The sequence below is a fragment of the Mesoplodon mirus genome (genome assembly GCF_964341445.2).
Source record: "Mesoplodon mirus genome assembly, chromosome: 12".
Classification (NCBI taxonomy): domain Eukaryota; kingdom Metazoa; phylum Chordata; class Mammalia; order Artiodactyla; family Ziphiidae; genus Mesoplodon; species Mesoplodon mirus.
The window spans coordinates 92,166,007-92,310,185 of record NC_138988.1 but is presented as its reverse complement, the minus strand read 5'-3'; the positions used below and the strand labels follow the sequence as shown (position 1 = coordinate 92,310,185).

Sequence of the window (144,179 nt, the reverse complement as noted above, 5' to 3'; positions counted from 1 at the left end):
ATTTCTACACCGCAGCCACAGTGATATTTAAATAATAAAGATCTGCTAATGTCAAGTTGCTTAAAAAGTCTTCCCATGGTCTTCTAGTTTAGCTCTTAAGCTTGCAAATTGCTTCCCCGTCGTCTGGTCTACCTCTTCATCCTAAATTCAAAGTACTCTTCTTTAACCTCTCTGTCATCCAGCCCTATTGAATTCTGTAAATCCCTCAAAAGCACCATGCTTTTCTGCCGCCTGCTCTTTAGACATGAAGTTTTCTCTACCTTGAAATTCCTCTTTTCCTACTTATTTCCTGACTCCTGTTCTTCCAGGTCTCAGCTTAAATGTCACCTGCATAGGGAGTGGGCCAGTAGTCCTCAACCCTTGGCTCCACATTAGAATCAGCTGGGGATGTTTTAAAATAGCAGTGATTCAATTTATTGATAACTGGCGCTGGGATGGCTATGCATCAGAATCACCTGGAGGGCTTTTGTTAACATCACCAGGTGACACTGCTGCTGCTGCTTCGGGGACCATACTTGGAAACCATTGTTCTGGATTAAGCGAAGTTTGGGCTCCAGCTGAGTGCTTCCATAGCACCTGTGCATCTCCTAGCATAACACTCCTTGCACTTCAATGTTAGCACTGAAAAATAACTAAAACATGATTATCCTTTCCTTGTGAGGTCAGGCAGTCTGGCTTTCTTGTTTACCTTTGTATCCCTGGGGTCTAGCACTGTGCCTAGCACATAATAAGGATTTATTTAAAACTCACTGAATGAATGAATGAATGAATAAAAGGCTATGTGTGAGTAAGAAGGCTGTATCTAGATTATTTATGAGTCAGTTAAGGCAGTAATAATACGGAGGTAAGACTAGGGTTTACCCTATGTATCGATCTTTACCTTGTTTCAAGTTTGTTTGGTTTTTGTTAACTACACATTCAAAATGTAATTGAGGGCAGTGTATGTGCCTTGAAATGTCACTATAATTCTTCTCATCTCTACCACTACCTTCAACATCTGTAGGAGGCAACAAGTGAATATATTTGGGCTGATTGTGGTACATGACAATTCCATGAAAATCTTTGACACTTACTTGTGGGATGTACATGTGTGAGCTCACATGTTTCTGTGTATGGGGGTGTATATTTTAGAAATGTCTTTGAGTGGAAGAGAATCGAAGAAGACCAGAAGTTGTGCAATGTATAGAGCTCCATTGCCAAAAAACGTAATTCTTTAGAATTGACAAAGCAGAGACTTCCTTCAGCCCTGATAAGGTTGTTGTAGATTGAATTTTGGGGGATGTTCTGAAGTGGATCAAAATTGTTTTATTGCCTGCACACTATCTTGAGTTTTTTATTTCGAGTGAAAAATGAGCACAAATCGTAATTTATATTTACAAAATAGTGTAAGTTTATTTATCATTTATTGAATATTTACTATATGAATCTTAATCCTAGAAATGAAAGACACGCTTTCTCTGCTCATTCACAGTTTAGTATGACAGACATGCGAGTAAATGCTTAAAATATAGTAGGGTAAGTGCTGTAGAAGAGTATGTAGAGACTACCAGGGGAATATCCAAGCACCCCTCCCGGACAAGTGAGGATCTGTTGCATTGCATAGTAAGGATATTAACCTGGGTGTGTGTGGCGCTTAATGCAGGTTATCTCTTATATGTGAGATGGTAGAATATGGCTACTGTACAGCTTCAGCCAAACGCAGAGATTATTTGTCCCTAAATCCAAATTCCAAATTCCTGATAGAGAAAATCTGATTGGCTCTACTTCAGACAGACATCCATTCTGGGTCCAATCAGCTTTAGCTGAAGGAGACGGAATTACATTGTCCAAACATGGCTGCCATGGGATTTGGAGGCACCATCCTTTACTGGTAGGAGTGTCTGACTCTTGTCTTTTCTCACTCTGGTTTGACTACTGATTCTGGCTACTCTAATCATTACATGGAGATGTCTAAGAGTTCCCATCCAGGTTTGACCCATGATTATAGCTCTTTGAAGAGAAAACGGGACTAGGATAGGCTTGGCTAGTATGTTGTTATGTCAGGGATCATCCCATCTTGAGGTACATCATTGTTGTCCCCTCAATCTTATCCTTTTTTTTTTTTTTTTTTTTTTTTGCGGTACGCGGGCCTCTCACTGTTGTGGCCTCTCCTGTTGCGGAGCACAGGCTCCGGACGTGCAGGCTCAGCGGCCATGGCTCACGGGCCCAGCCGCTCCGCGGCATGTGGGATCCTCCCGGACCGGGGCACGAACCCGTGTCCCCTGCATCGGCAGGTGGACTCTCAACCACTGCGCCACCAGGGAAGCCCCTCAATCTTATTCTTCATAGCTCAGTTGGTTCTACACAGACACACACGGACACACACACAGGCACACACTTAGACACAGGGAGTATGTTTACAGCTTCTGCTCAGAAGAAACCACTTGCCTCCTTGGAACTCAGCTTTTGCTTTAAGCTGCAATGGTAACAATTCTACTGACTCTTTGCCAATATAAAGTGAATAAAACCCTCCCCCAACCTGTTGTCATTACTGTCTTTTTTTTTCTTAACATTTTTATTGGAGTATAATTGCTTTACAATGGTGTGTTAGCTTCTGCTTTATAACAAAGTGAATCAGCTATACATATACATATATCCCCATATCTCCTCCCTCTTGCTTTACTGTCTCTTTATGGTAATGTTGAGAGTCCTTTCCCCAGTGGTCACTGCTTATCAAGAAGTGAGTCCAGGGCTTCTCTGGTGGCGCAGTGGTTGAGAGTCCGCCTGCCGATGTAGGGGACACGGGTTCGTGCCCTGGCCCCAGAAGATCCCACATGCCGCGGAGCGGCTGGGCCTGTGAGCCATGGCCGCTGAGCCTGCGCGTCCGGAGCCTGTGCTGCGCGTCCGGAGCCTGTGCTGCACAACGGGAGAGGCCACAACAGTGAGAGGCCCACGTACCGCAAAAAAAAAAAAAAAAGAAGTGAGTCCTATTTCTCTCATTGAGCGCAGTGAGAAGAACAAATTCACCTGGGGCTCTTAGGAACAAGTGGTGGTCACCAACTCCTTTCTCATTTGAAGCAGCTTCTAAGGAAGGAGGTCAAATCTTAGCACCCAGTTATACATGTGTATACTTTCTATATATTCTTCTGCAGCTGTAAAGAGAAACTCAAGGGGAAATATTTATTGTTACATTTTTTGTAGGTGGCCCAAACTTATGAATATTAAGTGTTCCAAAAGTTTATTTGTGGGTCAGTGGTTTAAAACTTGGAACTCATTTCACTATGGAAACAATATTACACTTGATAGTTTAGGTTTCTAGCCAAACTGTAAATAATCATTTGGTCTACAACACAGCTGAAATGGTTTCCTTGCCCTTAAAATGAGTGTCTGGACTCTTCTATGTCAAAAGCCCTGAATTCACTAGCTTCCTTAATACTAATTCCCCTGTATTTCTCTACAGTTTGATAATCTCTGGACCTCCCATTTTTTTTCTCACTCTAAAGAAGGTAGGGAGAAACCATGGAGCTGTGCGGATGGACGATAGGGGTCCGATCCAAGTGCTGCAGGACGCAGGGGTACTAGGTGGCACAAAAGGAAGGGTAGGGTGGAGAGTAGTGAGTTTGATGTCCTTAGTGACTCTCATAGGAAAGATAGGGAAGTCTTGTGGGGGGAAGAGTAGAAGGGGGAGAATAACTGGCTGCAACATTTGATAAATAGGTATTGTCATTAGTCAATGTCTGTGTGTAAATATTTTTTCTTGTATGCAGTTGAGTCGTTCTTTGCCTTCGATCAGCCTGTAGTAAATTAATAATGAATTTTACAGTATTCTCCATTGGTTTAGCTGAATTCCTGAACTCCCCTCCCTGGGCTGAGGCAACATGACTGCATAGAAGTCCAGCCAGATAACGGAAGGTGTGCCCTGGCCTCTCATTGCACAACCGTGTTAGGTAATCACTGTGTGCCTTCGTGGGGCTCTTGCGTATGTGGCTTTAGCAGATGATTTCATCCCCTTTTTTGACTTGGACCCAGACAACTTTACATTCTCGGCAAAACAGATGGACAAGGGTGAAACAGGATCTTGTACTAAAATAGTCTTTGAGTCATACTCTGACTGTTCACTCTTCCAGGAAACTTGCCCCTTCCTTCTTGCAGAAGGCTACTGCTGAGACGTAATGCACTGAGTTGCAGAACTCTCAATGTATGTTTTCTGTTTTTCTTCTTGGTTGAGATTGGGCTTTTGCTAAGATACGAGTATTGTCTAATTTGTTTTGGTACAACACCTAGCTTTTTGCCCAAAGTAGAGGTTTAAAAATAGGAATAAACATTTTACATCAACCTTCTATTTTTGTCCTCCTTCCAAAAAGATCCTGATATGAGAACAAGGGGAGCTTGATTTCACCTATAAGTTTACTTTGGGAAGCAAGTGATCCTCTTGCAGAAGGTCACGTGACTTGGTTATTAGGTTCTAGTCCATGTTGTGCCAGTAACTGCCTCTTTGACCCCAGGAGGGTCAGTTCATTTTTCAGTGCTCAGTTTTCTCATCTGTAAAAGGGCAAGGATACAACTTCAACTGAGAGGTGGCTGTGTGTATTCAGTGAGAGGATGTTTGTGAAAGCACTCAGATGAGGTCACATTGCTATAGTAACCAAGGTTTTGATTAGTTTTTAGAGATTAGAACTATCCTTCCTCTATAACAAAATAGTTTATATTATATTGTAACAAGGATTAATTTGCTTAAAGGTTTATTTGTTTTAAACCTAGGGTATTATGCTCAATGCCTTTTATTCAGTCCTTGCAAAAAAAGAGGTAATAATGTTCACTCCTTTGTCATTTCATCTTCCATTTGATTTTCTTTTTATTTATTGATTGATTTATACATACTGTAGTATAATTGACATATAGCATTATATTGGTTTCAGGTGTACAACAGAATGATTTTGAAAAAAATTTTTATTGGAGTATAGTTGACCATTTGATTTTCTTGAATACAGTATAAAATAAACATAGCATAATTCAGGGCATGATGCGGATCAGTGCCTCTGTTTATTTGGGGAATTGATTGTTACCATGCTTTCTGATAAGAGACATAAGCTGACGTGATGGCAAAGGAACATCTGGAGCAATCTGTACTGTTCAACTGAAACAATCAGCATGAACAGGGCAGGCAGCCACCCAAGCTTACCACGTTCTTTTGGGGATGATGTTATCTGATTTCTGCTTTCTCATTTCTAATTTTGGTAGCTGTAAGTAAGTACTGCAACATCTATGTTGTCCAAGGTAGGTCCTTGACAACCCCCCCTCCCCCCGACCCCAATCCCAACAGAATGGTCTAGGAGCCTTGCACCCAAGTTTCCACCATTTGTCTTGATTTGTTCTCCTCCTTACATGGAAAGGTGAGTGCCTCTTTCCTGTTTAGCCCGTTTCTCAGTTTGCTATGTTAATATCTCACATGACTGAACGATTTATCTTTATTCACTAATGCCTATCAGAGCAGTCATAAAATACCCTTTTTATGACATATATACACTACTATGTATAAAATAGATAACTAGGGACTTCCCTGGTGGCACAGTGGTTAAGAATCCACCTGCCAATGCAGGGGACATGGGTTCGATTGCTGTTATGGGAAGATCCCACATGCCGTGGAGCAGCTAAGCCCGTGCACCACAACTACTGAGCCTGCGCTCTAGAGCCCGTGAACCACAACTACTGAGCCTGCATACCACAACTAGTGAAGCCCGTGTGCCTAGAACCTGTGCTCCACAACAAGAGAAGCCACTGCAGTGAGAAGCCCGTGCACTGCAACGAAGAGTAGCCCCCGCTCACTGCAACTGGAGAAAGCCCGTGCACAGCAACGAAGACCTAACGCAGCCAAAAATAAAATTAGTTAATTAATTAATTTAAAAAAATAGATAACTAATGACAACCTACTGTATAGCACAGGGAACTCAGTGCTCTGTAGTGACCTAAATGGGAAGGAAATCTAAAAAAGAGGGGATATATGTATACACATAGCTGACTCACTTTGCTGTACAGCAGAAACTAACACAACATTGTAAATCAACTATACTCCAAGAAAAAAAATAACCCTGGGAGGAGCTTCAAGGTGGCGGAAGAGTAAGACGTGGAGATCACCTTCCTTCCCACAAATACATCAGAAATACATCTACACGTGGAACAATTCCTACAGAACACCTACTGAACGCTGGCAGAAGACCTCAGACCTCCCAAAAGGCAAGAAACTCCCCCTGTACCTGGGTAGGGCAAAAGAAAAAAAGGAAAAACAGACAAAAGAATAGGGACGGGACCTGCACCAGTGGGAGGGAGCCGTGAAGGAGGAAAGGTTTCCACACACTAGCAAGCCCCTTCGCGGGCGGAGAATGCGGGTGGCGGAGGGGGAAAGCTTTGGAGTAGCAGAGGAGAGCGCAGCAGCGGGGGTGCGGAGGGCAAAGCGGAGAGATTCCGGCACTCACCAGCCCGAGAGGCTTGTCTGCTCACCCGCCGGGGCGGGCGGGTCTGGGAGCTGAGGCTCGGGCTTCGGTCGGAGCGCAGGGAGAGGACTGGGGCTGGCGGTGTGAACACAGCCTGAAGGGGTTAGTGCGCCACAGCTGGCCGGGAGGGAGTCCGGGGAAAAGTCTGGAGCTGCTGAAGAGGCAAGAGACTTTTTCTTCCCTCTTTGTTTCCTGGTGCGCGAGGAGAGGGGATTCAGAGCGCCGCCTAAACTAGCTCCAGAGACGGGCGCGAGCCGCGGCTATCAGCGCGGACCCCAGAGATGGGCATGAGGCACTAAGGCTGTTGCCGCCGCCGCCATCAAGAAGCCTTCGTGTGAGCGCAGGTCACTATCCACACCCCCCTTCCGGGGAGCCTGTGCAGCCCGCCACTGCCAGGGTCCCGTGATCCAGGGACAACTTCCCCGGGAGAACGCACGGCGCACCTCAGGCTGGTGCCACGTCACGTCGGCCTCTGTCGCTGCAGGCTCGCCCAGCATCCGCACGCCTCCCTCCCCCTGGCCTGAGTGAGCCAGAGCCCCCCGAATCAGCTGCTCCTTTAACCCTGTCCTGTCTGAGCGAAGAACAGACGCCCTCAGGCGACCTACACGCAGAGGCGGGGCCAGATCCAAAGCTGAACCCCAGGAGCTGTGCGAACAAAGAAGAGAAAGGGAAATCTCTCCCAGCAGGCTCAGGAGCAGCGGATTAAATCTCCACAATCAACATGATGTACCCTGCATCTGTGGAATACATGAATAGACAACGAATCATCCCAAATTGAGGAGGTGGACTTTGGGAGCAATGATAAATATATTTTTTTCCCTCTTTCTCTTTTTGTGAGTGTGTATGCATATGCTTCTGTGTGTGATTTTGTCTGTATAGCTTTGCTTTTACCATTTGGCCTAGGGTTCTGTCTGTCCGTTTTTTTGTTTGTTTGTTTGTTTGTTTTATAGTTTTTAGCACTTTATCATTGATGGATTTGTTTTTTGGTTTGGTTGCTCTCTTTTTTTATTAAAAAATTTTTTTAATAATTATTTTTTATTTTAGTAACTTTTACTTTATTTTACCTTATTTTATTTTATCTCCTTCTTTCTTTCTTTCTTTTTTTCCTCCCTTTTATTCTGAGCCATGTGGATGACAGGCTCTTGGTGCTCCAGCCAGGCATCAGGGCTGTGCCTCTGAGATGGGAGAGCCAAGTTCAGGACACTGGTCCACAAGAGACCTCCCAGTTCCACGTAATATCAAATGGCAAAAATCTCCCAGAGATCTCCATCTCAACGCCAAGACCCAGCTCCACTCAACGACCAGCAAGATACAGAACTGGACTCCCTATGCCAAACAACTAGCAAGACAGAAACACAATCCTGTCTATTAGCTGAGAAGCTGCCTAAAATCATAATAAGGCCACATACACCCCAGAACACACCACCAGAAGTGCACCTGCCCACCAGAAAGACAAGATCCAACCTCATCCACCAGAATACAGGCACAAGTCCCCTCCACCAGGAAGCCGACACAACCCACTGAACCAACCTTAGCCACTGGGGACAGATACCAAAAACCACGGGAACTGCGAACCTGCAGCCTGCGAAAAGGAGACCACAAACACAGTAAGTTAAGCAAAACGAGAAGACAGAGAAACACACAGCAGATGAAGGAGAAAGGCAAAAACCCACCAGACCTAACAAATGAAGAGAAAATAGGCAGTCTACCTGAAAAAGAATTCAGAATAATGACAGGAAAGATGATCCAAAATCTTTGAAATAGAACGGAGAAAATACAAGATACATTTAACAAGGACCTAGAAGAACTAAAGAGCAAACAAACAGTGATGAACAACACAACAAATGAAATTAAAAACTCTCTAGATGGGATCAGTAGCAGAATAACTGAGGCAGAAGAACGGATAAGTGACCTGGATGATAAAATAGTGGAAATAACTACTGCAGAGCAGAATAAATAAAAAAGAATGAAAAGAATTGAGGACAGTCTCAGAGACCTCTGGGACAACATTAAACGCACCAACATTCGAATTATAGGGGTCCCAGAAGAAGAAGAGAAAAAGAAAGGGACTGAGAAAATATTTGAAGAGATTATAGTTGAAAACTTCCCTAATATAGGAAAGGAAATAGTTAATCAAGTCCAGGAAGCACAGAGAGTCCCATCCAGGATAAATCCAAGGAGAAACATGCCAAGACACACATTAATCGAACTATCAAAAACTAGATACAAAGAAAAAATATTAAAAGTAGAAAGGGAAAAACAACAAGTAACACACAAGGGAATCCTCATAAGGTTAACAGCTGATCTTTCAGCAGAAACTCTGCAAGCCAGAAGGGAATGGCAGGACATATTTAAAGTGATGAAGGAGAAAAACCTACAACCAAGATTATTCTACCCAGCAAGGATCTCTTTCAGATTTGATGGAGAAATTAAAAACTTTACAGACAAGCAAAAGGTAAGAGAATTCAGCACCACCAAACCAGCTTTATGACAAACGCTAAAGGAACTTCTCTAGGCAGGAAACACAAGAGAAGGAAAAGACCTACAAAAACAAAAACAAAACAATTAAGAAAATGGTAATAGGAACATACATATAGATAATTACCTTAAATGTAAATGGATTAAATGCTCCCACCAAAAGACAGAGACTGGCTGAACGGATACAAAAACAAGACCCATATATATGCTGTCTACAAGAGACCCACTTCAGACCTAGAGACACATACAGACTGAAAGTGAGGGGATGGAAAAAGATATTCCATGCAAATGGAAATCAAAAGAAAGCTGGAGTAGCAATTCTCATATCAGACAAAATAGACTTTAAAACAAAGACTATTACAGGAGACAAAGAAGGACACTACATAACGATCCAGGGAGCAATCCAAGAAGAAGATATAACAATTGTAAATATTTATGCACCAAACATAGGAGCACTTAAATACATAAGGCAAATAGAGCCATAAAAGGGGAAATTGACAGTAACACAATCATAGTAGGGGACTTTAACACCCCACTTTCACCAATGGACAGATCATCCAAAATGAAAATAAATAAGGAAACACAAGCTTTAAATGATACATTAAACAAGATGGACTTAATTGATATTTATAGGACATTCCATCCAGAAACAACAGAATACACATTTTTCTCAAGTGCTCATGGAACATTCTCCAGGATAGATCATATCTCAGGTCACAAATCAAGCCTTGGTAAATTTAAGAAAATTGAAATCGTATCAAGTATCTTTTCCGAGCACAACACTATGAGACTAGATATCAATTACAGGAAAAAAATCTGTAAAACATACAAACACATGGAGGCTAAACAATACACTACTAAATAACCAAGAGATCACTGAAGAAATCAAAGAGGAAATCAAAAAATACCAAAACAAATGACAATGAAAACATGACGACCCAAAACCTATGGGATGCAGCAAAAGCACTTCTAAGAGGGAAGTTTATAAGAATACAATCCTACCTTAAGAAACAAGAAATATCTGAAATAAACAACCTAACCTTACACCTAAAGCAATTAGAGAAAGAAGAACCAAAAAACCCCCAAAGTTAGCAGAAGGAAAGAAATCATAAAGATCAGATCAGAAATAAATGAAAGAGAAATGAAGGAAATGATAGCAAAGATCAATAAAACTAAAAGCTGGTTCTTTGAGAAGATAAACAAAATTGATAAACCATTAGCCAGACTCATCAAGAATAAAGGGAGAAGACTCAAATCAATAGAATTAGAAATGAAAAAGGAGAAGTAACAACTGACACTGCAGAAATACAAAGGATCATGAGAGATTACTACAAGCAACTATATGTCAATAAAATGGGCAACCGGGAAGAAATGGAGAAATTTTAGAAATGCACAACCTTCTGAGACTGAGCCAGGAAGAAATAGAAAATATGAACAGACCAATCACAAGCACTGAAATTGAAACTGTGATTAAAAACCTTCCAACAAACAAAAGCCCAGGACCAGATGGCTTCACAGGTGAATTCTATCAAACATTTAGAGAAGAGCTAACACCTATCCTTCTCGAACTCTTCCCAAAATAACAGAAGGAGAAACACTCCAAAACTCATTCTATGAGGCCACCATCACCTTGATACCAAAACCAGACAAAAATGTCACAAGGAAAGAAAACTACAGGCCAATATCACTGATGAACATAGATGCAAAAACCCTCAACAAAATACTAGCAGAAAGAATCCAACAGCACATTGAAAGGATCATACACCCTGATCAAGTGGAGTTTATCCCAGGAATGCACGGATTCTTCAATATACACAAATCAATCAATGTGATACACCATATTAACAAATTGAAGGAGAAAAACTATATGATATCTTAATAGATGCAGAGAAAGCCTTTGACAAAATTCAACACCCATTTATGATAAAAACCCTCCAGAAACTAGGCATAGAGAGAACTTACCTCAACATAATAAAGGCCATATATGACAAACCCACAGCCAACATCATCCTCAGTGGTGAAAAACTGAAACCATTTCCACTAAGATCAGGAACAAGACAAGGTTGTCCACTCTCACCACTGTTATTCGACATAATTTTGGAAGTTTTAGCCACTGCAGTCAGAGAAGAAAAAGAAATAATAGGAATCCAAATCGGAAAAGAAGAAGTAAAGCTGTCACTGTTTTCAGATGACATGATGCTATACATAGAGAATCCTAAAGATGCTACCAGAAAACTACTAGAGCTAATTGATGAATTTGGTAAAGTAGCAGGATACAAAATTAATGCACAGAAATCTCTTGCATTCCTATACACTAATGATGAAAAATCTGAAAGTGAAATTAAGAAAACACTCTCATTTACCATTGCAACAAAAAGAATAAAATATCTAGGAATAAACCAACCTAAAGAGACAAAAGACCTGTATACAGAAAATTATAAGACACTGATGAAAGAAATTAAAAATGATAAAAATAGATGGAGGGATATACCATGTTCTTGGATTGGAAGAATCAACACTGTGAAAATGACTGTACTACCCAAAGCAATCTACAGATTCAATGGAATCCCTATCAAACTACAACTGGCATTTTTCACAGAACTAGAACAAAAAATTTCACAATTTGTATGGAAACACAAAAGACCCCGATTAGCCAAAGCAATCTTGAGAAAGAAAAACGGAGCTGGAGGAATCAGGCTCCCTGACTTCAGACTATACTACAAAGCTACAGTAATCAAGACAGTGTGGTAGTGGCACAAAAACAGAAATATAAATCAGTGGAACCGGATCGAAAGCCCAGAGATAAACCCACGCACATATGGTCACCTTATCTTTGATAAAGGAGGCAAGAATATACAGTGGCAAAAAGCCAGCCTCTTCAATAAGTGGTACTGGGTAAACTGGACAGCTACACATAAAAGAATGAAATTAGAACACTCCCTAACACCATACACAAAAATAAACTCAAAATGGATTAAAGACCTAAATGTAAGGCCAGACACTATCAAACTCTTAGAGGAAAATATAGGCAGAACACTGTATGACATAAATCACAGCAAGATCCTTTTTGACCCACCTCCTAGAGAAATGGAAATAAAAACAAAAATCAACAAATGCGACCTAATGAAACTTAAAAGCTTTTGCACAGCAAAGGAAACCATAAATAAGACAAAAGACAGCCCTCAGAATGGGAGAAAATATTTGCAAATGAAGCAACAGACGAAGGATTAATCTCCAAAATTTACAAGCAGCTCATGCAGCTCAATATCAAAAAAACAAACAACCCGGGCTTCCCTCGTGGCACAGTGGTTGAGAGTCCACCTGCCGATGCAGGGGACACAGGTTCGTGCCACGGTTCGGGAAGATCCCACATGCTGCGGAGTGGCTTGGCCCATGAGCCATGGCCGCTGTGCCTGTGCGTCCGGAGCCTGTGCTCCGCAACGGGAGAGGCCACAACAGTGAGAGGCCCACGTACTGCAAAAAAAACCCCCAAAACAAAAAAACAACCCAATCCAATAATGGGCAGAAGACCTAAGTAGACATTTCTCCAAAGAAGGTATACAGATTGCCAACAAACACATGAAAGAATGCTCAACATCATTAATCATTAGAGAAATGCAAATCAAAACTACAGCGCAATATCATCTCACAGCGGTCGGAATGGTCATCATCAAAATGTCTACAAACAATAAGTGCTGGTGAGGGTGTGGAGAAAAGCGAACCCTCTTGCACTGTTGATGGGAATGTAAATTGATACAGCCACTATGGAGAACAGTATGGAGGTTCCTTAAAAAACTAAAAATAGACCTATCATACGACCCAGTAATCCCAGTACTGGGTATATACCCCGAGAAAACCATAATTCAAAAAGAGTCATGTACCAAAATGTTCATTGCAGCACTATTTACAATAGCCAGGACATGGAAGCAACCTAAGTGTCCATCAACAGATGAATGGATAAAGAAGATTTGGCACATACATACAATGGAATATCACTCAGCCATAAAAAGAAGCGAAAATCAGTTATTTGTAGTGAGGTGGATTGACCTAGAGTCTGTCATACAGAGTGAAGTAAGTCAGAAAGAGAAAAACAAATACCGTATACTAACACATATATATGGAATCTAAAAAATAATAATAATAACGTTTTTGTCTTCAGATAAAAGTTGAAAGTTTTAACATATCACTGATAAGCCTCTTTGGGTTTAAGAAAGCCCTGGATATTAACAACAATTAGGAATAAAGATAGGATTGACTTTCTCTGATTATCTTTTGCTTTTATAATAGCTTGAACAAAGTTTTATAAGTGAGTCATTTTAGTTTTTTTTTTTTAATCAAATGCCTTGGTAGCAATTTTTTTCAGCCATCAACAAAGCTTATCTGTTATCCATCTCTATACCATTACTCATGCAATTTCTTTTTCCCAGTCTCTCACACTTCTACCCATTCAACTCTTCCTGTCCTACAGGGTGGGGCTCACAAAACTGCCTTCCTGGACCCTGTGGCACTGCTCTGACTCGTATAGGTGTCTGTCTTTTCCTACACCACTTGAAGTCTGATGTTTTATTTATTTTTATAGTCCCAGTACTTAATAAAGAACCTGGTCGATACTAGGAGCTTAATGAATGTTTACTGAAGAAAGGAATGGGTGCTCTATTAGGGTGAGAGCATTGTACTAACGGAGGAAGACCAGATTAGGCCATCTAACTGGATCGGGGAGGAGTTAGAGGGAGGTGGCCCCAGAAAAGATATACCGTGAGTGACATTTTGGGAGATGAGGAGCTCTTCATTCGGTGAAAAATGTGGGGAAGAATGGCCTGGGCTAATGAAGGACCAGAGGAACTTGTGAGTGGGAAATTCAGAGTGCCTGAAAATAGCTTAGTATGGCTGGAATTTAGATGCAAAATGAAAAGGGCAGGAGGTGAATCTAAAAGGGTTGGCAGGTTATATGTTACTTTGAATTTTGTGCCAATTAAAATTATTTAGGGTATTAGCCAGAGTTACCTCTGTAATGTGCTGGGTCAATTGGATAATACCAGAAGGGATTAGGTCTCCTGAGGTCATTTGATTAGATGACTTATTATTTAATTATTTTTTTGGTAACAGTTATTTCAAAGGAAATGGATGGGCATATCGGTCCGTGTTTGAAACAAAAGTTTGCTGAAATCACAAACTGAAATCTTAGAAGTTTTAAGGGGTTCTTCTCAACTTAGAGGTAAAAATATTGGAGTCTTAATTTAATTCTAAATGGACTATATCATGAGAGAAATTTATAGCCGAATTTATGTTTTAGCGAGCCTTTCCTATATATCCATTACTAACCATTTAAAAATGCACGCACATAAATGTCGGTTATTTTCTGTAATCATGACTTTTGTGCAGATTAAAAGAGATAATGTATGCAAAATGCTTAGTACCAAGTACCTTGCCTGGCACACAGTAGATGCTCAAGAATATAATCTATTTATTCCTCAAACACACCAGGCCTGAGGGAGTTTCCACTTTACCTTTATGAACTTTCAGGAAAAACTTTAAAAAAACAACTTCTTGCCTCCAAGTGTATCTATGCTGAAATATCTGCTAATTCTTTTGTAAGAGTTTGGAATTTCCTTGGTGTTTTTAAACAAGATTTACTCTCTTAAATGTGCTCATTGTCTGCATCTTAGACCACCAAGGCTGATCTGATTTAAGTACACAGTCTTCAAAACTTTGGTGGGACTAAATATTTTAGCAGTTACTTGCATTTAAAATAGTACTAGCCCCTTTCAACTCCAGGTTTCAGTGAATCATGCTGAGGCACTCGACATACAAGACAAATGTGTTTCTCTTGGATTTGTAGATGGACAGCAGGTTTGCCTGATGCTTATTCAATGTTTAATAATGCTGTGGAAGAATTGAGATGCCAGGTTGGAAAATGAAAACTTGAACCAGGTGCTTGCTGGGCACCATTCAGGAGTATTGCATGTCTTTGGTTTGTTTTGATTACATTCCCAGGTGAAACAATCATCTGGCTGTTAAAAATAATTAATTGCCTTGTTTTCTACTTAGAGATGTAATGGTTCCAGATTTGCAAGTGGGAATTTTTGCAACATGAGCCGTTGTTACTTCTGGGAGTTAGCCTTTAGGTGAGCAGGGCAGGTTACCTGGTCACATCACCTTTCAGGGAGTATTTCTTTGGAGATGTGCAATTTTCCAAACACCAATGACTAGAAATAAAATTATTAACCTACTTGGCAAAAACAAAGCAAAACTATAACAAATATAAAAAGTAGAGTTTTTTTGGATCACATTCCCTCAACATAATCCAATTAAATTAGAAATTAATAGTAAAAATATGACCCCCCCCAAACCACTTGGAAACTAAGAAACTCTCCCAGATAAACCTTTGATAAAAGAATGAAAAAGAACGCAATAAAAAATAGGAAATACCCAAATCTTTAGAGCTTAGCATATACCCTAAACTTTACTCAAAGGAGAACTTATAAAGGGAAACTTATAAAGGAACCGATAAAGTTTTAAAAGTTGGAATTAATGGAATGGAGAAAAAATAGATAAAATGGCTAAAGACAAAAAACTGGAAAAAGCAAAAACATACAACATTAGGAATGAGGAAACAGACACGACTACAGAAGCAGGAGAGTTGGAAAAATTATAAGAATTATACATGAAGACTATGTGAAAAACTCTGCAGAAACAAGTTTGAAAATATTGAAGAAATGGACAATTTTATAAGTAAAACATAAATGACCAATGTTGACTCATGTAGAAAATTCAAACAGATCAATTACTATAGAAGTCCCAGTTTGTGCCAGTTGTTGTGTCCCATTTGGCATTGGTTCTGGACTTTATTTTTAAGGGAGTATTATTATCTTAAAATGAACTAAAATAAGGTGAGATAGTAAGCCTCCACCTTATAACATTAGGTTTTACTATATGGTCTCCTCTAATAGCATGTGAGATGTATCTGTTGAAAAGAGTGCTTTTACTTTAACACATGCTTAAATGTGAAAGATGGTAGTATAACCCTGTTTTTACCCCCAGTTCCCTCCAAGTGCAAGTTAAGTTACACCTCCCTTTGAAGAACAGCACGCAAAGCACTTACTGAGAAAATGAAATGCATTCCAACACTGGTGGCTGAAAACAACTAACTCATTCCAGTCTTCATGGTGGTGGGAGAAGTTCTTGATGTTGCTAACCCTGTCAGCTACTTGGTAGACCAGTTATGCCACGCTCCCCACTGTGACCTGTGAAAAGCAGGAAGCTGCCACGCTGACCACTGGTGAGGTCAGTGGGAAGTGTAGAAAGTCTGACTGCTCCTGGTACAGCAGTTTTGTCATTTTTGTAGGGTACAAATCGATAGCTATTTATTTTATTGTTTAAAACTTTAACATTTATTTTGGGATAATCCCCTTTGGCAGAAAATGAACTAAAGAAGTACAAAGTTTAATGAAAAATTAAGTACTGAATTTCAGTTTCTTAAGAACGATGGTGATGAATGTATAATTCACACATCTACTGGAGCAGCATCCATACCTACTTCAAAAATTTGTAATTATTTTAAGAATGCTTTGCCCAACCATTGTAAAGCAATTATACTCTAATAAAGATGTTAAAAAAAAAAAGAATACTTTGCCCAGAGACCATGATTTAACACATGTAGTCACAGAAGGTGTCATTATATTTCATTCTGTGAAGCATGGCTTTTCATTTAGATCAAATGACTCTTCTAAAACTATTCCACCCATTTTCAATGTTAAGTTTTCTTATGCATGTAGAAAAGTGAAGTAATAGCTGTTAATCTGTTGGCCCCATTAGCAAAAGAGGAATTTTCACAGATTATGCTAGATTTATATAAATATTATCAGGTTCTTCAAATAGAAATTCAGTTAAACTTTTTACTTGAATGGTTTAATTATTTTCATATAATTCATGGAATCAAAGTAAAGCTTTAGAATAGTTATTCTACTGAAATTTAAATATTTAATATTATTGTGAATTCTATTGTAAATTTGTTTTAAAACTATCATCAGAAATAAAATTACTTTTAAAACAGCTTTATTGAGGTAGACTTTATATACCAAAGTTTCACCCATTTTAAGTTTGCTATTGGAAGACTTTTAGCAAATTTATACAGTTGTACAACCATCACTACCATCCAGCTTTAGAACACTTCTATCACCCAAAACTGCAAAGGGTGCTCCCTTTGCAGCCAATCCACACTTTCATATTCAGCCTCAGGCAGCCACTGAAAATGATTTATTTTTTAAAATACAAGTAAGGATTTTGGTGGCACACAATGTCAGAATACATACAGTGGAATTACTAAAATAAGAAATCCACGGAGAGAAATTTGCACAAATAACTGCACATATAACTCAATATTTCTTTCAAGCAAACTGCAATAGAAATAGAAATCATTGCCAAATTTTACAAATATTTTTCTACATTCACTAAGTAGTTGAACTACAACATTTTCGTGATGAAGCTGATATTGAATATAAAAAAATCCTTCAGTGTACAGTATGTGTTTTCTCTTTTTTGCTGTCCACTGTCAATCAGATTTTAGAAATGTTTTGTGTCTTTGAAGAACTACTTCAAAATACCTTTGGCCTCGGAATCTACAAATCGATTATTGGAAGAGAATAGATTCAGGAACAGATCATTCAAAATATGGAAAACTGAATATTTGATACATGTTGCAGCCCAATTCAGTGGGAAAATCCTGGTTACCTAATAAATCGTTCTGCTTATAGGTAATTCTCTATCTGGTTAAAATATAACAGTAATCATCACATACTATTTAAAGATAATTCCCTGATGGATTAAAGACATTAAAAAACCCAAAAATCTCACAGGAATCTGGGGAAGCCCACATGTACAATCTAAACCTTGGAAGACCTCTTTAATCAAGACTGGAAACCCCAGAAGCTCTATGAGAAAAGGAAGGTATATCAGAATATATACCATCCAAAACCATTTCCTGGAAATAGTAACATAAAATAAATCAATAGAAATCAGCTATGTCCGGAAAAAAAATATTTTTAAACTATATTGCAGGCAAAGTGTTAATGTGTATAATTTACAAAGAGCTCTTGTAAATAGACAGGAAAAATATGAACTACCCTAAAGCAAAATGAAGACTATGAATAGACAATTAACAGAGCTAAGATAAATGGTCTGTGTGTGTGTGTTTTTAGCAAACATCAGTGTGATGAAATGAGCACAGAGGAAACGTTTAGAAGACACCATAGGCTGTTAACTTTGGTACATGATGTGAGTAGAAAGTGGGAAAAATATTATGACACTGTTCTCACAGACTACTCAGGGAGATAGACACATCAATAATTTGAGTGCTGTGTTAAGTTCCATGGTTGGGGAATAAAGGGACCTGAGTTAGAGGAGGAAGGAAAGACCCAGGATCTGAATAGAGACACTCTGGGCAGAAGATTATTTTCTTTATTACTGGCCTTATGAGATCATTAACTATTTGCAGCTAGTAACAGTGACTTTCATGAGATAAGTATAGTTTTGTGGGTCAGGAATATATTAAAATGATTGTGGGACTCGTGGAAAAAGGCACTTTGTAACACAGTGGAACATGACTGCAATTATTGCTTATTTAAACTGATCTTTGTATATTTAATCTGAGTATGATTCCTCTCCAGAGGGCAAGGGGAATGAGAAGGATCCCACTAAAGGAACTGATTTGTAAGAAGGCTCTCTGAGATTTCATTTTGTTCGGGATGTAGGCATTGTTGCACAGAGTCTGGTTTTTGCTGCAATTGTTAATATCTACAAAAGTCCCTGAGGTGCTCTGTGAGGGCTGGACTGTGGCATGTGCTGTGAGGGCACTATACTGAAACAACAGCCAACCGTCCGATGACCCTCTGAGGAGGATATGGAGGACTTTAGGTGGAGGGTGGTAGATATGGAAGGGAAATCAACTTTCCCAGGAGGGCTTTTTTTTTTTTTTTTTTTTCCTCTCGTAGGATTCAGAATAGGATGCCTGCCTTTCAAGGTATGTGCATTTCTTCAACCAGCATTCACGGAACCCTCGCTTCCATGACCTTAGCTTTGGTTTCTTTGATCTGTTGCAGATGATAGACTTTGTTAGCTCTCTCTGGCTCCTGGTTTCACTGGGGACTTTATGATTCACTGTTTTTCAGGAAGAGGGAGGAGATGATGGAAAGGGAGAAGGCAGGAAAAGAAGGGAATCAGCCAACTACATTATAGAGAAGACTTAACTTTTTAAGGTGCCTTTCAAAATAAAGTCCCACTGGAAAACTCAACATTTATAATATTCCCATGTATGGGTTTTGATCCTTGTAGATTGGAATCTTAATTCCAAGAATGAAGTTCCTCATGATTTAAGGCAAGAAATAGTTGGACTTTTATTTCAGCTGAGTCCTTTTATCTATAGGACATGGGTACACAGCACTGAGTCCTTCATTTTCTACAAACCAATTGGTACATTGGCTGGGCTGATGATTTATGGGAACATTGGGGAATTTTTTCATTGATTGTCTGATATGCAAGAATTTGGAAGAGATGGTAATTTTAATAGAAGGATTAATGTAAACTTTGCAGACATAAGGATTCTCAAGATGATTTCATCTGACTTTCTAGTGGAGGATTTAAATTCAGGGCTAACATAGTCATTTTTTTCTAGAGTTAGGTGATGAACAAGAGTGCTGAATTCCATTTTCTCATCGGTCCATAACCCCAGCTTGCTGGTGGTGTTATATGTAGGATGTTAGGAGTCTTGTTGTTCAGCCCTTCACCTCGGGTCATGATGGGCTCTTGTGTGGAATGATGGCAATGGCAGTTTAGGATTATTCTGGTCAGGTTTTTCTTTAAAAATTTTTTTTTAAATTTAATTTTTATTTTATATTGGGGTATAGTTGATTTACAATGTTGTGTTAGTTTCAGGTGTATAGCAAAGTGTTTCAGTTATACATATATCCATTCTTTTTCAGACTCTTTTCCCATATAGGTTATTACAGAATATTGAGTAGAGTTCCCTGTGCTATTACAGTAGGTCCTTGTTGATTATCTGTCTTATATACAGTAGTGTGTATATGTTCATCCCAACCCCCTAATTTAAGCCCTCTCCCCCACCTTTCCCTTTTGGTAACCATAAGTTTGTTTTTGAAGTCTGTGAGTCTGTTTCTGTTTTGTAAATAAGTTCACATGCATCATCTTTTTTAGATTCCACCACATATAAATGATATCATATGATATTTGTATTTCTCTGTCTGACTTACTTAGTATGATGATCTCTAGGTGCATCCATGTTGCTGCAAATGGCATTATTTCATTCTTTTTTATATTCCATTCTATATATGTACCACATCTTCTTTATCCATTCATCTATCGATGGACATTTAGGTTGCTTCCATGTCCTGGCTATTGTAAATAGTGCTGCAGTGAACACTGGGGTGCATGTATCTTTTTGAATTATGGTTTTCTCTGGATATATGCCTAGGAGTGGGATTGCTGGATCATACGGTAGTTCTATTTTTAGTTTTTTAAGGAACCTCCATACTGTTCTCCATAGTGGTTGTACCAATTTACATTCCCCCCAACAGTGTAGAAGTGTTCCTTTTTCTCCACACCCTCTCCAGCATTTATTGTTTGTAGACATTTTTTTTTTTTTTTTTTTGCGGTACGCGGGCCTCTCACTGTTGTGGCCTCTCCCATTGCAGAGCACAGGCTCCGGACGCACAGGCTCAGTGGCCATGGCTCACGGGCCCAGCCGCTCCACGGCATGTGGGATCTTCCCAGACCGGGGCACGAACCCGTGTCCCCTGCATCGGCAGGTGGACTCTCAACTGCTGCGCCACCAGGGAAGCCCTGTTTGTAGACTTTTTGATGATGACCATTCTGGTCAGGTTTTTCTTATTGGGTCCCAGCTGGTTTTGACTTGCTCTGTGAGATGTTGAGATGCTCTTGTATGCATGAAATAAACCAAAATGATATGTTTCCAGCTTTTTGAAAACTTTTGTTATCAAGTCAGATGTAGCTGGGTGATCATTTCTGGGTCATATTTTGACTTTCCATGTAGTTTGACTGTCATGCCACCCTGAACGAATCTCTGGCATAGTTTCTTTTATATTATTTTGTGATGTTCTTAGTCTTATTTTTGTATTGTGTCTTAGTCTTAGTTCTATACTCAATACCCTCAATAAATGTTGAATGTATGTATAAGATGAGCCCCATTAGATCCAACAGAAAAATGTGAATGAAATGATAGCTCTTTGGAAATGAGAAATGACCAAATTGTCACTGGCAGAATACCACGACCTTTGCCTTAAATCTTTTCCCATGGAGAGAGAATTGCACCTATTGCAGAAGCTGGTTTCCCAGTACTTGTGTTCTTTCATCTGATTTATTGAAACTCAACAAATCATTAAAAAAATTTTTTTTTAATGTTTTATCGCAGGATGTAATTAAGATGTCAAGTCTAAGGTGTGTGTTACTAACATATACTAAGGTAGATGAGAAGAGTAATTTCAGTGGCATCAGAATGAATCTTGATATTTCTTTTTATTAATTAATGAGAATAATTCTCCAAAAAGAAATTCCAGGGGCTTCCCTAGTGGCGCAGTGGTTGAGAGTCCGCCTGCTGATGCAGGGGACACGGGTTCGTGCCCCGGTCTGGGAAGATCCCACATGCCGCGGAGCGGCTGGGCCCGTGAGCCATGGCCGCTGAGCCTGCGCATCCAGAGCCTGTGCTCCGCAACGGGAGAGGCCGCAGCAGTGAGAGGCCCACGTACCGCAAAAAAAAAAAAAAAAAAAAAAAAGAAATTCCATTGTTGATTTCCTTCTTATGTAGGACTACAGTGTATGTTATATATATATATATATAATCTGTTACATATTACATATTATATAACATGGCATATATTACATAAGTATCTTACATATACATATCTAGTAATGTAGTAATTATATTTCTATATTTGCTTTTTGGCTATTTAAGTATGCATTAGATTCATCTTGGTCTTGCTTTTACATGACTTTAGGTATGTTACAAGTTAATACAATTCCTGTGGTTTGGATTACTTACCACTAATGCCAAGATTTTGTTTGCCTTTTCTTTAGGAAGGTCTGTGATTCAGATTAGGAAATTCTCTATTGTGATGAAAGTCAACATGACTGCAATCTCTGGTGAACAATTTGTTATATTATGTCTATCATTGCTCAGAAAGATAAAAAAATATTTTTGTAGATTGAGGTGACTGGATTTTACTTCTCAGTCTGATATCAAATGTTACATCTACTTTTGTAGTCTGAGAGAAGCAGTTCCTTCTTAGGCTTATATGAGGGCTCCTCTTTTACCTACATTTTAAATAAATACTGGCGTTCCTTTAGGCTCTCTTTTCTGATCCCTTTCTTTTCTTTTTTTCTCTCCTTTTCCCTTCCTTCTAAGGTGAACAATGCTGATTGAGTTTCTTTTGTGTATCAGGCCAGGGCCATACTGTACAGCTGAGCAGGTTGTGTACCACACAATTCTAGGAGGTGACATTCACTGCCCTACCTTCACAACTCATATAGTGCCATCAGACACTGTGCTAGCTACTTTACAAACCTCTCATTGAGCCTCACAACAACCTATGAGATGAATATCATCATTCCTATTTTATGCATGAACAAACTGAGTTTTGGGTATGTTAAATAACTTGTTTAAGGTTACGTAATAATTGGTGGGTGATAGAGTGTGTATGGGTCAAAAGCCCTTTTGTCCCTCTACAGCTTGCTACCTTTTGTGGGTGACCTCAGCTCTTGGTAATCTCATCTGTGGTCACCACCTAAATGGTGGTAATTCCTAAAAGACCCTCTACTCCAGATCTCTCTCTGCTGACAGCCTACTAGACAAGTCTTCTATATGTCCCAGAGACACCTCAGATTCTGCAGGATTTAGTGGAATCATTTTCCTTATGCTGCTCCTCCTTTATTCTCACTCTCAATTAGTGGTACCAGCAGCCTGGGCTCTTCTTTCTCCCTCATTCCCTATATCCAATCAGGTATCAGGTCCCATTAATTCTGTTTCTGAGATCTCTCTCCATTTGTTCATTTCCTTTTCATGCCAGTTGCCACTATGTTAGTTCAAGCCCTCATTCTTTACTTCTGAATGCATCTGCTCTGTCTGAATTATGAAAAGTGTCACGTAAAGTCTGACATCTCTAGGTATTTGCACTGGCTCTTGCCTCTGACTGGTTCACCTTTTTCCACCTTCCCCACTTGGCTCCTTGAAGTATCAGCTTTAAGTCACTTTCTCAGGGAAGCCTTCCTTGATTCTTTTTACCAACCCCTTTCCTTTAGTTAAATTCTTCTCTGTGCTCCCAAAGCACATCATGTTTCAGTCTGTTGTATCAGATACATACACACCATAGTATCCTGATAATTGATTTGCTTGTCTGACTCCCTCCCTGGACTGAAAGCTCTTTGAGGACAGGGGCCATGTCCAACTTATGTCTGTCTTCCTAACATCAAGCAGCTTGTCTGGGAGGAGATCAATACATGCTTGAGAGGATGATGCACACAGTGGATTCGTTAGGCAGATCTGAAAGAGTTTTGATTACCATAGCTTTGTAATATAGTTTGAAATCAGGAAGTGTGATTCCTCCAGCTTTGTTCTTCACAAGATTGCTTTAGCTATCTGGGGTCTTTTGTGGTTCCACACAAATTGTGAGATTGTTTGTCCTATTTCTGTGAAAAATGCCATTGAAATTTTGATAGGATTGCATTGAATTTGTAGATTGCTTTGGGTAGGGTGGACACCTTTACAATATTAATTCTTCCAGTCCATGAGCATGGAATGTCTTTCTACTTATTTCTGTCCTGAATTTCTTTCATCAATGTCTTATGGTTTCAGTATACAGATCTTTCACCTCCTTGGTTAAATTTTTTTCTTACGTATTTTATTCCAGATCTGAAAGAGTTGTTCACGTAATACTATAGTGTTCTACATGTTTATTTAGTCCTATTAAAATTTGCATGCAGAGGGCTTCCCTGGTGGCGCAGTGGTTGAGAGTCCGCCTGCCGATGCAGGGGACACGGGTTCGTGCCCCGGTCGGGGAGGATCCCACATGCCGCGGAGCGGCTGGGCCTGTGAGCCATGGCCGCTGAGCCTGCGCGTCCGGAGCCTGTGCTCCTCAACGGGAGAGGCCACAGCAGTGAGAGGCCCACGTACCGCAAAAAAAAAAAAAAAAAAAGTGAGCCTGTATTGTATGAGGTAAACTGAGACTGTCCTGATTTGATTTGCCTGCGATCTAATTTTATCATTAGACGCAAAAGGACAAATCAAGTACATGGTGTTTTGGATGAGACGTGCATGGGAAGTGTTTCTACAGAAACAGTTTTCCGGCAAGGTGGGAAGGCAGGTCTGGGTTGTTATAAGTAGAAGCAAGAGACTTAAAGAGCTGGGAAGGAGGGAGACAGGCGTCCTGGGAGGACGCGTGCAGAGAAGCGTCAAGTTCTGAGAGCCAGTAGGTGAAGCGCCCCTGTCTGGGCAGAAGAAAGGACACTAGGGGCTGCTGCTGGCCACCCTGCTCGGCATTTCTGCAGCAGCCGTCCAAGAAGGACAAGAGAGAGAGGTCCTGCTAAGTGGAGCGAGTGCAGGAGGGCGGGACTGCTCGGGCGCACTGGCAGCCGGGTTCAGACAGGGTTAAGACCATCACCTGCAGTTGAAGAGCGACCCAGATGGGAAGTAGGAAGTGCCGCGCCTGAGCTTCCTGTATAAATAAACGCGCGGCTCCCGGGGCTGCTGCTGGCGTGCGGCGCCCCACGCTCTGCAAGGTTCCCAGGCATCGCAGCTGTGCCCCGAGGCAGGAGGCGGTTACAGGTACTCCTCCTCCTCCGGCCCAGTAAGTCTGGGAGCCCGAGCCCTGGTGCAGTCCTGCAGAGCGCGAAGCTGTCAGCGGCAGAGGGAGAGAATGGAACAACTCCTCCTCCCCGGGGTGCGAGCAGCCCCGGCTGGCGGTGAGCGCGAGGGAGTCTGCTGAGAAGCCCGGCGGCCGGGAGGAACGTAGCTCTCCTGCCAGGTAGGTTTAGCGAGCTTTTAAAACGCTGCAGGCATTGCACGACAGCAGTGGGGTTGGACTAAGAAAAGAAAAAAGGACGGGAGACTAACTCTAATACCATGGTTTTTAGCTTTATTTTCTGCCTCCAGTGCTTAAAACGTACAGAACTGAATTCGTTCTGAATGCCTGAAACACCTGTTAACTTTAGAAAATAGATACCTTTGTAAAGGTAAAAAGAAACGAGTTTAATTTCTAATAGAACAGTCTCTGCAGAATGTACTGCAAAATTCCAGATTAGATCAAACCTCGCAGTGTCTTCAGCGGAGACCAAACTTGGCATAATCTCAGATGTTTGCTTTCTGCTATTTGGAAATGCACAGCAATACGTTGACATACCTAGATATGGATAAGATGTTTTATTATCTGTGGGATCTTAGTCATATATTATGCTGTTTATTTTGTCGTGTAACTGCTGATAAAACAGGGTGAAACTCTGATCTTATACTGCTGTTCTCAAGTTTAAGTTAAAATGAAACCGATTCCTGTATCAGCAGACTAAAGGTATCTTTAGCTTACCCCTTCCAGGGTACCTTTTGTTCTTCTTACTAGTTTCAGGGATTCTGCTGTAAGTCTACTCCTGAAGCATATACTTCTCACATTCAGATTTCTCAGAAATGACTTCCCCTTTCTGGAAAACTGTTCTCTGTCTTCACGCTTGCACTACCGTCTCGCTTTCTTATTTCTGTCTGCAGCACATATCTTTTCAAAACATTAGCTGGGGCTCACAATAGGACTAGCAGTGTTCTTCTGAATTCGCATTTCTGGAGGTTTATTTGAACGTTGCCAGGTATGAATTAAAGAACCATGTATCTAACGTTTCTGAAGCAGCCGATTGCGGGTGTCTAGTCCCAGAAGCAAACTAAATGAACTTTGAGATGACTCCGTTTTTAGGGTGTGGATAAGAGGCAAAAGGAACCCAACCAGTCTTCACTGAGTTGCTGGCTAATTAAAGTATCTGGCTGCTGTAGCGTTCACTGAGATGAGCCTCTCGGTCCCCGTTCCCTTTCACATCTAGTTCCTCCGCTGGTCCCTCCTCTTTACCCCGTCCTCCCTTTTCGACCCTAGTCCTTTTCATGGGCAACAGTCCCTTCAGTATTTCTGAAGCTATCTTGAAGAGGAGAGAGAGCGAGAAAAAGAAAGACATCTATAGCAGATCCACTAGGCCACATGGAGAGAATTGTATTAGGAAGTCCAAGGCCACATTTTCATAAAACTCTTGCCTTCCCTTTTGCACACCTGTGACTGGGGTTTTATTCTTTGTGCTGCGCATAAAGTTAGGAAAGTGGGAAAGAAAATAAATTCGAACTGTCTTGATGAGTAAACAAATTCAAGGTATAGAAAATGTAAAGACATGTCAAGTAGCAGAATTGAATTGCTTGGCTTTTTATTTAAAACAAACAGAAAAAAACCCCTCAACCAACTGCCACCCCCTCCCCGCCCCACCCCCAAACCAATCACCCTAGATAACTTGCTTCTACAGTACTGTGCTGGACGTGAGTTCTGAATGTGGTCAAACACTGTCCATTTACCCAGAGTTTTACAAATATTTACAGTCATCTATGCCAAATATCTTTGTGCTGAGCCCCAAAGAACATTCTCAGCATTCAAAAGCCCCATTCTTATGAATGGTTTCAGTTCATTGGCAATTTAAAGGCATCCAGGCTTCCAAACTAGGTCAGTTTAAGACATGTCTTTTTTTAAACATAATAATTATTTTTTGGGTCTCCCAGATTATGATCCAGGTTTTCAGAGCCAAACCCTACAGCAGAGAGGAAACTATGCTCTATCAGAAAGAGAAAAGCTCATTTTATTTAAATGGTAAGACCATTTAGCTTTCTGGAAACTATCTTTCTCTTGAATGATACAAATATTTTAATCTGAGAAATTTATATTTAAGTTTTCCTTTTTGAAAAGTTGTTTCAATATTTTAGATGTTTAGGAACATTTTTAAGGACATCAGAATCGTTTCTCTGTACTGTTTCTGCTGGTCCTGGCTTCTGTGTTTCCCCTGGCCTTGACTTATGATATTACTTTCCTGTTGAGTGAGGTTCTTAGTGTTTGAAATCTCTAGTTCGAGGCAGAGGTCAGGAATCATGTTGAACCCAGATGTTGGTGGAGGAACAAAGTCCAGACAGTTTGGGGACTAAACCTACTTTGTGCAACTGATTATTTTGGAGATGGAAATTGGGCCAAGCTGAGCTTCGGGGAGCAGGTATCTGCAGCCACTGCTCTTGAATACTTAGACTTTTTTTTCAGGGATGCCTGCCTTAATTTATTTAAGTGCCTTAGCTATAACAAGTTATCAATATTTTCAGCTTTTGAATTGCTAGAAACAAATCCAGATGAGAATCAGGCCCTGAATATTTCTTCTCCTCCATGTACATTAGATAAGTTATCTACTGTGTTATTGAGTGATTAGAGGCTGAGGATATAAAGATGTATAAGATGTAGCCTCTGTCTTGAAAGAATTTGAATAAGCTTGGTAGTGAAAGTGACTTTGGACTAGAATAGTAAAGTTTAATTCATGTTGTTTTACCTGAGAATGAAAAATACTTTGATGTTTGTCCTTTCAATTATGTTTTTGTATTTTTGGGCTTATTTTTTTGATAATGTTTCCCTGATGTCACCTGAGTGTTAAGTAATTTAAAGAGGCATAAGAGCATCTAAGTTAACTTATTTCATAATTTTAATTTTAAATTTGTTTTTTCACCTTTAGGCATATGTGGGAGGTCTTGCACTAACATTTTATTTTTATTAACATTGGCATTTGCTATTTACTTGGTGGATGAATACTCCTAAACCCAATGCATTATACCGTAGTAGTTATTAAAAAATGGAAAACTGTACATTAAAGGGAGTGAAAGTGATCAGTGCTTTTGCAACATGAAATGAGAAACTTCTCATCTGTGAGATGAGTGTGTGTAAGTGAAATACACTTCTCTTATTCATAGCTGGGGATACTTCTGATCACATGGCTTGTGGTATCTATTAAAGAACATGCTTTGAAAGCTATGTCTCAGTGGTTTCTAATTCCTCTGCAGTCATGAGTTTGAGGCTCAGACCTTAAGTCAACTGGTTCTTTGTCTATCTTGGGAAGATAGAACAAGACTATCTCATTTCTCTTTTATGTTGGACTTGTGGCTGAAGCTATAAACCCACGAACTGTCCTGTGTATGATTATATGAACCTGTCTGTTGACAACCTCCTCAACCAGTTTACGCTTTATAAGTGGGGACTATGTTTAATCACCTTTACATCCATAGCACCTAACGTATGGAATTCAATTCTTTGTGGGTTGACCTTATTTTCTGCGTTTTGCATTTTTCTGTATTTGATTCCTTGAGAAACTCATTTGGCAAAGATGTACAAAAATACACGCCCTGCACCTTGCTTAGTGTGGGATGGAGGAGTTCTTTTCCCAAACTGGTTTTAAATTTGTGTCTATAAAATGTCTGTATACAACTTTTAACTTTCACATGAGAGGGTAATATTTACACATGCTTTTATTCATTTGGAGAAAACATTTTGGTTTAGATATTCATTCTTTAGCCACTGTAGTTTCTTGGTAGTGTCATAACCCAGGAAATCAGCCTGTCTCTTGCTCTATGGGGCTTTCTGAAATAACACTTCTCCTTGATCTGTTAATTACATCATTGTCTGACCTGCCTGTAAGTGGCGTTCCTTCCTGCCTCTGAGCTTTGTTGTTATGCCAGGCAGGGGGAAGGCAATTATTCAGCAGGGCTGTATGAATAATTGTGGGAGGCAAGGGACCCACTGATTAAATAAGAGGTGGGCAGGGCACAGCGGTGGTGTTGAGGAGGGACCTACAATGATGAATGTAAAATTACAATGCCCAAAATATCATTGAACTGTTATTCTCATATTCATTCCTACCTTCTTTGATAAGTTTTTATTGTTAGGAAAGCTGGGAATGGTTTTCCGCCTCCTGGGCCTTACCTCGCAGTGGTAATGAGAATACAGAAAGAAGGCAAGAAAAAAGAAATGCGCTTTTTAGGATAGGCGTTTTGTAAATGTTAAAACTTGACATCCCAGATGCCCTATACTCTGTAAGGTTTAGAGTTAGCTTGTCACAATATCATGTACTTTGTTGGTCGTGATCTCGTATATCTTTCCATATATTTCTCCTATGTACTTTGTAGGAAAAAATATAAAAATTAGATCTGATTATTCTCATCTTAAAAAAAATGGTAACTGAGGTGATGGAAGTATTAACTAACCTTATTATGGTAATCATTTCACAAAATATATATCAAATCATTGCATTGTGTACATTAAACTTACACAATTTTTTGTATTAATTATATCTCAATAAAGCTAGAAAAAATAGATCTTATTAAAAGAATGGGCTTTATTCATTACATGATTTCAAATAGCAAAGAGACTGCCTAGAAAACAGTTTTTGGTAATATTTAAGATTCCCCTCCTAAGGGAGTGTCTGTCCTTTTCACCCACAAAAAAAATTAGTAGCGATATATTTGCATATCAGTTCCATTTTTAGAAGAAACCGGCTCTCCAAGTTACAGAGTTATAATCTTATTGACATCCTGGAACCTGTTGAAATGAAGATGTTAAAACTAAAAGAAGTTTTGGGCCTCCCTGGTGGCGCAGTGGTTGAGGGTCCGCCTGCCGATGCAGGGGATACGCGTTCGTGCCCCGGTCTGGGAGGATCCCATATGCCGCGGAGCGGCTGGGCCCGTGAGCCATGGCCGCTGAGCCTGCGCATCCGGAGCCTGTGCTCCGCAACGGGAGAGGCCACAACGGTGAGAGGCCCGCGTACGGGAAAAAAAAAAAAAAAAAAAAAAAAAACTAAAAGAAGTTTAGACTGAATATTTTTTCATCTCTTGATTTCCCCTGAATGAAGCTATGAAACAGTGGGGAAGAAAACCGAAGTCCCCTTTCCTATCACAATGATAAACAGTGTTTTGCAGCAATGCTACCACCTCACAAAGCCTGAGTAGGTGCATGTTTACCTCCATTATTGCTAAGAATTAAGCATTTCTTGGGTTTGTTTTTACAGTCAGCCCTTTATATTGGTGGGTCCTGCATTGTGGTTGGTGAAACCTGGGGATGCAGAAGCCACGGGTGCGGAGGGCCAACTGTATTAGGCCATTTTATAAAAGGAATTTGAGCAGCTGAGGATTGCGGTATCTGCCGGGGGTCCTGAAACCAATCCCCCGTGGATATCTAGGGACGACTGTACTAGAAAATAGTTTCTAGTATGTTTTATTGTTTTCAAATAATGATGAAGTATCTTATGTGTGATGCCACGCATCTACTCATTCTTTTACAAAGCAATTAGATAGACATAAAATATACTTGCGTAATTCCATTTCTGTGATTACTAGTGAGGCTGCCTGTGTTCCCATTTGTTCTTGCCCTCTCAAGGCATGTATTAGAACTGTTTTTCTGACATTACTGGTTGTGCACTGGTTCATCTAGTCCCTGAATGGCCAGATGAATGGCCAGAGAGTGGGTCAAAGATGTAGTAAGGGAGTAGAACCACAACACTGGCCAGTATGGAGGTCTGCATAAGCCCTTGCCTCACTTACCACCGATGTCCATAGCCCTTGGTACTCTACCAGCCAGCTGGTCTACCTTCCATTCCAAACTGTATTAGGGTAGAACTGCAGCAAGTCGCTAATGGCTGATGATGGTCAGCACTTTATTAGGTTCAGTCAGTACCATTTGAGTCACTAATAGCTTTTGTCAAGAACATAAACCGGGCTTCCCTGGTGGCGCAGTGGTTGAAAATCCGCCTGCCGATGCAGGGGACACGGGTTCGTGCCCCGGTCCGGGAAGATCCCACATGCCGCGGAGCGGCTGGGCCCGTGAGCCACGGCCGCTGAGCCTGCACGTCCGGAGCCTGTGCTCCGCAACGGGAGAGGCCACAACAGTGAGAGGCACGCATACCGCTTAAAAAAAAAAAAAAAAAAAAAAGAACATGAACCAGCAGTGAAATAAATCATTGCATTGGGTAGAAATGCCAAGGTCAACAAAATATTAATTTTTGGATTGTGTTGAGCTGGTTGCCTATCATGTCAGTCTCAGTTGATATTGGGAGGGCTTTCCGAACAAGGCAGAGATGGGACCTTTGGATTACTGTTTCTTTCTGCTCTGCTAGAGTATCTCTGCTCTGCTTCCTGAGAATCTCTCTCCATTATACAGGCAGCACTTCAGCCCTACCTTCCCCACCACCTACCCTTCCTGAAAACGCTTCCCTTTGTTAGCTCCCTGTCACTGTGAAGCATTCATACCTTTTATGAATACGTTGCAGGGATGACTCAGTGTCTTGCAGGGGCATGTAAACATTTTGAGAACATTCATGTGTCTCCTCTTCTGTTTTGTTCCTTGTTCTTGAGTAACTCTTAGACTTTGATATCATGGCCTGGAATTAAGACCCCTCACCACAGATCAACTGGATTTTTACATAAATTAATATTTCTATTACATAAGTCACATTCAGCTGTTTCATTGTATTAACTTTCTTTTTCTCTTAGTCCCTTTAATTGTGCTTTACCAATTTATCTAAATCTTAAAGTTTTTACAGATGGTGTAAAAATTCCAAAATAACTAGACAAGTATCCTAGTAAAACATTATCCTCTCCAATCACGTTATCTTTGTGCAGTGGAATAACAGCTATGATTTTGGGTAGTGAAACGGATATAAACTACATTAGTTAAAAATACTTTGAATGTTGGCTCTCTCACCCACTGCGTTTTTGGAGCAGATTGCTTTTTCAGGCCGCCAGCAGAATATGAAAATTCCTTATACATCCTGAGCTTTCCAGCACCGTTTCTGAAGTATTCCTTTCTTTGGCGATTCTAATGAAAACACAAGAGGGAAAAAGTGTCCCATTCTTTCCTATCAGAAGATGGTTGCTTCTCATATAATGAATACTTTGTAGGGTAAGAGACACTCAGAGTAGGCAGAACTGCTGATTCCCCTTTCCTGGTAATTTAGTGCAAAATCAGATGTTTTAGAGTGGCTTTCCTTCCTTGCATGCCCCAGCCAATCTGTCCTCTTATGTGGTTACTTATAGTTAAGCAAGTGAGACTTCTACAACCTGGGTGAAGCCTGCCCTCACCACTCCACCCTCAACCCTGCCACCAACTTTAGAACATTTGAACTTGAAGTTAGCTTGTCACGTTTTTCTTCTTTCCAACATGGCTCTTACATTCTCTACCAAAATTCTTTTCTCATTGGGTTCTTGACATCCAAAAAGAGGCTCAGTTGCACTTGTAATAACTGTAAAAGTAATTGTAATTGTTACCATTTTAAATCAAGCAGGAGGATGGAATATTCAAGTCACTTTCTTATTTTAGGTAAAATGTGAAGTATGAGGCAAAACAAGTTGAACAAGCCAGTAAGAATGAGTTACTGGCTCTCTGGAAGGAAGACTTTTCTGGAAACCTGGAGGGGAGTGTGTGTATTGTCAGTGTACCTACGAGGATGTTGGTTCCATGAGCAGGTCAGGAGGAACTGCGAGTGTGTGGTTGGTCATCTTCTGGCCACCCCTCTATGCTTCATGCCATTTAGTTTAGTAGTTTGGGCGGGGGGATAGTTCTGCCAGTGGTGGTTTCATGTTGTAGAGAGGAGTGAAATTTTTTTTTTTTAAGAATTATTTATTTATTTATTTATGGCTGTGTTGGGTCTCAGTTGCTGCACACGAGCTTTCTCTAGTTGCAGTGAGTGGGGGCTACTCTTTGTTGCGGTGCGTGGGCTTCTCATTGCGGTGGCTTCTCTTGTTGCAGAGCACGGGCTCTAGGCGCACGGGCTTCAGTAGTTGTGGCTTGTGGGCTCTAGAGTGCGGGATCAGTAGTTGTAGCTCGTGGGCTTAGTTGCCCTGTGGCATGTGGGATCTTCCTGGACCAGGGCTTGAATCCATGTCCCCTGCATTGGCAGGCGGATTCTTAACCACTGCGCCACCAGGGAAGCCTGAGACCAGTGAATCTTAATAAGACATAAATGAAGAAACACTAGGACACCTTGGAGGCATTCACAAACATCCAAGTGTGGGGGAGATTCATTTAGAGGACTTTGGGATTCCCCTGACTATTGCTTGAAGAGCTCAATTTCTAATGAATCAATGGTGAACAGATTTCTTGTTTGATACTCTTTTTCTTTGAAGTGCTACTGTGTGTCATTTATTTCTAAAACATTCATTACTGATTTTGCCCAGAGTGAAAACCAAAGGGCTGGTTTTCGAACTGTGCGTGGTGAAGCCTTCAGCTTTCATGATGGTGCCTGGGAGGCTGCTGAAGGAAAGGTCAAGGGTACCTGGACAGGGTCTCCCAGTGTTGTTTCAACTGGCGCTAGTCTACCTTATCTCTTTTATCCAATGGTGGGGTGCTTAAGATTTTGTTTTTATAAAATTCCACTGCTTTACAAATATTCAAAAGCCATCACTTTGGGGAACTGGGGTTCTGGTAGACAGAAAGATAAATCACTTCTTTTTGAAGAATTATTTTGGATTGTTCACCTCTCAAAGAGATGAAATATGTGACTTCTTTCCTCTGTCTCAGTCACAAGTTCTGCCTTGATTGGAATGCTTGGAATTTTTTTTAAACAAAATTGGTCTCTGCTTTGTAAAAAGTTTTTATGTTATAAGAATATATTTATATATATAATATATATACTTTAAATTTATATGTATAAATTTTAAGCCACTTTATTGAGGTATGATTGACAGACCAAGAAGTGTACATATTTAATGTATAGAATTTGACGAGTTGAGAAGTAAGTATACACCTATGGAACAGCATGGTTCCTGAGGTTAACAATACTGTATTGTGTACTTAAAAATTTGCCAAGGGTAGGTCTTATGTTAAGTGCTCTTAATCACGCACACACAAAACAATGATAACTAAAGGGGGCAGGAGGAAACTTTTGGAGGTGATAGATATTTTTATATTTTTACAACTTTGATTTCATAGCCTATAGGCATGTAACTCACAAACTGAGTAAAACCTTATGTATATGGCAAGGGACAAGATTACGTTTCAGATGGCCTTGATTCACACCACTTCTTGCCTGCCTTCAAAAGAAGACGGTTTCAAAGAGATAACCTTTTAAGAAGTATCCCATTATGTCTGTTTTTCAAGTACATTGACCTGTTAAATATCCCCTTCTAAAAAATAGATTGAGACTGTGAGAAAAAAATGACTTTCTTGAAGAACACGTTGCTCTCTTGCCTAGGCTGGGACAACAGGATTTATCTATTCTCGACAGCTTCCTCCAAATGGGCTGTTAGTGTAATTGACATTTGTGGTGTGGGATGTTTCTGGCCTGTGTCATTTCCCATCTTCCCTACACAGGAAGCATTTACTGGCTACATTGCTTCTTCTTGTGTGACTTGGGATTTTTTTTTTTTTTTTTTTTTTTGCGGTACGCGGGCCTCTCACTGCTGTGGCCTCTCCCGTCGCGGAGCACAGGCTCCGGACGCGCAGGCTCAGCGGCCATGGCTCACGGGCCCAGCCGCTCCGCGGCATGTGGGATCTTCCCGGACCAGGGCACGAACCCGTGTTCCCTGCATCGGCAGGCGGACTCTCAACCACTGCGCCACCAGGGAAGCCCCGGGATTTCTTTTTTTGAGGGGGAAAATAACTCAGAATATGTTGTATGAGAGTGTTGGGAAAATAAAGATGAAGAGACAGGTGAAAAGATGTTTTCGATAAGATGATGTGTGTTATCAACAGGGGAGTCTTGGAGAAGTAAACAGGCGATAGTTGTGTTAAGTATAAACTGGGAACAGGGTAGAAGTAAAATCATTCACTTTTACCCCTAATTGACCCTAAAGGGATTTTTTTTTAAACTGTAAAATCCTGGATTTGATGTGCAGGTTGATTTGAATTTAATTTGCTCTTGGATGATAGATTGTTAATAGTTAATTGAATAAGAATACTGTGTCTTGAACCATATTGGTCTTTTCCCGAGAAATATCTGTCATATTGGAAGCCAGTCATTGGTTAGCTTCCTATTTAATTTATTTTTGATCAAGGCTTTTACTACTACTTAAGGAGGAGGTGATAAACCGTAAACACTTCAGGTCACTAGAGTTAGAAGCTGTTGACTCTTTCTGATGTGACACTAAGAAAGTTAATGCAGTTAGATCTCATAGATGTTTTCTTTCTAATCTAATCTGTTTTTTTCTCCCGTATTTTAATACTTTTGTACTAATATAGGGAGACTTAAGTCGCTGTGGGACTGTATAACAAATGCTGAATATGTAAAATATTTTATTTTGCCCAAAAATTGGGAGGAAGAGAGTCTGATTCTTCTGGGGGGAGAGGATACAATTATTTCTATGGCCAAATTGATTAGAATTGGCCATACTCTGTTAAAATAGTAAGAACTTAAGGATTTTGCTTTTATTTAATCAGAACATGAAATTTCTTGATGTGATATAAACTATGGATATGTAGGGAAATTATTTTCACAATTATCTTACCTCTTTTAAAGATATTCTGAATAAAAACAATCTAGTGGAAGGGCTTCGGTTATAATTTTTATTTCTCGGTGTAGAAATATCCTTTCCTATAGTCATGCTATGTATGTGTAGAGACAAATTTTATTCTTCGGTGATCTTATGATAGCCGTAGTCATGGAATTCACCTCTCTCTCTTTCTCTCTTTCCCTCCCTCTTCCTATATCTCTCTCTCCCTGCTACATCTCTCCACGTAGTATCCACTTGTGAGGCAGTTCTTGTGTAATGGACCAGGCACTGGACTTCGCCTCAGAAGATGGAGGTTTGAGTTTAGCTCTGCCGTGTATAAGCTCTGAGAACTTTGGCAGATTACTTAACTTCTCAGGACCTCAATTCATCTATAAAATGAAGGAAATAATCATTGTGGTTGCAAAACATTAAATGAAATAATGCATGTGAAGGAACACAATTAACACTGACACCTTATTGAAATTTTTTTTAATTTATTTATTTATTTTTGACTGTGTTGGGCCTTCGTTGCTGTGTGCAGGCTTTCTCTAGTTGCGGCGAGCGGGGGATACTCTTCGTTGCGGTGTGCGGGCTTCTCACTGCCGTGGCTTCTCTTGTTGTGGAGCACAGGCTCTAGGCGTGCGGTCTTCAGTAGCTGTGGCGTGAGGGCTCAGTAGCTGTGGCACACAGGTCAGTAGTTGTGGCTTGCGGGCTCTAGAGCGCAGACTCAGTAGTTGTGGCACACGGGCTTAGTTGCTCCGCGGCACGTGGGATCTTCCCAGACCAGAGCTCCAACCCGTGTCCCCTGCGTTGGCAGGTGGATTCTTAATCACTGAGCCACCAGGGAAGCCCTGAAATTTTTTTTATTGGAGTAAAATATACATAACAAAATTTATCATTTCAACCATTTTAACTGTAATTCAGAGGTATTAAGTACATTCACAATGTTGTCCAACCATCACACTATCCATTCCTAGAACTTTTTCATCATGCCAGAAGCTCTGTATTCATTAAGTGATAACTCTCCATTTGCCCTCCTTCCAGCTCTTGGTAATCACCTTTCTACTTTCTGTCTTTGTGAATTTGACTGTTCTAGGTACCTCATATAAATGGAATCATACAATATTTGCCCTTTTGTGTCTGACTTATTTCACTTAGCATAATGTCTTCAAGGTTCATCCATGTTGTAGTATGTGTCAGAATTTCATTCCTTCTTAAGGCTAAATAGTATTCCATTGTACGTTTATATCACATTTTGTTTATCCATTCATCCGTTGATAGACATTTGGATGGTTCCCACCTTTTGACTGTTGTGAATGATGCTACTATGCACATTAGTGTGCAAGTATCTGTTTGAATCCCTGCTTTGAATTCTTTTGGGTGTACACCCAGAAGTGAAATTTCTGGATCATATGGTAGTTCTATATTTAACTTTTTGAGTGACATTCTCTTTTTAAGTATTTTTTGAATCTGTTAAATTGATCATAGCAATGCGATTCCTAAATGGTGTGTTTGTTCATAGTAGTCTTCTAATTTCCATAGTTGACTTGATATGAGTCAGGACAGTGAGGTCACCTTACATTTCAGGACTCTAGGAATAGGTGGCCAAGGTGATAAGCTCTCTAATCCATGGTTCTCAGAAGGGCATTTGCTGTACACTTAGATCATTGAGGGTGAGGATTTGCCCTGCTGATGCCCAGATGTGTTGTTTAAAGGATAGCTGTATCAATGGATATAATATTTTCTGCTTTGGGCCTTTCTGTAGGGATTGAGGAGACTGAAGAACACTGAAGACAGGCTGATGGGCTCAGTTGGTAGGCTCCACTGTCTCACCATGACTGCTGCCGAAAATCCCACACCTGGAGACCTAGCTCTGGCCCCCCTAGTCACTTGCAAACTCTGCCTGTGTGAACAGTCTCTGGACAAGATGACCACGCTCCAGGAATGCCGGTGCATCTTCTGCACAGCTGTAAGTTTACCCTGATGCTTTCTTCATGAGAAAATACAAAGGGAAGAATTGTAAAAATACAGGATATACTTCTGTGACTTACCGAGAAGCCAAAGTTTGTTACAATATGATTCTGCTTGGGAGAGCAATTCCACATTTGGATATGATTCCAAATACTATCTTGAATAGTAAACACGGTATTTACTGGGGTTTAGGCAAAGTGTAACACGTATATGAAGTTTAATTATTGGTTGAATAAGCAGCATCTTTCTGTTCTTAAAGCTCTAGCTAAGGAACAAAATAGACATTTTAAACATGCCTTAGTTAACTACCATCTGTAAGAAGCTCATCAAGTGTTTTGAATGATGGAGAAATCAGGTAGCAATTTGCTGAATTTTCCTTCATGTACTTGCTCGTCTCCTACAAAGCATATGGTATACAACTGTTTTACTTTGTTGAATTTCCTTTTTAAGTTTTTTTTCCTATTTTCACAATATGCCGAATGCTGCTTATTCCTCATAACAAATATAACCCTATAGATCTTCAGGGGTGGGCTTGTCTCTTTTAGTTTGGCACTTGGTATCAAGGCCCATGACCTTGATTGCATGTATCCCTGAAGGTTGGTTGGTTAAAGAATAAAGATAGGAAATGGACTGATGGGCTCACGGGGACTACTAGAAGTGTGAACCAGGTGGTCTTGCTCAAATTTTCATTTATTAAAGCATTTTTTGAGCTCCTGCTCTGTGCTAGGCACTTGGTGTTGGGAATATAAAGATAAGTAAGATACTCCCCACAGAAAAGATGGACACATTGCAGGAACTATACAAGAGTTTGGTGAAATCAGGCATGGCTAGATGTAACATACCACAGGAGTGCCTCACCCACTTTAGGACTGGGAGGGGGATTCCTGGTGGCAGTGCTCTCTGACCTGAGGCCTTAAACAAGAGATTGTAAACTGATGCCTGTGGGCCACATCGGGCCTCAACACATTTTTGTTTGCATCCCCAATTGGGAAATTTCAAATAACAAATTGGTAAATTTTTTATGAAAAAATGAAAAAGTAGTAAGATATAGCTACTCTGGGCTTGTATTCATAGGCCCAGAAATAAATGATCTTTCCTCTATTTATGGTACCTACCTCTCTCCTGTGTGTTTGAATTAGCTACACTTTTTTTTTTTTTTTTGCAGTACGCGGGCCTCTCACTGTTGTGGCCTCTCCCGTTGCGGAGCACAGGCTCCGGATGCGCAGGCCTAGTGGCCGTGGCTCACGGGCCGAGCCACTACGCGGCATGTGGGATCTTCCTGGACCGGGGCACGAACCCGTGTCCCCTGCATCGGCAGGTGGACTCTCAACCACTGCGCCACCAGGGAAGCCCCCTAGCTACACTTTTAAACTAAGGATGGATTAAGAGTCAGCTAGGAAGAGTGCTGGGCATTTCAGGATGGTAGAGGGGAGGGCCTTATGCGTAAATTACAGTAGTCACTGTTTATCTTTGCTTTGGTAGGCCTTGTGTGGGCAGACTGTTAATATTTATTATACAATAAGTATAATAATCACCAGCCAAATGTGAGTTTAATACCCCTGACTTGTGAAGGAAATTGACCAGTTTAGATACGGTGATTAGTGCTTAAATCAACGGGAGTAAGGAGAAAGAAATCATTTAGGAAATACTGGAATAATTTATAAAAAGACATTTTACTAAGCATACTTTTGAAAAACAAACAGTTAAGGTGAAATAAATTTTACTCCTCTTTTTTCTCAGTTAATTTAACTAACATGACACATTTTCTAGCTAGTTTATATCCATTTTCTTAAATTCTTTTGGATTGAGGATTAGGGTAGAGAGAAGGCTTGGAATAATTTTTAGGTAAAAAGGAAAGGGACTAAAATCCTTTCCTTACGTTTTCAACTGTAGGATCCAAAGATGGCAAAGAATAGTATCATTTATCCCTTTATTCAACAGATATCTAGTGAGCAGCATTTGTGTGTCCCGGGAATTGTTCCAGGCACCACGATTTATCAGTTAAAGAAACAAAACCCAGCATAGATCCTTGCTGTTAGGAACTTACATGCTATCAAAGGAGTTACATAATAAATAATTAGCATACTAAATAGGTAAGTTACATACTAGTGGGTAATAGGGACTTAGAAAAAAAGCAGAGCAGGCGGTTAGAAGTGTGAGGACCAGGATGTTACACGGATAGTTGGGTGGAGAGAAGGAGGCTTCAGTAAGTGATGTTTATGCTGGTTCTTCCTCATCTTGTCAGTGTGCGGTACTTCACAGGAAGTAAGGAAATGGCCTTGTCATCACGGGGCAGCTTCAGTTTCCTTTGGTCTTACTTTGTTTCTGAGTGCTGTGCTTCAAAACTGTTTTCTTTGACTTTCTCACGTCGCTTTCGGACCTTTGCTAATCCTTGAAACAAATGAGTCAGAAGCAACATTTGGTTAAAGCCAGAGTGGAAATTTTTGTCTGAGGGTTAATGATGTTTCAAAGCAGGATATGGAATTCACTTTTTGCAATGAGATCTCAAGGAGCAGAATTCAAATTTGTGCATCAACGTTGGATAAAGAATACACAGACAAGCGAAGGCTGCATTTCATATTCACAGATTGCTGCCACTGCCATATTATTGTTTCCATAGATCTTAGTTCCCAGTTAAAGGGAGCACAACTGCTGCTTATTTCTCCTTCAGCAGTTTGGGGGTAGGAGTTAATACAATTAGATTATTCTGTCATGTAGACTCATACTTCCTCATTGTTGGGGAGTACTCAAAAGCAGAAAGACAAATGGCTTGGTATTTTTGGTATCCCTCCAACTTGGGAACTTTTCATTGCTGTAAACATTAAACTTCCCTGGCTTCCCAATACCCCATTTTCTATGATCTGCCAAAATAGTAAGCTGTATGTGTTTGATTACATTAGTGTCTATAAATTTGCAGTTGATGCCGGACTCACCTGAAATACTATTCTAACGTTTCTGTTAGAGCTCTTATTTCTTCTTTTTAAAAACCAGTTTCAAAATGTCTCTGAGGGTTACTGATGTTAAAAACCAGTTAAAAATGCCAGTTAAAAATGTGTCTGATCCCCCTAGATTTTGATTTGCATTCGAATTAAAGATGTTAAATGTGTTTTCTGTTTTCAAGGCTGAAAAGAAACCTGTGACATTTTTAAATAGGCTCTATACTACTAATTCCCAATTTTAAGTATGATTGGATGACATCTTCCAATTATTGGCTGGGAAAGCCTTCTTGGGCATGCCATATATTTAAAATGGTTTTGCTAAGATAGTTCCCTCTTCCTCCTCCCATGAGGAGAATGTCCAAATGTAATGGTTCTCTTGCTAGAGATGGTGCTATACTTGTATATTCTCATCAGTTCAGTAAAGCTCTTTATACATTCTCTCCTTGTCCTGTTTTCCCTAAGAAACAGTGTGATCAGTGTGGAGAGTACAGGATGGACAGTGTCTGACTGGACCATTGGCTGTTGGCCAGCTCAGACCTGGCGCTTAAGCAGGTGTTCCCTAACCCAAGGGTGTTCCATGACCCTCCAGCTCTGTTTCCAAGTCAAATTAGCTTGGAAACGTGTATGTTTTCTAGTCCTCTCTTGGAGGCATATAAAGCATAATTCCATTTTAGAGACTCTGTGAAATCTTGTGGTTAGAAAGAAAGGAAAGGGACCCTGTTGACCTTCTCCTGATGAAGCATTTCCGTTTGACCAATGCCACCTTTTTTTTGAGTGGAATACCTATTAATTTCCCCACAACCAGTGCATGGAAGAATGCCGCTTTGACTTACCCCATGGATATAATTCTTGATTTAAATGACATCCAGAGAAAGGAAGGGGACAGATGTTGCTTCAAATAATCCAGCGATGTATCTAGTTTCTTGTTAAAAGAAGCTTTACCATGTTCTATTTGAGAAGATGGTTTCTGTTAGACTGTTTGCTCAGATTTAACATAGAGAAGAAAGTATAGTATGAAGCAAGGGAAGCTAAATATTCAGACAAAAATGGGTGGAGCTCTCACTAGCATGACTTAAGTCATGAATCATTAGGTGCATCACGGAGCCAAAGAAGTTGCTATTGTGGGGTTACAGAGAGAGGTGTTGTAAAATTACTTGTTGTACTTGAAAGTTAAATATCTCAGGGATGTTAATTAATAATTAATAATATGGAAAAAGTCTCTCTCTCCCCACCCTCCCCCCATGGATTTAAATAATGCAAATATGAAAATTCAAATTCCCCTTTTCTAGCTTTTGCAGCACACTCTTTCAGATAATACCACACAATTATAATTCAAGGGAAAGAAAAAAATTCACAAAAGTCCATTATCAAAGGAGGGAAAATTTGTGGGCTTCTCCCTTGTGAGCAATATTTGCTTCTCTGATTTATTTTGGAAGCTATTTCTGTCAGCCACGAATTAAAGAATAATGAAAACACAGTTGTTGCTTGTTTTCATAACCTAGATAATTTCACCTAAAAAGAGTTAGTATGTTGGCATGGCCTATTTACCATTCAGATTAAAGACAGGATGTGCTGAGCAAAAAGAAAATAAAGTCCAGCCATATTCTTGCCTTTTTTCCATTACATTTTGTTGGCTCTAAGTAGTTAGAACTCCTTTTACTATTCATTTCTCTGAGCCAAATGGATTTTCCAGTGTTTGAAAAAGTGAGAGGAAATATAAAGCTTTTTAGACCAAGTCCTTCTTTTCCTTGGGGCCTGTTGGGTGACCTTTAAGCAAGGCCCACATATAGCCTGGGAGACATTTACAGTGTGGGAAGATTTGCAGTGTGTGTGAGCGCATATGTTGTGTATGTTTCTGAGTACATCCAAACATTCATGCACACCCACACGGATTGGTAACTTTCAAATGAAGCAAAGAACCTGCAGTGGTTCTTTCCTGGATTCTAACCGATACCTACATAAGGAGGAAGGAATGTCCTTTTTCTATTCCCACCTCCGTTCTTCCCTTCCAGTGTCGCACTCATAGTGGTTAAAAGCGCAGATGCAGAGCTAGGAAGACCCAGGCTCGTGTTCAGGCTTTGCTGTTTACTGGTGTATAACTTTAGACAAGTTCTTTGGCTTCTGTGAAACTTAGTTTCTCACCTGTAGGATGAAGGGGGGTTAGTGGATAGTAGTATCTATCTTAGAGTGTTGTAGGAAGCATCGAATGAGAATCCCCGTACAGCAACTAGCACAGTCCCAAACCCCTAGTAAGTTAACATTATTATTCCTCCTAAGTTCTGTCAGTATGCTGAGCTGTTCTGTTTTTCAAAAATGTTTTAGAGGAAGGAAATCGTGTAAAGACTTGACTTGCTTCCTCATTCGCCTTTTATAAAAAGGTGGTTATACAATCCAAAAATGGGCCGAAGACCTAAATAGACATTTCTCCAAAGAAGATATACAGATTGCCATCAAACACATGAAAGGATGCTCAGCATCACTAATCATTAGAGAAATGCACATCAAAACTACAGTGAGGTATCACCTCACACTGGTCAGAATGGCTATCATCAAAAAGTCTACAAACAATAAATGCTGGAGAGGGTGTGGAGAAAAGGGAACCCTCTTGCATTGTTGGTGGGAATGTAAACTGATACAGCCACTATGGAGAACAGGATGGAGGTTCCTTAGAAAACTAAAAATAGAACTACCATACGAGCTAGCAATCCCATTACTGGGCACATACCCTGAGAAAACCATAATTCAAAAAGAGTCATGTACCGAGATGTTCACTGCAGCTCTATTTACAATAGCCAGGACATGGAAGCCACCTAAGTGTCCATCGACAGATGAATGGATAAAGAAGATGTGGCACATATATACAATGGAATATTACTCAGCCATAAAAAGAAACGAAATTTGAGTTATTTGTAGTGAGATGGATGGACCTAGAGACTGGCATACAGAGTGAAGTAAGTCAGAAAGAGAAAAACAAATACTATGTGCTAACATATATATGGAATCTAAAGAAAAGAATAAAATGGTTCTGAAGAACCTAGGGGCAGGACAGGAATAAATACACAGACGTAGAGAATGGAATTGAGGACACGGGGAGGGGGAACAGTAAGCTGGGACAAAGAGAGTGACATGGACATATATACACTACCAAATGCTAGTGGGAAGCAGCCGCATAGCACAGGGAGATGAGCTCGGTGCTTTGTGACCACCTAGAGGGGTGGGATAGGGAGGGTGGGACGGAGACACAAGAGGGAGGGGATATGGGGATATATGTATGCATATCGCTGATTCACTTTGTAATACAGCAGAAACTAACACAACATTGTAAAGCAATTATACTCCAATAAAGATGTTAAAAAACAAAAAAGGTGGTTATATAGGTGATTTCAACTCACTACTATTCTGAGACACCCGCAGATTAGCAGTTAGAGTTGAGAAAGAGAAACTTCTCTGTTGGATTTGTCCAAAGAGTGGCTAATGACTGCATGTTTCAACTGAAGACCTAGCAGTAGGACTTACAGGAAAAACCAAAGACCAACACAACTTGGAAAGTCAACAGATGAGCACATTTCTGGTGGATGTAAAAGATTCAGATGAAAGTGTCTCAAGGTAACGTTTAAGAGCTGCTGACCCCCAATAAGAATATAGTAATATAATTACTTACTGGCTTGATATGTTTAATCTAGTATCATTTTTAGTATCTTTTACTGAGAACTCTGTGGACTGCAGGAAATAATGAGGCATCTTACTCCAGCAATGTTATGGAACAGTTTTCCGTCCCCTCTTCTGGTCATGTGACCTGCCAGCCTTTCCTGAAGTTTTAAAATCTCCAGCTCCCTGGATTCCCATGTCTTCTAGTAGTACTAAATAGACAGAAGTAAATTCTGCCAACTCAGAGCCCTCTCTTGCTCTGTTGGTTTCTGGTACTAAAATATACTGGCTTGCAAGGTTGGTTTTATGCTTTCCCTTAACTTTATCTTGGATGATCAATGGTGAGTTGCTAAATTTATCTTTGTCTTTGTTTATTTGTAAATGACCTCGATATTCTTGCTGCTTATGCTTGATTGGAGTTTTAATGATAAAACTGTGATGACTTGTATATTTGGCAGTCAAGCCACTGGTTTAAAAACACAAATTTTGATACTCTTTTTCCACTGACAACTGAGTGGCTGCAGGTCAGTTAGCATCTGAGAAATAAGAGCAAACTGTAGTAGCATGAGAAATGGATTAGAGATGACTTAAGGGGGAGCTGGCTTCCTGGACCTATGATCTCATCCATTGCCTAATGCTTACCACTTACTTATTCAAGGAAAGTGGTAAAATATGGCCAAAGGAAAGAGCAGCACAGAGAACCATGCTCTTAAGGCCCTAATGATGGTGTCATGGCATCATAGTCCTAGAAATGGAAGGGACCTTAGATCTAATGCCCCTGCCTTCCTAGTGAAAGAAGTTCCTTTCCTGGATGCCAGAATGGCTTGACATTTAAGAGAATAGATTTCAGATCTGGTTGTCTGGGCTTCATTTATTCAACAAAGATTTATTGTGCCATGCACAGGGCTGATGGTGAAGATACAGTCGTAAATAATCAGATCAAGGTCTGGTTTTCAAATAGGTCACAGGTTAGTGCAAGACACAGACACTAACAAGTAAATGCAGAAGTCAGATGATGGTATGTGCTCTGAAGAAAAACAAAGCAGGCGGAAGGGGATAGGGAAAGCTAAAGGAGAGGGGGTTTCTATTTTACGTTAGATGGTCAGGGAAGTCTCACTGACAAGGTGTTATAGTTAGCCCTCTGTATCTGCGGATGCAGAACTGAGGAATGTGGAAGGCCGACTGTACTATGCCATATTGTATAAGGGACTCGAGCATCAGTGGATTTTGTTATCTGGCGGGGGTGCTGGAACCAACCAACCTGCCTACCACACGGATACAGAGGGTTGACTTATTTAAGCAGAAAATACATTATTCAGTATTATTTATTTATTTCTTATTTAAGCAGAAAATACATTATTCTGTATTTAAGCAGAGACCTGAAGAACATGGGGAACAAACTGTATAGATGCCTGGGAGAAGAGAGTTTTAGGTAGAGGGAAGCAAAGGTCCTAATCTGGAAGTGTGCTTGATATGTTCAGATACAGCAAGGAGGCCAGTGTGCGTGTGCATACGTGTGTGTGTGTGTGTGTGTGTGTGTAGGGAGATCAGACATGAGGTCAGAGAGATAGTGGTGTTTGTGGGTAGAACCTCACAGGCTATGATAAGAATTTCGACGTTAGGTTGATGTAAGAACGGAAACCTTTGGAGGGTTTTAACCCACAGTGTAACATGATGTAATTTCCCCCCCCTTTTTAATTTTATTTTTTATGTTTTTTTTGGATCTAATGTTGTTTTAAATGGATCACTGTATTAATAAGTGTTCTCCAGAGAAACAGAACCAATAAAAGATATGTATGTATGTGTGTATACACATGCTCTTACATATATGTATATATATGCATATGTATGTTCGTGTATATATGTAAGAGCATATATATATACGTACATATATATATATACACATATCTTTTATTGGTTCTATTATTAGGATTCTGTTTTCTCTTAGATTTATTATAAGGAATTGGCTCATGAAGCTATGGAGGTGAAGTCTCATGACCCGCTGTCTGTAGGCTAGAGACTCATCAGAACCAGGGGTGTGGTTCCACTCTGAGTCTGAAGGCCTGAGAATGAGGAGAGCCAGTGATGTAAGTTCCAGTCTGAAGGCAGGAGAAGACCAATGTTCCAGCTCATGCAGTCAACCAGAGGGAGTGAATTCTCCCTTCCTCTACCTTTTTTGTTCTATTCAGGCCCTCAACTGATTAGATGAGGCCCATCTACATGGTGGGTTGGGGGGCAGGTGGATCTGCTCTACTCAGTCTACCAACTTGGATGCTAATCTCATCTGGAAACACCCTCACAGACACACCTAGAAATAATGTTTAACCAAATACCCAGGTATTCCATGGCCTAGTCAAGTTAACGCATAAAATTAACCATCACAATCACCCTGCCAGCTGTGTAGAGGATGTACTACAGGGGCAGGGGTGAAAGCATGGAGACTAGTTAGAAGGTAAATATGGTAATCCAGGCCAGAAATGATAGTGGCTTGGACCAGCAGGTGGTAGCCATTTATGTCTTTGGATAGTCTGAGTCTTCATTTTCTTTTATATAATTAAGGGATAATAATAAATCACCCTTTAAGGTTAGAGAGAAGATCTAGATAAAGCATGTAGTTCAGTGCCTGGAATCTCAGCTAGCATGTATAGCTCTACTGGTTTTGGTGTGATCATCTAGATTTTGCTTGAAAACATCCAGGATTGGGACATACCATAACACTAGCTATTCAGTTATTGGAAATTCTAATTCTAAATTATCGTTTTCTTCTGCATTGATTTGAAACCTGTTTCTATATAAATTCTACTTATTAGTATGAGTTCTGTTCTCTAGAATAAAATTGGTTGAAATCAAATTTTTATTCTATTCACTAGCCCTGTATTATTTGAATGAAGGTTATCTTTCTGTTAGAGGGCAAGGACAAGGTTACTCATTAAAAATTCACCCACGGGACTCTGTCCAATGTGGGAATGTTAATAAATTTGTTCCCCCTTCCCCTGGTTCGGTTGACACCATTCTTTTGGAACAAGCTTCATTTGCACAACATTCTTGACTTTGATCATGGGTTGAACAAGTACTTAAGGCTTTTCTACTTTCTTTTAGAAAAGCATATGGTATCAGGGTAGCAGGGTGGTTCTAGAAAATGGACCAAGATTTAATTTCTTTTTCACAAAGAAGGTTATAAACAGATGGTATGTTGGTAATCTGCATATGTCTTTTTTTTTAAAAAGCATACCTTGCCAGTGTTTAATTCTTTGAACCACATAGCAGAATGCGATAGGCTGGCCAAACATGCCAATCATGACCAGAGAGTGGGCCAAAGTGGGTGTCCAGGGCTTCCCTGGTGGCGCAGTGGTTGAGAATCTGCCTGCCAATGCAGGGCACACAGGTTCGAGCCCTGGTCTGGGAAGATCCCACATGCCGCGGAGCAACCGGACCCGTGAGCCACAATTACTGAGCCTGCGCGTCTGGAGCCTGTGCTCCACAACAAGAGAGGCCATGATAGTGAGAGTACTGTCCAAAAATACTGGGACAGGCAGGGGCAACTATGCCAGGACCAGATGGCTACTCCAGTTAACTTTAAGTACTTCTTCAAAGTTTGCAGTAATTTCAGTGTGACATGTGGAAGATTTTTGTTCCTCTTTGTAGAAATAGGAAGCCAATAGGCAAATGAAGGCCCCCAACAGAAGAGTGAGAAGAAAAAGCTACTTGACTGAATTCTCTCTTCCCTTCAGTTGTCAACTCAGAATGGCTTTCAGTCTTAGACATCAGCTAAATGCAAAGGTTTTGGTAACCAGTTTCATATATGCTGATGGGGGTAGAGAATTTAATTAGAAATATAGTGAAATCTCAGTTACTTATTGTCTTCTATTCCATTTTTCCTTGTCCTCTTCTTTTTAAATTAAAAATTAATTTTTAATCTTAAATGTGACATGTGCTGGTTTTAAAACAGTTAAAAACCTTTCGAAGTATTGATTATATGAACAGTTCACCTGTACCCCCTTCTAGACCCTTTCTCTGTTAATATATAGAAACACATGGATGGATACATATTCATGCACATCACGTAATAGAGAAATGGGATCTATAACTTGAGTTTTACAAATTGAACCTAGTGTTTTGTGGACATGTTTCTATACAATAATATACAGACCTGCCTTTTTAAGTGCTGCATACTGTTCTCTGGTATGGCCGTATCAAAATTTATTGAACTAGGTCGCTCCTAATGATGGGCCAGTTTTTGCTATTATAAATAAACATTTTTGTACTTACATAAATATGAAAATATATCTGAGATAAATTTCTAGAAGTGGAATTGCCTAATTAAAAGGTGTGTGCATTTTAAATCATCACGTGTTGCCATGTTGCCTTTCCATACTGTCGTGTCAGTTTACATTCCCACCAATGGTGTCGGAAAAAACCCCTTCTTTGACACTCTGGGTATTCTCAAAATTTTCACCTTCTCTACTCTGATATGTGAAAAGAACATACTATCTCATTGTTTAATCCATGCTTCCTTTTTTAAAGGAGGAAGTTAATTGCAACAAAACAAACTCATTTCATGAATCTATCTTTAAAAAATATGTGGCTCGTCCAGTGCCAGTACAGTTTCAGCTGATTTTATACCTTGGTATTCACAGTGCTGTCAAATTAGAAAAATGGGCCCTGTCTGGAAAAGTATACACATAGGAGACATGAATGAATGAAAAAATAATGCTCATAGCGGTGGGCCTAAGGTGGTGGGAGATGTGTTATCACACACACAAAAAAACTCTATGTTCAGCGACAAGATGTTACTAAGCAGGAAAAGAAACTTAAAAATGTAGACAAGTGGCAGCCGAAAAGGTTGTGAGTTAACTAGAAAATTCAATTAACTCTAAAACGCCATTTTCTGAACATTTAAGTTAATCAAAGTTTGGTTAGGATATGGATTTCAGATATGCATGGAACCTCTTGGAATCAGGCTGGACACAATCAGTGCCCCCTTTCTATGGAAGTAAATAGCTCTGTGTTAACTGAAAGCCTCAGCGGTTTTGAATCATTTCCCACCCCCAGTAAAGAGGTCCTTTTGGTTTGCCTCTTCTGGAAAGTGTTTGTGAGTTATTAGCCACGTGAATGTAGGGTTTTAATTCAATCTTTTTGACCCTCTCTTTATGTACCTTAAAAAAAAAATCAAGGAAGGACAAACAAGAGCATTTGAGTACCTACTATGTAATATTTATATTGTAAGAGAATTATTTTTTCCCCCATTTACTCTTACCCTGCAGTTTACAGATCAAGAAACCAGTGCAGAGTTAAGTTGCTTGCCCAAGATCCATACTCTTAATTCCTGAATCATAGGGTAGTTTGGACGAAATAAGAACAATCTCTGTGAAAATACGTAATGTACTGCCTAGTACATCATACGTGCTCCCTAAATTTCATTTGTCAGCATGAACAATGCATGAGGCCCATATTGGGTTTTTGTAATCCTAAAAGTTTCTAAAGCTGGACAATGGCCTTTCTAATGCAAAATTGACAACTGGTTTTTATGTACATAAAAGGTGAGTCAGTACAAAGAAGATGTAAGTAGCAACTGATTTTTAAAAATCCAAGGAATTCCGGAGACCAGGGAGTATATGTATAATATGAATACACTGGTGGCCATAGCCCCAGGTTGAAGGGATTGAGGGGTGTGCTATGAACTTTCAACTGTGTGACCTCAGGCAAGTTATTTGAGGAAAACAAGGGCTGAGAGATCAAGAGGTCTGTTTTACACACCTGGAGGCTTCCAGTACACTTAGTGTTTATTTAGATGTTGAAACTGAAGTCAGAGTTCAAGCCCAGACTTCCTAATTCAAAGATGAGTGTTCTTTCACCCCCTCATCCATCATGCTTGTGGAGTTACTGGTGTTCCCTAGAGGACGTCAGTCTTCTAATTGTTTCCAAGTGCTTCCTGTGTGCTGAGGGTAATTAATGAATGAGGGACTCTAAAGCAAAGAGATCTTTACTGCAACTGGAAAAAAATATTTTATAGCTGTAAAAATTTCCTGGGTATGGTATGAATTGCAGATCATTTAAATATGGAATGGTGTCTAGTTTTTTAATAATTCTGTGGTTTATGGGGTCAGTAACCTTCAGAAGGAACAAAAGTAGTGTTTTCAAGTTATAAAGATTCCAGTATTTTCTCCTGCTTTCGTTCTAATGACAGAAATCATGGTGAGGTAGGGGGGAAGTAAGCCAAGGCAGTGTCTCCATTAGACCTTGGTTTAAATCTCAATTCCTCTTTTTACCAGTCATGGGAACTTAGGGTACGTTTAGGGTAAGTTACCAAACTGCTTTGTGTGAGGTGGGAATAATTCCGTCTCAGAGTTGCTATGAAGATTAAACGAGATAATTTTAAGACGCATACCATAGCTATCATAGGAGCTCGACAGATATTCTTATTCCCATCATCTCCTCTCTTCTCCTGCCTCTCATGTAATGAGTATTTTAGTTCTAGGCCAGTGGTCCCCAAACCAGCAGCATCAGGAGCAGCTGTGAACCTGTTAGAATTAGAAATTCTTGAGCCCCACCCTAGACTTACTGAATTAGAAACTCTGGGGATGGGGTCCTGTGATCTGTGTTTCCATTCCTCCTCCAGGGGTTTCCGATGCACTGGTCCAGAGTATTTGCAGGGCACTCTATGAGTGAAGTACATATGAGTTGCTCACTATCGTGTGCTTTGAAGAACCTTGGGGCAGGACAGGATTAAAGACGCAGACGTAGAGAATGGACTTGAGGACACGGGGAGGGGGAAGGGTAAGCTGGGACGAAGTGAGAGAGTGTCATGGACATATATACACCACCAAATGTAAAACAGATAGCCAGTGGGAAGCAGCCTCATGGCACAGGGAGATCAGCTCTGTGCTTTGTGTCCACCTAGAGGGGTGGGATAGGGAGGGTGGGAGGGAGACGCAAGAGGGAGGGGATATGGGGATATATGTACATGTATAGCTGATTCACTTTGTTATAAAGCTGAAACTAACATACCATTGTAAAGCAATTATACTCCAGTAAAGATGTTAAAAAAATCCTTTAAAAACAAACAAAAAAATTTTTAAACAAATTTATTTATTTATTTATTTCTGGCTGCGTTGGGTCTTTAGTTGTGGCACACGGGCTTAGTTGCTCCGTGGCATGTGGGATATTCCTGGCCAAGGGCTCGAACTCTTGTCCTCTGCATTGGCAGGTGGATTCTTAAACACTGCACCACCAGGGAAGCCCAAGACAAAAGAATTTTAACAATGAATATCTATATTCCCAGCACCTCATAGATGCTAACATTAACTTTTTACTGTTCTTGCTTCGTCACCCATCTGTTGTCCATCCCTTTAATTTATCCTTCTGTCCTTTGTATTGTGTAGTTTTTTTTGTTTGTTTTGTTTTGCTTTTTGGCCACACTGTGCAGCATGAGGGATCTTAGTTCTCTGACCAGGGATCGAACCTGTGCCGCCCACAGTGGAAGCGCAGAGTCCTAACCACTGGACCGCCAGGGAATTTCCTGTAGGATATAGTTTTAATACTCACTGTGAATTCTCTTGTAGAATGTAAGTACTGCATTCTCCAGTTGTTTGCTTAGACTGGTTGAATGGTTGTATTTTACGCAGATAACTTGCTTAGTCCTACGTCATGGCTAAAGGAGTTTCTTGGCCCTTTATTATTTTGGGATTTGTTCCTTTCTGTGTTGCTGGGACCTTGTGTGCATTCTGAGAGAGTCAGAAGGGCTGCTTGAGAGTTCAAATAGGGACTCTTTAGGGACACAGGAGGAGGAGGGAGAAAGTGATAAATGAGTTCAGTGGAATCTACTGATGTTTAATCTGGGATGTGCTTATTCTCACTGCCTGTCCTGGGCCTGTTGGCTGGGGCGCTGGGGCCAGCTGAGGGCTGGCAGTTCTGAGGTCTAATGTTTCTTTGGAGGAAATGGAAAGATGTAAACTTGGCAAGCCTTCTTGTTGTTTTGTTTTGTTTTTTCTCCTGGAACCATTGGTTGCTTTTCTGGCTGTACTGTGTTGTAAGATAGCATCTGGCACAGAGGGATCCCTTTGGAACTAGTATCAGAATTGGGGCCTGCCTCTGTTGAGAAAGGCAGCACAGGTGAGACAAAAGGGAAAACCTCAGAATGGTCAACTGAAGAGTTATTGAATTACTCATGTTGGAAGCAGGTATTTGCACTCCTAGTACCTGCTCCCTGCTCTGATTGAAATGTCCTTCCAGGTTAGCAGATTTAATTGGCTTCGTTGTGAGGACTGACGGGACTGCAGCATTTCCCGTGGATTTATCTTCAGAGCTATTACTTTCCCCAAGTTTCTTAATTTAAATGTTTCATGATCACTTGAGATCAAGATAGAAGCTTTTGATCATTCTTGCTTGGTGGGAACTGGAGGTACTTTTAACTGGGGCCTGGATTTAATCTACCATATTGAATGACTGTTCTCAAACTTATGGGGTGGATCTGAGTACCCTTTTCCAGAAAAAGTAACAGCTCTATTTTAGAGTAAAGTGTTTCAAGATACTTTAAATTTTTTTTTTTTTTTTTTGGCGGTACGCGGGCCTCTCACTGTTGTGGCCTCTCCCGTTGCGGAGCACAGGCTCCGGACACGCAGGCTCAGCGGCCGTGGCTCACGGGCCCAGCCGCTCTGCGGCATGTGGGATCCTCCCGGACCGGGGCACGAACCCGCGTCCCCTGCATCGGCAGGCGGACTCTCAACCACTGCGCCACCAGGGAAGCCCTAAATTTTTATATATATTTAAAATTTGCATATATAATTTCCCCTTTAGACTTCCTTTACTATTTCTTCTGGAACTAGTTGATGCATGTATTCTCTATGAAGATGAATTTTCCAAAATGATATAAAGGCAGTGATGATAGATATATTTTCCTTCATTAGACCTGAGGGCATGGATGGTATTGAACCTAGTGGTTCTGACTTGGTTGCAAGTTGGAATCACTTTGAGAGCTTAAAAATACTGATGCCAGTTCAGCAAGGTTTCAGAATACAAAATACAAAAACCAATTGTATTTCTATGCACTAGCAAAGTAATATGATAATGGCATTTAGACAACAATTCTATTTACAATAATATCAAAAGGAATAAAATACTTGGGAATAAATTAAAAAAAAGAAGTACAAAGCTTATACTCTGAAAACTACAAAACATTGTTGAAAGAAATTCAATAAGACTAAATACCCCATTCATGGATTAGAAGACTTAATATTATTAAAAATTACAGTATTCCCTAAAACGGATCTACAGATTCAACACAATTTCTATCAAAATCCCAACCATCTTTGCAGACACTGATGAGCTGATCTTAAATTCATATGGAAATTTGATGGACCTAGAATAGCCAAAACAATTTTGAAAAAGAAGCACAAAGTTGGAGAACTCACTTCCTACTTTCAAACTTACTACAGTGCTATAGTAATCAAAACTGTGTGATACTATCCAAAGGACAGACAGATAGATGAATAGAATAGAATTGAGAGTTCAGAAGTAAATTCTCATGTTGTCAATTGATTTTCATCAAGGGTGCCAAGGCAATTCAAAGGGGACAGAATAGTTTTTCAACGAATGGTGCTTAGACAAGTGGATATCCATTTGCAAAAGAATGAAGTTGGACTGCTTCCTCACACCACCTACAAACGTTAACTCAAAAATGGATTATAGACCTAACTATAAGAGCTAAAGCCAAAAAAATCTTAGAAGAAAATATAGGAAATAGAAAAAATTTAATGACCTTGGGTTAGGCAAAGCATGAACAAAAGGAAAAAAAATTATACTCTATCAAAACTAAATACCTGTATACTTCAGTAGATGCCATCAAGAAAGTAAAATGATAACCTACAGAATGGGAGAAAGTATTTGCAAATCATGTCTGATAAGGGGCATATGTAGAATAAATAAAGAATTCTTAAAACTCAATAGTAAAAACACAATTAAAAATGAGCAAAAGATCTGAATAGACATTTTGCCAAAGAGGGTGTACAGATTATCAATAAGCACATGAAAAAGTGCTCAAAATCATTAGCCATCAGATAAATGCAAATCAAAACCACAGTGAGATACCACTTTACACACATTAGGATAGCTAGAATAAAAAAGACAGTAACAAGTTCTGGTAAGGATTTGAAGAAAATGGGAATCCTCATTCTGCTGGTGGGAATGTAAAATGACGCAGTTGCTTTGGAAGATAGCCTAGCAGTTCTTCAAAAGAAAACATAGAGTTACCATATACCACATCCCCTCCTAAGTATATACCTAAAAGAAATGAAAACATGTATATACTATTGAAAGAAGCCAGTCACAAAGGACCACATATTGTTTGATTCAGTTTATGTGAAATATCCAGAATAGGCAAATCCATAGGGACAGAAAGTAGACTGGTGGTTGCCTAAACCTGGGGTGGGAGGATTTGGGGGGAAATGGGGAGTGACTACTAGTTGGCATGGGGTTTCTTTTGGGATTATGAAATGTTCTAAAATCTATGTGTGACAGTCGTACAACTCTGCGATTATGTTAAAAGCCATTGAATAAAAGCAATAAAACATATATACATATATAAAATACACATATGTATATATATGTATAATATACACATGTACATATATCAGTACATATACATGCATATATAACATACTGATGCCTGGTCCTTCCCTCTGAAATTTCTGAGTTGATCGGTCTGTGGTGTGGCCTGGGCATTGGACTTTTGGAAAGCTCCCCAGGTGATTCTATAAAGCACCCAATGTAGAGAGTCTTTGTTACTAGACCTTGTTCCTGAAGAGTGTATTCTGTGTGCCAGCAGCATCAGTAAGACCTGGGAGCTTAAGAGGAGGGCAGAATCTCAGACCCCACCCCAGATCTACTGAATCAGAATCTGCATTTTTAATAGGATCCTTGAGTGATTCGAATGGACATTAACGTTTAAGAAGCATTTTCAGTAACGTATTTGAATAGTAAGGCTGATGAGTGTTATCTTTGAAATTCGCTACCTTCCTGTTCAAACATCCTTCTTCCTTCTGCCCAGGGTTTCTCCTTAAGGCTACTCTTTGGGGTTCCTGTACCCTGTTCCAGTGTGTGTGTATGTGGGGGCCTTCCCCACGCACTACCAACCAATTTTCAGATACCAGCAGAGTCTGGAGATGGTGTTAGATTCCAAAGGTTAAGGGTTCAGTTGTGCAAGACTCCCCCCCACCCCCACCCCGACAACACACACACCTGCCCATTTCAGACACCAGTCATAAGCCCAGGTTGTTACTTGGGCTTCTGACCATTGGCTCAGATGTAGATTCCTACGACTCCCTCCATAGACTTCGGACGCCAGTCCCAAGCCCAGGTTGTTAACTGTTCTGCTGACTGATTGGCTGTAAATCAGAGGTTCCCATGATCCCCTCTTTGGATTTGATTAATTTGCTAGAGAAGCTCATAGAACTCAGAGAAACATTTTACTTCCTAAATTACTGGCTTATTATAACAGAATATAACTCAGGAATAGCCAGATGGAAGAGATACATAGGGCAAAGTATGGGAAAGGGCATGGAGCTTCCAAGCTCTACCCAGCTCACCACTCTCCCCAAATCTCCACGTATTTACCAACCAGGAAGCTTTCTGAACCCCATCATTTTGGGTTTTTATGGAGGCTTCATTACATAGGCACAACTGATTAAATCATTGACCATTGGTGATCAATTAAACTTCCAGCCCTTTTCCCCTTCCTGGAAGTTGAGGGTTGAGACTTGAAAGTTCTAATCCTTTAATCATAGCACTGGTTCCCCTGGCAACCAGCCCCCCATCCTTAGGTGACCTGGGGGCATTCCAAAGGTCATTTCATTAATCTCAAAAATATACAAACAGCTCATGAAGCTCTATCAAAAAAACAAACAACCCAATCAAAAAATGGGCAGAAGACCTAAATAGACATTTCTCCCAAGAAGACATACAGATGACCAAGAAACACATGAAAAGATGCTCAACATCACTAATTATTAGAGAAATGCAAATGAAAACTACAATGAGGTATCACCTCACACTGGTCAGAATGGCCATCATCAAAAAAATCTACAAACAATAAATGCTGGAGAGGGTGTGGAGAAAAGGGAACCTTCATGCATTATTGGTGGGGATGTAAATGGATACAGCCACTATGGAGAACAGTATGGAGGTTCCTTAAAAAACTAAAAATAGAACTACCATATGACCCAGCAATCCCACTACTGGGCATATATCCAGAGAAAACCATAATTCAAGAAGACATATGCACCCCAATGTTCATTGTAGCACTATTTACAATAGCCAGGACATGGAAGTAAGCTAAATGTCCATCAACAGAGGAATGGATAAAGAAGATGTGGTACATGTATACAATGAAATATTACTCAGCCATAAAAGGGAATGAAATTGGGTCATTTGTAGAGACATGGATAGACCTAGAGACTGTCATACAGAGTGAAGTAAGTCCGAAAGAGAAAAACAAATATCATATATTAATGCATATCAGTTAATATCTGAAAAAATGTGTATAGTTGATCCTATTTACAAAGGAGAAATAGAGACACAGACTTAGAGAACAAACCTATAGATACCGGACTTCCCTGGTGGTGCAGTGGTTAAGAATCCGCCTGCCAATGCAGGGGACACGGGTTTGAGCTCTGGTCCGGGAAGATCTCACATGCCACGGAGCAACTAAGCCCTTGTGCCACAACTACTGAGCCTGTGCTCTAGAGCCCGTGAGCCACAACTACTGAGCCCACGTGCCGCAACTACTGAAGCCTGTGCGCCTAGAGCCCATGCTCCACAACAAGAGAAGCCACCTCAATGAGAAGCCTGTGCACCACAACAAAGAGTAGCCCCTGCTCACCGCAACTAGAGAAAGCCCACACACAGCAACAAAGACCCAACACAGCCAAAAATAAATAAATAAATAAATAAATAAAATAATATAAATAAATTTCTATTAAAACAAACAAACAAACAAAACATATGGATATCAAGGGGGGGAATGAATTGAGAGATTAGGATTAACGTATATACACTGTTGATACTATGTATAAAATAGGTAACTAACAACCTACAGTATAGCACAGGGAACTCTACTCAGTGCTCTATGGTGACCTAAATGAGAAGGAAATCCAGAAAAGAGGGGATATATGTATACGTATAGCTGATTCACTTTGCTGTACAGTATAAACTAACACAATATTGTAAAGCAACTATGCTCCAATTAAAAAAATGTAAAAAAAAAAAAGTCATTTCATTAACATAAGACACAATTCTCTCTCTTACCACTTAGGAAATTCCAAGGGTTTTAGAAGCTCTGTGCTAGAAAAAGGATGAAGACCAAGTATGTTTTTCTTAATATAAATCACAGTATCACAGCTGCCCTTCCCAATGGGGATCTCGTAGTTTCTAGTGTTTCTTGTCTATAAAAACCTATTTGTCTTATATCCTTTTCTTCGGGGCTCTGTGCTCTGCAGAGCCCTGAATGAAGTGAGAGTGAGCCATCTGGGGGAAGAGCATCCCCGGGAGAGGAAATGCAAATACCAAGAAAGGCCTTAGGACTGGAGCAAGTTGGGCTTGTTGGAGAAATAGAAGGCTCGGGTTCCCAGAATAAGGGAGGAATGCGGTAGGAATGAGGTCGGGGCAGTAGCTTGGAGTTGGAACGTGTAGGACCTTGTGAGGCACGGTAGAGAGTTTGAGAGGCAGTCTAATGAGGTGCACATTCATTGGAGGGTTTGGGACAGGAAAATAATATATGATTTTTATTTAAAAAATGTATAAAGAGCACTCTGGCTGCCCTTTAGAGTAGAAGCCAAGAGACCCCTGAGAAGGCTCTTGCAGGGGTCTTTGAAAGAGTGATGGTGACTTGAATTGCAGTGGGTGTGGTAGGAAGTGGTTAGATTTGGGACCTGTTTTGGTTGTGGAGTTTGAGGAAGAGAGGAATCAGGGATGGTTTTTGTTTTGGCTCTGCAAGTAGGTAATTGGTTCCAGTGACTGAGATGGGAAGCCTGGGGATGTGGGGAAGCATGTGTGTTGATATGATGGGGCAAGCGGATTCCAAAGCTCTGCTAAGTCAAGTCTGAGGCTGTGATTAGACAACCAGGTGAAGATGTGTAGTAGGCATTTATTGGATATAGGGGTAAGAGAGAAAGAGGTGTCAACCCAGAAACTCCTAGGTTTCTGGGTTATACAACAGCGTGGATGGAAATGCCATTCCTAGAGATAGAAGACACAGGACAAGGATGGGATTTGGGGGAGGGGATCGTGAATTCAGCTTTGCATTTGAGTGTGAGGTCCCTATGAGCCATTCAGGGCCCAGTATGCTAAGTACCCAGTTTGATGTGCAGCTTTGGAGCACATGTGGAGAGATCTGGCCTGGAAGGGTAAATTTGGAATTCATTGATTTTTTGGTTGAGATTCGGCCAGGAGAATGGAAATCACTCCTGGTCTTTCAAAACAGGAAGTTTCATTCAGCTGATTGGTTATAAAGGTGATGGAGGACCGAGAAGCCAAATAGGGCAGTGAAGCACCTAGATATTAGCAACAACAGGAAGCAGCATTCCCCTGGAAGCCAGGGGACAAGAGGAAGAAAAGGTATTACTAGAATAGGAGTTAGGGTATCTGGTGAGAACTAGAGCCATTGTGGGAGTTAGAGCCATGGGGAAGGGTCTTGTCCAGGAGGAGCAGGAGATGCAGCCACTGTCGGAGGTCAGTACAGAAAGCAAAGGGGTGGAGGTGGAAATGCCCAGGCTCCTTCCCTCCTCCCACCCTCTAGTTTTTCAGTAATGCCTCCCATTGGCCAAGTCTCCCTGGAACCCAGGAAATACATTCTCTGCGTTACAGAGCAGAGCAGGAAGTGGGGAATGGACCTGAGAACAAATAGGCAGTGGACCAAATAAATAACTAGTTCTATCGAGTTAATGAGGTGACCAAAAAGAAAGTGTGAAAAGAAAAGAGTTTTGATCCCATCCTGAAATTCCAACATTTAAGAATTGAGTAGAGGAAGTAAAAGAGATTGAGGAGGAATGGCCGGAGAGGAAGAATGAAACTCAGGGAAGTGTGGAATTCTGAAGGCAAGGGAGGAGAAAGTTCCAAGAAAGTAGGGGTGGTTCATTGGGTCTTAGACCGCCGAGAGGTCAGGAAGAAAGAAAATGTGTATGGATGTAGTGACATGGAGGTGGCTGCTGACTTTAGCACCCACTTCAGTGAAACTGTAGGGGAGGAATGGGGATGGGGATGGTGAAGGAGGTGAGGGCAGACAGCTCTTTCACACACTTGACTGAAGAAAGGAATGAAGAAGGCAGTGTACAGCCAGCAATAGGAGTAAGGGAGGGCTATTTTTCTTTGCTGCTTTATTATTGTTTTTCTATAAGTAGGATATTTTTAGGCATGTTTAACTGCTGGAGAAGAACCCAATACATGGGGAAATATTCAAGACATAGGAAAGAAGCTAGATGATCAATAGGGTAAATTTCCTGAAAGTCAGCAGGGAATGGGAACTAGAAAACAGTGGAGTTGGCCCTGGAAGGTGGTGTCGGCTCATATGTGTCCAAGGAGAAGAGAAGAGAGGAATGCTGCACGTGGGGTGGGTTTCTGTTTCAGTGATTGGAACAGAAGGAGTTTTTGCCGCAAAGCTGGTAGGTGGTAGATTCATGCTTCCAGCTCCCACAGATGTCTGAGTGTCTACCATGTACCAGCTCCTGTGATGGGTGTTTCCAGAGGATATGAAGAGGAATAAGACAGGATCCAGACCTTGAAGGGTGCCTGGGCTACTGGAGAGATATGCAAGTTCACAGTCTACTGCAATGTAGGATGATAATCGCTGCATGATTTCCATGTACAACATGCTTCCATTGTTAACATCTGGTGTTACCTAAGGTGTTGATGGGAATATTGGCAAGTAGGGAGGAAAATCCGAGTCTTCTGGAGAATTGCAGGAGAGGAGGCGGTTGTATACTTTATAAAATTCTCTTTGGAGGGCTTGATATTCTAATACATCCTCAAGGAAAAATGCCATACTACCAGCCGCACTGCCGTTGAGAATCACACTGTTCTCCTTTTGATGGATTTGTAGGGATTCCTTTTGAAGGGGAAAATAACTTGAACCCCAATATTGAGATAGGCTAAAATAAAAATAATTTTAAACTCACTTAAACTGATAAAACATAATACAAGGGATAAGCACATTAAACTTCTATCTCAAACAACAAGAACATCAGAATAAATGCATAAGCTAAATATTAACTAAAATTATAGACCAATAAAATTTAAGTTAACATTAATGTGATGGGCGTTGCTTAGTTTCCACTAGACGACTTTTAACAGTTAGGCTCTGAGTTTGGTGTGTTCCAGGGAACAAGTGGTCATTCAGTGATCTTGCCACTTTTCTGTGTTGGAATCACTAAAAATCTTGATTTGTACAGCTTTCACTTGGCCCAGATACTTCCATTGTTTTCTCTTCAGCCTGTGACAATGAAAGCATTCCTCCTTGGCAAAACAGGACTGCCCCGCCAGCACAAGTGTGAGCGTGGACACTGAGTGGAAATGGGTCTTCTCTGCTTTTTTAAGACCATTAAATAAACATGAAATGAGGGGAAAAAACCTAGCCATGGAGAACTTGGGAGCTCTCAAGAATGCACCTTTGCACCCAGTTTGAAAAGTAGTGTGCTAGCTGGTCTGCAAGGTGCTGTGAGAGCAGACAGTCTGGGCGTTGCATCAGACTGGGGTCCAAGGCAAGGAAGGCTTTCTTGAATAAGAGAAGCTTAAGGATGAGAAATGTAAAACTAAGGTCTCTTTTTAACATTAGTTATGGTTTATTGTTTGATTTGGGGCTTCTTTGTAGTCATCTGGTACCAGGTTTTCCTATCAGTCCTCTGATGTCCTGTGTAGTTGACAAAGGGGTATAAAGGTGATCCCCGTCACTAGAAATATCGTATTTGTGAAAAGTCAAGGTTTCTGAAAGGGGTTTTGTAAGAAAACAGTTTTAGGATCATGCTGTACCAGGAAACAACTTACTGCTTAGCTATGGGTTGTTGATTTATTTGAATTTTTTTGAACCCATTATATGTTTCCAAGCCAGGATACTTTGGGTGTGTTAAAAGGCTTTTTGAATTGGAAGAGATACCATCTTGAGTTGTACTAATAATTTAGCTCAATGGCATCCAACAAAGAAGGCATTATTCTTGGATCATGTATACACATCATAGTCTGAACTGGAGTAAACAGAATATTGGCTTCAATAAGAGATATTATTTAGAACACACTTGAGACATTGTGATGTAATTGTGTACCAAGGGGCCGAGAAGTGTTAGTCTGCATTTTATTAAATATCCATTTTAGTGTACAGCATTGTACTAGGAATGATAAAAAGAAAAACAGACATTTACTCAAGGCCTGTCTAGATTTTGGCCTCAAGTACTTCCCCCTCATCACCTTCTTTCCCACCCATGGCTGAGCTAGGGCTGAGAAACCCTAGGTCAATAGGTCACCAACTCAGCTTCAAGCCATGTGGGCTGCCAGTTTTTATTTGACCTCAGAACCCCAGCACTGGCACCTAGAAGTGTCCACGATCCTGGGGCTCAATTTAAACTTTCAGTTACCGGCACTCGTTACCTCTCTTCTCCCAACAATGCCTGTTGTCCTCTTACTTCCCCTCCCCACCCTCTTGGGGTCACATCTCTTTTGGGGCTTTCATGTCTGCGTGCCTGCCTGAAGTTCAGAGACTTCTATTCCATCCTCTTCTTTACATTTGCATTCCTCTTTCACTTTTCAGAGTATTTTCGTGTATTTATCCTCATGGAGGACTCTCCACTTCCCTGACAGTAGAGGCTAGGCAGGTGGTGTTGTCCCATCTTACATCTGTGAGTGCCGCAGCGAGAGAGGTTAATTAATTACTTGCCCAAGATGCAGAGGAGATTTTTAGAGCTTGTACTTCAATTGTGATCATTAGAATCCAGTTCCATCAACTATTCATTGTAATGCTTTTTTTTTTCTTAGAAAAAACCTTTAAGAAAGCTATAAGGTAGTAACAGAGAATGAGCAGTTGTATAGTAAATATATTGATGTGTGTGTGTGTGTGTGTGTGTGTGTGTGTGTATAATTCTTGTGGCGGATACATAGGAGCTTTGTCTGAATGTTGTAGCCCTTTTTGCCTTGTCCATCTAATAGGTGAGAATATCTAATGAAGAATGCCCTTTGGTCAACTGGAAAATAACATCCCTGAAAGGGGCCTAGAAGAAACCCCTTTCTGGGAAGACTCCACTGTACATAATTCATAGGCTCTCAGGGTTGGAAGAGACACGTCATCTGGTTCACCAGGTGTTTGATGGTTAAATCCTTGGTTAGATCCCATCTGAATCCTTGAGGGCTGTGGAATGATTTTGAGGAACAATCATTATTATACATGACCCGTAATGACCTAAAGATGTTTCTATGTTCTATCAAACTAAATGGAATATTGGCGATTTAAAAGAAAAAATTGTTTCATTATTTTTTGGGTCATCGGAGCAGGAATAAAGATGCAGAAAGGGGAAGCTGGGATGAAATGAGAGACAAGCATTGACATATATACACTACCAAATGGATGGCTAGTGGGAAGCTGCTGCATAGCACAGGGAGATGCTTTGTGATGACCTAGAGGGATGGGTTAAGGAGGGTGGGAGGGAGGGGTTATGGGGATATATGTATACATATAGCTGATTCCCTTTGTTGTACAGCAGAAATTAACACAACATTGTAAAGCATTTATACTCCAATAAAGATGTGAAAAAAAAGATTTTTGAAAAGTTCAATTTTTGAAACATTTCCCTTAGAATTTGTTAGCTGTTACGAAAATTGCATAGTTAGACATTTGTTTAATCCTGTTGTTTAATGGAATGTGATTTTTTTTTAAATGTGACTAAATGACGGTAGTTTTCTTTTTTCTCTTTCTGTGTTTCTCTGTATTTACAAGCTAGATGCCATTTCTCCCAGAATTGTTAACCATTGTACGTAGGTTTAGTTTGTGTAACTTGCACAGGGGTCAGTGTGAATGCTTATGGTTCTTTTGTGCTTTAGCCAGAGGTACTAAAGAAGAGAGGGAAGGTTTGAGATTAAATTTTTGTGAAAGCTAATAGAAGACATATAATGAACCTAAGTTACTTGAAAATTCAGTAAGAGGCAGTAACTTGGGCTGGTTGTTTCCCCTCTTTGCCTTTGAATAGAAATGCACGCCCTAGTGAGGGAGTGTCAGGTGCCTGTTGCTGTAGCGTCACTTAGCAACATGCACTTACAAATCTCTATTTTGAACCATTGTTTCTCAGAATTAAAAAAAAAAAAAAAAAAAAAGGTCATATATTTAGACCCTGTAGTCAGTGTATACACCTCTAACTTCTGCCCTAAAAACACAGGTCTGATAATATTGTGGTCAGGAGAGTCTTTGTGGGAAGCTTCAAAATTCACTGGGTTTATGTATCCTGGTTGCAGTGTATCTAAGAGCATTACATTAGCAAATAGAACATACATTATAAACTCTTGGGAAAGCTTAGATTTCAGCTTTACAAATTTGCAGTATAAGTTGAGATGAATTTTTTTGCCTATAAAGACTCACATAGTCTCTTTAGTTCCTATTTAACTCTAAGCCTTTTCTATGGATGTAAATAAATAGTTCTACAGAGAGGCTTGAATAGAGATGTGTGTGATGTTCTCTTATAAATATCTGCTCTGTTTATGGAGCTTCCCTACCACAAGTGGTTTAACGGGTTTCCTGAAGGGAGTGGAGAAAGAATAATCTTAGAAGGCTAAAGGATTAACATTTCTCCACAAAGTTTTTGGAAGTCTGAGACCAGGTGAAATGCAGTAGAAATATGACTAAATCTGCATTTTGCACACTTCCGAAGGGCTTCCATGTACAAAATTTTAGCTTTGTGTTTGTGCGTATGAGTGTTTTAAACCCTGTGAAGTAGCCATAACAGGTTTTATTGTCCCCATTTTAAAAATTAAGGGAGGCAAGTCGGGGTCATGGTTTAGGTAATGTTCCCATTGTCACCTGATAGAGTGGCACTGAGGCTAGAGCCCAGATATTGGGATTTGAGGCTCATTATACTGTTCACTTTGTTTTTCTCAGATATCTTCCCCTTTGAGCCTAGAGACCATACCTTTTCACTCTTTCTACATCAGTTTCAAGTGGCCGCGGGAGAGATCAAGGCAGGAACGCTGGAATCTGTGGGGCAGTTGAAGGCCGAGAGGTCCTCCGGAGCAGAGCTGGGTGGACAGGGCTTCACATCATTTACTCATTTATTTGTCCCTTAGTGTGACACTAGTTTTCTTAGGCACTTTGGCAGTTCCTCTCGAGTTTTGCCTGTACATTGAAGTTCTTCCCCACATTTCCTTGCTACTGCTTTCTTATCATTCTTCCTCGTACTGGAGACCTTGTCTGGCATAGTAACTCCTAGAGCAAGTGATTGTTCACTCTTCTCTTGAGCAAAAAAGTGAAAGTTAAAATATTATATCTATACGGGGCCAATTGTCGGGGAAGAGTGACTTGAGAGGACTCTGTTCTCAGATATTGTTTATTCTCCAATTCGTACTAAATCATCTTTTATTCCCCAATTCATACTAAATCTTAAGCATTTTCCCATGTCTTTAAACATCATTTGAAAATATTTTTCTTGATTCTTCAGCATTCTATTGCATGGCTGTAGTATAATTTTTTTTTTTTTTTTTTTTTGCGGTACGCGGGCCTCTCACTGCTGTGGCCTCTCCCGTTGCGGAGCACAGGCTCTGGACGCTCAGGCTCAGCGGCCATGGCTCACGGGCCCAGCCGCTCCGTGGCATGTGGGATCTTCCCAGACCGGGGCACGAACCCGTGTGCCCTGCATCGGCAGGTGGACTCTCAACCACTGCACCACCAGGGAAGCCCTAGTATAATTTATTGATGCATTTTTCTATTTTGGATATTTAGGTTATTTTCTAGTTTTTCCTGTGATAAAAAACTGACTCCTTGGAGAAGGGAATTTTTAAGTATTTACAGAGTTAAAAATATGGTTTAAATAGTTTGCCTTAGTCATTAATTCATTAGTACATTATAACAGTAACTTCAATCAGATAAATACATGATTGTTTTTCTGAAATAATACAATTGTGATAGTTTTATTTTCAGACAGGGAAAATGCATAAAGATGGTCAATGAAAGGAAAAGATGTCACAATTATGTCATTAGGATTTATTTACTAGTTAAGCTTTTATAAAAGGTGCAACAGCAGTATTTTTAATGTAGCAGGTTGACACATAAATGTATAGAGTTGTAAAAATCGGAACCAAATTATGACTAATTATTACTTTGTAAGAGTCATTAATTTATTGACCCTTATGTATTCTGGGGAGTGTCTTCCTCAAACATTTGAGCTTGACTGTTTTTCATCATGCATATAGAAAAGAGCTCACCAATTATAAGCAAACTAGTAGAAATTGAGGAGCCAGCTTTTGAATTTCTTAAGAGTTTGATCTCCCGGGACTATGCCTTTTAATTCCCTGTGGGCCTGTGGGGATGGGTTGGAAGGGAGAAGGGAGGGGTCGGAGGTCTTCATAAAGCTCTCAGTTCCTTTTCAGTCTGACTCACTTCTCCACCCAGTGTCCAAGATCCACATGCAACAGGCCATGAGTAGACCAAGTGTGTCTACGGTGTTCTGCTTCCTCTCTCTGGATTTCTTATTTCCTATCCAATATTTTCTCTCCCCGGGTTCTCCTCAAACTTCCTCATCATAGCATCTACCAAGGCCTATAGTTCTGGGAAGGTCTTATTCTCCCAAATTGTCTTTGACACTTCTTCCAGGTGTAGTTGCTATTGAGAGTATTCATAGGTGAGCCAGGGCCTTAATCTTATTTTGATTCTGTTTGGCAAGCTCAGCACGAGGGTCACAGAGTTCTACTTTCTGGCAAATTTTGAGGGAGAGGGACTGGGTAAAAATGGAACCAGGAAGTCATGTAAGTTAAAAAAAAAAAAAAAGTACAAAGAAGGCTTTTGCCATTAGTGCAAAAGAACGTTTCTCCTTTTCCCAGTCTATGGTGGATAAAATGTGTGAGCATACAGGCATTGACTTGTTGCCTTGGATAAACTCAGTATTCTTAGGATGAAGTCATACATAATTAATTACCTGTCTCTGCATTCTTTCCAGAGTGATGGCTCTTAGTATTATTCACACTCATGATAACTTATGTTTCCTGAGTACAGGAGCCCCAGGTCTGCCAATTAAGGAAGAAGAGGCAGTGGTGGTTATATAACCTTGGTGCTTCTGTAATGTGGTGGGTAATTATCTGTGTTTTTTTCTTCTTAACGCTTAGTGTCTGAAACAGTACATGCAGCTGGCAATCCGAGAAGGATGTGGGTCTCCTATCACTTGCCCTGACATGGTGTGCCTAAACCACGGGACCCTACAGGAAGCTGAGGTATGGATGACTGCACTCATTTTTCCCTCTTTCCTGTTGACATGATTTCCTAGGATCTTGACTCTTTATGTACTTCTCTGCGAGGGAGTCTAGAAACAAATTACAGAGGTTAACTTTTTTTTTTTTTTTTTTTTTTTTACAGAGGTTAACTTTTTAAAGGAGTACTTTATTGCTACATACCTTGGATTCTTTATAGAAACTGTTAAAGCTGTTACTTACTTTGGTTCTATTTCTAAATGCCCTCTGAGTATTGAAGAAGCTCTAGAATAGGCTAAGGTGCTAGAAATTTACCAAATGTGAGGTTTAGAGGCTGAATAGTCAGTGGCCTTATCTGAATAGTCAGATAAACAGGTGACAGATTAGCCACGGTTATAAATAATATAAATTATTGTGATTCTGCAAAGGTAGCCTGAGTTGAACCATTTCCAAAGAGCAGAGAAAGGCCTTTCATTCAATATATATCAGGCATAGAAATGTCTTTTTAGAGGGATTTCTTCTCCCACTGTATTAAGACTGTGATGTATCTCTTTCCTTTGTTTTTTCAATCCCTGATTAGTAGCTTGCCCTTAAATCTGCTTTTAACCTTCAGGCCCTGCTCACTTTAAATCTTGTCTGTGTTCATGTAGTTGCTTTCTTAGCCAGTATACCATCTAATCCTTTCATAAACTGAAAGGATTAGATGGTATAAAACTGAAGCCCAGAGTGTCTAAGTAATTTGCCCAAGAGTGCATATCTAAAAAGCAGAAGAGCTAGAATTCCAATCCAATACTTTCTGACAAATTACATGGCTTTAAGAGTAGAACTAGGTAGATAAATAGAATGCATGATAAAGGACTTGATAATTGAAAGCCCAATAGAGTGCATATATGTGTGTTGATATATAGGTCTGTGGATATGTATGTATGTGGATATGTGCCTGTGTGTGTATGAATATGTGTATGTAAACACGATACATACACACACATATACTTTGTATACAAATATATATGCTTTACATATACATCCTTTGCTTTGTAAGCAAAGCAGTCAGAAAGATGTTATAGACCATTTTTAACCAATCTGCATCTGGGCACCCTGTGTTTAGCTTATGAAATATCGGGTAAGTGGTACAATTGAGCTTGAAGTGTTTTGGGGGGAAGAATAAAAGGAATACATAATGGTTTAGAAGTTGTTCATTTTAGGAAAATCATGAAATAAATTGAATTTTTAAAATAAAAAGGCAGTATTGAATAGGTACATCCTGTGGTGAGAAATGTTTACTTTTGTGTGAGTAATGGGTAGAGGAAATTAAAATGGGGAAAAATTAGGTTATCTACCAAGAATACTATTGATCTGTGCAACTTGGAAGTGGTTTTTAAAATGAGACCCAGATTTGCAGGAGCATCTTTCTATACATAAGCCTTCCAGGGAATATGCTTCCTTTTTTTACTGAGTGTACAATGTGCCAGGCCCTGTTCCGGGCCAGGACAGAGGTGAATAAGACAGTCCCAGTGCTGTCCTCCTGGAGCTTCTGATCTAGCAGGGAGACATTATACTGATAAAGAGCCAGATAATTATAAGAGCAAAAAGTGTAAGATGGAACAGGCAGCAAGAGCCGTGTCTGCCATAGAATCTTATTTAATTCATGTACGCAAAATCTATTAAACATAAATGAAGTGACGTTTCTAAACAAGCCTTTGAAATTAATCCCAGTCTCTCTTCTAGATAAGCCTACAGGTGTCTATTTACATCTAACTAAAATTAAAATTAGAGATTCATTCCTTTGTTTGCACTGATCACATTTTAAGTACTCAGTAGCTACATGTGGCTAGTGGCTACCAGGTTAGACAGCACAGAACAGAACATTTCCATCTTTGCAGAAAGCTCATTACATAGTGGCGTTCTAGACTTTGAATGAATGGTAACCATTAGCCATTGACACTTTGGATATCACATGTTAGGGCTAATGTTGTACAGATGAATGAAGACAGGCCATGGTTTGTCTTGAGAGATCTCTAGAACAGTCTAACTTTTCTGGTTTTCTTAGTATAGACATTCCCTGGTCATCTTCCCCCATAGTTCTCTTCTCCTTCTTAATCCTTACTTTTCCCTCTGTTCACATGCTCATTCACACTTCCCTAGTGCTGATTCCATTTACCCAGCTTTACTCTAAAAACAATTTTACTTTTAGGCTGCATTAAAAGCAAATAAACCCATAGTGGCTCTTAAAAATGACAAAAGGGTATTTGAAAAACAGAACGAAAGCATACTCCAAACTAAACTATGGTACTTCTTAACATTCTCCAAAGTCTGTTTCCCATTAGGTAAGTAAGAGACACTCCAGGACATTAAAGGACCATTTCTGTACTCATAGGTCTGGCTAAGAGCCTGACTGAAGATGGGCGTGAATTACAGTAATCAAATGTTCTTAATTAACTTGCCACTATTTTTTTTTTCAGAGTAAAAATATGTGGTGGTGGTGGTGGTGATTGTCTCTCATTTTTGAACTGAGAAATGAATAGGTTATAATGGAGCTATTGGTGGCTTCGACAGTTTATATGGGACTGTTCCTTTCAAAGCAAATACCTTACACACATGAACTTGGGCTGTACCATCTCCCTTTCTGACTTGACATCAAGCTTTTCTCATATACAGTTATTATTATTATATCACATAGCTCTTAATCTAGATATTATTGAGTATATCACAGTGGGGCTTATCCACATTGTGCTTGACTGGATTCTGTCTCTGACTGCTTCTTCCGTCATTTAAAAAAGTATTTATGTTTATAGGTAACACATAAATATACTTTGCTTGTTAAGAATCATTCTGGTTCAGGCTGAGGTTCCCTTTGTGCTGCAGCTATTTATAGTACAATATATGGTTCTTCACCGTTCATTGTCTTACAAAATGCATGTAAGTATAAAACTTTTCATCTTCAAAGGACACCAGGTATTTAAGCTCTTTCCTCTGAATGCTTTCCTATGGAGGTCTAGCTCACAAAGGTGACTGTGCTTCATGTGTGTGTCTCCTACAAGCTGTAATGCATCCAGATTGGCTCAGTTGTGGCTTTGCCCCTTCACTTCTAGTTATCAGGAGTGGCTTCATCAGCAAAGCATTCAATGCCCAACCCAAATACTGTTTACATAAGAAACAGCAGAAAAGGCAGCTTCCTTCAATGTCACGGAAGCTGGAGGGAGTCAGTGACTGGAGGACTTGTGTCCTAGAGGCGCAGTTACTGGGACCCGGGGAATAGAAAAACCTTACTTGCGTCATCTGGTACTTTCAGCTGTTGCTCAGCAGCGTTTCGAATGCACTTGATCCAGGAATCTTGTCCAACATGGAATTATGAAAGGCAGGACACAGATGGTTGGTTCTGATAGCATTTCTTCAGGCCAGGCCTTTGCTTGAAGTTAGTAGCCCTGTTAAAAAGGTGATGACTCATTTAAGCAGTTTTCTTACTGTGTTAGGGAAGTAACATACCACCACAGGGAGAACCTGACCCATTTGTCTGGGCCATGTCAAATTTGAGTGGCGAGGGACTTCCCTGGTGGCGCAGTAGTTAAGAATCCACCTGCTAGTGCAGGCGACACGGGTTCAATCCCTGGTCCGGCAAGATCCTACATGCCGCGGAGCAACTAAGCCTGTGCGCCACAACTACTGAGCCTGCGCTCTAGAGCCCGAGAGCTACAACTACTGAGCCCGTGTGCCACAACTACTGAAGCCCGCGCACCCTAGAGCCCGTGCACTGCAACGAAGAGTAGCTCCCACTCACTGCAACTAGAGAAAACCCGCACGCAGCAACGAAGACCCAATGCAGCCAAAAATAAATTTTAAAAATACATATTTAAAAAAAAATTTTAAGTGGAGCACATACCTACCATTACACAGCCTGAGAAGTTGAACTTGTACCCCTTTCCAGCTGGCAGTGGATGGCAGGGAACAGCTTCTCACCCACCAATACTCCTTCCAAGTCCTGGGGCACTGACATGACCTGCCTTTACTGCTGGTGCCACAGCACATACCCAGAGTATGAATGGGTGCAGCTGTTCTTGTCAAGAACGGGGGCTCCAGAATTGCTGTAGGAAGGGATTTAGGGTGGGGCACTGTGGAAGGACTGGGATGGGGGGATGGAGGAGTGGAGTGCCAAGAAATTTGAAGTTATGTTTGCAAAATAAACACAGTTTTTACTCATATCACGTGTTTGTTTAGGGTGGCTTAGGTAAAGGCTGCTGGAATTATAAGAGATCCAGTTATTCCCCCCACATCACCCTTTAGCACTGTCTCCACTTGCCATCTTTTCATTTAACTCTTTTTTCCCCCCATTATCTGAGTATGAAGCTGGGGCAGAGGTAAAATGAGGATGCCCAGGCAAGTGGCCATATCGATGTTCCTGTAGTTTAAGGACCTGAATGGGAAGGGACTGAGCATGTCTATAAACAACCTTTGGCTGTGATCCCTGTTGGCTGGAGAAGAATAAAACTTTGGGGTGGCACAGGATAAAGGAATCTGCCATGCTGGAGTTAATAGATGTTTTTGAGATTCTAAGCTGAACTTCGTCTTAGAACATATTTAAAATGTTGTTTGAGGGCTTCCCTGGTGGCGCAGTGGTTGAGAGTCCGCCTGCCGATGCAGGGGACACGGGTTCGTGCCCTGGTCCGGGAAGATCCCACATGCCGCGGAGCGGCCGCGCCCGTGAGCCATGGCCACTGAGCCTGCGCGTCCGGAGCCTGTGCTCCGCAATGGGAGAGGCCACAACAGTGAGAGGCCCGCGTACCGCAAAAAAAAAAAAAAAAAAAATGTTGTTTGAGGGCCCGCACGCAGCAGCGAGGACCCAATGCAGCCAAAAATAAATAAATAAATTTTTAAAAAGATATGGCTATATACATTTTTAAAAAACTGCATATAAGTGGAGAGTAATGTTTCTAAGCTTCTCCTTTAAGTAAAGGCAAATATAAGAAGACTCAGCAGCGGTGGGGTGAATGTGTCACGTGGAAGTGCACCTGGGCATATCCCTTTTACTCATTGATGGGCTGAGGGAGAGAGGCGGGGGATGATGTGGGAAGATGTACTGAGGCCTCTGCAGAACAGGTAGAAAAAGAAGAGCAAAAGCAGCCCTTTCTGAAAGATTCCTGGCCCTGGAATTCCAGGTCTCCTCCATCTTTTGCTTCCCCAATGAGCAATACCTTCTGGCTCTCAGACAATGATGCCCTCTTGTTTTTTCAGCTAGGATTTGATAGCTAGTGTGAGCTTGGTTTATTACAGTCATATGAATGGGTGGATGGGCCAGTTTTTATTTTCTGGGTTGTGATAGGAAACATTCTTAGTTTCTGTGTTAGTGTGATAGGGCACTTATCCATAAGGCCAGTACTATTTCTCTTATCAGTATTTTTTTTTTTTCTTTTTTTGCGGTACGCGGGCCTCTCACTGTTGTGGCCTCTCCCGTTGTGGAGCACAGGCTCCAGATGAGCAGGCCCAGCGGCCATGTCTCACCGGCCCAGCTGCTCCGCGGCATGTGGGATCTTCCCGGACCGGGGCACGAACCCGTGTCCCCTGCATCAGCAGGCGGACTCTCAACCACTGCGCCACCAGGGAAGCCCCTCTCTTACCAGTATTTTTGCAAGTCACAGCCCTTCAAAAATTGCCAAAACCTTGACATGCTGTAATGATCAATTTCTGTGGTCAATTTCATCTCCAGATCTACTGATCTTTTGTATTCTGTGTTCAGCCTGTTCCTTTAATTTTTAAGAGCAACCATAGCAGAAGTATGACTTAAAGGGTCAAACCTAAGTAAAGTCCAGCCTATTTTTTCCCTCTTCTATCCTGGCTTTCCAGACCTTGATGGGTAGTACATACATGAAAGCCAATCCCTAGCTTTTGTGTTTTAACCATTTTACTTTTCTAACTAAAAGACAGCATATATTGTATTTATCAATATAATGAGAACACACTGTACTCTTAGCATTAATGCTCCTCTGGCAAGCAGGCTTCCCTGTCTGCTCTTTCTTTTCCTTTGGTTTTTATAGGGTTAGTGTCAATGTAGGTGGTGATGTCTGCTCAAATATTATGGTCATAGTTAGTAATGGTCCACAAGGGTGTGCCTTTTTGTTTCTTCTCATTTGTGGATTTTAGCTATATCCAATTAACTGTTATATATAATAGTTCCAGCACCCCACATATACATATATTCTGAATTCCCTGCCTATGCTCTGCTGTAGGTGGAGGGGGGTGAAAAAGTGAAGACTTTCATCAGAGTAGGAACTGGGTATTGAAAAAATACCCCCAGGTTCATTTTTAACAACAACAACAAAAAAGACAGTGATTGCAGGTAATTAGTAGCCTTTTGTTGTTATTATTCTGATATTATTGTTTTTGTTCTATTAAAATGAAACTGAATTTGCCTTCTCTTTGAATGAAAATTTTTTTTCTCTTTGGAAAGTTTCAATAGTGATGAGGAGAAAATGTGGTCTTTGGACAGGAGGAGAGGAAAATTTTTGTTTAACAGGTAGGTTAGTACAAATTTCAAAGGACACATAACGAAAAATCACTTTAAATCAAGTTCAGGATTTTTTAGTAGTTGATTTGAGGGGGGGAGTTCTCTCAACAGTTGAGAAAATACTTAGAAATTTCTGTTTCTGCTGTTTGAATATGAGTCTGGTTAGTAATGCATTAGAACTCACTGAATAAAATAAGTCTTGTTAGTCTATATTGACCTAAATAAGTAAATGAATAAACAAATACATGAGGGATAAGGGACAACTCTTACTTATAATAGAATTCTAATTAATAAATGTGGAAATGAATGATGGAAATTGAAAATCATTATTAAGCAAATAACACAGTGATAATTATTATAGGCAAGAATTATTGATAGATACAAAAATTAGGAAGACGTATGATGAAAAACAGGGTATTTGCAGAATCTCAAAATATCTCACTACAAGATACTTGCTGGTTAACAAAGGGTAGAGAAATCTGGCAGATATCACCTTAATCAAGTTAAAAAGTTAACATTGACAGTAATGAGACAGGTTGTCCTCATTTATTTCCTGATGACGCAACATCACTTCTGTGATATTCTTGCTAAAAATGCACAACCTCAGCCTAATCATGAGAAGGCATCAGACAAACCCACATTGGAGAACATTGTACAAAATAAGTGGCCTGGACTCTTCAAACATGTCAAGGTCACAAGAGCCAAAAACAGACTGAGGAACTTCCATAGACCGGAGAAGGCTAAGGAGATGTGGCAACTAAATGCAAGGTGGTATCCTGAATTGGATCTTGTGCTGAAAAAAAAAAAAAAAAGACATTAGTGGGACAATTTGTGAAGTTTGAATATGGACTACAGATTAATTATTTTGTATCAGTGTAAATTTTATTATTTTAATAATTAACTATGGTTATGTAAGGTGTTCCCATTAGAAGTTGGGGGAATGGCGTTTAGGAACTTTATACAATTTTTTGCAGCTTTTTGTAAGTCTAAAATTATTTCAAAATTAAAAGGTTTAAAAGGAATGTCTTAGTGTGGTTTTGAATGATTTGGATTTGTTTGTTGGCAGGAAGAGGATAATTGAATACATAAGACACCTCATTATATATAATCTCTTTTATTATTCTCTAGGATTTTCAGTTTTGCAATCAATCTTAGTGTCCTTTTGATTTCTTTTTTCTAAGCAGTAGCCCCTTAACCTGTGGCCTGATTGAACCTTCAGTAATCATCCTAACACATTTATTTCAATTTTATAATCCTAAAGACCTTGAGCAATAGTGACTTAGCTCCAAATAGCAACAGAACCAGGTATTTAATACTCTGGATCAGCTTTTTTTTTTTTTTTTTAAACTGGGTTCAGCTTTCTCTCATCTAAAGTCAAAGTATATAAAAATATTTCAGAAAATTACCTCTAATCTATGAAATCTAAAAAATGATAAGATCAAGGAATAGATCTTTTTCTAAACTTATGTGTACATATTGCCTCCCGAGTAACTTAAGTTTCTTGAAGTCAGCTTTGGTACCTCCTTCCTCTTTTGTATCCCAAGCTTCCAGCCAATGCTTTGCCCATAATAGACTCTCAATGAGTATATGGAAAAGAAGTCCAGGAGGTAGGGGCTGGAGAATAGACTGGTGTGTTTTGTGTTAACTTTATTCCAAAAGGATCAAACAGTGAGTGTGATGGAACTAACTTTTTGTGTGAGTGAGAAGTGATGAAACTAACTTTTTGTGATCACACATTTCAATAGAAAAATTGATATACCATATTAAGACCTAATTCCATACAAACCTTTGAGCTATAAAATAATAAATAGGAGATACAAGGTAGAGTGAGAGACAGAAAAGTTAGAGACCTCTGACTTCCCTGTTGGCAGTAATGTGTCCTCGGATGAAATTTATCTTTCTAATTTAAAATTAACTTACATCACTATCATTGTTGACTTTTTACTGCATTAATTTCTGTCATTTTTCTCATTAGTATTTCATCTGTGTCTAAAATATCTCCTGTTTGCTTTGTCTTCCATCAACTCTGTTGGACTTAGCTGTTATATAAATTGCTTGTCATTGAAAAAAATCATAATTTTTAGGGGTTGCCTTTCAGGGGTTTGAAGAAGGTCTTCATCAGTCCAGAAACTATTTTAGGTGGTGGCAGTTAGAGTACAAGACTGTCCCATAGAATCAAAGACCTCAAGTAGTTTCTTTTGGGAGGGGGGGACGTGTTGTTAAAAATAGATTTCTAGAATATCACTGAGGTCTCTCAGGCCCAGATGACATCATTCCCCAAGTACCATTGGCCCAAAAGTTAATGTAGTATTAAAGTATTTTCCTCCACCTGCAGTGAATCAGTGACTAAGTCAAGAATTATACTCTGATTCTTAATGCCTCCGATCTCTTCATGAGCCTGTACCTTCTGTTTCCAACTCTGCATTTTATTTGAGACACCTTTGTCTTTCAGTAATGATGTCCAGATAGTATTATAACAGATGAAACAAAACTGGCTTTCAGTATGAGAAAAGCCTAACCATACTTTTAAAAAAATTATGGTAAAATACACATCATGTAAAATTAACCATGATTTTTTTCCCCAGTGATTGCTAAGGAGCTTTTATTTAAGGTGCCAGATGAAAATGCAACATTTTCCCCCCAACTGGAAAAAATGTTATAACTAAATTTATGTTTTAGGAGATTTTACTTGGTACATAGAAGACTGAACTTGCCCGTTTTGTGGTTCTTCATACATTTTAGCTAACTTAGTTTAATTCATTTGCAAAATAAACAAGTTGAATTTTTTTGTGAGGGGGAGAATTAGGTTTTCATTCCCTTTTAAAATATATTTGTTAAATAACATTTTAGATGCCTCATTTTTTTTTTTTTTTTTTTTTTTTTTTTTTCTTTTTGCGGTATGCGGGCCTCTCACTGTTGTGGCCTCTCCCGTTGCGGAGCACAGGCTCCGGATGCGCAGGCCCAGCGGCCATGGCTCACGGGCCCAGCCGCTCCGCGGCATATGGGATCCTCCCAGACCGGGGCACGAACCCGTATCCCCTGCATCGGCAGGCGGACTCTCAACCACTGCGCCACCAGGGAGGCCCTAGATGCCTCATTTTTAAGGGTTTTCTCAAAGCACACTTCCTTCCATTAGTTGCAAGAACTTTCATCTAGATATATTTTATACCAAAAATATGTCATGTTTTACAGCTGGAATTGCCAAGGCTAAGACTGTCCTTTATCAACTTGCCGAATGTCTGAAAACCTAATCTAAAGTCCTTTGATTTTCTCAGTTATAAATCTTTCAAGCAATGTCAATATATTTATATGTTGACGTCAGTGGAATTATTATTTTTAGAATGCCAGTTTAAGAGCAGTTAGCTTTTCCTGCATCTGCCTTTGAAATGCAGTTTAAAAATGATTAATCTGAAATGTCATTTAGTTAGATGTGAATCACTGTTCTTTCCTAGTGGCATCTGAAATGGAAGTGGGAGTCTAGCCACAAGAAATATCTCAGGCATTTCTTTTCTACCAGGGTATGGATGGCAATGAATGATCACCAAAGGCCCCGTGAGGTGATTTTCGTCAGAAGAAATGATTTTTCTGTTGCTTAGAAAGTACTCTTTCCTAGGTGATTAATGAAGTTCTCATTATTCCTGAGACAGTATCTACCTGATCTTAGTCTTAGCTTTTCTTAGCTTAGTCTTAATTCTTAGATTAGAACTATAATCTTTTTTTGTTGTTAGTCACCCCAGCTACTCCCTACACTTGAATCTTCAGGCTTTGTTTAAAGAATGATGCCCAGTAGAAGTATAATCTGTTAAAAATGTCTTAGAAGAGGAGCATCATTTGTATACGTGCACAGATAATTTGGGAAGTCCAAAAATTTGGTTGTCTGGTCTTGTTAGATGCTGATAAAAGAACAGGAGGTGATCACTGAGTTCTGTAACTGATGCCTTGAGCAGGGAATCCTAGCCATGGCAGAGGACTGGGGATGGTTTGGGAATTGCTGCTTCTGTTACTGCATGAACAGTATAAGGAAAAAGAAGTTTGTGGACAGCTGGTATAGAGAGGATACAGTAAGCCAAACAAGAAAAAGGGATCATAAAAAGACTGGTAACTCAGGGCTCTGTGATGACTGAAATCTCATCTTTTAAATGTCTCTGGTTTCAGATTGCCTGTTTGGTATCTGTGGATCAGTTTCAGCTTTATCAGCGGTTAAAATCTGAACGAGGTATGTACACACTCTTCTTTTTATCCTGATGGTGAATGTGGTTTTACATGTGTCCTCTTTACCCTAACCTGTGTGGAAGATTAAGGCAGCTGTGCACTGTCAGAAAAGCCACCAGCGTACTCAGAAAAAGACAAACGGGAATTGCAACATAAAATTTCAACTTTCTCAACCACAGCCAGGAAAAAAAAAATGCAGACTGGCAGGAAACAGAACTTTCCTTATGTTGGTTGTTTTGTATTTTTAATTGGGCTCACGAGAGAGAAGTTCTGCAAAAGTTGGGTAGTTTCACAGTAACAGAACGACAAAGAAAGTGACCCTCAAAATGGGTTTTACCACCAATTTCCCTGCTCTTGAAGATCACTTCAAAACATTCATCCAGGGCTTCCCTGGTGGCGTAGTGGTTGAGAGTCCGCCTGCCGATGCAGGGGACACGGGTTCGTGCCCCGGTCCGGGAAGATACCACATGCCACGGAGCGGCTGGGCCCATGAACCATGGCCGCTGAGCCTGCGCATCCAGAGCCTGTGCTCCACAATGGGAGAGGCCACAACAGGGAGAGGCCCGCATACCGGGAAAAAAAAAAAAAAATTCATCCATCCAAACATTTTCATTGCTCATTGTAATAGTCACTGTTTGTTCTTGTTCAGTCATAGTGATGGCTGAGTAATCATACTAATGCTATTTCCAATGTATTGGACTAATTTTCTTTCTGACTTTAGACTTGGGGTAATTTATATAGCTTTTCTATTTGTACTGCCTTTTTATCTGTAGGAATTATTTTTTGGTGTACTTTTCCATATCTGAGAAGTAGAAGAAAATTGTTTCCCCTGGAACTCATAGGCCTCGTTGAGTATATAATATCAACTCTAATCTAGCATGAATGTACAGTTTTCTGATTGCTACCTTTTTAATCTGGATTAATAAAGTCTAGAGGTTAGAGGGTAGGGGAAGAAATGAACTTTTTTTTTTTAATGTGCCAGTAAATTTGGTAAACAGTTTATCTCATTTAATTTTTGCAATTACCCTGACAGATAATTCTTACATGAAAAAAGAAAGAAGAGCATGTGGAGCATAAAGGGGGTAAGAATAGGAATATTCGCAGGAGAATCAACAGGATGGCATTCACTACCTTTGACCAAAGTTTGGTTCAGTCTCATAGGCTTATTTTTTTTCAGCAAGCCAAAAGCAGATTCATCTCTCATGGATATATCATTTAACTAAATTTATAAGACTGATATATGGAATTTATTTTAAAATTCTTAGACTACATTACTTGAATTACATTTTTGCCCTATAGGAAGATGCAAAAAGGATGTTGTTGAACATAGAATCAGAACCAGAAGAGTCAAATGAATTTTAGGTTTAATGGATGAAGACATAGCCTGATACACCGTCTATACTGCCCTGTGTAGATTCTGAGCTAACTAGAGGAATTAATGATGGGGTAGTTTATATTGGCCCTTGCTAATCCATCCACGTGGGCTGATTAGGTTGAGCATTATAACATCAGATGCTGATGAATGGTATCAAACATCTGCCCTGCCATTTTCCCACTTTATCCCAATATCCTCCATTATAAAAATAAATTACTGCTGGAACATAAGCATTAACCCCGTGGATGGATGTGGCTGGTAGCAGTGCCATGATTTGAGGGCTCTTACCTGGAGAAAGTCAAAGGAGTTAGGCTGGATTTTCAGACTTCTTAAATAGTGAGACCTGTCAATCTCACCAGTCCCACTTAGTAACCAGGGCTCAGCCCGCTTATAGGGTTCCCATGCCCCAGATGCATCTCTCCTCCAGACCATCCACCTCCTCCCCACCCACCCATTGCCCCATCTTGTCAGTAGCAGGCCTTATTCCTCATTGTTTACAAACATTTTATTAAATAAAATGTCTTTTGCAATTAATTAGATTCTAATAGTATCAGGAATTAAAACTTTGTGAGTTGGTTCTCACTGATGAATATAAATTTTCAGTGTATTCTAAAAATAGTGGCTAAGAGCCTGTGTGGGAATGCAGGCTCCACCCCTTACTAGTTGTGTGACCTTAATTTCTATACCTCAATTTTTCACCTGTAAAATGTGGATATTAATAGTCCCTATACCACGGGGTTCAGATGAGGATTAAATGAATTAATACATATAAAACACTTCCTTGAGTACTTCCTGCGTCTCAGTGTTCAAAATATTAAGTTGTTGGTAATAAAAATATTAATAACTTAAAGTATATTCAATGTTCTGCTTCTATTCCCTTTTTTCTAAGATGAGATAATCATAACATTCTCTAGGAGATATCCTCATATTGAAATAGATGTTATGATTGTCTTGTTGTCAATGGGATTAGAACACTTGATATTAATTGGCCACATCCATTTTTTCTGGGTATTGTACATTCTGTGAGTTTGGAAAAATTTATGATGATATGTATCTACCAATACAGTATCATACAGAGTAGTTTCACTGCCCTGAAAATCCTCTGTACTCTGCCTGTTTGTCCTTTCCTCCCCCTTAACCCCTGGCAACCACTGATCTTTTTACTGTCTTCATAATTTTGCCCTTTCCAGAATGTTATATAATTGCAATCAAACAGTATGTAGCCTTCTCAGATTGGCTTCTTTCACTTAGTAATATGCAGGTAAGTGCCATATCCATCTTTACAATAGGAATAGCCTTGTCATATGCAAGGTGCACATGGAAGATTATTGGCCAGGACTCTTACTCTGCCCCGGATAGTGCTTGGATAGATGCTACCACACTTTGCCTTGTGACTTGGACTTTTCGAGGTTCTTGTTTTCAACCCTACTTCTGACTGGCTTATTTCTTCATTAGATGTGATAATATATTCAGTCTGGTTACGAGTTAAGCAGGTTTTGGAGTCAGTCTTTTTATAGGTGGTCTTCCATATCTCTGATGCATTATAGATCAAATAGTTTTACTCATACACGGAATTTATCTTTTCTCGCAAGTTCTAGGCAGATGCCCCATACAGATCCCATGAATTGACAATTGATTTTATTATTCATATTTTATAGATGAACAAACTGAAAATTGGAGAGATTGAGACTTGCCTAGGACCACATAGGTGCGTCCAAGCTTCCTCACCTATAAAATTTTTTGAATTCTATAATTTTTTATTTTTTATTGTAAAATAAATACAACATAAAAATTACCACTTCACCATCTTAGGTGTGCGGTTCAATGGCATTAAGAACATTCACAATGTTGTGCAGCCATCACCACCATCCACTTGCTAAACTTTTATCACCCCAAGCAGAAACCCTGTAACAATTAAACAATAATTTTCCATTCCTCTCTTCTCCCAGCCCCTGATAACCTCTAATCTACTTTCTGTTCTGTGAATTTGCAGTCTAGACATTTCATATAAGTGGAATCATACAGTATTTTCCTTTTGTGTCTGGCTTATTTCACTTAGTATAATGTTTTGAAGGTTCATCCACGTTGTAGCATGTATCAGAACTTCTTTTTATGGCTAAATAATATTCCATTGTGTACATATACCACATTTTGTTTATTCATTCATCTGTTGATGGACACTTGGCTTGTTTCCACCTTTCGGCTATTGCAAATAATGCTACAATGAATATCAGGGTACAATCCCTGCTTTCAATTCTTTTGGGTACATAGCTAGCAGTGGAATTGCTGGGTCATACGGCAATTCTATGTTTAGTTTTTGAGGAACTGCCAAACTGTAAAACTCTGTAATTTAATTAGACATTTATACTATTGTAAAGGATGGAAGTATTTTTTAATTTATTTTTTATTAAAAAAAATTTTTTTGGCTGCATTGGTTCTTTGTTGCTGCATGTGGGCTTTCTCTAGTTGCGGCGAGTGGAGGCTACTCTTCGTTGTGGTGCGCAGGCTTCTTATTGTGGTGGCTTCTCTTGTTGCAGAGCACGGGCTCTAGGCATGGCACGTGGGCCCTAGAGCGCACGGGCATCAGTAGTTGTGATGCGTGGGCTCATCGCTGTGGCTCACAGGCTCTAGAGCACATGGGCTTAGTTGCCCCATGGCATGTGGGATCTTCCTGGACCAGGGCTCGAACCTGTGTCCCCTGCATTGGCAGGCGGATTCTTAACCACTGCACCACCAGGGTAGTCCTGTATGGAAGTATTTTAAATTTGGAAATTTGTTAAATCTGATGACGATTTGGTTCAACTTCCTCATTTTATAAAAAAGGAAACTGAGACCCAGAGACGTTTTGATCTTAGGTGATTTTGGAAGGCAATTTGTACTCATGTAATTCTTCCTCAGCATCCATTATAAATGATTATTATTAGAAAATAGACATTCCAAGTAAGAATAAGTTTAATAACATTCCAAGTAAGAATAATTCTTAATTCCAAGTAAGAATTAAGTAAATGCAGTTTACTTGATAGGGATAATCTTTATCTAAATTGTATACCCTCGTTTTACATAATAGACTTCATATTCACCTCTAACTCAACACTTACCAGCTAGGTGACTTTGAGGTCTATGTCATGAAAATATTTTATGTGGAACTCTTTAAGAGGGGATCTTGAGATGTATGAAATACTAATATTGTGAATGGGTTAAATGACTAACTGGTGGAAACTAAAACTCATTGGCTGGACTCAGATAGAATTGGAGAGGTTGTTTTTACTCCAAAAAAGATGTAGAATCAGATTAGTGGCAGCTCTATATCTTAGTAAGAAAAATTATCATTAGTTTTGTCCAATTCTTATTGCCTACCAAGTTCTTTTTTAGTTTTTAGTTTGTCATCCAGTGTTTTAGTTTTCTTCTACATTATGTTACATATATGATTAGCTTATCTTCTGTGTCTTTGTTTTCATCTGCATCTTTGTGGGGAAAATCTTTTGAACAGAAATGGTCCCAAATCACCACTCTGTTTACACAAAGCAGAGAAGCTTCACTTGGCATTGATTGGTTATTCTGTGAATCCACTTTTCATCCATCTGTGATTTTTCCATTGGCTACTGCTGTGTTTGTGGGTTTTCTGTGTCTGTCTTCCAGTATTAACAAAGAAAAGGGAATACTGAGTTTGGCATGTGTTAGTGATTATTGCTTTACTTTCTTCTGGTTCTCAAAGCACATGTCTGATTATTAAGGCTAGAATTTTGTTTGTCTCTTGTTTCCAGAACCTACTTTTTCAAATTAGTTTTTTGGAAAGCTGGGTTAAGATTATGCATCTCTAGTCCTTAAGAGTTTTTTCTAATTTTTGTGATCCTTTTTACTTACTGTAACTGCAAGTTGCTTCAGTTCCTTGGTGGGTGAATGTGTCTGTTCTTGGATATTTGTATAATTACCAAGTGGTTAGAGACTCTTACAAACGGTTTAAATGCCATTATTGTTCTCCTTCATAAAAAAAAGTGAATACAATAGGACTTTATTTTCCTCTTATCATCCGTTAATCCTACTGTATTCACTCATGTATTCAATATGTACTTATTTATGTACTGAGTATCTGTGTGTGCCAGGTGCAATTCCAGATGTGGCTTCAAGCTATGGTTCCATTTTTCTTTGAAAGCTCTTTTGTTCTCAGCATTTTTCACAAAAGCCTCCTTCTTTTTTTTTTGAATGAATGAATTAATTTTTGGCTGCGTTGGGTCTGCTGCTGTGTGCGGGTGAGGGGGGCTACTCTTCGTTCTGGTGCGTAGGCTTCTCACTGCATTGGCTTCTCTTGTGGAGCACGAGCTCTAGGTGCGCGGCCTCAGTAGTTGTGGCACGTGGGCTCAGTAGTTGTGGTTCATGGGCTCTAGAGCGCAGGCTCAGTAGTTGTGGTGCACGGGCTTAGTTGCTCCGTGGCATGTAGGATCTTCCTGGACCAGGGATCGAACCCATGTCCCTTGCATTGGCAGGCAGGTTCTTAACCACTGTGCCACCAGGGAAGTTCCTACAAAAGCCTCCTTTCATTTTGAGCCTTAACATCTATGAGACGGCTCTTCAAATTTCATCTTGCTCTTTCATTTGCCCTTGGTGAGATGCTCCCACTCCATCATTTCTATCTAATAATTAAGGTCTTATCTCACCAGAGCTTCCTGTGTAGCTATTTGGTTTCTTTTAGTGTTTTTACTTTTTAAGACTGGGTGATACTAAATGACTTTATCATCAGTTCAGTTTTATTTTTTAACACCTCCCATCTCTCATTAGTCACCTTCCTTTTCAGTTTCTGATCACAAGCTCATTCTTATCATCTGTGTGTGTATGTTTTATTTTTAAGCCTGATTTTCTGGTGTTTTGTGGTAAATGTATGACTAAGTCTAGGGTTTCCTTCCCAAGCTATTCTGTGCTTTCAGATGGTAACACTTCCTCCTTGGCTTCACGCTTCTTCAGCTTTACCATCCCATTCTTTTTTGTTGATCAGTTTTAAACCTAACACAGCACCCTCTAGATGTTACAGCTTTCCTCTGAAAAACTGAAGTGTCTGCAAGAAAAGACATTTATTAGCAAGTTGGGTAAGATTTCTAAAGGGACCTGAATAAGAGGCACAGTGTTCATAAGTGTTTTCCTCTTCCTCTCTGCAAGTCCATTTCCTCATCTCTAAAATGGGGATAGTAATGGAATGATGGTCCCAGAGCTGCTGTAGAGAATAAATGAGTTAATATTGTGTATGTCACAGTGTGCATTCAATAAATTATTACTGCCATTATTGTTATTCTTTTTGTTGTTATTCATCGCTACCACCCCCAAATCTTGTCCCCAGTTTTCTAAACTAAACTAAGAAAGAATCTTCCAGAATCCAGATCATGTCTTGGAGTGAGTGCACAATAATATCACTCTGTTTTCTTTTCATCTTAATTCAAATCTTTTTCAGTGTGTTTCCTTCCTTATTGTCCTAGATTGTAGAGAGTTGTATAGAAACTTGATAATCAAGGCAAATTCCTTACCCTACCTATCATATCAGTTTTCTTCATACAGTATATTCTTACTCAAAGCATCAATCCACTTTCTCTGAACACCTCCAAGGAGACTGTGACTTGCTGAGATGGAGCATTCAAAGTTGCTGCTTCAAAGAGAAAAGATTCCCATGGTGATGGGGGGATTAAAATCTATTTAATAACATGATTATGTTTTTACATAAATAATGGTATTCTAGGAGTAAAAAGGCCTGATCCCGTCACATACTCACTAACCATGTGTTATGCAGACTCCTAACTTCTGTTGGTCTCAACATAATGGTGTTAGACTAGATAACCTCAAAAGTTGTTTCCAAGTTTGAAATTCTGTGGTTCTCATCAGCTATCTTGAGAGCAACCCCTCTGCTGATGGCCACCTCTGTTTGGGTATATTTACTGTAGCAGATGTTAATTCCAATCAGTTTAGTTTAATTGCATTTTAACTATCTGCAGAAGACCTTTGTTCTTTGAGATAGTAGACAGCAAATTAATTTTGGCATAATTAAAAATGCAGTGGGTCATAAAAGTTAAAACAGTTTGATTTAGCTCAGCTGATAATTAAATTAGCTTGAGTGCATGGCATTTCCCACAATAATAAACATGCCTCCGATGTCTTTTTTGGTACAGCCTCACAATGGTAGAAGGTGGCAGAAAAACAACTTGTGTTAGCTGAGAAAATATCTAGCCGAATAAAAAGTAAGCTTCACATATCTAGTTCCAGGTGGGAAAACCAAGGGTCTGGAGTTTAGTTTTTGAAAGCTGAAAACAGTTATTGGGGTCAGACGTGGTCTGTAGGTTTCATGACAATTTTATTTTCTTGGAATGTGTCTATGTCCTAATAATTGTCAGAGTATAGAAGTAGAAAATAGTTTTAAATAGCATTTCCTGCCTTATATAATTTACATGAAGAAGCAGAATCTGAAGATCAAATAGTCATGGGGCTTTTACTTCAGTAATCAATTCTAATTTTCATAAGTAAATTCCAGTTCAAGTCTGTGACTTCGTCTATCTCTGATGTAAGTATGTTACAGTTAATCACTTTTCAATCATGTCCATATTAAAGTGTTGAGGGTACTGTTCTCTTTTTCTAGGTTTCTGAGCTTTGCCCCATCTCAAAGCTGCAGAAAGATTTCATCACTGCTGATACAGGAGAAATTATTTGAATATGCATCAGTTCATTTTTTTTTTCATCTTTGGAATAGAAATTGGGAGGAGGAAGAAACTGAACCTTAAATGTTTTGGATAATGTGCATTTTGTTTATCTACATAATAACTGTGTTTACTGAGCCCAAAGCCAGGAGGTAGAATTGAATTCACAGTAATAGTAATAAAAAGTGTTTTAGGGGCTTCCCTGGTGGCGCAGTGGTTGAGAGTCCGCCTGCCAACGCAGGGGACACGGGTTCGTGCCCCGGTCCAGGAAGATCCCACATGCCGCTGAGCAGCTAGGCCTGTGAGCCATAGCCGCTGAGCCTGCGCGTCCAGAGCCTGTGCTCCACAACGGGAGAGGCCACAACAGTGAGAGACCCACGTACTGCAAAAAAAAAAAAAATGTTTTAGAAAGTCCTCCATTCACCCTGGCGGCTCTCCTTCCCTTCAAACTCCTCTCAGATAATTGTTGTGGAGGAGAAGACAGCTGTTGCTCATGTGATAGCGATTTGGCGACCACCTGGTATCCATTAATATGTTCCTTTTTGGCTTGGCTTCTGGGAAGTCCTATTAGCTGCCGGGGCTGCCAATTTCTGATGGTTCTTCAGCTTTTTTCACCTTTTCTACCACTCTGGCTTCTAGGCCCTGCTTGTGGTATACTCTGTTACCTAAGGTATATGAAGCAAAATGGTGCTCTTAATGGCACATTGGAATGTTAATAATTTTAAAAAAGCAAGACAACTCTTTTAGCTTCTTTTGACTTTTACTTGTAACTGCTTTTCTGGGAGCCAGGCTGAAGGATAATGTGAAGGACAGATGGCATATTGTATTCAGATCCCTTTTCAGTGTAACCTGGCCAGAATTGTATGTCTAGATCCCTGTTCTGTTGTGGGAAGCTCTTCTCCAAGAGACTCCAAGATGCCCTATACAAATATCTCTCTGAAGAGTTGTGTCTGTTCTCTGAAAATATCTAGACGCAGGGCTGAACAATATAGAACCTTGCCATAGATGCTTTCATTATCTTTTATTACCATAGGGAATTGATCTACAGATACTATTTCTTTTTCATTTTTTTTTTTTTTTTGCATTACATGGGCCTCTCACTGTTGTGGCCTCTCCCGTTGTGGAGCACAGGCTCTGGACGCGCAGGCTCAGTGGCCATGGCTCACGGGCTCAGCTGCTCCACGGCATGTGGGATCTTCCCGGATCGGGGCACAAACCCGCGTCCCCTGCATCAGCAGGCGGACTCTCAACCACTGCACCACCAGGGAAGCCCTTCAGATACTATTTCTTACACTTCTGTTATGTTGCTTCACTCATTTATTCAATGAATACTATGTTCCAGGTACGTGTCTAGGTCAGTAGTTGTCAACTGGATGACTACATCCAACTGCATCTCTACCAGGAAATCTTGACAGTTTCACCTTCAAACTATGCTCCACATTTTTAATACTTCCACTTCTAATGTGTATCACCTTGGATTAGATGTAAACTACAATAGCCTCTTACTAGATCTCTGTGCTGCCACTTTGTTCTGCTACCACCAATTTTTCCTGCAGCAGCCAGAATAATCTTCTAAAAGTGGAAGTCATATCACAGCACTCCCCTGATCAAAATGGCCTTCTCCTCCAATGGCTTCTCATCACGTTTAGGCCTTATCATCATAATCTGCGATCAGACCCTTGATGACTATCCCCAGATTATTTCCTGTGATTCTCCCCTCTGCTTACTTAGCTCCTTGTAAGACTGGACTGCCTTATTACATGTGTAAATCTCTTCTTTTGCATCATTTGGATAAAAGTTGGAAATCTTTCAGACCAAAAACCACGTGTAGGTTGGCTACTTATTCACGGTTCTCACTTATAGACTTAAATGTGATTTTTAAAAATGCACAGCTATAAAACCCTCAAAAACAGAAGTGATGTTTGCTCAGTATCATCTGGTTCTTACAAATGTAACAGTCCCAAAGGCTTATCTTTCCCAATTCTAACCAAATTAATACTGTAGTCACCCAGTTGAAAGAGTAGAAAGTGTGCCTTTGAGCTGAGCAGTCTCTGTCATGAATCAAAAATAGAGAAGGCAGAGAGAAAAACAAATTAAGTATTCTTCGTGTCTTCAGGCCCAGAAACACCAATGTACCTTTTCTTCTCATTCAGAAATGTCCATCATGAATTTCTGCAGCGTGTGGCTGTTTGACTATAAGGGAGAAATCTCTGCGGTCCCGTCTGTACATCCAGTAAGAGAAATTGAGTCACTACTCCTTTGAATACTCATTCCCTAACTCCTTGCTAACTTACTTTGCTCCTTACTTTAACATAGAAATATAAACTGAGAGGACTTTCATGAATTTGGCTAGATTGCCCCCACCCCATCCCCTACCCTCCTACCCACCAGAATAGTCATTTACTGTGCCTTTAATGGTTTATCAAGAAGGCAATAATAACACACCTTTTTTGGCAAGTACCTTTTACATAAGCAGGGCAGTATTTAAAAGTTGTAGGACAAGCTCTAGTACCTGTGTAAAAAAAAAAAAAATCTGTGCCCCAAAACAAACGTTCCATAAACAAAAGATATGTATTGCTACTGTGGGTACCTCCTGTATGGATAGATGTTTCTCCAGGCTTTAATCATGTGATTCTAACTAGCAGGGCTTTCTTTCTATTGAAATTACTTAAAAGAGAGGCTGATGGGAGAAGGGGGCCCCGTTTGAGAGAAGTCATTGGTTTAAATTAGTAGATATCTGGTCTTCATTTTCTCCCTGAGCCCCCTGCATTTATAAAAGGAAATTTTTTGATCTGCTGGGATGGAGGGGAATATACTGAATGCATCCCATCTGATGGTGCTGATTGGCCTAGTGAGGGGGCTTGGAAGCCTGCTAGGGAGACCCAGAAACACCTCCTTGTGATGTGCTGTGTTTCTAAGTGGAACCTAAGCCTGTCCTCTAGGGTAGCTCTCCCTGGAGTTGAAGAACCCAGACAGATATGCAAGAAGCAGTTCATGAATAGTAAACTAGAATATATAACCAAATACTAAGTACTCTTTAGAAGAAGATGTAGACATTTGTGAATGTGACTTCCGGGATAAATACCTGTCTGTATATAGGATGTTCAGGAAGTGGGAAAAGTTGATCAGCAAATCTGGTTGAAAGAACCATCCCTTCTATTATAGTGTTTTTTTTGGTTTTTTTTTCGGTACGCGGGCCTCTCACTGTTGTGGCCTCTCCCGTTGCGGAGCACAGGCTCTGGACGCGCAGGCTCAGCGAACATGGCTCACGGGCCCAGCCGCTCCGCGGCATGTGGGATATTCCTGGACTGGGGCATGAACCTGTGTCCCCTGCATTGGCAGACGGACTCTCAACCACTACGCCACCAGGGAAGCCCCCTTCTATTATAGTTTTGACTTCTTTTTGTGCTGTGTGAGTTGTCCTTCACGTTCCCACACAGTGCTCCATACTTGTCTCTGCTGGAGTTGGTTTTATATATTTATGTGTTCACTCTCAGTTTGGCTTGCTTTCAATGATGTATTGTAAACAGATTTTAGGGGGGTGGGGAAGGCTTTGATTTATAGTGCTTACCAATTTCTGTGGTGTAAATACTTCCACTGTGGCTGATTTCCAGCAGCCAATGTGATGACGCTGAACATGGAGTTGGAAGGAGATGCAGTGGGTTCCTGTGAACTGGCAAGAACCCACTTCTGGAGGGAACTGCCAGTATCCTTGCTCAGTGTTTCCTCTAAGTGCAGAATCTTTATTCTAATATCTGGAAGGAGACTCTTCTTTCACTTTTACACCTTGTAAACTCTGGCTGCCTACAGAATTGCTATTCCAGGGATTTCTTTTTTTTTTTAAATCTGGGTTTATGTGACGTTTTAGATCTTTCTAACTTAATCTCGTTGTGTTTCATCTCAGCATGTGTCACCTGCTTTGTACTGTGATTAGGAGGGACTAGTTTTACCTTCTGATTTTAGAGCTGATTAAATGGGGCAACTTTAATTGTGGATACTTGGACAAAAAAGCATAAAAAACGTTCTGTATATAAGAATGTTTCTGTATTTTAAAAACTTTCTTACTTCCATCCCCTAAGATCTGTTTACAGATATTTGTTAATAGTTTTATTTTTGTTATCTTGTGAGATGTTTTGTCAGTTATTACATAGCTTATTATTATTACTTTTTACATTGTATTTAAACATCTCTTTCCCTTTTCATACTGTGAGATTTCTCAGGAGCAAAGCCTCTATACACAGGGTGTCCAGTAAGTAGTTGAAATTGATCATTTGTTGAATGAACAATGAATAATAGACATTTGTCTAATTTTCAGTCTCATCATCACAAGAGGTCAGACCTGAGGAAGAAATTTGGAATAGTCCAAATTAAAATGAGAGTTGAGGCTTAGTCATGGTGTGAGCTCTGTAAATAAGTAAAATCTAGGACTAAGTCTTAGATACCATCCATCGTTGGAGCAGAAGAAGCAGTATTGATGATAAAGGGGAAAGGAAGGTTGTGGGAAGAAAACAGAGAGGCCAGTGCTTTAGATAGAATTACAAGAAGAGTATCAGATAAAAGATGGATTGAGAAACATTTGTTGGATGTGACTAGAGGGATGTCAGTTGTACCTGTCAGAGAGCAGTTTATTTAATGTGTTGGAAGTAAAAACTTTGTTTTAAAGACTGAAGGAGGATTTGAGGGGATAGGAATGGGAATCAGAGAATGTGGATTGCTCACCCAAGTATTAAGATGAGATAGGAAGTGAATGAATGTTAGGTATAGAGAGAAAGTAGGATTCTAGAAGGGGTAATTATTATTCATTTTAATGTTAGAAACATTTTTCATCATTGCCCTTATAAGTGACACTTCATAAAAGAGGTTTAGTTTTGAAAGTGCTGTATGTAAAAGTCCATGTTTTGCTAAGTCGACAACTTTTCAGATGTAGAGAGCCCTGATTGAGGTGGGTGGAGATCTATGGTCTAATATAGATCATCACATACTTTCAACACCAGGACTGATATTGGATGATTTTAGTGTGCACATCTATTGATGAGAGTCTCAGAAGAGAATTTTGGTGCAAGGCAATTCAAGATGGTATTATTACTGTATGTATTATAAATCATTTATTTGCAGAGCAGTCTGTCTATGCTTTTGAAAGACCCAGGAATTACTACTTTATATCAATAGGTAACATCCCATCACTGTGTCAGGTATATTGGAGCACACAAATAGAATAAGAAATAGCCCTTGCCTACAGTCTGAAGAGAGAAAGGCCATCTTTACGAAATGAATAGAGAACAGCAGTGAACAAGATGCATGTTCTGTGACTCCAAAAATTAAGACAAGCACGTGAAAGTAGGTCCTTTAGGAATGGATAGGCTATGACTTGGTAGAGAAGAGAGGGGGTTTTTAAGGGGAAGGAAAAGCACAGAATGAGAACTGTATATTTGGAAAGAAGGTGAAACAAAGGGGAAATTTGAATATATTTCAATGTTATAAAAAGTAAATGAGGGCCTCCCTGGTGGCGCAGTGGTTGAGAGTCCGCCTGCCGATGCAGGGGATACGGGTTCGTGCCCCGGTCTGGGAGGATCCCATATGCCGCGGAGCGGCTGGGCCCGTGAGCCATGGCCGCTGGGCCTGCGCATCCGGAGCCTGTGCTCCGCAACGGGGGAGGCCACAACAGTGAGAGGCCCGCATACAGCAAAAACAAAACAAAACAAAACAAAACAAAACAAAAAAGTAAATGAGGGCCTCCCTGGTGGCGCAGTGGTTGAGAGTCCGCCTGCCGATGCAGGGGATACGGGTTCGTGCCCCGGTCTGGGAGGATCCCATATGCCGCGGAGCGGCTGGGCCCGTGAGCCATGGCCGCTGGGCCTGCGCATCCGGAGCCTGTGCTCCGCAATGGGGGAGGCCACAACAGTGAGAGGCCCGCATACCGCAAAAAGAAAAAAAAAAAAAAAAAAGTAAATGATTTTCCAGGGGACAGCTTAGTTCCAAAATTATTTTATTAGTCTGTTGTTCATATGCCAGACTGAAAGTAGCCTTTCAGTCAGCTTTGAATGGCTGTGTTCAAAGGCAGAAAGACCAAAGGACGATTCCTCCCCCTGTATCAGGGAGGAGATCTTGTCCCAGCAGCCCCTTGGTGGACCTCCCCTGACCTCCCATTGGCAGGACTCGTGTCACATACCCAAGCCTTAGCTGCAGGGAAGGCGGAGAAAGCAAGTCTCTGGAATCTTCCACCTCTATAGAGATAGATAAGAGTTCTCAGCAAGGAGGGTTGACAGGGGTAAAGATAGATATTGAGTAGATGACACTAGAATTGGCTGGAGTAGCCAATTTCATTTGTGAATAAAGTCACATCCACCTCCTAGTAACTCCACTTTTGGTGTTTGTTAAGCTCTATAGGTTATTCCTACAGAACAAGACTTCTAATGAAAGAAATGAGTAGAAGCCGTAATGTCTCTCTTCTGCCTCTCCTTCCACACTCCTTTTCATTGTCACTTATGTACTGTCATAGTGGAGAAAACTACAGACAATCTGTTTTCTGTGTCTCCGACTCTTCCCTAGCATTTGCATTGGACTGTGTGTCATAGCTGCACTGCATACTAAGGCCCCTTTGTTAATAGGAGTTCATCAGAATCTTTCATTGCTCCCCTATTTATTGTTTCTGTTTCTATTGTGCCACCCAGATACCTGAAATAATAAGGGGGTAGAAACAAGTCCGAACATCCACCAAATAATTTTAATTGATCAGAGATATGAAGACAGGTTGCATACTTGAATCTTTTTAAGGTGATCAGTAGGGATGCTATAAATTTTATAATATCTCTTAGTTTTCCTTTCCTTTCCCTCCTTTATCATCAAACTTTTAAAAGACCTGTGATTTAGAATGGTAAGTAGATATTTAAGGTGGGAATCCTTAGTGCTAAGTTACATGCCAGACTTCATTTCTTTGGGCTTAGTATTTGCAAAGCAGTTTAAAGAGTTTGGGAGAAAACATAAATGGTGTGGAAATCAAAGGTCAAGATCTTGGAGCATATGTGTGTCAGTGTCCCCTTGACATTTTAATCATCCTGTCCCAAAATTTTGGGTATCTTAGAGGGGTTCATCTCTCGGAGTCTGAGGACCTGTGAATCATAAGCTTCCCTTTTCTGATTATATTTGGCCTATCATTCTCTAATTCCTGTCCTCCAGAATTATTAGATAAGAAAATATGTTTAAGGATGCTCTTTTTGAATGAAAACCTATAATAAGCATAGGTCCAATTGTTGCATTTTCTAGATGAAACATTATTGGAGACAGTGTTTCCTGGAAGATTTCAGACTTTTTTCCCCCACAGTAAATTTGAATTTGTAAAATTATTACCTTTAAAATTAAGCTCATACTTAATACCTTCATTTTGTTTTTGTACCATTCTTTGGGTTTTTTTTTGCTTTTTTGCACAGAAATTTCCAAGAATCGCAAGCCTTAAGAGATTTGAAACTAGAGTCTCATTAGTTCAAAATTTGCAAAATACGTTGGTTCAGAGAAAAAAGGGCTACTCTACCTGTTAAATAACATCATTTTCCACATGATATTTTCCACTAAAGGTTATGTTATATGATAAGAATATGGAGTCTGTTATTGACTAGAAAATGGAAAACTGAACAAGATTTGTAAACACTCGCATAGAAAGACAGTTGCACACCTCCCAAACCATATCTTCTTTTCTGCATGCCACATGGATCTAGCCAGTGTGGTGTATGATCATGTTATGACTGTGAAGGTCCCTACCTTTTGTTTTTAGAGCATGTGGGTCTTTTACAAATCGTCCCTCACTAGCACATTGGCAGGGCAACAGAATATCCAAATTGACAACTAATCTGACTTCTTGGCTGAGCCACACCAGACACTGTTTGGCGTTAAAACTATTGGATTCTTCTTCTTTAATTTCTCTCTAAACAACAGAAGAAACCTCACTACCTGTTTATCAGTGCCTGAAACGACAAAATCTTTTGTGGACTTTTTTTCTTTTGTTTTGGTTGGTTCTTCATGTCCAATTTTTCCCCAAGATGGTATCCAAAATAATTGTAGAAGGGACTTGAGCTTTTTGCCTATTTCGAATGCTGAAAGGTGAGAAATATTCCAAAAGAGTTGTGCATTTTGGTTAGTAAGAAGCCTCCTTATCTGTTCATAAGGGCAATGGTGGCCTATTCCATGAGTATGTACTTTGGGAAGTGTGGCAGGGCTGGGTGACCTTGTAGGTCTGGATCCACTGTGAAGACCAATCGTAGAAATCATCGCCATTGGTTGTACTAAGCTTCCATAAGTGTCGACCTATAAAAGAATAAATGTAGGCGAGAAAGCAAAGCCTCGAGCTTGAATGAAAGATAGATAGACCACCCCATTTTCTCTCTTTGCGCTTTAGAAGTTCACTTGGACCCCTGCAGAACGTGGTGTCCTGTCGCAGACTGTCAGACAGTATGCGCCGTTGCGTCACGTGAGCCAGGACAGCCCGTGCTCGTGGAGTGCCCCTCTTGCCACCTGAAGTTCTGCTCGTGCTGCAAGGATGCTTGGCATGCAGAGATCTCCTGCAGAGACCGTCAGCCTAGCGTCCTGCCAACAGAGCACGGGTAAGAGAGGACACTTCGTCTTGGGATTATTCACTAGTGTGCTTAGAAATATGTTGCTTGGAGAAGGAGTTATATTGTGATGAAATTTCAAGGTACGCTATTTCCCTGCAGAGCTTTCCTGAGCAGTGTCTCAGAACTGGTAAGTTATTAACAAAGAATAACCAAATAAGCATGTCTAAAGGGATTTGAGTTATTTACCCCCAGAGAATCTTCCAGATACGGCTGACGTTAGAGTCTATATGAGTTTTGATTTCTTTTTAGGTAGGAGGTATGTGGTCCCTTGGTTCTCCGTAGGAAGTCATGACTTTTGTCCACAGCCGTTTGCTTAGGTACCGTGACCGCCTACAGTTGATACACCTCATTCTTCCTGCTTGCGCAGAGGTGCAGAAATGATTTCCTTCCCTGACTCAATTGCCAGCTTGTGAGGTGTGCCAATCATATCAAAAGGAATAGGGCTTCCCTGGTGGCGCAGTGGTTGAGAGTCTGCCTGCCGACATAGGGGACACGGGTTCATGCCCCGGTCCGGGAAGATTCCACGTGCCGTGGAGCGGCTGGGCCCGTGAGCCATGGCCGCTGAGCCTGCGTGTCCGGAGCCTGTGCTCCGCAACGGGAGAGGCCACAGCAGTGAGAGGCCCGCGTACCGCAAAAAAAAAAAAAAAAAAAAAAAAAGGAACACAGCAGTAGAAACAACAGCCATTCAGTGTAGTACGCTGCTAAAATTCGTGTGTACTAGAGAAAGAGAGCTTATCTTTCAGTACGTTGTGCTCTGAAAAAGCAGTGCTGAGGTTGAGATTTTTTTATGATGAGAAGCAATGCACTCTGTACCTTCTAGGACGGAGGGTTTTTATGGCAGCAGCAGGGCCCAGAGTGAGAGACCTTTGTGTTTGATCCCTTGCTTTGCTTGAGGCTATGGCTGTTTTGCATCAGCAAGATCAGAAATACCAGTGTTACCGTCCAGCTGGTTTAATCACCCGGCACCCTCAGCGTGTGGAGAGCCATTCTCTAGGAACAGAAATGCTACCTAGCTGTGAGGCTGTGCTTGAACTGCAGACCAAACACATCAAGAGGAGAAAAAGAGCTAACGCACGTGGCAGGCACGTGCCCGCTTAGCCAGTACCTGCTACATTTTCACTGCCATGCAGCAAGGTCCCCGGGGAATCACAGGACAATGTAAAGATCCTAGAGGAGAGATGGATTGAGTTCTGACATTGTCACTTGGTATCTGTGACTTCATGCAAGTCATTCAGCCTCTATGAGTCTATTTCTCTATTTGAAAAAAAAAAAAAACGGGGGGGGGAGGAATGAAAATGGTGGCTGTCCCCCTGCTGTGTAGGGTTATTACGAGCACCAAATCCAGTCATAGGTTTGAGTACACTTTGTGAAACTGATGTTTCCATGTGCTGGGTGGTGGTTTTGATAAACAGTAGCTAAAATGCAACCCAGTGCTCTGGTTCACGCAGGCCTCCCTCCACCTCAGCTTGTTCTACTTATTTTCTATGCCCCTTGAGCCTGTGAGCCTTGCTGGCCTGTTCATCTATTTGGAGCAGGTCTTTTCAATGATATTGGGCATTTATTTGAAAGAACTGATGATTGACTCCCTCCAATCCCCTCTGTTTGTTTATTTGCACAGATCATTAGATAGATGATCTCTACCCCACCTCCGTTCGATCCTGAGCTGTTTTTTCCACTGTGTGGCAGACTTCTTGTACTTTTTATTCAGACAGGGTGTGCTCAGAGAATGAAAGACTAATTTGGCAAAACAATGAATTCAATCAGCTGTGGAAAATACAATTATGTAATTCACTCAAAGCCAAAAATAAATAAATTAAGGTTCTTCTTTGTTTTGAGTTAACTGAACAACAAATAATCGGTGTCTCTCCTAGTTACCCGCACCCTTCTCCTGGGATGGGGAATCAAGCACAGATAGAAAAGAGTTCACTCCCTACCCAATAGGAGCCCTGGGAATTCAGTTGATGACCATAAAGTTAAGTCTAGAAGAGCATATTTAGCTGATTAAGTAATTATATTCAGCCCACTTTTCCCATAGCTCTGGTTAGTGCACACCTTGTGGTCCTTGCTTTTTAAAAAAACAGGCAGGGGCTTCCCTGGTGGCACAGTGGTTGAGAGTCCGCCTGCCGATGCAGGGGACACGGGTTCGTGCCCCGGTCTGGGAAGATCCCACATGCCGCGGAGCGGCTTGGTCCATGAGCCATGACCGTTGAGCCTGCGTGTCCAGAGCCTTGTGCTCCGCGATGGGAGAGGCCACAACAGTGAGAGGCCCGTGTACTGCAAAAAAAAAAAAAAACCAGGCAGCATTCTCCATCCCTCCCCTATAATTTCTCATTCATTTTGTTTCTAGGGCCCTCTTCGTGATGGAGGCAGAAGCCCCCATTAAGCAATGCCCAGTGTGCCGGGTTTATATTGAACGCAACGAAGGCTGTGCTCAGATGATGTGTAAGAACTGCAAGCACACATTTTGCTGGTACTGCCTTCAGAACCTGGACGTAAGTTCCACCTGGAAGAGTCTCCCCGTGTGGTCCTTCTCTATCCTGTATCTGTGCGACAGCCAGTATCTGATGGGCTTTCCTTTTAAAATATTGAGTCTGGGGGCTTCCCCGGTGGCTCAGTGGTTGAGAGTCCGCCTGCCGATGCAGGGGACACGGGTTCATGCCCCGGTCCGGGAAGATCCCACATGCCGCGGAGCAGCTGGGCCCGTGAGCCATGGCCGCTGAGCCTGCGTGTCCGGAGCCTGTGCTCCGCAACAGGAGAGGCCACAACAGTGAGAGGCCCGCATACCGTCAAAAAAAATATATATATATATTGAGCCTGTTCTTGTTTGCCAAAGAAGTTTATTTTTCTTAATGAGACATCCTGAGCCTGCTACTTTAGATACCTCTTTTTGATTACCTTAGGTGTGTCACCTTAACTTTAAAGGCAAGCTTTTGTTTTAGGGACATTTCCTGCTTTGGGGGCATTGTCTCATTTTATTATGTAAAGGACTGTTAGTGTAGTAGTTTTATATTGCTTCTGTAACCAACTACCACAGACTTGTGGCTTAAAGCAACACAAGTTTATTATCATTAGTTCTGTCCATTGGAAGTCTGATATGGATCTCACTGGATTAAAATCAAGGTGGCCTCAGGACTGCATTCTTTCTGGTGGCTCTAGGAGAGGATCCATTTCTTTGCCTATTTTAGCTTCTAGAGGCTGCCTGCATTCCTTGGCTTATGGCTCCTTGTTCCATCTTTAAAGGCAGCATCATCACATCTCTCTGACTTTTCTTTCATGGTCTTAACTTCCAGAGTGATTCCCTCCGACAAGCTGGGAAAACTTCTCTGCCTTTAAGGATCCATGTGATTAGGTTGGGTCCATCTGGATAATACAGGATAATCTCCCCCATCTCAGGGTCTTTAATCACACTTGCAAAATCCCTTCTGCCACGTAAGGTAACATATTCACAAGTTATGGGGAATAGGCCATTGGCATCTTTAGAAGAGCAGTTATTCTGCCTACCACGATTAGATTGTTTTTTTTCGTTTTGAATTTAAGGAAAAAAGCCATTCAAATAAATGGTATCTCTTAATTACTATCTCATTCATTGGCGTGACAGCGGGATTGTTACTGCTTTCTCAGAGTTCCCTTCCCACATAAAGGGGTCTCGTCTAATTCTTTTCCCCCGCCATTCATGAAGTGTGTCTTCTCAAATTCAGGTGTGGCTCCATTCAGTCCAGTGCTGAGGCTAATGGTAACCTCACAGTTAAAAGGTGATGTGAAGGATTGGTGAGAGTTTTTTCAATTCTAGTGTTTTACAGTTTGGGGTGGCATAAGTTGTTTATAGATATTCCCTATTTTGGCAATTTGGACCCATCAGATATGTTCATATCAGTGTAAGCCCTCAGTCATGGTTGGATGGGTGGCTGTTCTTTTCTCAACTTTTAATTTTAATTGCTTAGTTTGCTTTAATTTCATAGGCCAATTTGTGTAGTGCTTTAGTATTATACACACTCAGTGAGTGAGTGCAGTTAACATGGCATGCATGCTGGCCACCACATGCCTGATTTTTAACTGAAAATTAGATAAGTTGTTTAGGCTGACATCTATGAGTAAGAATCTTAATGAGCTTGATGTCAGGATTTCAGAAAGAGGTATGCACTGGGGAGGAGAAGTTTGACATTTTAGACTCGAAGCCTAGCAGGTCAGGTTGAAAGACATGTTTTCATTCTTTAAAAAAAAATCCTATTTATTATAACCCCTTGAATTACAATTATGTTGGATATTTGAGACCTCTCCTAATTCCAAATGAATGATACTCTGGATGAGGGTATGACTCATGATTGTACACCCCTCATGCTTTATAAATGAAAGAAATCTTTTTTGATTTCCTTCAGGTTTAACCAAAACAGTAATTGGATTCATATCCACTAGGAGGCTGAGACCATGCGGTTCTCTCTAGGAGGCAAGAGAGTAAGGCAAGAAATATGTGTGCCAGATCACTCCTTCCCTTGGCTGAAATATGTTTGGGGCATGGTGTTGCAAAGAACACAGTGTTCCGTCACTTGTGCTGTTCTGGTACGCGAGTAAAATACTACAGATGTGAAATTGCTAGATACACAGCATCTTCTTCTGGTCATTGTGTTTTGAGGTTTCATTTTTCTCAGTTTTAGCCAAGGGGGCATTGGCTCGTGGATAATGATGTTTTCCTGTAGACAAGTGTTCCACGTCAGATGGTGGTGTTGATCTTTGTTTATAGGAAAGTCTTAGAGCATGGGTCTGGGAGAAGGGTGATTATCCAAAAGCCAAGCCTGAGACAGACACCAAAAAAAGTGATTTTGAGTTTTGCTGTGGGGAGTTGGGTTTGTTTCTGCCTTGATTCTCATCTCTGCTGTTTCAGAGGATGAGACAGTCTTCATCCTCTGCTTTGGGAACCTCAGAGACTTGTCCCCTTGATTCATATCTTCTCTCTCCTGTGACTTCAACTTCCATTCTCTACTCTCTAACCTACCCACACATTCAACTGTATCCCATTTAAAAACGAGTAACACTTTTCTCAAGCCTACATCTTTCCCTTACTGCCATTCTATTTCTCTCCTTCCTTTAGAAGCCAAGACTTAAAAAAGTATAATCACCTCTAGCCGTTGACACTCCAGTCACTGCACTGACTCAGATTGCCCCCTAGACACACCCTGACTGCATTCTTCCAAGACTGTGAGAGATTCCTTTTGGGTAAAATCTAGTGGATACTTCATTCCTCATTTTACCTGGATTCTCCGCTGCCTTTCACATCTCAACCACCTCTGCTCCAGTGATACCATCTCTTCTGATTTCCCTTCTTTGTTTCTGGCCACTGCTCAGTTTCCTTTCCAGGTTTTTTCCTTGGCCCTCTCTTAAATGTTTGTGTTCAATAACCTCTTCACTTCTCAGTCTGCACCCTCTGTCTGGGTAATCTCATCTACTTCTGTGGTTTCTTCAGCCCAAGGACATTGCTTCCCAAGTCTTTTTCCCAAAATCCAGATCTATGTAATCAGCTGTCTTTTGAACAGTACTGCTTAAATGTCTCAAGTATCTCTCAAGTTCAACACGTCCAAACTGTGGTCATCATCTTCCCAACAAAATGCATCTCTATGTTGTCACTTCCCTCAATAAAGCCTTCTACCCAGTGCTTCTCCCTCATCTGTGATTTCTTCTCCCTGTTTCCCCATCTAGTTAATTACCTTCTTAATTCTTCATGGCTGTATTTACCTCTTCTCCATCTCAGCCACTGGCATTTTATCTCAGCTGGTTGACTATGAAACCTGTTAGCTGCCTCATTCGTGGTCCTCTCATTCCATACTGCACCTCTGCTAGAGCTACCTTTCAAAGATAATTGGTCTGGTCGTTAATCTTGTTTAGAATCAATGGAGTCTCAAGGACTATCATCTGTTTTCACTCCATGATGTGTAAAACTACTAAAATACAGTCTAAGGATTGTTAGCTTGGAGTTTCCACAGGCTGTCGTTAATATCACCAGAAAGAGCCTTTGCTTCCAGTGAGGTGATCTGATGGGGTTAGCATCCATTTCTCAACTCAAAAGTGCGTGTTTACTGAAACCTTTCTTTGCTTTTCAGAATGACATTTTCCTCAGACATTATGACAAAGGGCCGTGTAGGAATAAGCTCGGCCACTCGAGAGCCTCCGTGATGTGGAACCGAACACAGGTACCCTGACCTTGAAAGGAACGTGAGAGAAGCCAGACTTAGGATGGGTTAAAAAGCCCACCAACTTATCCTTCCCACTCCATTCCCTACTTACCCAGCCCAGCCTGAGAGGTTCTGGGGAACTTCTGGGGCCTGAAGTTAATTCATGAGCACAGTCTCCTAGAGGAGAGGTGGAGGGGCAGGGCGACAGAGCAGCCAAGTAATTAACAGTGACCAGCAGAATGAAGATGAATGCTCGTTCTTCCTGAAAAAATGGAGAGAATGACCTTCCCAAAGCCCTTTGAGGCATATTTGCTATGAAAGGCAGGGCTCTAAAATCCCATGAGCCGGACTTCCCTGGTGGCCACATTGTCCACCTGCCAATGCAGGGGACACGGGTTCGAGCCCTGGTCCAGGAAGATCCCACATGCCACGGAGCAACTAAGCCCGTACACCACAACTACTGAGCCTGTGCTCTAGAGCCCGTGAGCCACAACTACTGAAGCCTGTGCGCCTAGAGCCTGTGCTCTGCAACAAGAGAAGCCACCGCAGTGAGAAGCCCATGCACCGCAAAGCAGAGTAGCCCCCGCTTGACACAACTAGAGAAAGCCCGCGTGCAACAATGAAGACCAAACGCAGCCAAAAATAAATAAATAAATTTATTAAAATAAAATAAAATCCCATGAGCCCCTGTTGGGGCTTAGATCCCTCTGTACATATCATTGTGTGTTTACGTGGCAGGTTCAAAGGGAGTCCTGATTTATTTTTAATAGTATTTGTTTGTTTGTTTGTTTATTTCCGTGTTCCTTTTGAGGGAGTCAGTGTTCATAGCCTAGTAACCATTATTAACATCCCTCTAAGACTGTTGAAGAAACAGGTAGAGAGCCAACGCCAACAATTCATGATCCCGCTGGGCTTGCACCAGAGCCTGAGTTAGCATTTGGTTTGTCCTTCCGGGCACTGGCTAGAAGATCCCATAATTGTAACTGCTTTATGTGCCTGAGATGGTGTCTTAGTTCAAGCTGTTATAACAAAGTACCCTAGACTGGGCGGCTCAAACCACAAATTTATTTCTCACGGTTCTGAAGATTGGAAGTCTTAGATCAGGGTGCCAGTGTGGTTGGGTTCTGGTGAGGACCCTCTTCATGGTTTACAGGTGGCCATCTTCTCACTGTGTCCTCACGTGGCAGAGAATGGAGAGAGAAGAAAGCTCTCTGCTGTTTCATTTTATAAGGGCACTAATCCCATCATGAGGACACCACCCTCATGTCCTAATTACCTACCAAAGGCCCCCATTTCCAAACATCATCATATTGGGGATTAGGATTTCAACCTATGAATTTTGGGGTGGGGGACACAAACAGTCCACAGATGATGGTAGAGTGTACACATAGGAAGATTGAACTGCTGAAATAGGCTTTTCTTCTACATTTCCAGGTGGTCGGGATTCTTGTGGGGTTGGGCATCATTGCCTTGGTGACTTCACCCTTGCTGCTCCTGGCTTCCCCATGTATAATCTGTTGCATCTGCAAGTCCTGTCGGGGCAAGAAGAAAAAGCATGACCCATCCACAACCTAAAGATCTCCGTTCGTATCCATGTGCCACAGATGTCTGGGTTATACGAGACAGCACAGTGATAAAGCCCCCCTTAGTGAACTCGCCTCCCCCTCCTTGCCAAACTTTGGAAGTGCCTCTGTGTCCAGACTTTGAACTTGCCCGCCCACCTTCGGCATCCAAAAAGGCCAAGCGCTGGTGCGTATGTTCCTGTGTAAAGAGAACCGAGTTCAACAGTCCAGGCCATGTCTATGGAGCGTGTTGGAAAGCTTTGGGGTTGATGGGGAGGAACTAACACATCATCATGCTATCGTCTGAAGGATCCCACTGGACTGTTCAACTTCCAGCCACATTCAAGGAGCCTGAATGAACACTTGGTGTAATAAATGTGCTGCCAGTTAAGACAACACACATGCTCACTGAGAAGCCAGAGTCTGTTGTGTTGATTTGACCATCATGAGAAGCATGAGGAAAACCTCCTGTAGGAGGGGAAGAATCAGACTGTTTAAGGGGAAATTCTTAGAAGAATTGTAATTCTTGTAAGAATTATAAGAGAGCTGCTTATTTTAGGAGCTGATATGGCGGTTCTGCCTCTGCCGGTTGGCGGGTGTGCTGATTCCCCAGGAACTTGGTGGAAACACAATAGGTTTCTCCTGTGTGGTCTCAGTGTCAAGCAGGAGTAACTGCTATGCAGAGGGAGTTGTCCCTTCCCAGGAAAAGGGCTGCAGCAGGTAAAACAATCTGGTCTAATGTAGTATCTCTCCCCTGGGTGATAAACTTTTCTTACAGCTAGTAGCTGTGGTCTACAGGATTGTTTTATATGAAATATGCATAGAGTGGCAGAGATTCAAAATCATCATCACAGGTATCAGGGACCTTTCTTGAGCTCTCTGTTCATGCACCCAACAGATTTAGAATTGGACCTGCAAGTACACACCGAGAGTGAATATTAAAGTCCATAGGTATATCTAGAATCTGTATAACTTGCTGCCTACCTAGAGTTTCTATTCATTGGGCATGAATGGATTTACCCAATAGTACACACAAAATAAATGTTTACTTAAAAGCCATTCTTCTGGGGCTAATATGGTTTATTATAAATCAACCTAAATATTTTTTGCATATTATATATGTAAATTTTGGTTACAAGTTCATAAGTTCCCCGAAGGTTTTGACTCATAAACGTAACTCTTTTAAAATAGTACAATGTGCCATCCCAGTTCATAAAAACACTAATTGATAATCAAGTTGTTTTTGTATTTTCAAACACAATTCAGAGCAGCTCTCTTCCCAGCAGCAAAGTTTTGCTCTTTCAGCATCTGTTAGGGCAATCAGAGTACTTTTTGTATATACAGGGCACTGATAAAACAACAAAAAATATCTGAGAAACAAAATGTAAATGCTTTATATATCTTAAATAGTTTGGGTTCATATCACCTCATTGTGGCTTATTTTTCCCATTATTCTATTAGTCAGATTTTGAATAAATGAGTTTTGAAAAGACAGTAACTTTTACTATAGTTGCCATTAGCAAAGTAACCTGGTGCTTCGTGAGAACCACGTTAAATGTTAGTGGACGGCTCTCCTTGAAGCTAGGGGTACCACATCAGGACCTAGCAGGACCTATTTTCTGAGGTAACTGGGTAACTAGACTATTAAATTGCTGCTATCCTGGACCTGTTATTAAAGAACGATGCTTTGCCTATGTAATGGATTGTATTCTAAGTGGGGATGTGTATATTTAAGAAGATATATATATATTGATATCTGATATATGTATAGTACATCTATTGGTTGTGTACATTTTTATTTACTGTTTGTATAGAACATAGATGAGAACTCTGGGAAAACTTTTGAATGGCCACCAACCCCAAAATATTTTAAATTATTCATTAGGGATTTCTCAATATTAAGTGTCTTTATTTTCCTTTGAAACTCTAAACACTTCAGGAAAAAAAATCAATCTCTTCTTCTAGCACTGTATTTCATATTAGTACAAATATAAATGGATATATATTTGAGTAATTTGCTTTTTCTTACACTGCCTTATTATAGTACAGGGCATTTATAACTGCTCAGGGGATCACAGGAACTCAACTGAAATTGAATTTTTGTACCAAGAATGTCAGTCATGGCCATGTACGCCCCCATATTAATACAGTCTTCAAGCTGGGTTCCACAAAGAGTCTTTAAACAGGGGCTGATTTCAAGTAACCTAAAATTCTATGTTGTCTGAGGTAGAGCTCCTGAATTTGGAGTAAAAGTGGAAGAAAGCATCTATGCTATTTCCTTGCCAAATTGAAGGACTATGTCTTCTCACAGAGATACTATAAAAGAATGAGCTTACTTGTTTTGTGGGGAGTGGGATGTGTTTGTCAAATAGATTTAAAATAACTGGATTTAGAGGGACTTCCCTGGTGGTCCAGTGGTTAAGACTCCGTGTTTCCACTGCAGGGAACACGGGTTCGATCCCTAGTCAGGGAACTAAGATCCCACAAGCCATGCAGTACAGCCAAAATATATATATATAACGTAAAATAATTTAAAAAAAGAACTGAAGTAGAGAATAGTTTAAAATAACTGGATTTAAGTTTTTAAATGTTGAAGAGTGCCTGAAAACTGGTGACTTCTTCCTTAAAGCGCTCAACAATTTGGCCTGTGTGAGATTGTTGGAATCATCAGGAACAGGTTGGTTGGTTGGTTAAAACCCACATATATCTCCAGTGCATCAAAGGGTGAGATGCAAGCCAGTCTAGAGATTGTGTTTATAATGGGGAAAGCTGGCAACTTTGATAACAGAGACTGATGTTTTCATTTTGTATAACTGGCCAGAGAAAGGGTTTACCCTTGTCGCCTTCCTCTGTTTGTCAGCTCTGTCCTTCCCTAGTGATTCTCTGTCCGTCCTAGGAAGCAATATGGGTCTATGTAATTATCTTTGGATGTTGTGGCAGAAGATCGTTTTGTTTGAAGGAGTGTACTCCATTTGAAATAGAAATTAAACAAATCCTTCGCCACATTGTAATCTGGATGGGATAACTCACCATCCAGAAAAGCTATTGGATGTAATTCCATAACTTTTAGCTGTTGCCCCTTCTAGGGAATTTTTCCATTGTTATTAGGCAGGGAGGTGAAGAGGAAAACCACATGGAACCAAGTTTTAGAATCTTAGGCATCCTATTTGTTCATGCCATGGATGTTTGCTCCTGACTTGAAATCTCTAGTTTGAAAGAGGCCTTTGAAAAACCAACAATTCACCATGTGAGTTTTCTTGTCACTGGCATCACAAAAATCTCACCTATTCAGGTTTGAAAATCTACATGTTTATTTGAATGTAAATCACCGTTTCTTAGAACCCTAATTGTCTCTTAAAAATTATACAGAATCTAGGGCTTCCCTGGTGGCTCAGTGGTTGAGAGTCCCCCTGCCGATGCAGGGGACATGGGTTCGTGCCCCGGTCTGGGAAGATCCCACATGCCGCAGAGCGGCTGGGCCCGTGAGCCATGGCCACGGAGCCTGCGCGTCTGGAGCCTGTGCTCCACAGCGGGAGAGGCCACAACAGTGAGAGGCCCGCGTACCGCAAAAAAAAAGAAAAAAAAATTATACAGAATCTAGATATGTATTACTTTAGCCTTCCCTACGCAGTGCTTCTAAAAGACTTTCTGTTCATGAATGGATGCCTTTATGTATATAGAATATGTGTATATGTGTAGCTTTAAAGATAGTTTCAGAATGCTTTCGATGAATGACATTTTATAAAGCTGTTAAACAGTGGATATCTATAGGCTGTTACATCTCATGTTGATTCATGATCCAGAAAGTTTTGCTATGTATTTAAGAAATTGCTGTAGTATTATATTTTTCCAAGCATTTGAGAGGAAAATAGCTGTTTTAGTCTCTCTGGCCCCAATAAATGTGGAGCAGGAAATCAAGTGTGTTATTTTTTGTTATGCTGCATGTTTTTAGACACGTTCAGTTTTATCATCCAGGAGCTAACCAAGTCATTATTAAATCTTAGGTTCGGAACTGACAAAAAAGTAACCTAATCTGCAATACCATATATGGAAGTAACTCTTGCTACCTTGTTTCTTAAAAGAAATAAGAGCGGGCTTCCCTGGTGGCGCAGTGGTTGAGAATCTGCCTGCTAATGCAGGGGACACGGGTTCGAGTCTTGGTCTGGGAGGATCTCACATGCCGCGGAGCAACTAGGCCCGTGAGTCACAACTACTGAGCCTGCGCGTGTCTGGAGCCTGTGCTCCGCAACAAGAGAGGCCGCAATACTGAGAAGCCCGCGCACCACGATGAAGAGTGGCCCCCTCTTGCCACAACTAGAGAAAGCCCTTGCACAGAAACAAAGACCCAACACAGCAAAAATAAATTAATTAATTAATAAACTCCTACCCACAACATCTTCTTTAAAAAAAAAAAAAAAAAAAGGAGCAAGTGTGATGCCTTCACTTGTTGCAGACTTTCTGTTGTGTGTGTGATACTTCACACTGCCAATGCACAGGCATTGATCATTATCCAGAAAAATAACCAATAATTTAGGTCTTTGATCATCCTAATAAAAAATGCTGCCAGGCATCAGAGCTATCAACTCTATAAAATACGTGTTGGGCTCCGTGTGCTCTAAGGTCAGTTCTAACCTCCCAAAAGTATGTTAGAGGAATGTGTTTCCTTGTTATGATTTTTAAAGAAAGGATCTACAGGTAGAGGGTTAACTTCAGGTCATTTCCATTTGATTAGTATTCAAGGCAGGACTGCCTGAAGTTGAGTGCCAGAGTTGGTTAACAACTAGGACTTGTGTCTGCAAAACTGGAAACTCACATTCCTATACTGGTGTTGATGCCTTTTTGCTGAATGTTATTTGCTTCTAATATGATACCTGAGCACAAAGGTTTACAACGGACTTATAATTCAAATTTCATTTTCTAAGCATTCAGTTTGGAGGAAATCAATAAGATCATTTAAAAACATTTTTGGGTTATGGTTTCTTAATTTGCTTAATCGTCTCCTAGAATGTCAACATTATTTCATTTTTAAAGTGTGCTTATTATTTGCTGAACTTGAATTTGCATTTCCAAAGAATTATTGAATGAACCATTTTATACAGCAGTGATTTTAATTAATCCCCTAACCAGCAAACTCATTGCAATGTGAATTATGAATCTAGTGAGTTTGGAGGAGAATTATAATTAGGTTTTCCTGTAATTCAATTATTTTCATTTGTTAGATAATAAATCTAGGTATTTTTTAGACCCTAAAGATAGTATCTAGCTCTACATTATGAGAAAGAAATGAATTTCTTTGAATAATTTAATAGTAACTATAGTATGTTTTATTTATATATTTTTGTGTATGCTTTTTAAAGAACTTTTGAGAACAATATTATGAAATAAGTGGGGGAGGTATTGGATCTACTTCATTGAGAAAGCAATAGTTTTGTGTACATGTCCTGCCAGGGGTCATACTATTTATAAGTGACAGATAGAAAAAGAATGCCACAGGAGTTCCCTGGTGGTCTAGTGGTTAGGATTCTGGGCTTTTTACTGCTGTGGCCCGGGTTTAATCTTAACCTGGTCGGTGAACTGAGATCCTACAAGCAGCGCGTGGCCAAAAAAAAAAAAAAAACAGCTAGTAATTCTGAGCTTCCTTTACTCTCAGGTCTGTGAGTCCCAAGAAAATGTCCTCCTCTTCCAATTGCCTGCATCAATGGAGGTATGTATAAGAGAATGTGTTATTTCAAATAAACATTTGGAGTCTGTATTTTGGTGTGTCTGACAACATGTCTAGGGCAAAGGGCCACCCCCTGAGATGACCACAATCACTCCCTGGGGTTCATCTAGAGAAGGGCAGGAGACAGGAGACAGATGGTGATTCCTTAGAGAAGTAATGCAGGGGTGTGTATCTGATTTGCTAATATTGGAACTAGAATTATAGCTGCGTCCATGTACTTACTCCAAAAGCCAAAGTGTTTACCTCTTCCCCACAAATACGAGGTACATTGTCATCAGTTCCTTTTGTTTTTGTTTTTGCGGTACGCGGGCCTCTCACTGTTGTGGCCTCTCCCGTTGCGGAGCACAGGCTCCGGTCGCGCAGGCTCAGCGGCCATGGCTCACAGGCCTAGCTGCTCTGCGGCATGTGGGATCCTCCCAGACCGGGGCACGAACCCGTGTCCCCTGCATCGGCATGCGGACTCTCAACCACTGCGCCACCAGGGAAGCCCTCATCAGTTCCTTTTAATGTTTACAATCAAGACTCAACGTGATTAACTCAGATCCAGATTCTTCCCTATTAACATTACTAACTTGTACTCTAAAGCGTATTTGTGGCCTAGAATTAAATAAATCAGTCGATTGGCAGTTTCAAAAGCAAGAAAAGAGGCTCTAAATAATGAAATTAATGAATTTCTGATCTGTATAAAGACGTGCTTTGAATTCCATTTTCTGCATAAACTTTGTCTTTCAGTTTTATCAGCTTTCCTTTTTCTGTGTGTTAAAACTAGGATTCAGGCTTTTGATGAGAAGCAGATTAAGTCTAAAGTTAGCCATTTTATCTAGTGGTTCCTTACCGACCTGGCGTGATTTGAGAGGGTATATTTTCTTTTGGAGGAAGTGGATGGGTGGTTGACATTAATGCTATTGAACATATTTAGATAAACATGAAGATTTTCTCGAGGTGAGTTGTGAGACATCTGATTATTTATGAGCCTGGACTGATTTTCTTGAAGTCAAGCCAGTTTGTTTCACTAAAAGCAAACAAGTCCAGAAATCCACACACTGCCCTGCATGGTGTGTCCCAAATTCCAGCCTGGCCCTAGGACTTTGGCACCACAAGGGCACGTGAACAAAGTTGGGAGAGTGTTGGTAAATCTGTGTCACCCCAGGCACAGAACCAGCAGGCGACGTCCTCTGTTCTCCCTGCCTTCTGCTAGTCCAGGTGGTGTGGGGTTGGGGACAGACACCCAGCTTGTAAGAAGTGGCTTCAGTTCCAGGCCTGGCTTTGCTCTTGACTGGTGGTGTGGTTTGAGGCCAGCCATTTGTCACATGGTGTCATTTTGTCCATTTTAACTCAGGCTTCGGAGGATAGGATGAGATCACGAATGTCAAAGTGCTTCTAAGTGCTTGTTAGGAGGGGAGAGGAGAGGGAGCCATTGTACTGTGTGTGCTGTGGCTGTGAGTGTGGGTGATGAGTTTGTAGTCAGACGCTCTTTCCAAAGGAGAAAAGAGAACTAAGGGGGTGTCCCCAAAATATATTTCAAGCTTGTGAATGTGTGTGAGGTAGGAATGACCTCCTCAGTAAATATGTTGTCTTTTTAGAGTTAAAATATTCCTGGGCTTCCCTGGTGGCGCAGTGGTTGAGAGTCCGCCTGCCGATGCATGGGACACAGGTTTGTGCCCTGGTCCGGGAGGATCCCACATGCCGCGGAGCGCCTGGGCCCGTGAGCCATGGCCGCTGAGCCTGCGCGACCGGAGCCTGTGCTCCGCAACAGGAGAGGCCACAACAGTGAGAGGCCCTCGTACTGCAAAAAAAAAAAAAAAAAAAAAAAAAAAAAATATATATATATATATATATTCCTTCATGTCACTTTTTCACAAATATTTCACAAGCATGTAGCTAATTTTATGCTCCATTAAAATGGAGGATATGTGGAGAAAGAAATGCGTTCATAAAAGCACAAGAAGTTTTTCTTGGAGGAGGTTTATGGTAAAAACTTGCATTTACAAGATTTCTTATGGTGTGCAAAGTACTTTAAATCACATTTCCATTGGCTCTTCATACTATTCTGGGAAGTAGCTATTAATATGCCCCTCCCCCAATTTACAGATGGGAGCTGAGACTCGGGGCTATGTGACGTGGCACAAGTTCATAAAGTGGGTTGGTGGCAAAGCTAGAATTTGAACCCACATCTTGCACGAGCCAGCCTAGGGCCTCTTAGCATTATTTTAATTTTTAAAATAGTGGCTTAAAGCAACACATTCATTAATCCCAGTTTCTGTACATCGGAAGTTTGGCATGATATAGTTGGGTTCTCAGCTCAGGCTCTCAGTGGGCTGAAGATCAAGGTGTTGGCCCAAGTATGTTTTAATTTGGGGCTCGGGGTTCTCTTCCAAGCTCACTGGTTGTTGGCAGAATTCAGTTTGTTCTCATGCCTTCTGTGTGGTGCCCTCCATCTTCAAGCCACGTCGAGTCCTTCTTATAATTCAGATCTCTTTGACATCTTTGGCTGCATCTTTCTGACTTCCATAATTTTAAATTATAAAGTGGCCAATGGGAATATGTTTGTCATTTTCAATAGGAAATTTAGCTTTTATCATTCTGTTTCCCTGCCCCTTAAAGCCAAGCAGTTTGCAGACGTGATAGTATCAACTAGAAGAAATCACAAACTCAGGGAAGTGTTAAAAGCAATATCTAGCTTCCTACAAGGGAACTGTTGATCTGAATTTTCAGTTAAGCCTAGCATGGCCAAGGTTTTAACAGTAACTCTGCTTCTGGCTGGCGTCCTTGAGAGGTCTGCTTGGTCTTTATGTGAGACAGATTTTTCCACATGGGCTTAGAAGAAAACCTGATCTCATCTTTCTGAACAAACCTTCAGAAGATTCAGGATTGGACTGAATCTTGTGTTGGATTCAGGAAGGAGAAGGACAACTCCTTTCAAGAGTTGACTTAAAGTACAGGATGGTGTTTCCGCCCAGGTCAGACCAATAAAGCACTGGATTTCAGTTAACCAGTTGCTGCCTGTTGTTGAAGGACCTGCACTGAAAGTCAAGGTCATCACCTCTTCCATTTTCCTGCCCCAATGCAGGAATACAGACCCTGACCAGACACTTTAGACGTTTTGTAGAATGGCCATTTTTCTGACTAGAAATGGAAGACTAGAAGGAGGTGTGAGACCTCTACTAGTTCCTTTTGGCTTTGGACAATTTACAATTTATCTTGGCCTCAGTTTCCTCATCTTAAAAATTGGAAGTGATTATTTTCTAAGTCCACTTCAAATCTAACCTTTTGTGTAAGACGGAAAAGATTACTAGCACCCACTGTGAGCCTCATATACATGAGAATAGTACACAAAAGGGAAATTCTCCTTATTAGACAAGGAACTGGTAATTACCGGAAGAAGCTTCCAGGCACAAAATTATAGATAATTCCAGAAGCATGTGAAATACACTAAAAGTTTATTTAAAATAAGCAAATTCAAAGAACAATGGTTGAACTTTGGTTTGTTTACAGCTCTTGATGGCTGAAAAGACTTACAATAAAAGTTGTTTGGGGAATTTTCAGAGATGTGTTTCCTCTAGTACTTATATTAAAAACATCAGAACCTCAGTATCCTTATTTTAAACACACAATGGACTATTTATTCTGAGTGCATCAGTCTGAGGAGTCTTTTTAACATTCAGTTGCTTGGTATTGATTAATTTATCTCTGTTTCCTGTACATATGGCATGTTCTGTGAATTGAATTAAATTAATGGCACATATGTACATGTGTTAATGGATGTGTTATAGGATAGTATATATGAGAGTATATTTACTTATCTATATATCTAGTGTGTGTGTGTGTGTGAGTAGTAGATAGGTGGATGGATGGGCACATCTACTTAGGAACAAAGAAATTTTTATTCAGACTTAATTTTATTTTCAAAAGTAGAACACAAAACTACTTCTGGATTTCAAAAACGGTAAACTAAAAAGCAAAAGCAATCAATATTCAAAAAATACTTTAAAATTTTGACTTTTAAACATTTGAGATTTAATTTTAAAAATGGTCACACTAAAACTCATTTCTAATATTTAAATCTGATGTCACAAATATATCATAACCAAGCAAGTAAAATAAAGACTTAAACAAATCTTCAGGTTTAATTTCTATTACCCATTTTAATGAAAACAAAAATGTGTGTTGATTGCATCTTAAAATAAAAATGGGGAAAAAAAGGGAAATGATTGTATTCTTTCCTTACTGCTCATTCATAATCTACAGGGTATTTCTTGAATGTTTCCACATAAACATCCTCAACTGATATAAGAACACGAACTCACCCTTGGAAGGAGGAGAATGACCTGAAAGCATTGCCCAAAGTGAACCGCTGAGACTAGAAACTTTTTGACATCTCCTGTTTTATTTTTTAATTTTGTCTTTAACATTCATCTAAAATTATAATCTGCTCCATATTATTTTGATTTCATTTTAAAGATAATATTGTAAATTACCTAAGTAAAATTCACTTCTTAAAGATGCTTCACCTTTGCCTTGTTTCCTCCAGGACATGGCCCATCTGTAGCTGAACACACTGAAGAAGGCAAGTCTATTAGGTTACCATTCTCATTATGAAGCATGTATTCAGTTCCATCTTTGTACAAACAAATGTATGGCGATTAGTTGCCTAAAGTGACTTAGTCTGGTTGAGGAGAAAGAACACATTGGGCTATAGAAAGATGAATAACCATATCAGGTCATGCCTGCTAGATGACAGGTGAGTGGCTGAGGTATGTGTTAGGAGCATGTGGAGGAGGATAGATATTGCTGAAACTTTTTGGTTAGAGCTTTACAGAGACAGTACTGAATCAGGGCTTTGAAAGGTTGTTAGGATTGTGATTGCAAAGAAGGAGACAAGGGCATTATGGAGAGGGGGCATGATGAGAGCAAGGTGGCTTGAGGATTGATAACTAGCCTAATTAAGCTGAAACAAAGCACTTTTAGAACAGAGGAAAGCCAGAAAATGACGAGGAAAAAGGGACTCTTGGGTGCCAGGCTCAGGAGTTGGTGGGTTCTTATTACATTGGGGAGCTGAGTAACAGTTCTGAGCTTGAAGGGTGATATGTGCAAAGGTACACTTCAGCAGGTTAATCTGACAGCACTGTGCTGGTTGAACTGCAAGGGGGAAAGCTGGAAGTAGCATGACTAGTTAGGGGGACCCTGCACTAGTCTAGAGGTATCATTTAATGAAGACCTGGTCCAGAGAAAGGAAAAAAAAGCAAAGGAGAAAGATGTTTATACACACACATATATGGCAGTTTGTTATATATATATATATATATACATACATACATACATACCGGTAGCATTTTGGTGGTTATATCACCTACAGAATAAGTGCTTTTAAAAAGCACTATCATTTTCTTAATTGAACATTATTACTACATTGAATCTTAAAGCCTCCGTACAATTGCTATCAGTTTTTACCTAGAGCCAGTTTAGAAAAGGCTTTATTAATGTGAGGCTTACTCATAGGATTTTCCCTTAAATCGTTTTTGGAACAAAACGGAGAATAAATAAAATTACTCATAGGGCATGATGAAAGAGCCAGACCCAACGTAGAACAATTGTATGGGGGATATGTTTCTACTTGGTTTTAGGTAATAACTTTAGGTAATTCATAAGAAAGTAGAGAGCACAGGAGAGTTTCTTACATTAATGAATTCATTAGGGTTTAAGAAATGATTTCAACCAAACTACCTTCTCCTTTTTTAGGGAAAGCTGGGAACACAAAGTACACAACCAGCTTGACAAAGACCGGAAATGGAGCTGAGTTCTGAAAGTCCTTTGAGGAAGTTAATTGACCATGTTGTTTTCATTTACTTGGAAAGGAATTCCCTTTGAAAGTGCAGTGAGGTGTGTCTTTCCCTTCTTAGCTGCCACTCTGTCTGATAATAAGATAAACTGATGTAATCTTATGTTATATACTTTAGTATTTATTCTATGTGAAGGACTAAAGCTTTGAGCAATATCCCTTAGCTCAGTGATTCTATTTTACAAAGGATGATTAACCCATTCTCATTAGAATATTCTTTTGCCCTTTGCCCATGGAAATGTTTTGCTCTCTGTACATGGGACACAGTAACTGTTGGAGCTCTGCTTACTACAGCTGAACACAGATGCCAGGGAGGAGAGGGGAAGAACACTGAAATCTGGCCAGTTTGGCGGTTTGTTAATCAATACCCATTATTTCACGAGGAAAAAAAGGAACAGCTGCATATAATGATCAGAGACCAACATGGCCATCCCTATAACGAATAGCAGGAGAGCTCAACCTCCACCACCCACCCCCGCTCCCCACAGTTCTTTTTTTTTTTTTTTTAATAAATTTATTTATTTATTTTTGGCTGCATTGGGTCTTCGTTGCTGCGCACGGGCTTTCTCTAGTTGCAGCTAGTGGGGTCTACTCTTCACTGCGGTGCATGGGCTTCTCATTGCGGTGGCTTCTCTTGTTGTGGAGCACGGGCTCTAGGCGCGTGGGCTTCAGTAGTTGTGGCACATGAGCTCAGTAGTTGTGGCTCGCGGGGTCTAGAGTGCAGGCTCAGCAGTCCCCCCATAGTTCTTGCGTGCTGATCAACTGATGCTCAGAAAGGAAAAGTAAAACTTGGAGGAATGTTTGGACAGTTTTCCTAAGTTGTTCCATAGACATTGATATATGTAAATCAATTGTTAATAGTTTTGTTGTATTGAGAGGGTGAAGAATTGAGTGATATAGAGAAATCTTTTATAATTAAAAACAATCTCTGATTCTCAGAATGATGCTTTTATCTGGCTTCCTCTCAGTTGTTTCTTTTTGTTTGTTTTTGTTTTTTGGGGGTTTTTGTTTGTTTGCTTTTTCTTCATAGCCAGATATTTGTCTGTTTTCTTAGTTTTTTCAAACAAAGAGCTATTGGATTTATTTTATTTTGCTTTGTAATTCATTAATTTATTTTAAATATTATATTGTCTCTACTTAATTTTTAAATTGCCTTTATTTACTCTTTGGGTTAAATGCTTCACTTATTTTCGTACTTTCTTGTTTAGCTATAAAAGCATTTAAAGCTATGATTTTTCCTTTCAATACAACTTTGATAGCATCCAAAATATTTTAATAAATGCCACTTAAGAACTATTTCTTTGGGGACTTCCCTGGTGGTCCAGTGGTTAAGACTCTGCGCTTCCAATGCAGGGGTGCAGGCCCAGTCCGTGGTTGGGAAACTAAGATCCCACATGCCGCATGGTGTGGCCAAAAACAAAAGCCAAAAAAACTATTTCTTTGTTTGCTATAGTCTTGTGGGTCTTGTGGACACAAACCTCACTGGCTCTCAGAGCTGGGTATTTTTGGGGGTCATCCTTCAGGTGGAAGTCCTAGTCCTAAAAGTTGAGGTGTGCTAAGTGTTTGGTCCAAACTCTGATTCCTCAGAGAGAAGCTGAGAGTTGTGCATTCCTCCTCAATTGTATGTCACTATGCCAGGGGTGAGGTTTACGGTGAGAATATATCTCAGCCTTTCGTACCCACTTCTGTGTGGGTGTTTTCTTGTTTGCCTGGTGTGTAGGAGTTGATCAGCTCATTTCTAGATTTCTTTCAGAGGGAATTGCTCTGTGTGTAGTTGTACATTTGCTGTGTCTGTGAAAGGAAGGAGGTTCAGGAGGCTCCTATGTCACCATCTTCTTCTTAAGGGTATAAAGTTTGATATATAAATATCAAATCTTGCTTATTAATACTATTATACAATTCCACTTTATCTTTGTTTGCTATTAGTCTACTTTATCTACATGAGAGGAAGGTATTCGTTTCCCTCTCCCCCATGCTCTCATTTTTATCAATTCCCTTGTATTTCTGGTGGCTTTTGCTTATGTGTTTTTAAAACTATTTTATTTAAGTCAAAATAAAATTCATATTTTAATACATGTTAGCATATATTAACATAAAATTTAAAAATATAATAGCGTAATAACAACAGAGCCTCTGACCTCTTCTCTCCATCTTTAGTCCACTCCCCAGGCAATCTTTAATCAGTTTGGTTTTGTGTTCATCTAGTGGCACCTCTGTAAGTCTAAATAGTATGTATACATCACAAATTCTTGTTTGGGAAGTTCCTTTTAATATAACCACAATATGAATTGATTTCTTGCTACTAGTTATGAGGATTTAGCTCACTTATACAAACTCCCTCCTATCCTTCCTACCTCCTCCCAATATTGTTACATCATTACTTTTAATTCCTTTCTTGGTTACCTTTCCAAGCTTAAGAATTAAAACCTCCATTTCCCTTTCCATCCACTAGACTGTATCTTGACTCACTACTTTGTAAAAAAGGCTATTAACATCCTTAATCCTTCCTTCCTCCTTTTCTCCTCACCCTCTCCCGATTTAAATTTGTAAAATCTATCAGTTGTACTTTTAATGTTTTTAGTAAAAACAAAGGAGAAAGTATAGTATAGTGGCAAGAACTCTGCCTCTAAAGCCAGACTACCTGGAGGTTTGACCCACACATTACTATCTGCATGACCTTGGGCAAGTTATACAACCTCACCATGCCTTACTTTTTCTACCTATAAAGTAGGAATAGAGGCTGATTCTAAGTTCAGTATCTGATACATAGTAAATTCTCATTAAATATTTGTTGTTACTGTTATTTTTATTGTTATCAATACATTTCAAGACAGATATTTATTTTTTATTTTGTCTTTTATGTTATACTTTCAAGAGATTGATTCTAAAAATTGAAACCTAGTAAATATTTTCATTTTTATAAATACTTGTTTTCTTTATAGAGTCAAGCTGTGTGGTATGATTATATTTCCTTAATAAAAGAACCACTTAAAGGAGAATGCTCAAATGGATTGTTCTTTCTTATACTTCACTAATTGTTAAAAATGCTACATTTTCCATACCTGTTTTGTTTAGTTTTTGTTTATCCTGTAGTTTCTGATTGCCTTTTCTTTCTCTAATTGATAAAGAGAAACATGTATCTATCATTAGATCATTATCACTTTTAAGAGTCTTAATCATTCTGTATTTTACTTGAGACTTATTCTGTTCTTTGTTACAGAATCCATCAAGGTACTGTTCTAACTGGTTAATTTCCTTTCTATTGGTACATGACTTTGTTATATAACTTTCTGCTTTCCCCTGAGTATATTTTGTATGTTTTTTTTATTGCACTTGTGAATTTTATCATATATTCAGGTACTTCCTCTTCTCAAATCCCGTCTATTCTATGGTGTGCACTTTTCCCTCAGTGACTTCCCTCCCAGATCACCACTTCTTCCTGCCTCAACTTATACTTTTAGGCCAGCTCCATAGCTGTCATGCTGAGACATCTTTTCTTATTCCTGGTTCTGATCTACTATTTCCTGGGTCTCTTGTCTTCTTTTTCTTGGTTAATCCCCTTGTTTTGCTGGAGTCAGTCTTCAACTAAAATGTGTGGGAGGCAAACTTTCTTAGTCCTTCCTTGTCTGAAATTTTTTAGTCTTCCCTCACAATAGAGAGTTTGGCTGAGTATTGAATTTTAGATTGTAAATGCTTTTCCCTCAGAATTCTAAATATATTAATTCCATATCTTAGTCTGTAGGGGATTTATCTTTCACTGTTCTTAACTTTCACAGTAATGTTTAGAGTTATGAGTCCTTTTCCTTCCTCCTTCTTAGTTGGTAAATCTTTTCAATGTAAAGACATTTCTTCTTAAGCCCTAGGAAATTTCCTTCTATTATTTCTTTGCCTCCATTTTCTCTTATAAAACTCCTATTATATATTAAATCCTCTGTTTTAATCCTGCATGTTTCACCTTCCCTCTCATGTTTCCCATCTTTTTGTTCTCCTTTATGGGAGACTTCCTCTACTGGTACCTTTCAACCGTTCTATTTTATTGTGTATCTTAGCAATCATATTTTTAATCTCCAGTAATTATTTTTTATGTTCATATTCTCCTTTTGCAGAACATCCTGTTATAGGTGTAATATCTATTCTAATCTAAGGAACTAGTCAGAACTGTACTTTTAAAAAAGTTTGCCATAGTTTACTTCTTTTGTGCTGCAGACTTCTCTCAAATGTTTGATGTTTCTTAGTAGTCTGTTCATATTTAGATGAATAAATTAAATGATCAGATATTCCTAGGGGTTCTCACAGTGGATGATATTAGATAGGCAGTAATTTGGTGAGCTGGAGGTCCTTGTAGGAATGGTAAATTGGCTATGACTGTCATAAATTAGAAGTAATGACAGACCTATAGTGGTAAACTATCATTTGGCAAATGGTTTTGTTCTTCTGTTTAATAGATTTAATACAGTAATCTTTAATCTAGGAAGTATAGAGCCCAAGAGGGTCCCGGTCCCTGGGATGTCCTCAGGAAGTCTGTCAGTACTGAAATTGTGTAGAAAATTGGTTGCATATATATTTTTCTGGAAAGAGGTTTCCATAATTTTTAGGAGGCTATGACACTAAAAAGATTAACAGTATTCAATAGGAGCATTTATCATTTAAATTCTGGTGGATAGGTATTTCTGCATAATGCCGGAATTAGAAAAAAAGCATTCTTTTTGTTGGTTTTTAGTAAAAGGAGAAATTTTGTTTTCTCCTACAAATAATGGATTTGAGTGTTTTTAGGTATAGTTGACATTTCTGAGCTTGAGACTGAGGCATATTTCTTACTGAAAAGCCTAAGTTACTCATTACATGGAAGCCCAGAAGAGATTAAGTAATTTCCAATGTACGTGGTGGCAAGATGAACATAAGCTGGTCTCTCCTTCTGACCACCCAAGTGGCCAGCTCCTCTGAATGCTTTTTCTTGTACCTTCATGTTTTGGGTCCAAACTAGCTAAATCAGGGTCTCTAGAGGTTTTCTCTAAATAAGCTAGTGAGCGTTTACCTGTCCCTAAACAAAACCCACAGATCTGCCTACCTAAGTTTGGCAATTAAAGCCCCGTGGCCACTAGCAAGTTTGCCTCTACTTTGATCTGTGATGTGTATGACACTATATTCTTTGACTGCTCTAAAGCAGACTGCCAATTAGATCCAAATGTGTCAACCTTGGAGTGGGTACTGGTGGCCAAGTTTCCATTAGTGGTTACTACTGATTTATGCCTGCAGCATCTGTTCATTTAGAAATAGAAATCTATCCTCATGTTTAATCTTGGGGTTGGGAGAAGAGGTAATGGTGGGGTTATGGGGAGAAAATCCCAGAACACAATTAAATCTCTTTATATCTCTCAACTTTTAACTTCTGTTTTTCCTTTAACACAGGAAAGACTCAAATTAGTAGGAGGTTGTGATCCTGTTGGTATGCTTTTTATTTTCTGAGGTATAGAAGGTTGAAAGGAAGAGGAAAGAAAGCCACATTTATTGGAAAACAGCTCTGTGCCTACAACTGTGTTAGATACTGTCACGTGTGACCACACACATGTTCTCTAACAGTTCTATGAGTTAGTGTCTGCATACTGTTGAGGCAATCACAGTTCAGAGAAGAGGAATAGAAGAATATATTCCTTCTATATTGCATACATTATAAGTGCCAAAACAAATTCACACTATTGAATCTGCTGGATTCAATAGTCTGTGCTATTTCTATTCCACTGTATAACAATGTTAGTGATTATGGGGTTAATCCCTCTAGCATCTGAAAAGAGCTTGGGAAAAGCCTCTATTGCATAATGAAAAGGGGGATATTTAGGCTAGAAGCTTACCTGTGGGTCACCATAGACCAATATAGAAAAAATTAAACCAGGGGCCTAATTTCTAGATTTCAGCTTTTGCATTCATACTCAGAAATGGACTGGGGTTTACTTTTCTTTTCTAGTCTTGGGTTAGTTTCTTGAAATCAAATCATTGTTCTGAGAAGTAAACTACATCAGGGAAAGGATGGAGGAGAAACAAACAAACCTCTCTTCTTTGTTAATGAGTCATATTGTCTACACTTGGTTTTTCATTGACACCAGCTGGGGTGGTTTTTGCCCATCTCTCAAGGAGGATCCTAATGATGATTCACGGGGTCTGCATCTCATTTGTGGTACCAATTAATTCTGGAAACTCAAAATGCATTCAATTGAATGTATGTTTAAAAACATTTTTTTTTCTCCCCCATGCTTTTTTTGGGGAGGAGTGTAATTTGATACTTGGGATATTTGGGACAAAAGTTGGTGGAGTGTACTTCACTATGGCTCTTCAGAAAAGGGAGGTTTATTGTAACCAGAAGTTTTAGCAGTGGTGAATAGCCTGGAGCAGAGGTTGGCAAACTTTTTCTGTCAAGAGCCAGATAGTAAATATTTTAGGCTTTGTAGGTCTATATTCTCTGTGGCAACTTCTCAGCTCTGCTGTTGCAGTGTGAAAGTAACCACAGACATTATGTAAATACATAGGTGCAGCTGTGTTCCAATAAAACTTTATTTACAAAAACAGCAGGCGGGGCCAGATTTAACCTATGAGCTGGAGTTTGCCAAATCCTAGCCTAGAGGATGTCTCAGGTTTTTCTACGTATATAATACCTACCACCAAGCAAATAGTAAGTACTCACTAAAAGGTTTTTTTGTCTTTTTTTTTTTAATGACTAAATGCATATACAAAGGAACAGAAGAACTCTTTCACTATGGTCTGAATTCATGTATTGAAATTCATATATTGGAAACCTAATGCCCAAGGTGAAGGTATCTGGAGGTGGGGCCTTTGGAAAGTGAGCCCTCATGAATGGGATTAGTGCCCTTATACAAGGGACCTCAGAGAGTTAGCCTGATGCCCTCCGTACCATGTGAAGTCACAGCTAGAAGTTGACAGTCTGCAACATGGAAGAGAGCTTTCACCAGAACCCTACCATGTTGGCACCCTGATCTAGAACCTCCAGCCTGAGGAACGTTGAGAAATAAATTTCTGTTGCTTATAAGTCACCCAATCTATGGTACTTTGTTGTAGCAGCCAGAACAGACTAAAACATCTTCCAAAGCTTCATTGCTATCAACTGTGTTATAAAATAAGGAAGGAGTTGGTAGGAATACTCAATTTATAGATAGAAGAATAAAGCATAAGAAATTAGGGTCCCTAGAGGTTGTGGGCAAATTTTTATTTAGAATTCAAGCTTTTTTTTTTTTTTTTTTTGGCCGCACCATGTGGCATGCTGGATCTTAGTTCCCAGACCAGGGATCAAACCCCTGCCCCCTGCATTGGGAGCGTGGAGTCTTAACTGAACCACTAGGGAAGTCCAGAATTCAAGCTTCTTGACTCTATTCAATGCTGCATTTGCTGAACTCCCTTGGTTTCGTATTATTTTATCATTTATTCTATGGAAAGCTGCTTCTTTCAAAGATAATACTCTTCATTTCTGCTGTATCAGATAAGGTTCTCTGCATTGTCATAGATGGAACAGCCTTCAAACAGACTTAAACAATACAGGGAATTTACTGGCTGATGAACTTGAAAAGTCCAGATATGAAGTAGGCTCCAGACAGGCTTTACTCAGTCACTCAGTTACCCAGGACCCAGTTCCTCTTTGCCTCTGTTCTGCTTGCCATCTGGGCATCTTCACTCTTAGATTCCACCTTGTGGGATATCCCTTAAGGTTTTCTTGTTTGCGGATGGTGGAGTGGGCAAAACGAACGTCTCAAACTTCTGCGAACCTTGACCGATTAAGGAAACAACATAGATAAGAATGGACTAACATGTGTCCTGGTTTGGTCATGGGGAGAAGAATGAAATTAGGTAAGTTAAAGGAATATTTGGCGGTCTTGAGCACTGGGAAAAAAACAGAGAGTAGATGCGTTCCAGGGAAAAGAGCACCTTTGGAGGTATGTAAGAGCCTAGCAGGGATGCTGAGCCCAAAGCCATTTAGAGTCACTGGAATCTAGGGAGAAGTTGGGATATAAGGGTGGATGAACAAGTAGGGAAGAACCAAATCCTGAAGCCCCCTGAAGCAGTCAGCTTTTACCTCCAAGACAAAGGGGCATTGCTGAAGAATTTTGAGCAAGGGAGTGATGGAATTGGACTTGAACATTAGAAAAATTATTCTGACAGCTTTGTGGAAGGAGGTTCAGGGAGAGGCAGGAAGAAAAGCAACGAACTTAATACAACCAGCTGCACAGAGCTTAGCAACAACAGGATGGAGAAGAGAGGAAGAGGAAGGGAGCCATTTAGATAGAGTTAACCCACTAGATATGGGGAAAAGTGAAGCAGCCAGAATGACTTCTGGGCTTCTATTTCAGTAGCTGGGCCCAAGGTGGTGCCATAAACCGTGATGGATATGAATAAACATATCCCTGTGCCTTGGTTTTTGAGGGCGTGTATGTGGGGGTCTGGGCTGTATTGTGTATTTTTCCAGATATATTAACCCTGATAGAGGTGACAATCCCCAGATATTATCCTAGTTGCGCAAGCCGGGGTGGGATCTCTGCAAAGGTCTATAACTAGTTTAAAGTCTCGGTTCCTACCTCCTTTGAGAAGTGCAGAGTGCTGGCCAGATTGAAATCAGATGTAGCCACAGAACCCCTGGGCTACTGAGCCTCTTCAAATAAGCACTGGGTGAAATCATTGTGGAGGGAAACTGACCTTTCTGTCTAATCTCCTCAAGCTGCTCTTGTTAATGGAACAAACTAATCGTCAAAGCCACCTGGCCCTGAAAGGAAAACAATGCCTTTCTTTTGCTTTTGTAAAGAGCCTGGCAGGAGGATTCACCATATGCAAATGCCTTAGGCATCCTGGTGGGGAGGGACGGGAGGGGGCAGTCCTGAGCCCTGTGTCCATCTGTGACTCAGCCAGGCCTCACAAAGAGCATTCTCCAAACCTGCAAGGGAAGAAAGCGAGTTGAAAGGGGGCTTGTCATTGTTCTGGCCATGGGAACATATGTCAGAAACATTGTTCCAGCCGCTGCAAAAAGCATTGCTTCCCAGGCCACATCATGCATTACACTGGTGACAGTAGCAGCTGCAAGGCCAGCCTGTGAGTGACCAGAGGAAGGGTAGATGCACGAGAGAGCCGAGTGGGCAGTCACGATCTTGCAGGACACCCTCTCCTTCTTCAGGGTCTCAGCTTAGCCTGCCTCCAAAGACCTGAATGTTAGGAATGTGGCTGGGAGGCAAATTAAACGTGTGATTTAGTCAAGTTTGGTTCTTTAGCTGGAAAATGCTTTGAGATTATGGTAAAAAGGACCCTAAATTGAAATGTAGTGTCATTCTCATTAGCAATCCAGGAAGCCTTTGAAAGCTCCAGTGTGAGTGAGCTTATTTTCGGGTAAAGCCAGTCTCTCAAGCATAGCCGAGGAGGTGGTGAATGGGCAGATGGGCAGATGTGGCAGACAGAGCCGTGAAGTACAGCTATGAATGTTACAGAAGGAAGTTTTTTTGGTTTTGTCTCTAGCTTCCTTTCTTCTCTGGCCCTTCTGTTTCTTTCCTGTCTTAAAATGTTCTCTCCTGATGTTATGGAGAAGAAAGAAGTCCCCAGGACTTGGTTTTAGGCACAAATGAGCAACTGAAGCGGTACAGAGAACTCTGGTCAAGCCAGTTCAACAACCTGCGATGAATGTGTGTGACGGGTCAGGCACTGTGTTACGAATGGAGCTCAGGGGAGGGGTGATAACAGTTGAGACACAGTCCACGTTCTGAAGGCGCTCCCTGTCTATGGGGGAGGATGGCATCTTTTCAAGTCATTGTAACACACATCCCAATGTAGTAAGGGATCTGGGGAAGGTATAAACAAACTAGCAAGCAATGCAAAGACAAGTAGAAGTATTCTGACAAGAGACCTGGGGAAGGTTTCAGGAAAGAACTGACGTGGGGAGAGAGAGCCAGGGAAAGACAGTGATGGTGAGAACAGGCAGTATTCTTGCTGAGGAGGTGCTAGAAGGTTCTGAGAGGAAATACAGCTGGGAAAACTCTGTTGGGATGGGTGACACAGCAGGAGGCCACCTATGATTAACTTGCTTCCCTCAAGGTATTGGAATTTGGGACAGTTAATCTTTCATAGTTAGGAAAAGTTAACACCTCCCTGAGTGTTGGAAACAGGCTAAATCGGGTTGGATTCTCGCTGGGGGGTTTCCATAGGAACAGATGAGGCCTCTGACCTTTCAGAGTTAAATGGCTAAGCCAGAAAAGGAGAAGAGTTGAGTTTTTCCTGGTCTGTTCTTCCCTAGTTAATATTTATTGAGAGTCCTTCCTGGGTGCTGTGGAAACCACCCGATTACAAGGAATGTGGAGTCAGTTGGAGGAGATAACAGAAGTCGTTTTTATTGCTTAGAATATGAAACTGATGTTTTTCAGAGCCCCAGAAGGCACTGAAACCATTCATCTAACAGAACATTTCTCTTAGGCCTTTACTCTGTGCAAGCCAAGACAAATAACAGTCCTTCTGGAGGTCTTGTTTCACATATTCTTTGAGACATGTGTTTCCGAATACTTTGAGTGAATTATGCGTTCGCCTCATTTTGAGTCAGTGACTGCTTCTGGAGGTGACTCGGTTGGATTGTTTGGTAGCACTTTTCAGGGTCAACAGAGCCCCACCTAATAAAAGTGGGAAAATGCAGAGGCCAGAGTCCCTACAGCACTACAGAAGGGGTGGTGCGGGGTGGGAAGTGTGGACAGGGCAGGAAGTCACATTTATTGAATATCTTTGTAGATACTTTGCTAGGTACTTTGTAGGCACTTTGCTAGGTACCTGGTAGGCAATATATTCATTACTTTTTGAGACTCTTGAAGGAAATAGCAGGTATCCCTATAGAATGATGAAGAAAGACTCTGAAAGGTGAAGTAACTTGCCTAAGGCCTATCTACTGGGCAATGATGCAGCCATGATTCATAGGCCAGAATCCAGGGCTTACGCCACCCTGCCCGGGCTGCTCCCAGGGCAAGTGCTACTCTATCAGAAAACAAACAATACTGTTCTTTTATTGGGCTAATACCAGGAAAAAAGAGAGCGCAAACAGTACTACTCCACCAGCAACCTTGCTATAGCTAGGGCAAAACTTTCAAACACTTTTTGTTCAGCACTGTAGTAAGAAATATATTTGACAAGAAGATCCAGTGTAGTTTTACATATAAAATTTCAAAAGTTTTATGAAGCAACTCTTACATTCTGACTGTGAGGTGCTCTGTTTTCTGTTGAAGTAATCTGTTCTATTCGTTTAGTTAAAAAAAAATGCTGATCCTGAATGTCCAATTTGGGGGTGGGCTGCTTAGTGAAAGCACTCATTGGGGGTAACAAATTGGAGATTTGTTTGTAACATTGGACAAAGGAATTTTGGCAAGTCTTTCCTCTTTTGCATACACCCCTCTGGCTAAAAATACAATGTTACCCTTTTATGATTTATTTTTCCTCTAAAGGCTGTCTGGTTCTATTGTTCATAAAAGAAATAGGTAAACCATTTGCCTATCTCCAAGAACCTTTCACTCATGTGTAGGGTTACACAGCAGGGTAGATTCTGCTTCTTCTACCTTCCTAGGGACAAAGGGCTCCAGTCAACCCTCAATCAAGAGGGAGTTTTGAATGTGAGGAAGCTGATTATGTCTGCTTTTTAAATTATTTTCCTTGTCCAGGTCAGGTATAGACATTTTCTCTCATGACTCCTACCTGTGGGTAAATAGAACTTTTAAAGCCTCACACTTTTACTGTAATCATGGAAATATTGCTAGATTTGGTTGAGAGGATTGGAGAGAGATAGGTGGTATTTAATGAGGTGGATTCTACAATTGCATTCACCCTGACAGGAGAGGCTCTGATATGAGAATCATGTTTGCCAGGTTTGTGGGAAGAAACCTGTAGGAATCAATCTTTTTTTTTTTTTTTTTTTTTTGGCGGTACGCAGGCCTCTCACTGTTGTGGCCTCTCCCGTTGCGGAGCACAGGCTCCAGACGCGCAGGCTCAGCGGCCATGGCTCACGGGCCCAGCCGTTCCGCGGCATGTGGGATCCTCCCGGACCGGGGCACGAACCCGCGTCCCTTGCATCGGCAGGCGGACTCTCAACCACTGCGCCACCAGGGAAGCCCCGGAATCAATCTTTTTGAAGGCACTTTGTATGCTATGAAGTGCCAGGCAAATATGAGCAACTATTGCTATTAGGTGCGATGCTGAGTAAGAGCAAAGCTCTTTATCTTGTCTGTAAAAATGGCAGGTCTTTTCTTTTCTTGTTGTTATACATTTATTTATTTATTTATTTATTTGATTTCTGGCTGCGTTTGGTCTTTGTTGCCGCACGTGGGCTTTCTCTACTTGTGGTGAGCGGGCACTACTCTTCGTTGTGGTGCGTGGGCTTCTCATTGCTTTGGCTTCTCTTGTTGAGGAGCATGGGCTCCAGGCATGTGGGCTTCAGTAGTTGTGGCACGTGGGCTCAGTAGTTGTGGCTCGCTGGCTCTAGAGTGCAGGCTCAGTAGTTGTGGCATACAGGCTTAGTTGTTCTGCGGCATGTGGGATCTTCCTGGACCAGGGCTCGGACCTGCATTGGCAGGCAGATTCTTAACCACTGCACCACCAGGAAGCCCCAGCAGGGCTTTTCTTGACACAGGTGAGGCCTGTAGCAAATTATTGCTCTTTGCCTGACCACAAAAATTGTTACTCTTTGTTTGACCAATAAATCCAAGACATACTGATTCCCTATTACATACTAAGTATCGTGCTGGACTTTGTGGAGGCTGAAACCAAATGAGATGTGTTCTCCGCACTTTAGGTGCTTATAATTGATCTTCAGGGAGAAGAGACATTTAAGGCACAAAACAAAAACATGAAGAGTCCATGATGGTGTGTAACTCAGTGCTGAATGGCATGCTACAGCAAAGCCTCATGGTCAGATTCGTCAGAGGAATCCAGATCTGCCTCATGGTCTGTGAAGGAAACTCCACGGTGGACATTAGACAGAGGAATAAGGAGGCAGCAGAGGTCTGTTTATCTGGAAAACTCTACTCAGTAACCTGCAACCCTTGGGATTTATTTGACCTGATTTGTGGTGTTGATTAAACTCGGGCTTCAAGACATCCCATGCACTATGTCATTCACCAAAGCCTTGGTAACGAATTTAATTGAAGGACTGTGACTTCTGGGTCTTGGTGTATGTGTCAGCTTGGGCTCCCATAAAAAACTACCACAGACTGGGGGGTTCAAACCAGAGAAATGTATTTCTCATAGTTCTGGAGGCTGGCAAGTCCAAGATCAAGGTCCTGGCCAAGTAAGTTTCATTCCGAGGCCTCTTCTCTTGGCTTGTAGGCTGCCGTCACTCACATGACCTCGTTGAGAGAGTGCTAATCTCTTTTCCCTTTCTTATAAGGACATTAATCCCATCATGGGAGCCCCATCCTCAGTGCCCTCATCTAAACCTAAGTATGTCCCGACTACCCCACCTCCAAATAACATCACATTGGGAGTTATGGCTTCAACATATACATTTGCGGGGTGGGGGACACAAACATTCCGTCCACAACACTCTGTATGCTCAAGCTCTGGGATGAAAGGGAGAAAGGGAAAAGCACAACAGAACTTCCGCCTCCTCTGCCAACTTTGAGCTTTGTTATAGCAAGAATGCATCCTAAATATTCTACTATCAGTGATGTGGTCACTTCTTTAAGGCCTCACTGATTTCAACATTTTTTTTTTTTTTTTTTTTTTTTTGCGTTACACAGGCCTCTCACCGTTGTGGCCTCTCCTGCTGCGGAGCACAGGCTCCGGATGCGCAGGCTCAGCAGCCATGGCCCACGGGCCCAGCCGCTCCACGGCACGTGGGATCCTCCCGGACCGGGGCACGATCCCGTGTCCCCTGCATCGGTAGGCGGACTCCCAACCACTGTGCCACCAGGGAAGCCCAGTTTCAACATTTTTGATGTATCTGAAGTTGAGGCATGTTGGAAGGCTGCCAGAGTGCCATGCACCAAATTATGTGTTGAGTATTAGGGCCTCTTGAATGCATGCACTTGAGAAGTGTATACTCTGTTAGGCAAATCATACAACTTACCCATCAGCTTCCATAATTAATCTGACATATAAATAGTAGAGAGGCCACTGCTTGGTTCCTTCCCGATTGACTACCTATTCCTGACTTAGTAATAGCCAAAAGTTATGAGTACTTTTTTCCCCCTTTGGTTCTTCCATTATTTCCAATGCCGTCTTCGTATTTGAGTCTTCTCTTCTGCTGCTTCTTCCTTGCTCAGAAAGACATAAAGTAGCCATGAACTGTTTGTCTCCTTATTTTTCTGGCTATGGACCAAGAAGAGCCATGCCTGGTACATTCATTTAAGATAAGCAGGGGTGGGATGTAGTTAAATGTTTATAAGGAAAATTTTAAGGAAAACAGAATGTAGGGGGTTAGTGCCCTCTGAGCCAGTATTAGAAGAGGCCCCTGATGTGCTGGGCAAGGCAACACTTGAGTTGTGAGGAAAGAATCCCACAGCCTCAGTAATGACCCATGGCCACTGAGGTTCTGAGGTTTTCCTTCTAAGTAAAGCAGGCTCCTGGGCAAGTAGGGTGACCCTAATTTTCAACATTAATTTTTCTTATCAACATTCAGTTTCTTAATATGCTTTGCCAGGGTAACCCAGGGAGGCATGTCCATCCTTTGTGATGACCCAACCTAAGTCACATCACTCAGGATATCACAGAGGATATCTGTATGATTATATGGAGTCAAAGAAACTTGTGGATGGATTCCACAAGTGGATTCTAAGAATCCACTTTAGGGATTCTTAGTCTGGTTCTTGATCTCAGATAAGGAAAGCAAGGCCCACTGGGATGGTGTCTTAAGTCAGTCAGCGAAAGACCTGACACTATATCTAGGCCTCCTGGCTCCCACTCAATTCACTGTCATTTTTCACTGTGCCCAGCTTGGAAAGTTTATACTTTTGTGTGTGCGCGTGTGTGTGTGTGTGTGTGTGTGTGTGTGTGTGTGTGTGTGTGTGTGTGTTTGAGATAAACTTCCTTGGAGGATTGCCTAGTATTTTATCAAAATGCTGGAACTTTTATGTTTATGGTTTAATAGGTAAAGTTGGCACTGATTTACCTTTTTTCACATTTTTAGCAGAGCAAGAAGCACATCTAGAGGTAATAAAGTTTAGAAAATATGCTGGGATAAAATCTCTTAAGTCAACAAAACTAAGGCCATGTTTTGTTCAGGGCTCTGTGTTTTGTTATTAATTCATCCTGGGGTCAGACTGAATCATTGCCTTTTTCTAGGTGGTTTTCATGGGCAGTTGTCAGAAGAGAGGCTCTGTTTTCAGGCATTGCGATATATATTGGGTAGGGTGGGGGTGGGTAGATGGATGTGGTATCAGGGAGAAAGAGAGAAGATGGCAGTGTAGCCAGAAAGGAAACGGCACTTGTGTCAGGAAACATGCTTCTTTTCCATCATGATTTTGTTATTGAAATATAGTTCATTTCACATCTTAAGGCTTCTTCTATTATTACAGAGAATAAAGATTAATTAAAGGTACACTTTATGACAGCTTTTATGTTCACAAAACATCCCACAACAGGAAACCAGGAGTCAAGTTGCCTCAACTCTGCAACTAAGAATCCAAGAGCATCCAAAAGACCCCAGTTCCTTTATGTCATGAAGAGGTGAATTAGATGACTTTTTTAGTTCTCTTGTGGTTCCCCAATTCTAGGTCATCCCTCATGGCAAGATACCCTGTTTCTGAAATCGTCCTGATTTGGTTATGTACTCTGCCAAGCAGTGCAATAGATACTACTACATACAGTCCAGAATTGCCAGGTTTGCTAGTTAATACCCTGAAGGTCATGAGTAGGAGGCTGCCTTCCTTCGTTACCAAAAACCGATTAGGAAGATTTTGTAATTTGGAGATAGATGGGATGTCTGGAAGGCATCTTGGCCAAAGAATTCCATCATACCCTTTCTTGAAGGCTTGTGATAAAACTACCCAGCTCAGTGTCTGGCACTGCACAGCTTCCCTGGGAGCGTAGATCCCCTCCTGGTAAATATTTTTGATTGCTTGAAGAAAGATCTTAGGTTGCCTTAAGTGAAATTGGCCTTGGGACATTCTCTGATGGTTCAGTGCTCAAGCACTTCACATTTGGCCCACCAATTAGCCTTTTCTGGCTGCTCCTTGAAATTGCCTAATTCTCTCAAGATGTCTCCACATGTTTTAGAGTTGTCTCTTCCTATGGACTCTCCAAAACTTGCCTGTCATGTCCCTTGTTTCCTAAGGTTCTAACCAGTCTTCCACATGACAGCCAATGATTGCCTGCCACATATATATATATACACACACACACACATATACATATATACACATATATACGCATATATATACCCATATATACGTGTATATATATATGCATATACATATACACACATATACGTATATACACACATACATACATATATATGCATATATATACCCATATATATGTGTGTGTATATATATGCATATATATATACACACACACCCCTATATAAATTACATATATAAATATATACATAAGAAAGTGGTGAGGGAAGGGATCACAGTCTACAAAGTCAGTCTGTGACAAATCAAAGAAAAACAGTAACTTCAAAGCTTCTGCCAGGTGTTAAAGGTAATGAATTTTTTGTTTAGGAAAATACTGTATGGATCATTTCAGTTAAAAAAAAAAAATTAAGTGAATGTGAGCTTGCTTGGGTGGTAGCTTGGTAGAAAAATGGTGAGGACCCCTGGGACTGAAAGAAGACAAAGGATGGTAGAAAAATCTGGTTGAATATGGTAACATGATAAATTGTTGTTGGCTAAGGGAAAAAAACCAGCCAGCAGGAATCCCCTGTGACAGGATGGAGAAGCTTCAAGAACAGTAATGCCTAATACCCGGTGATAAGTTTTTCTTTAGGATTGGTAGTGTTCTTCTATTAAACCTAAGCTTTTAGTAAAGGCTTGTTCCATGAAGTAGTAGCGATACTGTTGCTTTGGGTGTTGAAAGGAGGTAGGAAGGTGGTGGCCAAAGGTGAGGGGATAGAATGAGGAAAAAGGTCAGCATTTGCAGAAAGCAAGATGGTAAGTAGGACTGAGAAACCAGCAACAGCAGGAATTTGGAGTGATATGAACCAAGAGAACATGGTTCCTAGACTCCTTAAAAATATCAGGGAGGTGATTGGATTTCTCAGCATATGTTAGATGGTAGCTCGAGTCATTTTACTTGAGTATTGATGAAAAGGGTGACCCCTGAATAGCCGGTAAACTTGGGGACATTTGGATTATAAACCTGGGACATGTACATGCACAAAATGTACAAAATGATTTGGCATTGGTTGACATTGTGTACTCCCGTGCCAACTAAGTTTGTGGTTGCATATTAACATCCAACAAGGAGCTTTAAAAAATTGCTTTGCGGGCTTCCCTGGTGGCGCAGTGGTTGAGAGTCCGCCTGCCGTTGCAGGGGATGTGGGTTCGTGCCCCGATCCGTGAAGATCCCACATGCCGCGGAGTGGGTGGGCCCGTTAGCCATGGCCGCTGAGCCTGCGCGTCCGGAGCCTGTGCTCCACAACGGGAGAGGCCACAACAGTGAGAGGCCCGCGTACCACAAAAAAAAAAAATTGCTTTGCTCTGTCCATCCCCAGATAGTCTACTTCAAATGCTCAGGGATGTGAAGCCCAGGCACTGATATTTTAAAAAAGATCCTTAGTTGATTCCTAATATGCAGGTAGGGTTGGGAGTACTAGATCAAATGGCTCTTTTAGGATAGGTAGTATCCAAATAAGTTTTGCTCACTTCTACTCCAATTTTAATTACAGAGATAAAAAGTGATCTGCAGGGGGTATTATCAGCAACAATAATTCTTAAAATGGGTTTATATCAATAAAACATGGAATTTTATATCTCAAACTGCACCATATTTAATTGTACAGTTACTAAGCAATATCTGTTTGGTGCAGGATGACATGGATGTCATTCAACCTGGATTCTAGTTATGACTCAAACCAACATACTGTATTTGAAGTTTAATCTCCTTGTCTGTGAAATACGGCTCCTAATAACATCTATCCAATCTACCTCATGAGTTAGGAATGAAACAATACCGTAATAGGTGTAAAAGTTTTTGATAAAGGTAGAAAATTTTACAGCAGTATAGTGTATTGTTATTTTTCTTTTCCTTTGTAGTCCCATTTAGCCACACACATCTTTGAAGGATCACGCGTCAATTTCGGATCAGTGGGAGGCGGAACTGTTAAGCGGGCGGAACCCGCGGGGGCGGAACCGGGAGACGGTACGGTCATTTTATGGAGGGGACTTGTGCGTCCACAGTCATTTTATGTAAGGGACTTGTGCGTCGACGAGTTCGTATTCGTGTGTGTCCTGGAGCCAGTCCCCAGAAGATACCAAGAGCCGACGCTATATGTATATATGTGCATATATACACAGAAATGTATATAAATATATGTATACCGGTGTACACGGGTACATATATATCTATCCGGTGTCTATACGGGCCTTTGGAAGCAAGGCTCTGCCAACGCAGCGGTAGGCCGTGCAGAAAGAAACCGCTAAAGCACTGTTGTCCCAGGGCAGCAGCGACCACAACCTCACCTTTGTGCTGACAAGGCTTCTGGATATGATCTTAACTGAATAAGCTTCGGGCCTGCTTCTTTTTGTGCCTTGTGTGGAAGTAATCTCCAGGTATATGCCGTATAACTGGGGAGGGTAGTGTGGGTACTGGGGTGCCCTAGAGAGCTGGGGCCACTTGCCCAGCTCTCAGATGAAAGCACATGGATGTGGAAAAGAGTTTTAAGAGGGGCCACTGACAGGTCTGCACTCTCAGAAACGGGTGGCCCTTCTCAATAACTCTTTTCAATTCTCCTATTCCCCTTTACCACCTCCTCCTCCATGGTGAAGCACTCAGGGCTGAAAGGTGCTTCCTTCCTGGTTTAGGGCAGAGAATCTCTTCCCAGGTCTTGGGCTCTCCCCAGCCGGGAAGGAGTGCCAGCTCTTACAAAGGCTTTAATGTGTGGTGTCAGGAGGGGCTGGCCCAGGACGGGCAAGGCAGCTCTGTTGTGGGCCAAAGAAGAAGCCCTAGTAGGGATGGTCTAATGGGAGGAAAGGATGTTGGTGGGTGTGTGGTTAAATCATAGTAAGGGATTTCAGTGAAAACCCAAAAATTATGTGGTGGTTCCCCTTCTTTCACAACAGCCTAGAATGCGCTTTTATGTGAGCTGTCCTCAGGGAGGATTAAGAAATCTGGAAACAAGAACATGGTTTTACTGCCCCAGTTTTTTGCTTTCTAGAGCTCCTCTTTCTTCCCCTATCTCATGGTTTTTCAAGGTTGAATCTGGATGTGGAAATGGTACTCTGGGTCCTGTTCTGCTCAGGGTGGGATTTGTCTTAAGTATTTAAGGTCCCCTTAAGTCAGGGGCTATCTCGGGGCCTGAGACAGTACAGTACTTCGGTCTTCCATCTCCTTCCCCCAACCCCAGTGAAAGTGAGGGTACCAGTGCTGGCTGTAGGTAGGATTTGCCTTTGGTCCCCATGGGAAGCCTGTGGGCCTGGAGGTGTAGGTGTGGGGCCTTAGGGCATTTCCATGGCACTGTCATTCTGGTCTTCAGGTTCTTCTTCTGTAGTTTTCAGAACGGTCCTTGGGTTGCTGGGAGCCAGGGGTCTGTATTTGGGTCTGAATCCTGCTGCCAGTTAGTCCTGTGACCTCAGGTAATTTACTGCATCTCATTTTCCTCCCGTTACCTGTTGGATGGGAACACTTTGTCAATTATAAATTAGTGTAAAGAGCTATAATTCTGGTACTTACATGGTGGCTAGCTTGATTTTTGTTAAGCATGTATGTATAGGGAGGGAGGAGAACGTCATCATTGAGTTTAGGGTCAGAAAGAAAGATCCTGTAAACTTAAAAGCGTGGTTGCTGAGGGGCATAGAAGAAAGGAAAGCTCAGTAGGTGCATTTCAGAGTGTGGTCAGTTGCATAGACCAGAGAGAAAAAGTTGGGGTGGGGGAGCAGAAGGAGAAAAAGCTGGCTGGGCCTTCTGGTAAAAGCTATGAGAGATGACTTTTTTTGGTGCAAAGAGATGACAAAATCTCTCCACAGTGCCTCACATTCAACCATTAGAGATTTATTCCTTTGGATGAAACACTGTCTTTTTGGTTACCATTCTCATTTAAAATATAGATGTTTCTAGGGGTAACATGTTAATCTATATATACCTTTTTCTCTTCATTTCCCAACCTGACAGGGACAGCCTGGGTAAAAGTGATGGTACAGGATTAACTGTGAAGGATAAGTTAAATCAGGCTATGGATGAAGAGGAAAACTTTAGAGACTTCTTTTCACTTACTTCACCATTTTGCTTAGAACTCAGCTTCACGTGGAGTTTGCTGAGAGGACAGGGAATGAGTGAGTTGGGGTGATACTTAACCAGAGAGTGGAGAGAACAAATCCCTGGTGTCTAGATACTGAATAACGCTTCTCTTCCCTCACTGTATGCTGTTGAGTATGTTGGCCAAGCTCAATGGAAACACTGCATACCCAGGCAGAAGCACCTCATGCCTTCTGCAGAGAAACTGCTTTTCCCTTCACAGCCTGTGTTGCCTCAAGACCAGCTCTGATCTCAGGGAGAAATGTGTGCTAATGGCAATTAATTAATAACCCGTCACAGTTCACAAAAGCCTTTCAAATCCATTATGGCATTTTGTTCTCACACATTCCTCTCAGGGAGGTAGATGAGATTCTGGATCTAATTAGTATATGAGAAAATGAGAACTCTGAGTTGTTGGGAAAATCATGAAGTTGCCTTGAAGCCAAATTGCTGGCCTCTAGCAATTGAATCAGTGTTGACGATGATAATGTTAGGTGCTTCTTCTGTTAGAATATCAATTTATTTTTGTTTCTTTAGCTCCTCTCTGATGAAAATGATACCTACAAGGGCAAATTTGAGGCACCATATGTAAAATGCTGAGACCCCTCGATGAGAAAGGAGACATCGAAAGCCAAGGATGCTTGTGCAGTTACTGTGATGCGGCAGTTTTCTGGTGCCATCTAGTGCTTCACGGTAGGAATGGCAGATGAATGGCTCAGTCATAAAAGGACACAGGTTGCAGCAAAGTGAGTCTTTAAGGTGACAGAGTTGAGTTTTTCTTAAACTGGGTCTGTGAGTCATTGTATTTATTTTCAGAGGTTTGAGAGAATTGTTTTCTTTAAAAGTTGTCTTCTCCCACAGATACTTTAGGATTGGGAGGAAAGACCTGATGAACAAATTCATAGCATGTTATATTATTCATTTTACCCATGGGTCGTTGCATATTAAGAGGGCTACATAGAAAGAACAATAATTAACCCTAAAGAAGGGATCCCTTTAATTGACTCTGAGTCCTTTGAGGGTAGGGACTAAGTTGGTTATCTTCATACCACTAGCCTAGCAAACACTGGCCACATAGTAGGTACCAGTGAATACGCGTTCTTTCTCTCATTGATGGTATGATTTCACCCCAGTGGCATCTGGATGAGGAAGATGTACACCCTGCTGGCCGGTGGTCTTCTCAGATAGTGAGTGAGTTATGGGATTCTTCGCTTATTTTCACAGAGGCAGGTAGCCTGAGAATGGGAGGCATATATCTTTGAGACAAATACCAACCTGGTCCTTTTCTAGAAGCAGGGCTGAATTTTTATTTTAAAGGATAGTTAAGGAATATGAAAATACCAGAGCATTTAAGGCATAAAACAGAGGGAATGTTAAAAATCCATTTATGGCCCCATCCTTAAAACTGGAATTAGGATTAGAGTCAGGGACCCTAGCTGAACGATAGAACAGGCATGGGCCTTAGTTTTAGAACGGTTTCTCCCCAGGCAGAGCTTTCTGAGACACAACTCTTGCCTTTAGGGTGAGCTTCAGAAAAGATACTTGGAAGCAAGTATGGTCGACCCTTGAACACTGGTTTGAACTGCGCAGGTCCACTTTTACTCAGAGTTTTTCGATCGTAAATACTATAATACTGCAGGGCCCAAGGTTGGTTTAATCTGTGGATGTGGAACCATGGATACAGAGGAACTTAGTATACAGAGGGCCAAATATAAGTTATACTCAGGTTTTCTACTGTGTGGAGGGTCGGTGCCTCTAACCTCCTTGCATGTGCAGGGAGGGTCAACTGTAGTTTGCTCTTTAGACATTTTAATTCTTGCTCTTGGTGACCCCATGCATAGGGCATCACTAAACATCCCTAGCCCTAGGTTTCACCTGGCTACTTATTGTTGAGCTATGGTGAGGGCATGTAGCCATGTCTGCTCATGTTCAATCTAACATCCACATGGAAAGGTACACGCTTTGAGCCTTTCTTTTAGGAACTGGGAGTCAATCTAAGGAGGCAGAGTCTACAGGCCTAAAATAAGTGTGATGACACTTACCCTTCATTTCTATTTCATTTTTACATTTGCTTTTAGCAACCGCTGTGTGCCTGAAAATGTGTGTGGGTCAAACATGGGACTAAGTAAAGGAAACTGGTTAGTTCTCTTGAAAAGCAAAGAATCTTTTTGCAAGGTAAATAATCACACAGTTCAACTTGATAATCTATGTGTTGGCCAAGATATGTTCATTAAAGGTCTCTCTTGTTAAATATATGTTCCATGTTTTGTTTTTTTTTTTAAATATTTATTTATTTATTTATAGCTGTGTTGGGTCTTCGTTTCTGTGCGAGGGCTTTCACCAGTTGCGGCAAGTGAGGGCCACTCTTCATCGCGGTGCGCGGGGCCTCTCACTATCGCAGCCTCTCTTGTTGCGGAGCACAGGCTCCAGACACGCAGGCTCAGTAATGGTGGCTCACGGGCCTACTTGCTCCGCGGCATGTGGGGTCTTCCCAGACCAGGGCTCGAACCCGTGTCCCCTGCATTGGCAGGCAGATTCTCAACCACTGCGCCACCCGAAGGGAAGCCCCTATATGTTCCATGTTTAAGCGACTACAGAAATTCATTTAGTCCTTGAACAAGAAATGGAATGGCTTGTAGATATTTATTGAGGCAAAAATGCATATGTCCCTTTATTACAAAAATTATAAATCACAAATAGATTTTCAGATCAACCCTTCAAAAGCTATTAAACCCATGAGGTAGGTTAAATAATGCAATTTGTAACTGAAGCAAGTAAAAAGAATACAGCTAGAATAGTCAAAACTATGAAGGAGATGCCAGATTCAGTAGAGATACATTTTTAGTTATCAAGATGTTTCAGTAAACGTAGTGTTAGAGAAACATGAAGAAGAAAAATACCTTTGTATTGAGATGTTGGTGGCACTGATTCTTGTGTCTAAGTTAGTCTAAAAATGGGTAGCCTTCTTGTGTTTGTTCAAAGTTGGCCATTTTTCCCCTCAGAATTGAAACAGAGTAAGAAGAGAAGAGATTTTTTTTTTCTGGACTTAGCACATAAGATCTATAAAATAAAAATGGAAGAAGAGAATTGAAAAAAAATATGTGTGGGTGTGAAAAAGAGATATCTTGAAGTTAGCAAGTAGCCTATAAGTAGAGAAATTAAGAAAATCAACTCACGAGAGCTTCTACAACCTCCTGATTCCCAAAGGAAGTGAATCTATGTCTGCTAGTTTCCATGTTGGCTGACAGTTATGTACGTTAAAAGGAAAATAGTATTTTGCATGTTTAATGACTTTTGAAGATCATTTGCAAAGTTTTTTTTTTTTTTTTCACATTGCAACATGATATAGTGGTTTGGGAAAGAAATTTCAATTCAGGAATTTTCTTTAAAATCAAAATCTAACCCCCCTCCCTAAACCCCGTTAGCATTGCTGTTTTGATTCCTATACCAGTAAAGAGCCTAGCTTGGGCTTTTCAGGGTGACATCCCATCCAAAATCCCATGGCAAGCAAGCTTTTCACAAGTATCCAGCTGTCTTTCTGTCTCTGTCAGACAGGCAGGCAGCTGTGAGTCATCAAATACACATTAGGGTCATTTGGGAGATAGTCTTTATGAAAATAAAAAATGGGTTTGAGTGTTTACTGATTTTTTTCTCTTCAGTGTGGAATGAGAAAGCTCCATCAAGTAAAGCAGTGGGTCCTTAAAGTGTGGTTCAGGACTAGCACCGTCTAAGTGATGCACTTGGGAACTTGTCAGAAATGCAGTTCTCAGGCTTGATCCCAGACCTACTGAATCAGAAACTATGCGTGTAGGACTCGTTATAATATGTTCCCCAGGTGATTTTGATCCACACTCAAGTTTAAGAACTTGCGAGTAAGTTCTGCGTGGATGAGGTGGGGAGAACTAAGGGAAGTAGGTTAGGGAGTGAAACCAGTTCAGGCCAACTCCTTCCAAAATACAGTCATTGTCATATGGCTGAAAGAAGTTTGAAAGGGACATTAAAGGTGGTCTCCTGCAGGGTTAGGAAATAAACCAAACACAGCTCGAGGGAGAGTGGAAAGGGATGGGGCGAGTACTACTGATTTTCTCTTGGGGTTGAAGCTGAAAGGTTAATCAGGGCTACAGTCCCTTATCCAAATTTCTAACTCACAAAGCTCTGAAAACCAAGAGTTTTAATGTAAGTTTGGCACCAAAATTCATTGGTGGCAAAACCTGTCTGGAATTCATATGAGATTATTTATGATCATTATATTTATCCCACTTAGAGTGAATATTTATGTTTTGTTTTGATAATATTTGATGAAATATTAATACATTTGATCATGGGGTAAGGCCCCAGATTCTACTGGAGGTCCTAGTAATTCATTATATTTGCTTTCTAAATTCTGAAAAATTCTCAATTCTGAAGCATATCTGCCTCAAAGATTTCAGAAAAGGGATTGTGGATCTGGATAGGTTTAAGAGCCTCTGGTCATTTCTCAGAGCCAGCCAACTGAGCCAACTCCTTTTTCTCCCTTCCTCCTGTCCCCTCTAATGACCCAACCGTCTGAGGTAAAGGGGTCCTCCACGCCAAGGACGGAAAGATCCAAGCCAAGCCCCAAGGATAGATCTGCTGGGCAGGCAGTGGGTCTAAGAGCCACTGTTGGAGCCAAGAGACCCACCCTTTCTGTCCGGTGCTGCCCAGACTGGAAATTCCTTGAGAGTGGGCCCATAGCTTGCACATCTTTGAGCCCCAGCACCTTGCACAGAGCGTGCTGTGCTGAATGAGTGGGAGAGGCCTTGTGATGAAGAGGTATAATCCAGGAAGGTGGAAGCAGCTCCCGCTGCTAGAGTTGAGGCCGTTCTGCTTTGCCCTCATCTTTCTAGGCCACGCAGCTGTCAGAGCAAAGACTAACTGGTAGTAAATGCAGAGGTTATTCCCTCCCCCACCCCCGTGCCCCCCTTTTTAAAAAGTAGCTAAACTCCATATTTTATTCATATTTTGTTAATTTCTGTATAATGTCCTTTTTCTGTTCCTGGATCTCATCTAGGCTACCACATTTACGTTACATTTAGTCGTCATGTTTCCTTCGGTTCCTCTTCCTGTGACAGCAGAGAGGTGCAGTGCCGTACTCGTCACATCCGTGTCAGGGGTTATCGTTCCCTTTGACGGGCTCTCCTAGGCTGTGGTTGTTGATTGCTTACCGTCGCCTCATCCTCTTTCTATTGGGATCTCAGGTAACTCTCCAGGGTTGTGCTCACTTCCACAGAAGTCAGTTCTAGCTGGCTCAGCTGTGCTGACCTAACCAAGTATTTCCAGTGGAAAAACCCAACTTCAAAAAGGAATTTCTTAATTCATGTTTTTACAAAACCCCAAATTTTGGTTTCAGGCATTCCAGGATCCAGGAACTCAAGCACAGTCATTAAGAATCTGTCTCTCGGTTTCCCTGGTGGCGCAGTGGTTGAGAGTCCGCCTGCCGATGCAGGGGACACGGGTTCGTGCCCCGGTCCGGGAAGATCCCACATGCCGCGGAGCGGCTGGGCCTGTGAGCCATGGCCGCTGGGCCTGCGCGTCCGGAGCCTGTGCTCCGCGATGGGAGAGGCCCCGGCAGTGAGGGGCCCGCGTACTGCAAAAAAAAAAAAAAAAAAGAATCTGTCTCTCATATATTGGCTTTGTTCCCTTTGGGTTGGCTTCATTTTTAGGCTGGCTCTCTCCAAAATTTAGAAAAGAGGATTCCTAGAAATTCAGAATCTTTATATTATCCTTAGAGCTAGGATTTTCAGGAGAAAGAGCATGCTTTCATGAAAGTCCAGCAAAAGCACTTAGGGGAGGAAATTCTTGTCTCAGTTTAGGTGGACGCTTGTTTCAGAATCTGCAGCAGGCTCTGCACTGCTCTGATTGGCCAGGCTCAAGTCATGTGCCCATTCCCAGAGCTTGAGGGGTGGGGCCAGCCCCATCTAAACCACATGGACTGCAAAGCAAAGAACGGAAGGAAAGGTTGAATGAGTTTTCTAAGCTTGTTTGTTAAAATGGAAATAGTAATATGTACAGGAGATGTTCTGAGAGCAGAAAGAGAAAATTGGTATCCTAACTAACATTTATTTGATGCTTACCATGGTATGCCAGGTGCTTTTCTAAGCATTTTACATATACCAACTCATCTTCTGAGCCACCCTAGGAAGTAGAAATCATTACCTTAATTTTAGAGACAAGGGAACGCAGGCACAGTCATACTACTGGCAAATGTTGGAGACAGGATTTATGCAGGCGCTCTGACCCAACACGTTCTTTTTTATTTTTTTAATTTATTTTTACTTTTATTTTTATTAGTTTCTGCTTTATAACAAAGTGAATCAGTCATACATATACATCTGTTCCCAAATCCCTTCCCTCCTGTGTCTCCCTCCCTCCCACCCTCCCTATCCCACCCCTCCAGGCGGTCACAAAGCACCGAGCTGATCTCCCTGTGCTCTGCGGCTGCTTCCCACTATCTATCTACCTTACGTTTGGTAGTGTATATATGTCCATGCCTCTCTTTCGCTTTGTCACAGCTTACCCTTCCCCCTCCCCATATCCTCAAGTCCATTCTCAGTAGGTCTGTGTCTTTATTCCTGTTTTACCCTTAGGTTCTTCATGACATTTTTTTTTCTTAAATTCCATATATGTGTTAGCATACGGTATTTGTCTTTCTCTTTCTGACTTACTTCACTCTGTATGACAGACTCTAGGTCTGTCTACCTCATTACAAATAGCTCAGTTTCGTTTCTTTTTATGGCTGAGTAATATTCAATTGTATATATATGCCACATCTTCTTTATCCATTCATCTGTCGATGGACACTTAGGTGGCTTCCAGGTCCTGGCTATTGTAAATAGAGCTGCAGTGGACATTGTGGTACATGACTCTCTTTGAATTATGGTTTTCTCAGGGTATATGCCCAGTAGTGGGATTGCTGGGTAATATGGTAGTTCTATTTTTAGTTTTTTAAGGAACCTTCATACTGTTCTCCATAGTGGCTGTATCAATTTACATTCCCACCAACAGTGCAAGAGGGTTCCCTTTTCTCCACACCCTCTCCAGCATTTATTCTTTGTAGATTTTTTGATGATGGCCATTCTGACTGGTGTGAGGTCATACCTCATTGTAGTTTTGATTTGCATTTCTCTAATGATTAGTGATGTTGAGCATGCTTTCATATGTTTGTTGGCAATCTGTATATCTTCTTTGGAGACATGTCTACTTAGGTCTTCTGCCCATTTTTGGATTGGGTTGTTTGTTTTTTTGATATTGAGCTGCATGAGCTGCTTGTATATTTTGGAGATTAATCCTTTGTCAGTTGCTTCGTTTGCAAATATTTTCTCCCATTCTGAGGGTTGTCTTTTCGTCTTGTTTATGGTTTCCTTTGCTGTGCCAAAACTTTTAAGTTTCATTAGGTCGCATTTGTTTATTTTTGTTTTTATTTCCATTTCTCTAGGAGGTGGGTCAAAAAGGATCTTGCTGTGATTCATGTCAGAGAATGTTCTGCCTATGTTTTCCTCAAAGAGTTTTATAGTGTCTGGCCTAACATTTAGGTCTTTAATCCATTTGAGTTTATTTTTGTATACAGTATTAGGGCATGTTCTAATTTCATTCTTTTACATGTAGCTGTCCAGTTTCCCCAGCACAACTTATTGAAGAGGCTGTCTTTTCTACATGGTATATTCTTGCCTCCTTTATCAAAGATAAGGTGACCATATGTACATGGGTTTATCTCTGGGCTTTCTATCCTGTTCCATTGATCTATATTTCTGTTTTTGTGTCTTGATTACTGTAGCTTTGTAGTATAGTCTGAAGTGAGGGAGCCTGATTCCTCAAGCTCTGTTTTTCTTTCTCAAGATTGCTTTGGCTATTTGGGGTGTTTTGTGTTCCATACAAATTGTGAAATTTTTTGTTGTAGTTTTGTGGAAAATGCCATTAGTAGTTTGATAGGGATTGCATTGAATCTGTAGATTGCTTTGGGTAGTAGAGTCATTTTCACAATGTTCATTCTTCCAATCCAAGAACATGGTATATCTCTCCATCTATTTGTATCGTCTTTAATTTCTTTCATCAGTGTCTTATAGTTTTCTGCATACAGGTCTTTTGTCTCCTTAGGTAGGTTTATTCCTAGATATTTTATTCTTTTTGTTGCAATTGTACATGGGAGTGTTTCCTTAATTTCTCTTTCAGATTTTTCATTATTAGTGTATAGGAATGCAAGAGATTTCTGTACATTAATTTTGTATCCTGCTACTTTACCAAATTCATTAATTAGCTCTCGTAGTTTTCTGGTAAAATCTTTAGGATTCTCTATGTATAGTATCATGTCATCTGCAAACAGTGACAGTTTTACTTTTCCTTCTCTGATTGCTGTGGCTAAAACTTCCAAAACTATGTTGAATAACAGTGGTGAGAGTGGACAACCTTGTCTTGTTCCTGATATTAGAGGAAATGTTTTCAGTTTTTCACCACTGAGAATGATGTTGGCTGCAGGTTTGTCATATATGGCCTTTATTATGTTGAGGTAGGTTCCCCCTATGCCTACTTTCTGGAGAGTTTTTATCATAAATGGGTGTTGAACTTTGTCAAAAGCTTTTTCTGCATCTATTGAGATTATCATATGGTTTTTATCCTTCAGTTTCTTAATATGGTGTATCACATTGATTGATTTGTGTATATTGAAGAATCCTTGCATTCCTGGGATAAACTCAACTTGATCATGGTGTATGATCCTTTTAATGTGCTGCTGGATTCTGTTTGTTAGTATTTTGTTGAGGATTTTTGCATATATGTTCATCAGTGATGTTGGCCTGTAGTTCTTTTTTTGTGACATCTTTGTCTGGTTTTGGTATCAGGGTGATGGTGTACTTGTAGAATGAGTTTGGGAGTGTTCCTTCCTCTGCTATGTTTTGGAAGTTTGAGAAGGATAGGTGTTAGTTCTTCTCTAAATGTTTGATAGAATTCACCTGTGAAGCCATCTGGTCCTGGGCTTTTGTTTGTTGGAAGATTTTTAAACACAGTTTCAATTTCAGTGCTTGTGATTGGTCTGTTCATATTTTCTATTTCCTGGTTCAGTCTCAGAAGGTTGTGCTTTTCTAAGAATTTGTCCATTTCTTCCCCGTTGTCCATCTTATTGACGTACAGTTGCTTGTAGTAACCTCTCTTGATCCTTTGTATTTCTGCAGTGTCTGCTGTTGCTTCTTTTTCATTTCTAATTCTGTTGTTTTGAGTCTTCTCGCTTTTTTTCTTGATGAGTCTGGCTAATGGTTTATCAATTTTGTTTATCTTCTCAAAGAACCAGATTTTAGTTTTATTGATCTTTGCTATTGTTTCCTTCATTTGTTTTTCATTTATTTCTGATCTGATCTTTATGATTTCTTTCCTTCTGCTAACTTTGGGGTTTTTTTGTTCTTCTTTCTCTAATTGCTTTAGGTGTAAGTTTAGGTTGTTTATTTGAGCTTTCTCTTGTTTTTTGAGGTAGGATTGTATTCCTATAAACTTCCCTCTTAGAACTGCTTTGGTTGCATCCCATAGGTTTTGGGTCGTCGTGTTTTCATTGTCACTTGTTTCTAGGTTTTTTTTTTTTTTTTTTTTTTTTTTGCAGTACGCGGGCCTCTCACCACTGTGGCCTCTCCTGCTGTGGAGCACAGGCTCTGGACGCGCAGGCCCAGAGGCCATGGCCCATGGGCCCAGCCGCTCGGCGGCATGTGGGATCCTCCCAGACCGGGGCACGAACCCGTGTCCCCCGCACCGGCAGGCGGACTCCCAACCACTGCACCACCAGGGAAGCCCTGTTTCTAGGTACTTTTTGATTTCCTCTTTGATTTCTTCAGTAATCTCTTGGGTATTTAGTAGCATACTGTTTAGCCTCCAAGTGTTTGTATTTTTTAGAGGTTTTTTTTCCTGTAATTGATATCTAGTCTCACAGAGTTGTTGTCAGAAAACAACCTGATATGATTCAATTTTCTTAAATTTACCAAGGCTTGATTTGTGACCCAAGATATGATCTCTCCTGGAGAATGTTCTATGAGCACTTGAGAAGAAAGTGTATTCTGTTGTTTTGGATGGAATGTCCTATAAATATCAATTAAGTCCATCTTGTTTAACGTGTCATTTAAAGCTTGTGTTTCCTTATTTATTTTCATTTTGGATGATCTGTCCATTGGTGAAACAGGGGTGTTTAAGTCCCCTACTATTATTGTGTTACTATCGATTTCCCCTTTTATGGCTGTTAGAATTGCCTATGTATTGTGGTGCTCCTATGTTGGGTCCATAAATATTTACAATTGTTATATCTTCTTCTTGGATTGATCCCTTGATCATTATGTAGTGTCCTTCTTTGTGTCTTGTAATAGTCTTTGTTTTAAAGTCTATTTTGTCTGATACGAGAATTGCTACTCCAGCTTTCTTTTGATTTCCATTTGCATGGAACATCTTTTTCCATCCCCTCACTTTCAGTCTGTATGTGTCTCTAGGCCTGAAGTGGGTCTCTTGTAGACAGCATATATACGGGTCTTGTTCTTGTATCTATTCAGCCAGTCTTTGTCTTTTGGCGGGAGCATTTAATCCATTTACATTTAAGGTAATTATTGATATGTATGTTCCTATTACCATTTTCTTAATTGTTTTGTTTTTGTTTTTGTAGGTCTTTTCCTTCTCTTGTGTTTCCTGCCT

At 40.6% G+C, this 144,179-nt stretch overlaps 1 protein-coding gene across 7 annotated transcripts; it reads left to right on the top strand.

Annotated features, from left to right (window-relative positions):
- The first annotated feature begins 24,744 nt into the window (after positions 1-24,744).
- RNF144B (ring finger protein 144B) lies at positions 24,745-134,123 on the top strand. Of its 7 annotated transcripts, XM_082639563.1 has the most exons (10): positions 24,748-24,994; positions 37,253-37,456; positions 66,378-66,482; positions 77,113-77,173; positions 93,605-93,809; positions 96,169-96,313; positions 99,914-100,003; positions 107,198-107,251; positions 131,312-131,417; positions 134,046-134,071. In XM_082639563.1, exons 2-10 carry the CDS (start codon positions 37,289-37,291, stop codon positions 134,054-134,056), a joined length of 945 nt encoding a protein of 314 aa, XP_082495689.1. In that variant the 5' UTR covers positions 24,748-24,994; positions 37,253-37,288; the 3' UTR covers positions 134,057-134,071. The 7 variants fall into 7 exon arrangements, with proteins under 7 accessions (XP_082495688.1, XP_082495689.1, XP_082495691.1 ...); XM_082639562.1 differs by lacking the exon at positions 134,046-134,071 and having other exon boundaries at positions 24,745-24,994; positions 131,312-131,599; XM_082639565.1 differs by lacking the exon at positions 131,312-131,417 and having other exon boundaries at positions 24,749-24,994; positions 134,046-134,123.
- The last annotated feature ends 10,056 nt before the right edge of the window (positions 134,124-144,179 follow it).

What these genes read in the sequence shown, in the direction of transcription:
- RNF144B (XM_082639562.1), top strand. Translation starts at nt 37,289, where the DNA reads ATGGGCTCAGTTGGTAGGCTCCACTGTCTCACCATGACTGCTGCCGAA. An exon ending in GGTGCATCTTCTGCACAGCT is followed by an intron (nt 37,457 to 66,377) that starts GTAAGTTTACCC and finishes CTTAACGCTTAG; the next exon opens with TGTCTGAAACAGTACATGCA. An exon ending in GGACCCTACAGGAAGCTGAG is followed by an intron (nt 66,483 to 77,112) that starts GTATGGATGACT and finishes CTCTGGTTTCAG; the next exon opens with ATTGCCTGTTTGGTATCTGT.